Source organism: Gossypium hirsutum, chromosome D09, assembly GCF_007990345.1.
Source record: "Gossypium hirsutum isolate 1008001.06 chromosome D09, Gossypium_hirsutum_v2.1, whole genome shotgun sequence".
Lineage (NCBI taxonomy): Eukaryota > Viridiplantae > Streptophyta > Magnoliopsida > Malvales > Malvaceae > Gossypium > Gossypium hirsutum.
The window spans coordinates 48,255,681-48,395,957 of record NC_053445.1 but is presented as its reverse complement, the minus strand read 5'-3'; the positions used below and the strand labels follow the sequence as shown (position 1 = coordinate 48,395,957).

General features: G+C 32.8%; 13 protein-coding genes, 2 long non-coding RNA genes, 1 other non-coding gene and 1 pseudogene across 28 annotated transcripts; 10 read left to right on the top strand and 7 right to left on the bottom strand.

Moving 5' to 3' along the window:
• Positions 1 to 271: 271 nt before the first annotated feature.
• LOC107890744 (uncharacterized) lies at positions 272 to 4,510 on the bottom strand. 8 transcript variants are annotated; one of them, XR_005918253.1, is made up of 5 exons: positions 4,074 to 4,510; positions 1,803 to 3,108; positions 1,592 to 1,684; positions 1,097 to 1,385; positions 272 to 415 (listed from the first exon to the last, which is right to left on the bottom strand). XR_005918253.1 is itself a non-coding variant. In XM_041101094.1 (4 exons), exons 1-4 carry the CDS (start codon positions 4,215 to 4,217, stop codon positions 1,219 to 1,221), a joined length of 1,710 nt encoding a protein of 569 aa, XP_040957028.1. In that variant the 5' UTR covers positions 4,218 to 4,510; the 3' UTR covers positions 974 to 1,218. The 8 variants fall into 8 exon arrangements, 3 of the variants coding, with proteins under 3 accessions (XP_040957028.1, XP_016670758.1, XP_040957029.1); XR_005918252.1 differs by lacking the exon at positions 272 to 415 and adding an exon at positions 661 to 972; XR_005918254.1 differs by lacking the exon at positions 272 to 415 and having other exon boundaries at positions 974 to 1,249; positions 1,509 to 1,684; positions 4,074 to 4,506.
• A 3,495-nt stretch (positions 4,511 to 8,005) lies between these two features.
• Positions 8,006 to 10,218, bottom strand: LOC107890743 (UPF0496 protein At3g49070). The gene is made up of 2 exons (XM_016815268.2): positions 10,052 to 10,218; positions 8,006 to 9,108 (listed from the first exon to the last, which is right to left on the bottom strand). Exons 1-2 carry the CDS (start codon positions 10,101 to 10,103, stop codon positions 8,066 to 8,068), a joined length of 1,095 nt encoding a protein of 364 aa, XP_016670757.1. The 5' UTR covers positions 10,104 to 10,218; the 3' UTR covers positions 8,006 to 8,065.
• Positions 10,219 to 22,897: 12,679 nt separating this feature from the next.
• On the top strand, positions 22,898 to 25,231 carry LOC107890741 (scarecrow-like protein 8). The gene has a single exon (XM_016815267.2). The coding sequence runs from the start codon at positions 23,210 to 23,212 to the stop codon at positions 25,040 to 25,042; it is 1,833 nt and encodes a 610-aa protein (XP_016670756.1). The 5' UTR covers positions 22,898 to 23,209; the 3' UTR covers positions 25,043 to 25,231.
• A 9,753-nt stretch (positions 25,232 to 34,984) lies between these two features.
• Positions 34,985 to 37,352, bottom strand: LOC107890740 (cytokinin hydroxylase). Its single transcript, XM_016815266.2, has 4 exons — positions 36,962 to 37,352; positions 36,637 to 36,869; positions 35,877 to 36,485; positions 34,985 to 35,637 (listed from the first exon to the last, which is right to left on the bottom strand). Exons 1-4 carry the CDS (start codon positions 37,254 to 37,256, stop codon positions 35,209 to 35,211), a joined length of 1,566 nt encoding a protein of 521 aa, XP_016670755.1. The 5' UTR covers positions 37,257 to 37,352; the 3' UTR covers positions 34,985 to 35,208.
• Positions 37,353 to 45,091: 7,739 nt separating this feature from the next.
• TRNAC-GCA (transfer RNA cysteine (anticodon GCA)) lies at positions 45,092 to 45,163 on the top strand. Its single transcript has one exon. It is a non-coding gene; the product is annotated as a tRNA-Cys (tRNA).
• Positions 45,164 to 47,138: 1,975 nt separating this feature from the next.
• On the top strand, positions 47,139 to 47,868 carry LOC107892465 (uncharacterized; annotated as a pseudogene).
• Positions 47,869 to 48,773: 905 nt separating this feature from the next.
• Positions 48,774 to 49,888, top strand: LOC107892841 (actin-depolymerizing factor 7). Its single transcript, XM_016817880.2, has 3 exons — positions 48,774 to 48,996; positions 49,118 to 49,377; positions 49,476 to 49,888. The coding sequence occupies exons 1-3, from the start codon at positions 48,994 to 48,996 to the stop codon at positions 49,624 to 49,626; spliced, it is 414 nt and encodes a 137-aa protein (XP_016673369.1). The 5' UTR covers positions 48,774 to 48,993; the 3' UTR covers positions 49,627 to 49,888.
• A 2,096-nt stretch (positions 49,889 to 51,984) lies between these two features.
• LOC107892840 (late embryogenesis abundant protein At1g64065) lies at positions 51,985 to 52,697 on the top strand. Its single transcript, XM_016817879.2, has one exon. The coding sequence runs from the start codon at positions 52,003 to 52,005 to the stop codon at positions 52,612 to 52,614; it is 612 nt and encodes a 203-aa protein (XP_016673368.2). The 5' UTR covers positions 51,985 to 52,002; the 3' UTR covers positions 52,615 to 52,697.
• Positions 52,698 to 54,069: 1,372 nt separating this feature from the next.
• LOC121220780 (probable ascorbate-specific transmembrane electron transporter 1) lies at positions 54,070 to 56,364 on the top strand. Its single transcript, XM_041100242.1, has 5 exons — positions 54,070 to 54,142; positions 55,010 to 55,031; positions 55,592 to 55,793; positions 55,918 to 55,972; positions 56,027 to 56,364. The coding sequence occupies exons 1-5, from the start codon at positions 54,070 to 54,072 to the stop codon at positions 56,362 to 56,364; spliced, it is 690 nt and encodes a 229-aa protein (XP_040956176.1).
• An 11,020-nt stretch (positions 56,365 to 67,384) lies between these two features.
• On the top strand, positions 67,385 to 69,154 carry LOC107890738 (remorin). Its single transcript, XM_016815265.2, has 5 exons — positions 67,385 to 67,974; positions 68,080 to 68,130; positions 68,206 to 68,293; positions 68,480 to 68,561; positions 68,724 to 69,154. The coding sequence occupies exons 1-5, from the start codon at positions 67,827 to 67,829 to the stop codon at positions 68,916 to 68,918; spliced, it is 564 nt and encodes a 187-aa protein (XP_016670754.1). The 5' UTR covers positions 67,385 to 67,826; the 3' UTR covers positions 68,919 to 69,154.
• A 1,900-nt stretch (positions 69,155 to 71,054) lies between these two features.
• On the bottom strand, positions 71,055 to 74,651 carry LOC107890737 (pre-mRNA cleavage factor Im 25 kDa subunit 2). The gene is made up of 7 exons (XM_016815264.2): positions 74,377 to 74,651; positions 73,723 to 73,768; positions 72,484 to 72,577; positions 72,279 to 72,352; positions 72,055 to 72,141; positions 71,870 to 71,980; positions 71,055 to 71,476 (listed from the first exon to the last, which is right to left on the bottom strand). The coding sequence occupies exons 1-7, from the start codon at positions 74,493 to 74,495 to the stop codon at positions 71,405 to 71,407; spliced, it is 603 nt and encodes a 200-aa protein (XP_016670753.1). The 5' UTR covers positions 74,496 to 74,651; the 3' UTR covers positions 71,055 to 71,404.
• A 17,243-nt stretch (positions 74,652 to 91,894) lies between these two features.
• LOC107890735 (uncharacterized) lies at positions 91,895 to 95,625 on the top strand. 5 transcript variants are annotated; one of them, XM_041101093.1, is made up of 4 exons: positions 91,896 to 92,394; positions 92,973 to 94,313; positions 94,443 to 94,598; positions 94,813 to 95,123. In XM_041101093.1, the coding sequence occupies exons 2-4, from the start codon at positions 93,116 to 93,118 to the stop codon at positions 94,833 to 94,835; spliced, it is 1,377 nt and encodes a 458-aa protein (XP_040957027.1). In that variant the 5' UTR covers positions 91,896 to 92,394; positions 92,973 to 93,115; the 3' UTR covers positions 94,836 to 95,123. The 5 variants fall into 5 exon arrangements, with proteins under 5 accessions (XP_040957025.1, XP_040957027.1, XP_016670752.1 ...); XM_016815263.2 differs by having other exon boundaries at positions 91,897 to 92,621; positions 92,973 to 94,598; positions 94,813 to 95,625; XM_041101091.1 differs by having other exon boundaries at positions 91,895 to 94,313; positions 94,443 to 95,625.
• LOC107890736 (uncharacterized) lies at positions 95,051 to 96,279 on the bottom strand. The gene is made up of 2 exons (XR_001682025.2): positions 95,734 to 96,279; positions 95,051 to 95,395 (listed from the first exon to the last, which is right to left on the bottom strand). It is a non-coding gene; the product is annotated as an uncharacterized lncRNA (long non-coding RNA).
• A 3,500-nt stretch (positions 96,280 to 99,779) lies between these two features.
• On the top strand, positions 99,780 to 100,097 carry LOC121220779 (uncharacterized mitochondrial protein AtMg00810-like). The gene has a single exon (XM_041100241.1). The coding sequence runs from the start codon at positions 99,780 to 99,782 to the stop codon at positions 100,095 to 100,097; it is 318 nt and encodes a 105-aa protein (XP_040956175.1).
• An 8,225-nt stretch (positions 100,098 to 108,322) lies between these two features.
• LOC107890734 (protein phosphatase inhibitor 2) lies at positions 108,323 to 111,579 on the top strand. Of its 2 annotated transcripts, none has more exons than XM_016815261.2 (5): positions 108,323 to 108,381; positions 109,231 to 109,284; positions 110,039 to 110,163; positions 110,344 to 110,514; positions 111,127 to 111,579. In XM_016815261.2, exons 2-5 carry the CDS (start codon positions 109,280 to 109,282, stop codon positions 111,327 to 111,329), a joined length of 504 nt encoding a protein of 167 aa, XP_016670750.1. In that variant the 5' UTR covers positions 108,323 to 108,381; positions 109,231 to 109,279; the 3' UTR covers positions 111,330 to 111,579. The 2 variants fall into 2 exon arrangements, with proteins under 2 accessions (XP_016670750.1, XP_040957023.1); XM_041101089.1 differs by lacking the exon at positions 108,323 to 108,381 and adding an exon at positions 108,418 to 108,562.
• A 13,682-nt stretch (positions 111,580 to 125,261) lies between these two features.
• LOC121220970 (uncharacterized) lies at positions 125,262 to 128,501 on the bottom strand. The gene is made up of 3 exons (XR_005918251.1): positions 128,331 to 128,501; positions 127,430 to 127,477; positions 125,262 to 125,784 (listed from the first exon to the last, which is right to left on the bottom strand). It is a non-coding gene; the product is annotated as an uncharacterized lncRNA (long non-coding RNA).
• A 1,860-nt stretch (positions 128,502 to 130,361) lies between these two features.
• On the bottom strand, positions 130,362 to 132,292 carry LOC107890733 (berberine bridge enzyme-like 18). Its single transcript, XM_016815260.2, has one exon. It carries the CDS (start codon positions 132,145 to 132,147, stop codon positions 130,543 to 130,545), a length of 1,605 nt encoding a protein of 534 aa, XP_016670749.1. The 5' UTR covers positions 132,148 to 132,292; the 3' UTR covers positions 130,362 to 130,542.
• Positions 132,293 to 140,277: the final 7,985 nt, after the last annotated feature.

Here is a 140,277-nt window from a genome sequence, read left to right as displayed (position 1 = left end):
TGATCTCTGACTGTAATGCATTTGAGTAATGCCCTTACTACACTTTCTTCATGCTAATGAACTCGCAAGACAGCTAAAGGTGTGCAATCACTTTCAGTAGCGAGGAAATTATTTTAATCAGTGGTAAAAGTTTCTGGTGATTACACACCATTAATCAATTATAAACATTAGAATGACTTCCTTTTATTTCAATTGCAAAATTTAGTCAATATCATATCTTGGCTTTAAATGAATTTGTACCCATTACTTGCAATGTCGTTCTTTTGAAAGCCAATCTTTTGCACTAAATGGGTGAAGTTGTAGTGCCTGGCTCTATGTAAATCAAAGTGCTTTATCGGGTATGTGTCTTGGGAGCACCTAACTTCCAAGTTCCACGAGGGCAATGTGGAGGGCGAAGTTGAAACTCGGACATCGCCTGTCACCCAAGTCTTAGTTGTAATTATTCAGGTGTATGACTATAATTTATTGGTTAAATATGGACTTAAACATCTAAGATTCGCCAATGCAAGCACGCATGCATTTTACATATAGTTTTTGCCCTTAATGGTAGGGTTGCATTTTAAAATGTCCAGCAGGTAAACATCTTTTCTAACTGCATATCCTGTTACTTATATCATCATCGCCCCCATTTTTTTTCCATAAAATACAAGAATATGCCCGTCGCGGAAAACCATACTCTATATTAATGTTCAAAAGTCTGTCAAATATGATTATTTTTTAATACATATATATGAAAAGTTCGAGTTATATAGAACATTAGAACATATTTTCTCATTATATATTTGTTCTTTTATCTGATTACAGGGAGCTGCCACGATGCATCCAGAAGTGAAGAGTAAAAGTGGTCAATATTTCAAGAACAGTAGTATAGACCAAGCAAGTGACATGGAAGGGATGTTAAATTGGCCAAGAAATTATGGGATTTCAGCATTAAGATTGTTGAATGAGCAAAATAGCCGATAACTACCGTCCCTGAATCAAATATATATATATATTCATCTCAAGTACTAAGTTGATCTTCCTATCAAACTTTTTAGAAAAAAGAGAGTATTTAATCGAGGAACAATATTATATATATTTGTTGTTTTGTGCTTACATTGTTGATAACGGACTGCTTCGGGTGCAAGCTATTTCGTTAATTCTGGATTCAGAGGTTAAAATTCCTTCTTTTGCTGCAACTTGAGACTAACTCAACCCATTATACACGCCTCAGCAAGGTTAATAACATAGCACAAGTTTCTGACTGCGGCTGGAAAAAGAAATCCGAAAGAATAAGAATGAACTAGCAAATCTCTTAAAAGAAAATGAAAGAATGAACGAACGAACTAGCAAACTGAAATGTATGACCAAATGTTGTTGAAAGGGTGCTGAAGCATTGTAGTTACCTAAAAAGACCAAGAAACTAACCGTAAATATATCATCAAATGAACTGAAGATTGCTACCATGAAGAAAAAAAGTATCCTTACTGTCACAACTCTAAAGAAATAATAGCAATAAAACACAATACCATGTATGTGAATACTGTTCAATTTTTTTTGTTGTAACATCAGGTAAGGAAGTATTAAAAGAATGCTCTATCAGTAGCCATACTGTTGATGCCTTGGAACTTTTCATTGGATAATCTTTCAGGCCATTGGGAATAAAGGTTCTCTGAACTCTGAAACCTGGTCTTCACTCCACCATCTAAATTAAGAAAACAACCGAATGGCATAGTTTATGCATCCAAGTGAAACTAAGTTCACATGGTTTCAATATCAGCTCACCTATGACTGCAACATAGGAAAGAAAGACCAGTTGTTACCAGGCTTAACTTCCTTTCCGGCAACTTTTTCATTGGCCCACCACTTGGACCTGATGCTAGGATTATCAGAAGCTTCTCCTTTTGCACTGTCAAAATTGAACTCTTTAATTGACCCAAGTGTAACAGAACGATGCTTTTGATAACAATGCTCCTCTTCAGATTCTCCTGAAGCTTTTTCAACTGTTTCATTGGAAGTTTCCCTGCTAAACAACTTACAAGAACTTTCTAGATCTTTTGTCATTCCATCTCTATCTATCCTGCCCCCTGCAACCAAGTCCTTCGGACATTCTGACATGGTTCTATTTGATATAAATGACTTGCTGTCAAGATAGCGTGCAACATCTTCACCACTCAACTCAAAAGAGACCCTGTGGTCAACTATAGTTTCATCATTTTTAGGTCCATTTTCTGTATTCGAAAACAACGCTACCTCAGAAATCTGACTCTCCAAAACAAAACCGTCTCGTGAGGAAGGAGGCAAACCATCAGGTGTCCATGATCCTGAATCCAACCCCATACCATCTGGAGTCATACATCCAGAACCCAGTGTTGGACTTTGCCCCAGTCCATCTGGAGTTAATGATCCAGAGCCGAGCCTTGAACCCCATTTGCTAGTAGTAAAATGTTCAAAGCCTAAGATTTTAGGAGCCTCCGCTTTGCGCAACTCAAGGATGGGACGTCTATCAGGAAATGGAGAGGATGTGCCAGAATTAGAGATTACAGACCCAGGTGATATGAGATTACCACCAGGTGACACAGGGTATATTTGATGAGACTGAAATTCATAATGGGAAAACCCAAATTTCTGATTGATCCCACTATTTCTCTGAGCACGCTCCAATGAAGATGTCAGCAATTTAGCAAATGGTACTTCAGGGGATGAAGGTGTGGTCACTTGAACTGATTCGGGAGGGGGTGTAAAAGGAGCAGTAGATGGTTCAGTTGCCAAGGCAGAGAATACAGGTGGCGTGACTAACTGGGTTTCATGTGCATAAGGGCCAATGGCAAAAATAGATGCAGGTCCACGGGGGGAGTAGGCATTAACTGAAAGCGATGCTAGGGATAGCAATCCAGCAGGCGACTGGGTGGCAGAAGAAGGATCTGATTGGAGAAATGATGCAGGAGACGAGGGAGGGGCAATAAAGGGCAATAGAATGCCAGTTGGATTACTTGCATTTTGAGCAGCTACAACTGCAACTCCAGGTACCACTGCTTCGGGGACAAGAACAGCATGACCTATTCGCTTACTGCTTCTGTGAGATCCAAAACACCAGTAAAAACTCCAGCAGCTTCCCCATCTTTTCTTCTGTAGTTAAACAATAGTGTGTGAATCAGTACTACATAGGGGAATTAAGTTTTTCATCCTCAAGAACCTATATAAGGAGCAATAAACTGCTAAAATAAGATGGGAGCAAAGGATCAAATGAAGAGCCAGATGCATATAATCTTCAGTCTCTACGCCTCATCTCCCTCAAGGAACGTATTACAACAATCATGAATTGTAAATTTAAACCACCCAATGTTTAAGTATCAATTCTCATGCTGCTGTGGGGAGACAATTTGGAGAATACCGTGATCCACACTATATCAACAATATCAATTTTCAAGTCTAGAAAGAAATAAACCTATAGGTTAAAAGGGAAAATAAAAAATAAAAAAGAGTATACTTCAGATCCAATAGCATCTACCAGACTCTAAAATAGAAATTTTCCTTTTATTTCCTTGAAAACTTTAAAAAAATAACACCTAACTTTCTAAAAAATCAAGTTTCGCTTTAAAAGCACATATAATCAGATTTTCAATATTAAGGGGGTCTTTTTTCTTAGTATGAAAAACCACAAAGAGAAATGGACCTTGACAGAGCCTAGTCCAGTAAACTGAATTGCCTGCTAAGACAAAAACATAGTAATCACTTTTCCCTCAATTTCTCAGCAACCAAAAAGAGAAGAAAGAAATAAAAGCAACAAAGTTCAATAATGAGAAAAAGTCACGAAAAAGAATTTCAGACATTTCAACATCAATAGAGCAAGCAAAGAGCAACACCAACAAAATTTGCAAAACTCCACTTTTCTGTTCACTCTCCCCTACAGAAAACTCAATCCAAAGAGACCTCCAGTAACCTCAAAATCCCGAATTTTTCCAGTGATTTTTTAGGTACCAGGAAACAAGCACAAAACAAACAAGGCAGCGTTTAGAAATAGCAAAAACAACTTTAAAAAACTATTAGTGACAAAAGTGAAGGTTAAGATTCATATATTTAAAACAATATACATTCATAAACATGTGACCTGAACGGTTGAAGGCTGGACTCTGGAGTCGGCGGAGACGATGGCTGTGGCAGCGGCGTTGACGGTCTGGACGCTGTCGCTTACGCTTCTCATCTTCGATTTCTAACGTTAACAACGTCGGCTTCATGTAACTCTGAATCTCTCGAAATTCAAATCTCAAAAACGATTTGAAGAAGACGGGAGTGGGAATAAAAGAAATTAAAATTTGGAGATTTTCTTATTATTTTTGTTTAAATCAATTCATATTTTCATATAAGAAAACAGATTCATAGATCAGCTCTCTCTCCCTATTGGCCTTGCTCTTACAGTTCAGTTGCCCTCCAGTCGTTATCTTCCAGTATTCATCCATTTTGCACCGAGTTATCGCCACGTCATCTTAGAGGAAGGTTGGGACCCACGAGCTTAGTTTTTCTTTTAATTGTTTTTCTCTGTTTTATGGGCAATGTGTCTATGATCCAATCATTTTTCAATTTAATCTCTTTAAACTTCAATTACTCTCTTTATTTAAAAAAAATTCGGAGGAAATTAACTAAAAATATCAAACATGAAATCATTATAAAATAATCTAATACAACACTTATATTTAAACATTTTACTAAATTCAATTATAAAATTATAAAATTAACCTTTTAAAATTATAATTAATATTATCATAATGGCACTTTTATATTGCAAATTACAAATCCAATGACTAAACAAGTGTTCACTAATATTGTAATACAAGTCATTTACATTCATTATAAAACTTAGTTTTTATATTTAAGCATTTTATTGAATTGGTGTCACTCTTAGTCAGATCACAAATTCAATTATAAAATTACAAAAATATCCCTAATTTTAAATTATAATTGATATTATTATGATTATGACTCTTATATCATCTTTAGATGAAAGAATTAAAAGTTCGAACATGTATTTAATAGTATTAAAATATAAATTCATTATCATTTTACCTATATATATATATTACTAAATAAAAAATATAAAAATCAAACATATTAAAATAATACTAAATTTATCCAAACTCATACAAATAAAGATTAATATAAAAGTTAGATAAATAGGAAAGGAAAATGGGAATTGAGAGAAGGGCGTGAGAAACTCGTGATTGTAATGAAGTGAGCAGCCCATCATCTCATGCATGCAAGAGTCTCGTGACTGCAATGCATTCACCGTGGGCCATCCCATTAACCAAAACATCACTTTGATTTTCAGATTATTTCTCTAACCAATAACTTAAACATCACTAGCATACTTAAAAGGTGCTCCACCAATTCAATGTATTTCTAAACATATAAAATAATTCCACGTGCAAAAGGCACCAAGTTCCACTATTTTCCTTTTCCATTTCATTTTTTATTACTTCGGAACAAGACAAGGGAAACTCGTGTTTGTCAAAGCTGCGCACCTCTGCTTACAACTTGTTCCAAATATGGTTCTTTCATTCCTCCTTTTCCCCTTCATTTACTTCTTTCTTCTTATGAAAAAAATTATTTTAGTTATTTATTTAATTTTTCGTCTATTTTAACTTTTAAATTTATGTTATTTATTAAATCACCCTAAAATAAATAGAAAATTTAACAATTGTTAACTTTACTGATATTGTATATACGTAGCAACCCATGTGTATATCATGTTAGCAATTAACTTATTTTTTAATGCTCAAAAATTATGAAATTTATTTTTAAAAATTAAAATTATTTTAAAAAATATAAAAATATTTTTGTTTTTTGAAAAATTAATTAATTGCTAACTTGACATACATGTGAACTGTTACATGAATGTTATGTCAACAAACTTAACATACGTTAATTTTTCCGTTCATTTTGGTGTAATTTGACAAATAACGCAAGTTTAAAGGCTAAAAAAGATAAAAAAAATTCAAATGGAGGTCTAAAACGACTTTTTCTATAAAATTAGAATGTCAAATAAGGTCATTATGCATTTATTTTTTTATTTGTTGAGAATTATAAATTCTAAACATAAACCACAAAATGGACATTTGGAATATGATCAAGAAAATAAAAAAAATTGCTTGATTTTCACACTCCTTTTGTTAGCTTTATTTTTGTCCTAGTTTACATACCTTTGCAATGCACGAGTTTAATTAGTTGTATATATTAATTAAAATATTGTTTTATAAAATAATAAAAATCACTTATAAATTGGTAAAATAAATTTACCATTTTTTTCAATAGATGATCTTGTGTTACTATTTATTTTTGAAAAGTTAATTTTTAATTGAAAATATTATTTTATAAAATGAGAAAATTATAAAAATAGTCACTTTTGTTTGCCTCAGATTATATTTTAGTCACTTATGTTTGAAATGTTACGTTTTAGTCCCTTACGTTATCGTTTTATTATGAAGTGGTCACTCTATTGTTAAGCTCCGTTTCTTCCCTGATGGTGGTCCTAATGGCATCTTAAATGTCCTACATGGCAATCCTAATTAAATTTATTTAATTAAAAACATATTTTTATCCCAACAATTGGACAATTAAGTTGGCATTTAAAACCCATTTGGATTGCCACGTAAGACTGCCGTTAGGGAGGTAATGGAGTTTTACAGTAGAGTGACAACTTCGTAACAAAACAAAAATGACTATTTTTATAGTTTACTCTTATGAAATAGTAACAAAAGGTTTATAGGGTAGATTATTAATGAAAGATAAATTATTAACGATTAATTAAGAATAAAAAGTACAGATGAGCAATAGTTGAGGAAGTAGTTTGATAGTTAGAAAAAGTGATAAAATTTGAAGATGATAATTTTGTTTTTGTAAATAAGATGAAAGTGATGGGAAAAAAGTTGGAATGTGATAGGCAAATGATTCTTATATCCTTTCAATCTTGGGAAAGCCTACTTTTTAAAAACAACCAAGAAAAAAAATGGTTTACCTTTATTCTTTCTCTTTTAGTAATGGTTTAGAAAGTTACAATTTATGCATCGTAGATTCACCACTCGTCTAGTCCATTCAAAACATAATGCTTTCGTCCATGAAATGTTATTTTCTTTGTAATAATACAATATTTTAAATTACATTCTTCTATTTGAAATTCGAAAATTATGTTGGATATTGGTACTTCTATATTCCTAATATTTTAGGGTAATGCTGAGTTCATACAATTTTACTCATCATTTGTCTAAACTAAACTAGCTCAGTTAAATTGATTAAGACTTGTCTATTTATTTAATCAAATATTCCAATGTTACTGCTGGTTTGATTACTCGGAACAAGGGAATGGAGAAATATATGTATCTGTGATTCACTGAAAAATGAAGAGCACATTTATATAAGTCAATTTGCATCCGATAGAGCCACATCCATCGTTGTAGCAGTGAAGTGCGGATGGATCCCTCCGCACGCCTATCATTTATTTATTTTGCATTCCACATATTCCGGTCAACTTGGAAGAATTCAATCGCACAACTTTTGTTAATGTTCGGGTGAAACCAATTGGATATTTTTTAGGAATGCGGTGGCTGAGTGTAGTTATGGTCCTACAAGCCCAAAGCCGAACAGGCACACCACATGTTGAAGCTATCAAAGTAGGTGGGGGCGGTTGGCTTTATCCAATATCAATTTTAAACTTCATAAATGATAAAGAATTCTATACTACAAAAATTCCTCTACGCATATGTATATCTATATGCACATTATTTTGTGTGTGTATATATATCAATTAACATCATTCTTTTTCTTCTTTCAGAAAATAAATGTTAGCAACCCCACACCATATCATCCTATTCTTCATCCCTCGGCATATATAACTTGCTTCCTTAAAAATATATAATTTGTTCATCCTTTTTCAATATATTTGACAACATTCCTTAACAAAATTCCTAACTTAAAATGTTTTTTTTTTTGTAAAAATTAAAACCAATTAAGAGATATCAACTAATATGATGGATGGATTAATTTATTTATTTATTTAAGTAATGGTAAGATAAGATCAGATGAGATCAGAATATCAGGTCGTAAGTGGATCTGGATTCAGAATTTCTTTCACAACAAGGTTTCTAGCCCTATTTATGGTCATGAAACACAAATACAAATGCTCCTCTAATTCATCAAGTTGTTGAGTAAAGTTAGCATCGTTCTTCTTCAGCTGGCGCGCCACTTCTCCACTGGCTTGTAGTCGATCTTCTCCACCCGCAAGCCAAAACTTAACCATTGCACACATGTCCTCAAGTTCATCATTTAGCCGAGCCACTAGCCGACTAATTGTGTCCAAGTCTCTATTCAATATATAAGTTCCCTTAGCAGCTGCGTCCAACTGAGCCGACTCCCTTGCAAGTCTTCTCGTGGAAGCCAGCTCAAGCGAAATAGCTACAAGACCCGGCGTAGCCACAAGGAATGCTAGAGCATGGGATGCAACTATTATAGTGAGTGAAGCCGTTAACGCCACTAGAAATAGGCCCGACCCGTGTTGTAAATTGCTCATTATTAGCTTAGATCGAACCTTGTCTCGGCTAGACTCAAGCCGTTTTAGCAATTCACAACAACCGGCTTGAATCATGCTAACTTTACTCGAAGATGGAGCAGTTGGTTGAAAGAGGTTGGTTGAATTAGAAAATTCAAATAAGCAAGTGAGGATACCCGAAATTTCATTCCCAATCTCGAGGGCTTGAAAGGCGGCCCTAAAAGAACGGTATTTGACACGCGTACGGTCGATATCTTTTAGTAGGAGGTCACATAAGAGAGAAGCATTGGCTGTTTGGGAAAAATAGTCGGATAAAAGAGTGCGGGTTTTGGGTCGGTTCTGGGTCAAAGTAAGGATCCCAGTAACGGAGGGTTGGTCCGGATCCAATAGATGCTCAGCGAAGAGTCGATAAGAAGGAAGACGAGCTGCAGTGGTTGAATCCATGGGGCTAATACACGTGGCAAAATCCAAGTGGGATACTGAAAGAACACGTGCCCAAAACTCGTTGTATGATTCCGTCCGGAAGGCATTCGCATATTCTTCACGAACATCAATGCTATTCGGGATAATTGTAGAGTTGCCACTGGATGCTGGGGAAAAAAATATGACTTTCTATTTACAAATTTTTAATATGGAGATTTATATAATTTTTGAATTTCTTTGGTTATACTTGCAATTCTGTTAAAAAACTAAATATTTCAGTCACATTTTGAATTAAAATTAAATAATAATATATTTTAATTAAAATCTAATTGTAAAATTTTAAATATTATTTTTATTTTAACCATAATATCAAATTTAGTTTTTAAAGCTTACATCTTTCATTAATTTGACTGTTATTCTTTTTTAAATTAAATTTGACTCTTTACATTTTAAAAAGAGTCAAATTGTTTTTTCTAATTAAAATACTGATTAAAATATTAAAATTTTAAGCATGACAGGATACATGTCAATCCTTGTGTACTTCATGCTAATTTTTATGAACTTTTTTTATAATTTTGATTTTTTATTTTAAAAAATTCTTTTAATTTTAAAATCATTTATTAGCTTAGCATATAAAAAAAATAGTGTCATTTCAACATGAAGTATATGTGCATTGCCACATCAACATCGTTAAGAAATTAATATTTTAACCAATATTTCCGTTAAAAAAAGAAGTAATTAGACTCTTTTTAAAATATTAATGGCCAAATTTAGCACAAAAAAATAATGGTAAGATAAACAAAAATTGTAAACATTGAGGGCTAAATTTAACATTATACTAAAATAGATTTACTAGTTAGGCTAAACTTGACTGTATCTTTAAGCGCATTTTCCCTCCAATTTATGTTAGAGAAGGATTTATAAGTAAAATAGACAGAAAAGAAAATGTTTTAAAAAAAAACACAAGTTTAATAACCCTAAATCATTCTTACAAGTACAGTAAAAGTAATATCAAGTCTGGTTGAGTTAAAGTGTTATGTAGAGAAAAATGTTTGAACCCCGAATGGTCTCAAAATTCAAAAATGGGAAATGGGGGTTTGGTGTACGTACCAGTACATGGAAGAAGAAACTTGGTGATCCTTGCCCTAATTCTTTTCTTCATAATTTTGCCTCCCTCAACACTTATCAAATTTCAGAGACATCTTATTATATCAAATTTACTTCATATAGAAGAAGTAAATGAAAGGATATATTGATGTGGTGAGAAATGCAGGGAGAATGAGGAAGAAGGCAGTTTATAATACAAGTTCCATTGGTGTTGTTTTGGTTATGCTTATAATGTAAGAAAATGGATGAATATAAAAGACTCTTCCTTTAATTTGGAAGTGAAGAATGGTCCCAAAAACTCTTATACTTGGAAGGCAAATAAGTAAGCTGCTTATTGCTTCTATTCTTAGACAAACCAAATTATTTTAAATTTGTGTCACATAAATACTCTTTTAAATTAAAAATAGGTTGGGTTGGGCTTCAAATAAATTAACAGCCCATGAATCGATGCCTATGTACTTTCAGCTTTCACCCAGAACTGTGGTTGGGTTAAGGACAGACCAAGAGTCCATCATACTATATAAGATGTTTTAAATATAAATATAAATATTCCATCCATCTAAACATGTGGTCCTTTCCAACCATTTACTTACTGTATGACATGAACCTTTACCACCCAAGGCTTTCAATTCGTTTGATATATCTTCATTCCTTCCCTCCAATCAAGATCCATCCAAAATGTGAGAAGATTTGACCCCACTCGAATTTTTTAACTTAATATTTTTTAACCTTATTCTCAAACTCCCAACCCTTCCTAATCCTAATCCTTAATTCCCTTTTTCAATCCCTAATCCCAATCTCTAGTTCGTAAAAAGAAAACCCCTAAGTGCCGCTCACCACCTCCACCAATGACCTCCAATGCCACTACCCATCCCGCTCCAGCTTATCAACATTGCGACTTGCATCGTCCATCTTCCTGTTGCTTCCTTTGTCGTTGATGTTCACCACTGTTGCTTCCTCTATCGCCTTCTCCGCTCCAACCTTAAGTTGTCGCCGTGGCCGTCTCACTGATAATTTGCTTGGTATATATGCACCATACTTCCATTGCTGCCACACTCCATAGTTCATATATTTTGTTCTTTTCTTATTCTTATTATTGTTTTCCAAACCAAATTTGGTTTGCTTCAATATATTTGTTTTCCAAAAGTGGTAAAATGAAGATATCAATATTATAAAAAGATTGTTTTGCTTTTGTTCTTGTAGGTTTTGGTGCCAATGTGAATGTTGCTAAACCCAAAAAGGGTCAATCTGTTGCGATTTTCGAACTAGGCGTTGTTTGTCTTGCTGTGAGTTATTCTTGTCGCTTTGGTGCTATATTTTCATTTTCTTGGCGACTAGAAAGAGTGTAGGACTCATTTATCTTTAAGTCTCTGTTTTGCAATTGAGGCTGCCGAAGGAGCAAGAGTATTTGGTGCTTCAAGGATCATACTATATTTTTTTAATTCTCGGCTCTGCATTTTGATTTACTATAATAATACAAGTGAGGCCCGAGTCTAGCATATATAAAACGAGTCGGGCTTGAACAAAAGTTTAAGGTCATCTTTTGGGTTGGGCTTGGGCCTACAAAACAAGCCTAAGTTTTGGTCGAAACCAACTTGACCCATAAGCACTTCTATTTTAAACTAATTTAAGATGTTAAAATATAGCTCACATAAAATTTGATGTTAAGTTGAACGATCTAAAATCGAATATTCCCTTTTTTTCCTTTTAACATTTTAGTTGGTTTTTTTTTTCTATCAATTTATACTGCGTAATTTTTATTATCGATTTTATAAACAAAATATTTTTTAGGAGAAATTAATGAAGGCTTCAAGATGTATATCAATGTCATTTTCTTTAAGGTTTTATTTACCTCACCTATATTTTGATGTGAAAAAGAGTTATTGATAAATAAGCCTCGAGGATACAGTGAAACCCAATGGCTATCGACGTTTTGCACTGATAAAAATAATCTACTGAGCATTGAGTGGAGCATAACAAGAATATTAATTTCTGTAAAGAACTTTTGTAATAATTATTCAATAATTATGACTATTTATTAATAATTAAGTGGCATAACTTTTGAGTTCAAGAAACATATGACCAACCACTAAAAATAGTAACAAATTTTAGGTAATAACCAAATGGCATAATTTTTTTTTGCTATTTATAACTTTTTATTTACAATTATCAAAACACTATATATTTTTTGAAATATTTTAACAGATTTGGTAATAAGTTACTTATTCATTTTGAGTCAATTTTTTTGGTATGAAAATTACTTAACATAGTCCAGCGGTGCTATTTGATGAAATGAATCTTTCAACATTGCCTCCGATTCTTTACTGTTTTATATTATTTTGTAATTTTGTAATTTTTTATATTATTTTGTAATTTTTATAGTTTTTTAAATTTTCTTTTTGTAATGATCATAATTTAAATAAAATCTATAATTTTTTACATTTTTTTGCAATTTTTATCTAATTTTTAAAAAATAATTTATTTTTGTAGTTTTTTATGCTTGTTTATAATATTTTAGAACATTTTAAAGTTTTTTTTATAATATTTATCAAATCAACATTAATTTCATGTAGATTACATGTGTGGTATGAGATATAAAAAAATTATATTTTAATTTTTATAAAAATTATATAATTTAATTTCAACGCCAGAGAGATTTTAAAAACTGTTATAAAAAGAAATGAAGAAAGTGAAAAAGGTGAAAAGCGGATTAAAGAGGTTGATGGTGGATGATTCCCAAAATTTCATTTTCATACCAACCTTAACTTGATGACAATAACCACTCTCTGAAGTGATTAACTGCAATTCAAGTATTCAATTACCCTTATTAAATTCAACCCAACAGGGACCCACTTTCACCATAAACCTAAATATTCTATATTTTAATCTAATCCATAGGGCGATGCCGCTGATTCTAATTTTGATATTCATGCTTGATTTATATGCAACCTTACATTTATTTTATATAATTTTAATTTGTCCTACTTATCCCAATATTATATAAAAAAAACAATTATTGTCCTAAAATTAGATATTAACCAATTAACTCAACACTCGTCATTTCCTCAACTGAAGTAATAGTATTTAATAATTAAAATTGAGTGTAATTACACAATTGTGACATATTTGAATAATTATTATAATTCATGTTAATATTCTCTTATAGCTGTTAGTTTGTTAGCCAATCTGTTATGCAGTAGGATCAAGAACAGTTGCTATGTATCAGTTTAAAAACATACGTAGTTATCAATCAGAGGATGGGAAAAAAATTATTATGTTGTTCATCATTCTTAGTTTTCTAATAATATTCTGTTCTCTAAATACCTTCTTTTCTGAGTACTTTACATGGTATCAGTCACCCTCGGATGCAGTGTCAAATCTGCAGCCGCTATGGTCATGTGGCTCAACGTTGTTTCTATAGGTTTGACCGAGATTATGATGGTCCAAGCGGGTTCTCTTTGGCGCGGTGTACGTCTGGTCGTGGACGTTTTGGCCAATTTCGAGAGGAGTCGCCCTGGGCGCCGTTGCGATCTAGTTATGGGGTTTCCTATTCGAACCTTAATTTTGGTGATGAAAGGGAATGGTCTGAAGCTAGGCTGCATATTGGATATGGTCCGTATGACCACCGACAAGTTAGGCGTGATGTTGGGCACGGTTTGGGTCGTGGTTTTGGGCGCAATATGGAGTGCAATTTTGGGCCACAATTTGGACGTGTTGCAAAGCCTGGTTTTGAGCGCCAGATTGGGCGTGGCTATTATGTGGGCCAACAGCAGTTTCAGCCTACTGCTGAGGTACACAGGACACCTATTTTGAGCCACAAATTTGGGCCTAATAATAGTAATGGACTGCATAATGCCCAAGCTAATGTTGACCATGGGTTTGCACAAAATTCATCTGAGCCTAGTGCTCATGTTGTTAATCATATTGGTGTTGATAGATCTAGCCAACCTATTGATCCCAGAGTTGTGTGGCAGACTAAGCCTCATGCTCAAGTTTTTTATTATGATTCTGCTCAAGGTGTTGGCTTGCCTCGAATTTCAGATTTTCGTGTATCTGATTTTTCGTCGCCTACACAGTATGATTCAAATTTTGAAAATACTGACTTGTATATTCTTGTGCCATTAGGGTCCTCCTCTTAGTATCCCGATTCAGGGGCAACTCATCATGTTTGTCAGAACGCTTCCGGGTTAAATACAACGACTCCATATTCAAGTAATTCTTCTCTGGTTATGGGGGATGGTACCCTTGCTAAAATTTCATCTGTTGGTAATACAGTTTTGCCTACGACGAAGAGGTTATTACATTTGTCCAATGTTTTATATGTACCCAACATACGGAAGAATCTTTTGTTTGTCTCTCAATTTGCTACTGACAATAATATTTTCTTTGAATTTCATCCGTCTTATTGTGTTGTTAAGGACATACAAACTTGAGAAATCCTATTGCGGGGCCAAGTATGTGATGGTCTATATCAGTTTTCGGTCACTTCGACAGCTCCATCTGGGTCCAGTTCTATGGCTCACAATGTCGAGGTTCAAAATTGTTCTTCTGCAACTGATGTTTTTACTTTATGGCATAACAGACTTAGTCATCCGTCTGCTACATTTGTTAAAAATGTGCTTGATAAGTGTCAAATTGTTTTCAATAAAAAATGCCTTGATAATGTGTGTACTGGTTGTCAAAAAGGAAAAGCACACAAATTACGGTTTTTACCTTCTACTACTGAATATGTGAAATTGTTTGAATTTTGAGGGGCCTACTCCTGTTACTTGTGGGGAAAATATTTATTATGTTTCGTTTGTCGACATATGCAGTAGGTTTACCAGGATTTATCTAATAAAATGAAAGTTTCAAGCACTTGACTATTTTCTTCAGTTTTAAAAAATGGTTGATACCCAGTTTGGAAAGAAAATTAAAAAATTTCAAAGTGACTGGGGTGGTTAATTTCGTGCTTTCACAGTAGCTTTTGCGAGTCATGGGATTCTTCATCGGGTTTCTTGTCCACACACTTCAGAACAAAATGGGGTTGCAGAGCGTAAACATAGTCATATTGTGGAAACTGGTCTTACGCTTTTAGCTCAAGCTCATTTACCTATGGAATATTGGCGTTATGTTTTTTTGCAGTGCTGTTCATCTTATTAATAGCCTACCTACCCCGGTACTGAAAGTTCAGTCTCCGTATCAGATTCTGTATGGTCATGAGCCTACCTATGATCACTTGAGAGTGTTTGGTTGTTGCTATTTTCTGTACTTACGGTATTTTACGACACACAAAATGGAGTTCCGTTCTCAGCCGTGTACGTTTCTGGGGTATAGCTCTCAGCATAAGGGCTATCAATGTCTCACACTGGAGGGAAAGATTATTGTTTCTTGACATGTCGTGTTTGATTAACGTCAAATTTTGTTTCGGTCGCCTACTCAATCTATTTCTCAATCATCTCTCAGTTTTCCTACCTATGTTCTTGTTGTTCAAACTTCTTCTCATCACAATATTGCATAATCCAACACTAATCATGTCTTGCCACCAATGGCTGCTCTTCTGTCCTCTACTTCAAACAGTCACTCTGATCGTTCTATTGCAGTTGAGTTACCAGATGTGGGTTCTTCAAGTCAGTCCATCTCTGTTGATTCACAGGCTGAATCAGGGTCTTTGAATTCTTCCACAAGCATCAGTCCGGTTCCTCAGTCTCAATTGTCTCCAGATGATTCTTCTCTTCCTGTAGGCAACACTCATACTATGATTACTCGGTCGAAGGTAGGCATTTTTAAGCCAAATATTTTATCAATCGATGTTACAGAATTTAAGCCTCGCTCAGTGGAAGAAGCACTTGTTCATCCGGAGTGGAAAGATACTGTTCAAGCTGAGTTTGATGCTTTGATAGCCAACGCTACCTGGGAACTGGTTTCACTACCCCCTGGTCGGAAAGCAATAGGGTGCAAATGGCTTTCCAAAATCAAGAAGAATTCAAATGGATCAGTTAATCGTAGAAAAGCAAGGTTGGTAGCAAAGGGGTGCTTTCAAGTTCCTAAATGTGATTTCAAATAAACATTTAGTCCAGTAGTCAAACCTGCTACGATTAGAACTATTCTATTTGTTGCTGTATCTAGTGGCTGGAGTCTTCGTCAAGTTGATGTCAACAATACTTTCTTAAATAGAGATTTGACTGATAAAGTTTTCATGCAGCAACCTCCAAGATATGTTCAATCTGGCCCAAATGGTGAGAATCTGGTTTGTTGTCTGACGAAAGCTTTGTATAGTTTACGACAAGCTCATTGTGCATGGTTTGAAAAGTTGAAACAGTTTCTTATATCTGCTGGTTTTGTCATGTCTAAAGCTAATGCATCCTTGTTTGTTAAAGTTTCCAACAAGTCTGCTATTTACATCCTGGTTTATGTGGATGACATTATTATTACTGAAAGTTTGACTGATGAAATTAGTTGATTTATTCAACAACTTCATAGTAAGTTCTCTCTAAAGGATATAGGGGAGTTTTATTATTTTTTGGGTATTGAGGTTAGCAGGTCCTCATCTGGCAGTCTGCACTTGAGTCGGCACAAATACATTCGAGATTTTCTAGACAAAAGTTCTCTCTCCAATGCTATGGTTAGTCATTAACTCTGTTTAAAAATGACGGTGATCGACTTGCAGATCTTACTGAGTACAGAAGTTTAGCTGGTGCTCTTCAATATGTGGTTTTAACTCGACCAGATATTGCCTATGCTGTGAATCGTGTGTGTTAGTTTATGCATGCACCTACTACAGTTCATTTGACGGCTTTGAAGCGTATCTTGCGGTATTTAAGTGGTACCATTACCCATGGGTTGGTTTTTCATATGCCTGATAGACTGTCGTTAGTTGGGTATGTTGACACCAACTGGGGTCTTGATTTTGATGATCGTCATTCTACTACGGGATTCTATGTATATTTTGGTCATACACCTGTTTCACGGTGTTCCAAGAAACAACAAGTTGTGTCCCGGTCTACAGCAGAAGCTGAATATTGAAGTTTAACTGCAGCATATAGTGATGTTACGTAGTTAGTGTCTCTGCTGACAGAGTTACAAATTCGTTCGGTTGATTCTCCAACGATTTGGTGTGACAATTCTAGTGCAATCGTTGTTACAGCTAATCCAATTTTACACTCTAAATTCAAACATGTTGAATTAGATCTATTTTTTATTCATGAGAAAGTGGCTGACGGGTCTCTTGTTGTCGGGAAGTTCCAACTTGTGATTAAGTTGCTGACATTTTCATTAAGCCTTTGTCTCTATCGTAGTTTACTCGATTTCGAAGTTTGCTTCGGGTGTTACCTCTCGAGAAGCTGGGTGAATGTTAATATTATGTTACAACTGTTAGTTTGTTAGTCAATCTGTTATGCAGTTGGATCAAGAACAGTTGCTATGTATCAGTATAAAAACATACGTAGTTATCAATCAGAGGATGGGAGAAGAATTATTCTGTTGTTCATCATTCTTAGTTTTCTAATAATATTCTGTTCTCTAAATACCTTCTTTACTGAGTACTTTACAATTCATATATCTTACTGAATTTGGTGTACTTGGAACACCTCCATTACACATTTCAATTCTTAAGGGGAGGGGGAATATTGGAGTAATTACACTTAAATCTAATATTAAAAAATTATTTTTATACAAATTATAAAAATTATATTATAAGCATAAACACATATCAATGCTTAGCAGGGTTATGGTAACAAAATATATATTCTAAATCCTAAAAACTATATTATAAAAATAAATTTGTGTTTTTTATAATGTTATAATAAAAATTATAGTATTTAAATTCTAAAAAAATTCAAAATTATGACAAAAAAAGTTTATTATAAAAAACACATGTTATAAAAATATTATTATTTATTTATTTATAAAAAAAAAGTTATGGTCAATAAGTATGATCATAACTTATTTATGTGTCCATGTTATATATTATAAAAAAATAATTTACTTATTCATATAGTTTTTTTTTATCATGAATTATTTATAAAAATAAATTTATAAAATTTTAGGAAAAAAAGTGTATTATTTAGAAAAAGTATTATAAAAGTTTTGGACAATTTATAAAACCTTTTTTAATAAATGTTATATTTTATTATTTTTTACTTGATTTTAATATTATAAAAACTAATATAACCTAACATAATTATTTCTTCAATTTAAGTTTATATAAGTTTCTATAATCAAAGCTACAAACTGTTTTGACCATAAACTCAAATATATAAGGTCGATACTAATTATGCAAATTGAAAAGGTTTTCTTGCACTATATCGTGGGATATGGTAAAATTAGAGAGAATGGTGCCCAACAGAAATACCATAGATAACTTACAAACTCTTTAATTTGAGACATTCAAGGCTTCGAAATGTGGTTGAGAATATATTTATTGTTCTAAAAGAAGTTCTCATGTCGTATAGCATAAAAAATAATGTCGGATCCTACTAGTATGTTACATGTTCTATAACTTCAATCATAGGTGGAAATGAGATAACCCATACTTCAAAGAGTACATGGAATATGGAGATCTTAATAATCTTAATTATGTACATTCAAATGACAATGAACTTGGTCAATAACTAATAAATGATAAAAACGAGCATATATTAAATATTAAATAGAGAATAATTAAAAAAATATGTACTAAAATAATTAAATGTGTATATATTAGTTATAAAAAAAAGGAACAATTCAATAAATAAATAACGATAATCAAGTATTAAAAGATTAATTACAACTAAAATAAATCTTCACGTTTACATGTGCATAAATGATTCTATGAAAATTTCATCCACAAATTCGTCCAAGTACAAAAATATTCGACCCAAAAAAGGAAAAACTACAAAAACCAAAAATATTATCTGATCTAGAAATCTAGTCTAAAGGACCGATCTACCCTCCGTATATGTTAGCTGTTTATAGGTTAGTGTGGTCACTGTCCCGTGGTGGGCATTGTAATGAATGGACCCACGTTGTATAGGTATAAATTCAAAAAATTTAATGTAAAAAAATACATTTATGAATAATTAATATAAAAATAAATAATTTTTTTTATTAAAATACTAACAGCAAGGTAACAGTTTTGTAATGACTAGAAAATGTTAATGGGGGTGTTAGTAGGTTTCAAAAATTAAACAAAATTAAGTTTTACTCTAAAAATTAAATATCCATATGTTGTTTTTGTATTTTATATGTCCAATTTGAACTTTAGAAAAGATAATTTAATTCAAAATAAAATTAATAAAGAATGAGATTTACACCATGTTTGGTTGGTGGTTCATTGAATGGTAAATTATTTCTTTATTTGGTTGAACGTAATATTCATTTAATGAATCACCATTACTTCTCTTCCCATAATAGTTATTCTTTAGTATCACCAAAGGAGGACTATTCCATGCAACATTAAATAAAAAAATTTAAATTTTTTAAAACTTGGACATAAAAAATATAAAAATAAAATATTTGAAATAATTTAATATACAATTATTAAATTATAAAATTTAAAGAATCATCTACCTAACAAAAATTCTACTAAGAATGCTTTGGTCATTTCAGTTTTTTTCCTTATGCTAATAAAACATCATTCCATTCAACCAAACACAGGAATACTATTATGGTTTTATTCTATTCCATTAAATCAAACAGTTGAATCACTTATTATAGTTCTATTACATTACAATTCTAGTCTATTACAACAACGTGTTAAATTTATAATATTAATATGCTCCTCCTGCCAAAAAAAACATCCTCATAACCTCAAATGTGTGTATTTTTGTCAAAAATAATAATAATTTTATGTGTGTTTATATATATATAACAGACCGCAATCCAATACAATAAAAGATATGAATAGTGGGTATTAAGGATTTTTTGTTTAATTATTATTTTTAAAATTGTGATTGTATAAAGTAAAGCTTTAATTATACTGTTCATTTTATAATGTGATTTTAATAAATGGAGTAGCATTTTCCTATAATGAACTCAATTTTTGTTCTCTAACACCCAAAATAAGTTTTGGTTGAAGGTTAAATTGGTTTGGAAATAGCTTACAGTTCATGGCCTAAACTTTCTTTTAATTGGAATAAAGATAGGGTTGTTGCTTAAACATCAACTGATTTATTTTTTATTTTGCATTTACATATATATATATATAGACTAAAAGCGATCGATCAATAGATATTACTTTAGGGTAATTTTATAAGTTTATATAAAATTTTAAAAATTATGTGCAAAACATTGTAATTTAAAATTTTACCATTTAAAACATTTTTCATTATTATATCATTTTTTTTAACATTTGGGGAACATAACAAATATATGTGTTATTTATTACATTCATTAAACATGTTTGAATTTCAGAAATAAAAGTTGGGTGTTGATGGATGGGTTTGGAAGCTAATTTACTTTTATAATGTCTGGTCTTTTAATGCTTGAATAATACAAAGAAAGGAGAAACAGACATTTTATACTTAAATATGACAGGTCGGTCATTTTCAAACCATTCATTTTAAATTTAAACTTCTTTTTTAAGTTTGTGCAACATTTTAGTTGAATTTTCATCTTTAATTTTTTTTATTGACTTAAATCATGAAGTCCAAGTTTTGAAAATTTAAAATTTTCAAGTATATTAAATTTTTACCATGTACATGGCAGGGGTTAGATTGTAGTATTTTATATTTGTTTTATTGAAAAATTAAAACAAAAATTGAACATTTAATATTTTAAAAAATTTTAGTTAAATTTATTTGATTTAAACTTATTCAATTTGCACATTAAAAGGGTTACATTAGAATTTTAAAAGATTTTACCAAAAAATATTATTAATTATTGTATTTTCAAATATAAGATGATAATACAAAAAAGTCAACCCCATAAGATATATAATTCTTTAAATAGTTTGTCCAAGATAGTTCTATTTGTACATTTATTTATTTTACTTAAAATTAGTGTCCGACTGCTAGTTGGGGACTTGGGTATGAGGACTAAACACAATCTTTAGCATTTTCACAACTTAATCAAAATCTTATGATGCTTGTGGTGTATGATAAGATGTCAAGTGCTATAAGGATTTATATGCTTAAATTGTATATTGGTTTGATTGTGTGTAGGGGATATAAATGTTAAAATTGTGAAATTGACAAATTATCTCTCAAATTTCAAATCACACGATTCTCGAAATTTATACGGACTGACCACATGGACCTGTGACAGACAAACGCTAATCACACAGCCATGCGAATATCATAGAAAAAAAAAACAAAAATTTGTGCTACAAAGAGCAAATAGAAATCAAATTAATACGTACTACAGAGAGGAAACAAAGATGGTACTGTAAAGAAGGTTTCTAATTCAACTATAAAAATTAGAGTGATTTTTATCTTAGCCATTTCATCTTATTTTAGAAAAATTCGATACACCAAGGCTTTCCAATTTATATATAAAATCAATAAAACCCAAAGACGTGTGAGATTTAAACCTACAATACTATGGTATTTACACTTTCAAATTTACCCTTTTAACCAGGTCTTTATTTTATTTTTATATAAAATTTTAATTAATATATTTTTACATATTTTTTTCACCAAAATTGTGAATGTGTTATAATATAAAATTTAAATTCTTAATTAAAATGGTATCATTAGTTAACCAAGCATTAATATATTGGAAAATGCAAATAAGCGAAAATTATAAAAACAAAAGTAATGTACTGGGTTTATATGGATAATATTTTTTAATTAAAATGAAGATTCATTTTCGAAAAGATAAAAGTACCATGAAAACTCTTATATTAAGAGTGATATTATATTTTGCCCCCTTTCACTCAAATAATGAATAAATTAGTCATTGTACGTTTGATTTAAACATTATAAGCACTCAAATTTTCAAAATAAGATTGTTTATATTTTTAATTCTTTATTAATAATTATTATTTTTACAAATAATTTTTTTAATCCAATGTAACGCACGAAATATTTAATTTAACTTTTTCATCTCGATCTCATTGTAGAAATTTGTTTAATTTTATGTTTGATGAATAATATTAAATTTGTAATAGATGAGATAAACCTTATTAAAAATAAAAACGTAATTAATATGATATTTTATTATAATAGAATTGAAGAATTTCGGAATAAAGCAATAAAAGGAAGGAGATATTATTGGGAAAAAAAAAGGGTAAACTATTAAAACAATCATTTTTGTTAACCTCAACTTATATTTTAGTCATTTATATTTGAAATGTTATGTTTTAACTACTTAGTTACCGTGTTGTAACATATTAGTCACTGAGTCGTTAATTTATGTTAATAGTGTAATCGTAAGCTGACGTGACATGTTAAATCATTATTTTAAAAAAATTAGGTTAATTTATACAATCGATTCCCATATTTTTTGTTTAGAGCAAATTTTTTTCCTTTTATGTTTTTTTAACTTTTTTCTATTCTTTTCTGTATTCCTCCCTTCTGTATTTTCTTTTAACGTAGTTTTTCTATGTTTCCCATTTATTAAATTACTTTTTTGAACAATTTAATTTTTTCGAGTGATGCGAGCTTGTGAACTAATTTTAACAAATAAAAAACATAAAAAAAATTACGTTAAAAGAAAAGAAGAAGGGAGAGAAACAGAGGAAGAAACAAAAGAGAATGGGAAAAAAAAGGAAAGTTAAAAGAACATAAAAAAAATTAAATTGTTCAAAATGAAAAAAAATAGGGACCAATTGTAAAATTTAACTTAAAATTTTTATTTGAAATGATGATTTAATATGCCACATCAGCTTACCGTTACACAGTAAATGGAAATTAACGACTTAGTGACTAAAATGTTACAATACGATAATATAAATGACTAAAATATAACATTTCAAATACAAAAGACTAAAATATAATCTAAAGTAAACAAAAATGACTATTTTTTAATTTAGATAAAAAAAAAGCACATAAATTCTTACCTCTATAACGCGTCATGATATCAACACCTTTTTCCTTCCATAAAAACGTGATCTTTGGATATTTTCAAGCACTTTTAATTTTTCCCCTAATCGCCGTTATATTAACTCTCTCTCATTAGTTTCTTAAAAAGCTAATTGCTTTTAACTCTTTCTTTCATTATATTTTTTATTCGTCTCTCTCAAGAGACAAAGGACGGGGGGAAATGGCATCCGGGCACTCCACCGGCGGCCCAGATTTTTACGCCGGAATAGAAGGCAGATCCGTGGCCAGCAACCAAACCACTGCACCTTATAGGACCCGAATCCCTGGAATCTTCATGGACCCGGCGTCTCAGATCGTAAACCGAGCCGTACCCAACCTCGTCGGCAAGCGAACGCTGGCGGACTTCCAAAAGCAACAACTCCACTACAATCATCCAGTCCGCAATGATCTACTTTATCTCCGTTCTGTTAAGCCCAGGACTACTTACCAGCACAGTTCTACCATTTCTCCCATGGATTTCTCCTCCAACTTGTCGCCGGACGTTATGGGTAATTTCTCGTCTCCTTCTTCTTGCATATCCCAGCGGTATTACGGACTACCGCTTTTACAACATCCAAGGCCGCAGCAGGCCATGAACCCTGGGTTTTCAAGCGTTCAGCAAATGAGCCCAATTCAGATGCGGGTGGTCCATCCTCAAGACCCGGAGAGGAAGATGATGAATCGGCTTCAAGAGCTGGAGAAACAACTGTTGGACGACGAGAACGACGACGAAGGAGATGCGGTCTCGGTGATTAGCAATACAAAGAGCGAGTGGTCGGAAACCATACAAAACTTGATCAGTTCCGGCAGCCCTATCCAGCCGGTTGCCCCATCTTCAACTTCTTCAACTACTTCATCGTCTTCGTCCACGACATCGGTGGTTTCTCCAGCTCCGACTTCTTCAAAACAGACAATAATGGAGGCTGCATCAGCTATTGCCGAGGGAAAAACTGACGTTGCTAATGAGATCCTGACCCGATTAGCTCAAGACAGCAACGCTAAAGGGAATTCAGAGCAGAGGTTCGTGGCTTGCATGTTGTTGGCTCTTAAATCGCGGATAAACTCAGTAGAAAATCCGCCGCCGGTGGCTGAGTTGTTCAGCAAGGAACACGCTGCCGCCACTCAGTTGCTTTATGACCTGTCTCCTTGTTTTAAGCTTGGTTTCTTGGCTGCTAATCTGGCTATCCTGGATGCCACTCGGGATCAACCAAGCTGTAATAAGCTACATATTATAGATTTTGATATTGGGAAAGGAAGGCAGTACATTAATCTTCTCCACGCGCTATCGGAGCGCGGGAGCGGGAAGCCAGCGCTGGTGAAAATAACAGCTATTGCAGATAATGGTGGGGATGAGAGGGTGAAGATGGTTGAGGATAAGTTGAGTGAAATCGCTGAGCGATTTGGAGTTTGTATGAAATTTAACGTGGTAGCGAGTCCTAAACTCAGCGATCTAAGTCGGGAGTCCCTGGGTTGCGAACCAGACGAGCCATTGGCTATTAATTTTGCGTTCAATCTTTACCGAATGCCCGACGAGAGCGTGTCGGTGGAGAATCAGAGAGACGAGCTTCTCCGTCGTGTGAAAGGATTGGCACCGAGCGTGGTGACATTGGTCGAACATGAAATGAACACCAACACGGCGCCGTTCCCGTCGCGGGTGGGAGAAGCGTCCGCATATTACGGGGCGTTATTTGACTCGATTGAGACGAGCGTGCCGAGGGAGAAGTCAGAACGAGTGATGGTGGAGGAAGGGTTGTGCCGCAAGATTGCCAACTCAGTGTCGTGTGAGGGGAGAGAGCGCGTGGAAAGATGCGAGGTTTTTGGGAAGTGGAGGGCCCGGATGAGCATGGCGGGGTTCGAGTTAAAGCCACTGAGTGAGAGCGTGGCAGAGTCGATGCGTGCTAGACTGAATTCGGGTAACCGGGTTAACCCGGGATTCACCGTGAAAGAAGAAAATGGAGGGGTTTGCTTTGGTTGGATGGGCCGAACTCTTACCGTCGCATCTGCTTGGCGTTAACGTCATTTTATTTTATATTTTTAACGTTTTCCATTGAAAAAACTATTATGACCAAAATTAAGCCTCACTATTTCATACATAATTTTTTAAAATTTTGATTGTAGACTTAAAAGCTTTATTACTAAAATGAATAAAAGTGTAATTAATTCAAATATAAATTCTTGGTTTAATGAATAATGATTTCTATGACTGTTTATGTGGTTTTTCATATAAAATATTTTGTGTGTCATAATGAAAAGGACAGGTAAAAGCTGTCACTCGTTTATTTGTAACCAGATATTCATGCACATCAAATCAGGTCAACATATAATTCATTTACCCTAAACTATTCAAATACTATCTTTCATTTCAAATATTATATTTTTGTGTTATCATATTTTAGTCACATAGCGTTATTTACTGTTAACGGTGTTAAATCACCATTTCAAATAAATATTCTAAGTTAAATTATATTTTTTATTTGTTAAAATTAGTCCTTACACTTTTATTTTTTTGAACAATTTAGTTTTTCCTTCTTATTTCTTTATTTTCCTTTTCTTCTTCTCATTTATTTTTCTTTCTCATATTCTTCATTACAGAAACATAATCTTTGCCAACCAAATAAACCAAGTGCTTATTTTTTTTCACATGATTATTAAATTGAATTTCACTCAAAATCGAATATCAATCATTCTTAATCAAATCTCGATTTGAATATAATCTAATTTTGAAACTAAAATTGGATCTAACTAATCAATATAAAAAACCATATTCTTAATCAAATCTAAACATAAATTGAAATCTTTATATTCAAAACAAAACTTTCCGTTTCTAACCTTTTTCAGAATCATGTAGATTATTCCTTTCATTTTTTTATTTTCTGATGAATAAAATTAAGCAAACGATAAAATTGATCTAAACTTTTTTAGATATTCCCAAGCAAGCTTGATTGGAAGTTGAGCATGGATGAACCGAAGAGAGAAAGGGAGCATGGAACCAAACTGGTTTGGCTAAAGCTGAGGGTAAGTTTCGTATGGTGATCGTTTTAGTCATTGAGAATGTAGAACTCATTTGAAGAATCCATGAAACAACATAGTTTCAGGAGTGCGAGAATGTTGTAGGTAAGATAGATAAGGTGGTTGTGGGGGTTGGTTAAGAGGTTAAGGGAATGGGCTCGGAAACTTTGTTGAGGGTGGACTACCATAAGTCACGACTGGCGAGGACTTCAAGTGAGGCGAGCTAGTGGGCTAGGTCATTGAGAACTCTAAATTGGTTCATTAAAGAGATGATGGATGATGATGGTTTGTACTTGTGGGGTGAGAATATGCGAAATAAGTTTTATTTTTGTTTCATCTTTCGCATTTTCTTTTTTCATAAACATAAATAAAGTTTTAACAAATGAAAAATATAGAAAAACTACATTAAGAGATATGGAGAAGGGAGGAAAACAGAGGGAGAAGCAGAAGAGAATGAAAAATAAAGAAAAAGATTAAATTGCTCAAAACGAAAAAAATATGAGAACTAATTGTATAATTTAACTTAAAATTTTTGTTTGAAATGATGATTTAACGTGCCACGTCAGCTTATCGTTACACCGTTAACGGCTCAGTGACTAAAATGTTACAACAAGTTAACTTAAGTAACTAAGATATAACATTTCAAACATAAGTGACTAAAATATAACTCGAGATAAACAAAAGTGACAATTTTAATAGTTTAATGTATGTAACAGAAAACAAAAGTAAAATGATTTTTTGATCAAAACCTAAAATATCCTTCCATTAGTGTTTTTATGATTAGTTGTTGATGGGTGGGAGTTTTACATTGCTAATTTGGATTTATTAACACCTAAAAAACTTATTAAAAACTAAATTTGTCATCTATTTCATTGGAATTTTAGGTAATTACATGACACATAAAATAATATTAAATTTAAAAGTTCAAAATAAATTAAATATTTTTAAATATGAATTATTAAAAAAATATAGTTCAAAAGATTGCAAAGAAAAAATAGTTAAAACTTTTGTTAAACACTTATTTCACATTAATTTAAACCCTATCATCTTGATCTCCAGCTTAATATGGCATAAAATAAAAAAAATACAAAGAAAAATAAGAGGATGTGAGTGTGAGCATGCTAAAGAGTGGTCATCCTCTTATTTAAATATTACAAAGGGAATATAGGTAATTTTAAGTATTGTATAAAATAATTTTATAAAAAATAAGGGATTACTTTGTCTAAACGAGATAATATCAAGTAAAACTTTAAATTTTGTCACACTGGTGGACTTAAATAATCTTTTAAGATATAAATATTAGTATGCTATGATTATCATGTATTGCAACAAAATTTGTAACATGTATGTATTTATAGTAAATCAATTTTGTGGGTGCTTTTTCTTCTAAAAATTGTAAAATAAGTATATATATTTTTATTTATAGAGTAGATAATATAGAAAAGAATTCGGGATTTTTACTAAAATATTATAAAAAATAAAAAAAAATACCAAAATATTATAAACTTTTTTATTTACCAAAATAATACAAAAAAAACACAACAGTGGAAAATTGGATGCCAGAGGTGACACCAAAGGTGCTTTTCCCAGAGGCAGCACCACTTGTGTTATAAACCCGGGATCCGTCCAACTGAAGGATAAAAATAAGAATAAGAAGAAGAAGAGAAAGAGAAGGTGCTGCCAGAAAAGGAGAGAAAGAAGAGAGAAAAAAAGGTTTTTTTTTTAAATAATTGATTATCTTGTTGTTATGTTTTTTTGTATAATTTTTATTATTTTTTGTTGTTAGTTTAGTTATTATTGTTAGTTATTAAGATTAATAAAAACTCAAATTAATAGTTTTAGTTAGTATTATTATTAGTTTTTAGGGTTTAGATGTTACTTAGATTTTTTTTGAGATTTTGTTTATTTTTTGACAGATTGAATATTGAAGATGGATGATAAGTTTTTTTGTATGCGTTTATTTTGATGGAGTCATCTTGACAACAAGTGTTGGATGTATATTTGAATGTCGGCAACAAATAGCAATGAGATTTAATAGAAATGTCTCGTTGGATGAAATGAAGGCAATGATTAATGCAAAAATTCTTAAACGTTGTGGGAGAAGGATATCAAAAATTTTCTACAAGTTTTCAATTTTGACAAATCCGGTCAAATTCAGCGAAATGGAACTTGTAGATGACGAAGACGTGGAGACAATGGTCGCTCTTTATTGTGGGAATATGAGTGACAAGAATGCACCGATTCACTTATTTGTTGAATTAGCCGGTATGGAGCAAATTGAAGATGTCAATGCATCTGGTGAAGAACATGGAGCTTAAGAACCATGGATGGTGGCTCCAATATCATACGTTGATAGTGAATCGACTATGGGTGGGATCGGTATCAATCTGAATATTACACCCGATATTGATATGGTTGGTGGTGAATAAGAAGGTGGTAGTGATCATTGGGATGAAGATGTCGATAGCGACGGTGATCCCAATGTGGATGATGTACCTAATGATATCGACGATGAAAATGTCAACAACGATAGAAACATTAACGCTTCTTCGGTCGGGGACCAGATGCGACGTATTTTGATGCACAATAGTCTTGAGTCACACATGTCACTCGTAGACCTCAACGCAACATATGTAGCTGAGTTCTCGAAGTACCCCCAAATAGTTCATTCTCACCGGCTGGCCGTAAATTCTGATCATGAGGAGTTATTCATAGGCCAGAGATTCGAAAGTAAAGAAGAGTGCGTATTTGCTATTAAACGGTATAGCATGAACATATCAGTGGATTATAAAGTCGTAGTGTCTACTCCGACAATATATACTGGGGAGTGTTAGAAGGCAGCGGAAGGCTATAATTGGCGGGTACGAGCTGCATTCATGAAAAGTTCGTAGATGTGGGAGATACGAAAATTTGTTGGTCCTCATACATGCACATCAACACGTATGACAGAAGATCATGGAAAACTTGATTCGAAAACTATTTGTACGTGTATCATGCCAATGGTAAAGGACATGTCGACCATTAAAGTTTCGGTACTGATTGTCGAAATGCAAGCACGATTCCAGTATCGAGTATCATATCGAAAGGCATGGATAGCTAAACATATGGCAATGAAGCAATTGTATGGGGATTACGATTCGTCATATAATGAGCTACAATGATGGATAGCTGCTATGTGGGAGTACGTACCGGGGACTGTGATTGAGTTACAGACAATGCCTTATTACGACCTGGACGACTAGTTACAACCGGAAAAAAGGATTTTCCATCGGATGTTCTGGACGTTTGATCCATATGTGCGGGCATTTCCCTACTGCAAGCCATTTGTGTAGGTAGATGGGACCTAGCTATATGGAAAATATACACAAATCCTACTTCTTGCGGTTGCTGAAGACGATAATAGAAACGTGCTCCCGATAGCATTTGCCATCGTAGATAAAGAGAACTTCGAGTCTTGAGAATTCTTCCTCACTAACCTGCGGAGGTATGTTATTAGCAACGATAACATTTGCATCATCTCTGATAGAGGGAAAGGTTTAATTGAAGCAATTAGGCGTTCCGGTGTGCCATGGAGATCCGTTTACTGCATCCGTCACATTGCGGCTAACTTCCATAAAGATTATAAGAATGCAGACTGGAAGAGACAAGTCGTGGCAATGGGTAAATGATAACCTTATATTTTCAATATAAGTTGTAATGTTTTATGTTATCGAGTTACTAGAACTTATTTTTTCTTAATACGTATGCAGCGTACGAGTTAGAGCCACATATTTTCCGCCAAAGAATGATTCGACTTAAGAGTGACATGGAGGGGCAAACAAACACATCTTTCCGACAATGGTTGGGCACAATGGAGCCGTGACAATTCAAAGTTTTAACGAGGGCTTTCGTTATGGCCAAATGACCACAAACTTAGTGGAGGGGATCAGTGCTGTGTTGTTGAAAACACGTCATCTTCCGATTGCACCTGTCTTTTCTGCTACATTCTACAGGTTGGCTACCTTGATGCCAGGAATGGGTCAGCAACAAGTCGACCAGATAGAGGCGGGACACGTGTTTGTCAAACATGTCAAGGATGCAATGGTTGCAAACTGTCGGATGGCGAGGTCAATGAATATAGAAATATATTCACGACGACTGGAAACATTTTGAGTTACTGAGACCATCAGTCGTCTAACTGGTATACCAACTAGGTCCTATGGAGTTGATCTCTGGAATAGACGGTGCGAGTGCAGGAGGTTCGAAACACTTCATTATCCATGTGTGCATGTCGTGGCAGCGTGTGCTAAAGTGAACCTTAATGTTGAACAATATGTCGATGATGTGTACACGCTCGAGCGTACATTGTGTGTCTGGGAAAATGAGTTCCCCGTCCTGCCTGACCTATCTACGTAGGAGGTGCCTCCGACGACTTTCGAGCTTCTCCCAGACAAAGGGCTACGCAGGAATCCAAGAGTTCGTCTGCAATCAAGCAGAATCCGTAATGAAATGGACATTAGGGAGAAATCCGACGGTAAGCATTATGGATTATGCATGATAAGTGGTAATAGTCAGAATAAATGCCCTCAGCAAAACATTCATGTTGGACAGTCGTCCGGATCGGGTCGGAATTGACCTAATGCTGTCAAATTGTTATGTGTAATGTTATAAAAAGTATAATTTATTTGAAATAATTAAAATTATTCAGCTTATGCTTATGCTTAAATTGTATCCAAATTAAGTTATAAAATAGTTTATGGCATTTGGAATTATTAAAATTATATAAAAAATGGAGCCATTTAACCTTAAATTCAGCTTTAATATAATGCAAAATTAGAATAATAAAATCTATACAAAAAAGTTCCGTAGTAAGCATACCTAAAATTAGAATAATTAAATTTATACAAAAAGTACAAACTTTGTAATGTATAAAAAAGTGCAATAAACCCCTAAAATTGATGGTTCGATGGTGTAGTCATAGGGGTATACCTATTCGGAGGTCGACAGTCACGTTCTAGATGTTCGCGACGACCAACATCATCATTTGGCGCCGCTGGGGGTGTAGTAAACATAGAGAAAAAATCATTTGCCACAGGTGGCTTGTTCGGCATTGATGAACTTGATGCTGCAGAGGGAGTCCCATGATGCTACGGATATGGGCCGGGCGTGCCGTACTGCGGCGGGTAGGATTCAAAGAGTTCAAACTTGTATGCATATTCGCCCTCGGAGAAGCTCGGAATATAATCACTGCCCCCCAAATCCGGATAATAGCTATGTGAATCCACATGTGAATGTAATTGTTCGGGATCTGGCTGGGGCTCTGGCTGGGGTTCTGGCTCGGGACTTGTTTCGGATCATGATATGCCACAGGCTCCGCCTCTATCGGGCCCACTGGGTACAGTCCCCCAGGTCGCTGCATGTGCGGGGGGGACTACTGTTGACTGGCCTCCAAGTATATATGGCTTTCCACAACTATAGTACCATTGTATGTACTCCAATGATGGTTGCAAATCGGAACCCATAACCATCTGAGGTCTTCGACGCATCCGATCATTTCACAGCGCAACAAATTTTCGGTGCTTAACCCCTTAATCCAACTGCGATTTTCCTCTCTTATTCATTCCGTGAATCGCCCCCACCTCGCATGGCGGATCCGGGATATATTGGATGCCCCCACTTGACTACATTGAAATTTATAATTGGTGCGTTAGTGCACCATATGTTAGAATGAACGTATGTAGACGAGGGTACCACATCTGTAATTTCTGGCCTACGGTATAACATCCATATAAATTGCATGATTAATAACATGGTTATAATTAGCAATAACGTGTGAGTAAGATATAAAAAGTAAGATGTCACAAATTTTAGAATAGCTTACCCCTTTCCCGGCATGTTGTTCGATCATGAGTCGGTATATTGGGATAGTGTGCGACCTCCCGATACCCGGATAAAGACTCCACGTACAAAAACAAATATATATGGTTTAGGGTTGGTAACGTCAGTGAATATACCATGACTACAAATAATGACAAGTTATATTTTATCACCTGTTCACTAGTGGATAAACATACGGTTGGTGAGTAACCGATGCCAAAAATGGCATCCGATAGAGCGTCCAGGATTGCAGCCATGTCAGGCATCCGCCCATGTCTACAACAGAAGGCTTTGTCATCAGACAAAGCTCCCGATATAACACTGTTAGAACGGCGAAGGCCCAGCTATACGAGCGGACATTGGACAAATCAGCTAATAGGGGCAAGTACATCATATGCACCTTGTTGTTTTTTGCATCGGGCATCAGTACTCCCCCTAGGATATGCATGATGTACGCTCGAGCAGCACACATCAACTCGCCTTCAGTGGCATTCGCTGATAACTGTCCAAATTTGGCTTTCAGCCATGTAAATTTCAAGCTCGTAAAATTTGACTCTTCGTCCTCTGGCGAGTCTCCTAGAAGCTGATAACAAAGTGCAGCCGGATCAGTAAATGAAGATACTCCCGTTACGGGACTCCCGTGGGTTGGAAGCCCAAGCTGCATCGCAACATCCTCTAAGGTGACCGTGCACTCCTCACATGGAAAATGAAAAGTGTGGGTCTTTGAGCGCCACCGCTCCACTAGCGCGGACAATAAATCATACCGCAAGTCGAACGTCCGGATCAATGCTGTTGACCCAATTCGGCTTGCTCCAAGTACAACATCAATCGTGAATCCGAAGCTTTCTTTAAACCATTCACCCGACCCCTTATTACTCGGTACGTGTCCTGATAGTGTTAAGTTACAGAAAAAAAAATTAGGATAACATGATTTATTTCTATATATTACGTATATCCTTTTTAAATAGAACCCACGATTAACAAATAATAAATCATACCGCATTATTAGCCGCATCAGATATGTGTGTACCGAGATTAATCAATGAAGCCATTTCGATGCCTGCAAGTTCAAAAAAATTAGTAAAAAACCCTTATTTCGTCCATTTATTCGTACTATTTTCCCGAATTTTATTACTTTCAATAAAAATATATTATTTTCGTATTTTATTATTTTATATTATTTCAGTACATTTTGTTTGAAATATTTGTATTAATTATTTCTGAATTTTTAAAAATTTTAGTAAAAAACTCTTACTTCGGCCCTTTGTTCATATTTTTTTCTCCGCATTTTATTACTTTAAAAAATATCATATTTTCTAATTTTATATTATTTTAGAACATTATGTTTGAAATTTATCAATTTAGTGTGTTTTTAAATATACCATTTTTTCGGATTTTATTACTTTCGGTGAATATACAATTTCCGTTTTTTTTCTTTTCGTATTTTATGTTTTCTTAAACATATTTTTTTATCATTTTATTTTTAATGCTATTTTCCTAAAAAAACTAATTACAACACGCTAAATAAATTTCATAAAAAAAATTTCTAATCAACATAGAATGTACATAACATGGATTTTTTCATGCTAAATAAATTTCATAAAATATATATGCTAAATAAAATAATAAAACACATATAATGTACATAACATAATTTTTTTACACAAATATTACAAAAAATTAAATTAATACAAAAAAGATCACCTTTTTTTCTTTCTTTTTCCTTCCTTCCCTCTTCTTTCTTTTTTTTTTCTTCTCCTTCCTTTTCTTTCCTTCTTTTTCTTTCTTTCCTCTCCTCTCCTTTTCTTTCTTTTTCTTTCTTTCTTTCTTCTCCTTTCCCTCTCCTTCTCTTCCCCCCACCCACCAGCCGAATGGTCCCATTATAGGGGCAGTGCCGCCTGTGGCAGTGGCACCATCGGTGCCGCCTCTGCCACTGGCACAACTGGTGCCGCCTATGGCAGCCCCTCCATCAGTGTGCTGTCACGTCGTCGTAGCTTTTTTTTTCTGTTTTATTTTTTTTGTATTATTTTAGTAAATAAAAAATTTATAATATTTTGGTATTTTTTATTTTTATTTATAATATTTTGATAAAAATCCCAAAGAATTCCAACTTTAAACATCGTACGCATCATCTTTGGTTCAATAATTATTTTCTATTTTAGGTGCCAAAAAAGTATCCTCAAATAGCATATAGGAGCCACAATTCACAGATGAAGGCAACTTAAATTTCAGGCTTTGAAAATGGGTTTTTAAAATACCATGCTAATATTATATTTATGATTGTTTGAATTTTTTAAGAAATTTGTTAATTTCAAACTCAGCTAATTTACTTATATATATCTATTTCGTTTTTACAATTTATATAATAAATTAAATTTAAATTTATATTCTCAAAAAATAGCATAAAGAAATCTTTATTGAAGTATGAATTGAAGAGAGAGTTTAGAGGTGCAAAAGGGCATTGCCCCTTAAGTTTTCAAAACTCAAAAAAGAGAACTCACTCATAGTAAGATTTAAGCCAAAATAAATATGAAGACAACTCACATGGGAATCAAATTTGAGCAATTAGAAGGATAGAATCTCAAGGTTTGCCAACAATAAGGTGAAAAGGGAGGGTCAACTAGTGCCCTAACCTCCAAAAAAGAAAATTTATTGCTTTAGTCTCCCAAAATTTATAAAACCTTAAGTTAATATATAGTAAAATAATAATCTATCCCTAAAAGATGTTAAAATTTCAATTTAATCCTCTTGAGAGCTATCAAGATATAAATTAATACAAAATTATATTTTAACTTAATTTTAATGGTGCCTAAATTCTTTTTCTAAAATCACCCATGCGAACAATGTGAAAGTCTCGTTTGAGTTTTATTACCCCTAAGATTAATTTCCAAATATAATAAAATATATAAGTCTTTTGAAAAAAAATTATTGATTCTAAATCTTTATATATCTATGGCGGCTCCCCTAAAAATTATTTCTCACTTCACTCTTGGTCGGATGCCTTATTACTTGCTCTTTTATTTGAACATTAAATGTATAGAAAATGAGTGTTGATATGATATAAAAATATTTATTTAAAAAAATTCATATAAAAAAGATGATTTTTTAAATTCATGTTTTCTATTTATATATATTAAAAAAAAGTACAAAGAACAAAGACCACGTAAATGATACGCAAATGGAAGGAAAAGAAATACATAGAAGAGAAGGGATACTAATTCCTTTGGATAAGTAAGGTTTAAGATTGTGTGTAATTCGACTATACCCTTAGGAAAGGAAAAGAAAAGGAAAAACAAAAAAAGGAAAAGGAAAAGCCTAAAGGGGTTTAACAATGAGAGGAAGTCCGAATTTAGGCCTTAGGGAAAGCATAATAGAAGGTGAATGGCGATAATTAGGAGAGATTGAAAAGGAAAACCTCCTAAGCATAAGGGTTAATACAACTTTGTACTCCATCATTGTTAAATTCCTCCCAACACACATTCTCCCTCCAAATCCGAATGGCAAAAACCCCATCTTATGCTTGCATCCTCCGTATAGACTATCGTCCTTAAACCTCTCTGGTCGGAACTCATTCACGTCGCCTCCCCATATTGTAGGATCATGGTGCAAGGCAACTACGTCGATCCAGATGTTGGTTCCATTAGGGATAACAAGCTCATCCACCTTTATATCTTCTCTTGCTTGCCTTTGTGCATTTGGTGCTGGTGAGTAGAGTCTTAGCACCTCTTTCATCACCCACTCCATCTGCAAATGCAAGCCACACAAATGGTATCAATATCTATGCAAGCATTGACCCACGTGAAATTCGTTTCATACATACAAAAAGGCTATGCATATGAGGTTTTTGAAGTGTCAATTTAACTTTCTCGTTTGGTTTCTTCTTTGTTTTTGGTTTAGGGTGACGTCAAAATAATGAGTTGTTACTTTGGAGAGCATCAAAAGAGTTAGATCACATTGGTATATAAAATAAATCAACAAGGTACCTTCTTTAAGTGGGCAAATCGGGTAAAGTCGATCTCCTCATCTCCAATCACTTGTTTAATTTCCTCCCTCAATTGGTGTTGCCACTGGGGATGCAAGGACAAAAGCAGCAGGGTCCAAGTGAGAGCCAATGCAGTGGTTTCATGGCCACCGAAGAAGAAAGTCTTGCACTCATCAACAAGCTCCCTAGCGGTTAAGCTCTTCCCGGACCGGCCGTCGAGGTGGCTGCCTTCCATCAATAAACCCAGCAAGTCCTTCTGAGGGGATCCATCCCAAGACTGCTTACGAGCGTGGATGATGGATAAAAGGAGTTGGTCTATTTCGTGGCCCAGTTTTGTGGCTTCCAGGTTTTTCTTAGGGCAAATCCACTTGCTGAAAGGAACACCCACATAGCGGTTGGAGTTGAAAAGTGTGGTTTGCGCGGCTCTCAATTTCTCAAACACTTTATTGCCGTTTTGGTGGCTCAACCCGAAGCTTGTCCTTGCAATGATCTCCCCTGCCGTTGTTGTGATTTCTCTTTCAACATCGATTTCAGCTTGACCACAACCTATTAAGGTAGTCCACCTGTTTAGCATATTAGTGGCCGGTTCCACCATCAAGCTTGCCATGGCCTACATTATCATCAAGCATAAAATGAAGTTGAGTTAAGTGGATGGTACACCCAATAACCCTGGCTTTAGTCCAGTTGGAATGTTTGTTTGAAAGCCAAGAATAGCGTATTGGATTAGAGTAATAGTATGAGAGTGGTAAAAGGAGAGAGACCTTCAAGTTAGCTGGGGAGAATGCAGGAGTAATAACATGGCGATGACGAACCCAATCCTCTCCTTCAACCATCACCAATCCGCTTCTTCCGAACATAGCCTTTCTATCACGCCTAAACACACTGGGTTTGCCCCAGTTCTTACCCAGCACTCCCGATGACATTTTCTTAAGGAACTCTGGCTCAGCAATGTATAAAAATGGCTCAGTCCCCAGCCAGTAGATGAACACTTTTCCTGCAACCCAACCAGATATCAATATATAAAATCATTTAACAAACTAAGGGTATTCATTTTGTTTATATATATAAAAGATAGCGAAGATTGACCATGAGCCTTTTGCCACCGAGCAAAGTAAGGAAACACAGTGGAGTGTAGATCATGGGAAATAGCTGCAGAGGATCTAAGTGAGGAATCATTAACATAATTCTTAGTATTTTTCATGTCTGTAATATTTCCTAGAGGAAAACTAGGAGTTGGACCTTCAAACCCATTCTTCTTGATCTTGCGATAAGCTCGAATAGGAAGAATCCAGCAAGAGAACAACAATCTCAACAGCAAATAAACAAGAAAAGCCACCATGGCCATGCTCATAAAAGCTTGGGATAGCTTCAAAATCCCCATTTTTTTTTGGTTACAAAAGATCTCTATCGATCTCTAGCAGGCTAGCTCAACTTAAGAATAAACGTATGATTTTGATGTTCAACGAAGCGAATGAAGTGGGTATTTATAGAAGAAAACGGAGTTCCAGAATGTCGGAGTTTTGACTATTTGCTCCACCCGTTGGTCAGTTTGTATGCTTTCAAAGTCTTGGATCTTTTTCAAGCTTTTCTTTAAAAAAAAAAAATGCTATTTTGTATCTATCCTGTCTTTTCCTGCAAATGAATAATATACCTAAATATATTTATAAAAAATAGAATTGTTCTTATTCCAACTCTAAACTTAATACAAAGATAATAAATTGTTATTAAGTTGTAAAAATATGTATTAAATACAAATTGGTTTCGCCGACCAGCGTGATTAATTGTCTTTGTCAAATATAGGTCACTGTTGGTGTTTTCGCCCTTATGCGGTTTAAACATACACGGTCCGATATATTCAGATTCTGCCCAATCACTTCCCTCCACCCAGGATCCTTTGACTCATCTGCATCTGCCTTCCACACTGTTGTTGACTTTTACATATGCCATTAACTTCATTTTAACTCTTAGAATTCTTCATAGTAACATTTAATATAAATAAAATAAAAATAAGGTCTAATTGTTCAATGAGTGATGTGAGCATGAATCGTGGAGCGTTAGTATCCACCATGGGATTAAAATATATTATATACCCTTTCTTATTACAAAGTCTGGACAGTGGACAAGTGGAACTTCTCTTTTGGATGCTTTAATGAATATTATAATACTGGGATTTTATTCATGATTTACGTTTGATGTTTAAGCCTTTGACCGACGAGGGTTTCCACGAATGAGAAAAGTCAAAGCCCTGTGATGAAATTGAAAACATAAAATATATTTATTTATGGATAATTGGGAAATAAAGGATCTTTATTCATAAAACGATAATTAGGAAATAAATGTCACTTTATTATAAATATTTATTTATAAGCTATGTGCAAATAAAATGGTATCAAAGTTATCACTTTATGAATTAAAAAGATGAAATAAAAATAACATAAAAAGGCAAATATGCTCATGGAATTTGCTAATAAAATATAAATATTTATTTATTTACAACAACCTCGTATAGATAATTATATATATTTAAATTTTATAGAATTACTTCATCACACTTTAATGAAATTCTAAAAAATTTCACAAATATATTAGGAAAAAGTTATTAAATTAGTGACTAAATATTACTTTATTCATAAAAAACTATAAAGGATGATATATTAATATTTTATATGATTATAACATTTAAACACAAACATTTCTAATTATTAAATAATAATTAAGCACGAGTTAAGAAAACTTTCTTTTGTATTAGTGTTTAATACGAAATATTTTTGTATACGATTATAACGTTTTTCGTCGGTTGACGGCGACTACTTACTCCATTTAGTACAACTTTGATAATTGACACTTGTATTACGTGGCTGATTTGGCCAGTACACACAGGCATAGATATTTGCCACAAACTTTAAAAAGAAATTGATCTTCTTTTCTTCCCATACCACCTCCTCTTTCAAAATCGCAGACCAGACTGTGAATGAGAAGAAAATAGAGGAGCCGGATTTTTAGCAGGTTTCGAAACAATGATTTCAGAATTAGGGGATTTGAACAATGGCTTTGCTTACATTTTCCGATAGGGTTTCAACTCCAGTTTTTGCATTTTCTTTGGTCTCACGAGTCCTAATTTAATTAGGAAATATTTTTCAAGAGAATAACAAATTTTTTAAAAAAATGATTTTATATTTTTATACAAATAATTTAAGAAAAAATATTTGGTATATTATCAATGAAGTTTTTAAACTCCGTTAATAGGGTTACGGGGTTGACAAATATCCTATAGAGATCAGATATTTAAAGAAAAGAGATGCATGTCAAATTTTTAAGTTGTTTGTGGAATTAAAAAAAATACTCTACCACCATTGTACCAATACTCCCCCATGGTTTAAACTCAAGAAAAAATTTAAAAGAATTTTACAAATGATGTGACTTGAACTTAAGTTGCAAAAACTTTAAAAAATATAACGTTTATACAAAATATATATATAAAAAATAAAATTGATTAAGTTGAAAGTTATAATGTTTAGGTTAAAATCCGATTATGAATATTTATATTTTAGAAATTTTTACAAAAATATAAAATGGTAAAAATACTCTCATATAAATATTTATTATTTTATAAAAATATAAATTTTGATAAATCTATTCAACTAAATAAAACTAATTACATTTATAATCTCCGTTGGCTTGATATTTTAGTTAAAAAATTTTAGAATATTTGAACAGCAAAGAAAAATGCCCTTTCTCTTAACAAAAATAACATATACATGTCATAATGCTGCATGTTGTCACGTACAATATCCACATTTATAAATTGAACTTTCTTTTATGATTTTAAAATTTCATGGTCTTATTTATGATAAATAAATGAGTAATTGTATACAAATTTAATAATCAAAATAAAAGAGATGCCAAACTAGAATATGTAACATAATTTTGTATATTTCTTAATTTTTTTTAATGTGATTGTTATGTTCCATGTTTTTTTTTCCTCAACGTTATGTTTGAAGTTTTATTCTTGTAAATTTTGCAAGTCAAAATTGGAAAAAAAATGTCTAATTACTTATTTGATGTAAAAAGTTTCTACAATTAAATATTTATTATAAAAAGATAACATCCTTGATTTAATCAAATCAATTCATTTATTAAAAAAAATTCAAAAATTCATGTTATTATAACCATTGCTTTTTAAAATATCAGTATACATAAAATTATGGAATATGCAAAAATTATGTGTGTATTGTTGAATTCTCGTACGCATAATATATGAGTAAATTAAAATAAAGTTTTGATTAAGCGGTAAATTTAAAATTTTTTTAGATGTAATTGGTATGGGTTCAAAATTTATCATATGCATATTTTCAATTGGCTTTTAAGTTAAAAAAAACTAAAACACTCTCAAATATGAAAGGATATTTTTGTATTTTTCTAACCCAATTAATGCAGATATTATTATATTTTGTTTAGAGAAAGAGAGAAATCATTTTTCATGCATGTAGAACAAATTGAAAAAAAGAGTTTTGTTGGAGTCAAATATGAAAATATTGAATTATTAGAAGTCAAAAGAAGAATAAAAGGAAAATACAAATGCCCATCAAATGTGGCTAAGTTCCAAAATGAGGGAGAGCAAAACGGTAGATTTAGTAATATTTTTAGTGAGAAAGTAGAAAGATAGGAATTATAGAAGAGGAGCTAGGCGCAGCTCCAGTGCATCACCTTAATGACTCCCTCCAGTATTCATACAAGCAATGCTCAGCATCTGTACGTGGATATATATGAAAGTTTAGGAGGCTTAACCAACATAATTTTGGTTTACTGCGCTGTTAGTTAAACAGTTGAACTAACTCTTGAGTTTGAAAACCACTTATTTTGTAGTTTTAAACATAAAGATTTCAAAGTTTTCGTCTAAGTTCCTCAAGTCTTGAAATTCATACCAACATGGCTTTCCCTTTTCTTTTTCTTGATATAAACGTGTTTGGGGGATGTTGTCAAACAATTTCCCATATCTTAATACAAAACCTGCTTCACTTTCATTCAAAGGTTTTAAGAAGACATACCAATATGTGTTTCCACCTATCTTCATCTGTCTATTTAATTAAACCTTTAAAAAACAAACTAAATGCCTTTCAATTAGTTCAATGACTATTTTGTAATTTTTTAAAATTAAATGATCAAAATATAAATTTTCTAATAATTTAATGACCTTGAGTATATTTAATCCTTTATTATGTTAAACGACTCGCATAAAATTGTGCTACTTGATTGTGAATCCCATTATTTTGAAGGTATTTATGTCTTTTTATTTTTATTTTTTGATAAATCTAAAAATTACATGCATATAAATGAAAATCATAACATTTGACTAACAAATGATTGGCTGCAATGATAAGATACATTGTACTCTTAAGGAAAGGACTCAATTTCAATCCTTGAAGATAATATTGTTGGGAGGGCCGGGCAACTACGAACCCTGTATGTAGATTGTAAAATGGAAATGAAGTATATTTTATATTAATGTTATGAAATAATATTTGGTATATTTTATATTAAGTCGAGCTGGTATAGTAAAATATTACAAAAATAAATATTTAAAAAAAGGGGCACATGACAATTTTTAAAATTACTTGTATAAAAAAAAATACTACTAACATACCAAGCAGTAACCCATTATATTTAAAAAAAAAACTTATTAAGTATTAAATAAAACTACGTTACTTCACTTTTTTAATAATGGAATACATTTCCAAAGATAAATAAAACTACGTTACTTCACTTTTTTTAATAGTGTCATTAATAATAAAATACATTTCCAAACATAAAAAAAAACATTGTAGGTATTAAATAAAATTACGTTACTCCACCATTTTTTATTAATGTGATTAATAATAGAATACATTTCCAAACATAAAAAAAAAAAAAACTTTTTAGGTATTAAATAAAATTACGTTACTTTACCTTTTTTTTCTTAACAGTGTCATTAATAATAGAATACATTTCCAAACATACAAAAAACTAATTTTTATGTTACTTCACTTTTTTTTAAATAGTGTCATTAATAATGAAATACATTTCCAAACATAAAAAAAACTTTTTAGTTATTAAATAAAACTACGTTACTTCACTTTTTTTAATAGTGTCATTAATAATAAAATACGTTTCCAAACATAAAAAAAACTTGTTAGGTATTAAATAAAACTACTTTACCTCTTTTTAATAGTGCTATTAATAATGAAAAAAAAATCTTATTTTAATACCTTCAAAATTCGTATGTTGGTCGAATTGTTAAAAGTTTAATTTTTTTAATCCATTTTACGGTCTTGGCATTCGTAATGTTGCATCTAAAATTTAAACATGTGTTTGAGTTAAAAACAAGTGAGATTATTAATAATGAAAAGATGGAAGTCGGGAGACGAGTATGTAGTTTGGTTCGACCACTAAAACCTGCCAGAAAATGTTGCAAAGCCGACTCCGGAAGCCATGGCTTTTGAAGCAATAAAAATACTAGCTCTCCATTGTATAGTTATTGCAGCAAGCCTAACCTAACTACAAATGAAGGGATTGTTAGTGCATTTCACCTACTCAGACAATTGCGGCATTCCACATCTATGTTATGATGCCTTTTCACTTAATTTCGCGTTACAAAATCGGGTGGTGGTGATGGTCAACTAATGCAACTGCAACTAACTGCAACCATGCTATCAAATCCTTGCTTTCAACATTTATCTTATTTTAAAACCCAACTATTCCGGTGGCCGGTGGCGCCAACTTCCTGGGATCTTTTTTTTACTTGTTTTGGTTCAATGAATAAACGCTGTACAAGTGTGAAAGACATCAGTGACTTTCCCTCTCCCTTACGCGGCTCCCTTCCCATATCCCATGTCCATGTTTTATTGCAAGAAAGCACCACGTGTTTTTCTAGGGATGCAATTGGTCCCACCCCAGCTCAAACTAAACAACATTAGTGTGTTAGTGTGTTACGCATATTCTACGAATCCATGTTTTACTAAATTTAATTTAGTTTAGTTTGAAGTAAATTTGTTTAGTAAAACATAAGCCATATTTCAGTCTCCATCTTGAATGATGAAATTTTGTGACATTGATTCGTAGAATATGCGGAACACACTAATGTTGTTCATCGTAGCTTCATTGTTTTATGAATTTCTTAATTTTAACCTAAACACGAATCATTCAATTTTCCCTTGCAATCGTATTGCTGATATGAAATTGATGTACCGTTAAGCACCGAAATGGGCTTTCCATTTTTAAGATTTTGTTTACTTCCTCTTTTATAAATTACCCTCATTCAAACACAAAAATATTCTCTCTTTTTTTTTTTTTAAATATCAAATTTTCTTATCATGGTTGGAATCAATACAAATTTTTATTATTTTATTTATTATATAGGTTTTTCAATTTAAAAAAGAAAGAAAGTTAATTTACGTTGTAAGTGATTTTTGTTAGAAGATAAAGAGTAGTTAATTTACGTTGCAAGTGATTTTTGTTAAAAGATAAAAAGGAAGGTTAAGGAAAGAGTCAAAGTCCTTAAAAGATTTGGTTGGAGTGCAAATTTACCCTTCATTTTATAACTCCCACCAGATTAAACTAAGAATGGTTCATGTACAGTACAGGGCAATTATTGTTGAACCCAACATATATAACTTTAGCCGCATTTTGTTCTATTACCTTTTTTATTTTGTTTTGAGAGTTTTGCTCGTATCTACTCTTTTTTTTATAATATTTAAAGTTGTTTATATCCTTTCATCAATATTTAAATGAAAGGATAACTCGTTTTTGTTTCAACGCATTTGAATTTACGTCTTCTTACACTAACAATAATACCAATTCCAATCGTACTAAGACTCAATTGATATCTTAGCCAATTATCTTAAATTTTCAATAATATAAATATTATTCTAGTATGTTAATCACATTTTTTTTATATAATTTTATCAACTTTATCCTAAAGAATACCAATCACATTTTTTCAGCAATAAAAAAGAATCACAAAACATGGAAATATCCAAAACAACTTCTTTTCCCTCCGACCCTTATCCTAAAGCTTTTATATATATGTGGCATTACCATCTATCGATTAAATACTTATGATCAATGTACAATTATCCATGTATATCTCATTCATACAAAATTTAAGATGATTTTTAGCTTCATCAATTTTATTATTCATATTTTTTTAATCAGTACTAAAAAAATACTTTTCCGCTTTTATTTACCATTTATAACATCATTAAATTTAATTACATATATCACCATAGGAGTGACAATATGTTGGATATTTAAATTTTTATATCCAAATTAAATATTATTATATTTCAGTAATTCGAATAAAAAAATTAATTTTCAATTATTTTCTCTAGATATCCAACCTCGTAAGAGTTCACTAAAAGTCTTATTATATTATAAGCATTTTGTAATATCTGAATCCGCATTAGTTATCCAAATATATAATACAGAATTCAATAATAAATTAATATATATATATTTGTATTCTTGAATATTATTTAAAAGTTGTAATATTCAAATTTGAAAAAAATAAAAAGAAAACCGAATATTCACAAACATCCCAATATACAATAGGTGCCTTTTATTTATATTTAAAAAGAAGAAATGGAGATATAGATGACGAGTATTTAGTCCACGTTTTTCATTTCCCTTAGATGTACCAAAGTGGTATGAATTTGGAGGTGATATAGAGTGCATCTATGTAGCTATAATCCTCATATGATGCCCTATACCTAACAATAATGATTATCACCCCTTCCTCAGTCTTCATCTTGCATCCTCAAGTTGAAAAAAAAATTAACTTTCAATAAGTTACGTCTAATATATAAGATTGGGAATTGTAAAATGTAGATTTTATGAATTGATATAAAATGTTGGGACTTCAACTTACAGACTTCACTTGGGATAACAAATTTTGAGAAATAATTGCAGTGAGTTTTGGTTCATCTGATATTAGAAAGATTTACTTGATCTTGAGGAGTGTTTAATGGTACTTATCCTCCTTTTTACTTGGTACCAAAAGTTGTAATTTCGAAGCTAATAAGATTGGAAATTTTATTGCCAATTGACAGAATAATTGTTTTAATCTTTTTTAGTAGAAAATTTACAAATTTAGAAAAAAGAAAGTAGTTTGTTTGAAACAGGACTAAGTAAAGCGGGTCTTCACAATGTATTTATAATTAATTTGACCTTCCTTAACAACAAGGGTCTATAGCTCAGTGGTAGAGCATTTGACTGCAGATCAAGAGGTCACCGGTTCGAACCCGGTTGGGCCCTTACAAGTAATGTTTAAGGTGGTAACTTTTTTCGTTTATTCTTTGGTTCAAATTGGTGCTAATGAATTCAATGGAAAAATAAATGTGATGAGAGTTATGAAAATTCTGTTGAGTTACTATAACAGCGTTCTTCCTGTTATTATTAAAATTTAATTCCTAATCTTGCAATGTCTTCTGACATCAAGTATTAATGACATATGTATTATTTTAAGTTTCATTTTAATCGCATATCTCCATTATGTTTTGGTTTGTTTTCATCTGTATTAATATTTTTATTAATCATAAAATAATGTTATTTAACCTAATTAATTCTTTTAAAACTTCTATTTACATATATACATTTTTATACTTATGTAATTAAAGTATATTTGCATGTTATTAAAAACTAGAATTAGATTATAAATATATGTATTTTGTGTGTATATAAAATTTAAAAATATTAATATTGATATGTATGAATATAATAATAAAAAAACTGAGTATATTTATCAATATAATATTGATAATCATAAGTCCAAGTCTTACGTTGGTAATTAAACCAAGTCAATGCTGGTTTTTTGTGAATTGCATTACTTATAAGACAAAATTGAAATTGAGATTTAGTGACTAATTTGTATTTGTAGGTTAAAAAACAGTAACAATGAATTTAAACTAAAGAGCATATCAACTCCACTTTGAAGCTCAATTTGACTAGAGAAAATAGATATAGATATATAAAAGAGAGTTTAAAACTGAGAAGAATCATCATGCTTTTAGTACTGAAATTCATCTTCATCAAAATGAAAGAAATGACAATAGTAGTTATTACTGTATTTCTTTTATATGACTACATTTACATATTCTCTAAATTTTGTTTTCATAAAGTTTATTAAGCTATATTATGATATGGTGTTGACATTTTAGATTAATCTTAAGGAAGCAATAAGGTGATTGAAAATATGAGATGATATTATCATCTTTTGTGGTAGAGATAGAAGAACAAGTAAAGGTGCTATTAAATGTATAGGAGGAGAAATTGGAAATGAAGTAAACTCACCCATTGAGTTTAGAATTATAAATGATGAACAATAATACAATTAGCTACCGTCAAGAATTTATCGATTAAGTAACTAAAAATAATAAATTATTGTAACGATAATGATCAAATTACAATTTTTTTTATTTAGATGACTACAATAAAAGCAGCAAAAAAATTGAGTGTAATTAGTCTTTGGAAGCTAGTGAAAAGTAATAATAATGGGTTCACTTCACTTCTCATTGAGATGCTGCACCCCAATTACGGGTAAAAAATTCAGACCATATGCCCAACTTCTGGTTTTGAAAGCACAGCGTGATGAGTGATGGGGGCATTTCCGCGCCACTAATCGACTCCTTGACATGCAAAGCAAGGTCACCCTTGGTCGGTTCCCACCAATAACCACCATTTCTTCATGTCCTGTGTATCAAAAGTAGGGCTACTCTCCATTTCTAATTTGAAGTTGTAAATGTTTCTTTTCTTTCTCATATCGTTCCTGTGTATATATAAATAAATAAATTATTTTATTATCACTACCGGACCTAGCCCGCGAGGTAGGGGTCTTATTATGAAAACATAAGTTAAAATTGCCATAAATCTTTCAAAAAAATTTCACCTTTAAATATATTTCTAGAAATTTCAGCTCACATCATTACAAAATTTATGAATTTAGGCCAACATAGTCCAATTCAACCTAAATGTAACACATTTTTTTATTTAAATTTATTTATAAAATAAAACTTATTAATAGTCAAATCAATCTGAGCTGAGTTTGTGGAAAGAAACAAAATTAAACTAAAGTCTACTTATATTTTTTGTAGTGTGCGCAGAATTATGAGTTTATTGAAAACATTATGTTGTGACTTGTGATACTATACAGAACCCTTTCCTTCCCCATCACGCTCCATATCGAAACCCAACAATTCTTTCTTTCTTTTGGTCTTCTCTCCATTCGAAAACCATGGCTTCCAACTTTAGCTTCAAGGCCTTACCAGTCCTTGCTCTTGCACTGTTTGCCGCCTTCTGTCAAGCCACCCTAGGTTCTCAAATCAAGCACTTTAAATTAAAAACATGCAAAGTTGTAATATCAAGATGACAGCACTTTGACGAAACTGTATAATTTTGGTTGCAAGGGAAATATAACATGTGAACAACTTGACGAAGACACCTGCACCTACCCGGTATCATCGGCCGGCAAACACTGCGTGCTAGAGAAGCACGTCAAGAGGAGCGGCGAGGACGAATTCACATGCCGGACATCGGAGATCGAAGACGATAAGATCAACAACTGGATTGAGATCGACAAGTGTGTCAAAGCATGCAGGCTTGGCAGAAAATCCTTCGGCATCTTATCCGATTCCCTCCTTAAGTCTCGCTTCACCGAAATGCTTTGCTCCCCTCAGTGCTACAACAGCTGCCCCAACGTCGCCGACCTTTACTTCAACCTCGCCGCGGGAGAAAGTAACTTCTTTTAGCAGTACTAGAAGAGCATGCAAGAGCAATAATTAAATTAAATTTAAAAACTAATGCTTGTTATCTTGGCAGGTGTTTTCCTTCCGAAATAGTGTGAGGCACAAGGAGCAAATACACAAAGAGGACTGGCTGAGATCCGAAGCTCTGGTATTGTTGCACCAGGACCCGCCAGTGGTGTGAAGTTCTTGGGCGTTGCCCCAACAATGCCGCCACAATAATAAAGAAAGTTCCATTGGGTAGGGGCTAGGTTTTAGAAACCGGGCTCAAATGCATGAACCATCTTATTAAAATTTTGGAATGAGTCATGACCCATGAGCTTGGACCTCGGTGTTGGTGTGTGCAATCTATATATGATAAACTGCAACTTTTGCTAGAGATATGTATGGTATGAAGATGTGTGGTTTACCATACCCCACTTATTTATATGCTTAATGGGTATGAAAAATGAAACAATGTGAAATACAAATATTGACAGAGTCATTTGAACATTTATTTTAACTATTTCTAAATTTTGATGTTAGGTAAATTAAAATTTAAAAGATAAGATTATAGGATTTTAATGTGGGCGTTGGATTCAATAATTGGATTTATTAATTCCTTTTTTGACGCTTTTCTTTTTATTACACAAATCCTTTTTTATTATGTGTAACCTGAGATTGAACAATTTATATATGAAAAACTATTAATATAATATAGTTATCAAATAATGGAATAAATAAATATAGTTTAATTGCTTTGGAAGTAAATAACATTAATTACCTTAAATTAATCGCTCGATATAAGATCTATCAATTTACTCGGTCCTTGAGACATCTAAATAAACTATTAATATTTATCTTTCAAACCCTTAAAAAAGGTTAAATAACCCTTGCACATTGTGAGTGATTAATTCTTACTATAATTTATTAGTGATCTTAATCAAGGCTGAAACGTGAAATGCAAGGCCGAAGTATACAAATTTGTGTGATGAAATCTGATAACAAGGGATAAAATGTCAAAACAAGTTTTACTCAAAATAGGCAACAAAAATCCTGGCCATGCAACCAGAAATGAACGTGCGTTTTCCTGAAAATCAACACGTAAAGAACACCTATTGTTGTGGACATGGTTAGCCTTTAAAGCTTGGAGAGTTGTTTACCATTGTTTTGCCCTCAAATTTCTCTTCACCACCGTATTCCTCTCGCCTCATAATATCTCCCCTCAACTAAGGATCTCTTCCCACTTTATCCCCTTCTTCATTTCTCTCTGTCTTCTTCTTCTTCTTCTTCTTCTTCTTTTCCTTCTTCCTCTCCTCCTCCTCCTCCTCCTCCTTACATAACTCAATTAATCCTTTGGACGAAAAAATGGTGAGTTCTTCTTCCATGTCATGTTAGAAATGTTGTTTAATTTAGAATTTAGAGATGCTGGTCGGAAATCTTTCATTGATTCATATATTTCTTGGTTTTTCTTGGTCATATGTCGGATTAGGCGAACGCGGCATCTGGAATGGCTGTTGATGATGAATGTAAGCTGAAATTCTTGGAGCTAAAAGCGAAGAGAAACTATAGGTTCATTGTTTTCAAGATTCAAGAGCAGCAGGTGGTGGTTGAGAAAGTTGGAAGCCCTCAAGAAACCTATGAAGATTTCACTGCGGCTCTACCTGCCGATGAATGTCGCTATGCCGTCTTTGATTTCGACTTCACCACTGATGAGAACTGTCAGAAAAGCAAAATTTTCTTCATTGCATGGTATATATGCCAACCCCAAATCAGTCTACCTTTGTTTCATTCATTTAACATATATTCCAAGGAAAACTCTCCAAATTCCTTCATTTTTTTGTTAACAGGTCACCGGATACATCAAGGGTGAGAAGTAAGATGGTGTATGCAAGCTCAAAAGATAGATTCAAGAGAGAATTGGATGGCATTCAAGTTGAGTTGCAGGCAACAGACCCTAGTGAAATGAGCTTTGACATTATAAAAGCCCGGGCAATCTGAATACGCAAAGCTATTCTTGCGTTTTACTTTCTTCTCCAACATTCACCCTCTCTTTATGCATATTACTACCATTTGTAAGCATTGCTTAATTGCATTTATGCTAAAATTATACTTTTTCGATCATTTCTATTTATACTTTTTCTTCTTTTGTCAAACATTTTTTTCTTTTTTTTTTTTTGAAGTGTGGGTTTTACAATGGACTCTTGTAGTTTTAATGTAATATTATCCATACATTTATGCTAAATTTATACTTTTTCGATCATTTCTATTTGGTCCTAGGCATATTATTATTCTATTAATTTCTTTGAAATATATGATGTTTATATAATTATTATAAAATAATGTTAGCTGTTTATAAAAGATAGAATCAAATTTAAATATTATGTATAAAATTAAAGTTAAAATATATAATATTGAACATTCATTTGTAATTTTAAGATTTATTTTCTCAAAAATATAAAATTTTGTAGTTAGTAGAGAGTGGAGTAGTATTCAATAAAAACAAATAAAATAAAAAGTAAACGGAATAATTTGCAATTAAAATTAAAAATTACCAAAAGAAAATATGAAAAATGAAAATCTAGTCAAAAGTAAAGTTTTAGTTTTGAGTCACAATTAATTTAATCGTGAATGTAATTTTGTTTTCATATACTCTTCGTAGCACTTAAATCTCTACTTTTCTTCTCAATAACTAAGATGAAACTTGTTGGTTATTTCCCTCATTAACCAACAACATTATTTCTAATTAACAAGATATCAATTATGAATCATGCTATTCGTAAAAAAATAGAATAGTTAAACTCTTATTTAACAAATTTGAAAATTTCAAAAGATACTTAAATATCAAATAATATAATAGATATGAACAAAAATTAATTACAACTCCTAAACTAGTAAAACCAAATCCTAAAAATTCTTTTGATTAGAAAGAAGGGTTTAGAAATTAAATATGTTAATGGGTTAGATCAAATCGGATTTGAGCCAAGTCAATGTATGATATTAGAAAGCTTTATGTTTGTCAAGCCTGGGCCCAACTCAAACCAATTTTAGCCCTCCCAATATTATTTTTAAATTTTTAGAAAATACTATTGATATGTTCTTTGTTTTATTAAATGTTAAACATAAACAAATTAACATATTATTTAATTTTACATTATAATATTATATATTTAATTTAATTTAATATAAATTACATCATATATAAAATAAAACAATATATTATAAAGCATAAAATAGACTAGGTTGGAGTCCAAATCTAACCTTAATCCTGAGTTTAACAAACCGAATTTTTCTGGCCAAATAAAATATTCAAGCCTTATACTTTTGTTTAAACCCTCCCATACATACAATTTTATTCTTTTAAAAATAAATAAATTTGGTTGATGTATCAAACTTAACATAAGAAATGTAAGGAAGAGTGAGTAGGGTATTGAACAAATATTGGGATGGCATTTATATTATGAACATATTGTCAAATTTCAGATCAAATACCTGGTATGTAAAAGATTCAAATCTGTTGTTAAAAAAAAACAATTAAGTATTAGTGACATGCAACTAACGATTAAAATAAAATAAAACATATATGTAACAAATAAATTGTGGGTCAGAAAAAGTTGTAAAAAATGAACAAGAATTGCACTCAACTGGCTCACGGTAAACTGCAGACTTTGAAAATGCCATAAAGCCCTAAAAATGAAAAGGCCAACAACGTTATATATCGAATGGCTATTTTAGACGGACTGCTGAATGAGAAAGTGTATGATAATTGAAAATTGGGAATTAAAGAGAATTAATTTTGGAAGCGTTGAAAATTATGTACGGAATTTTAAAGGTAATTGGTAATCGTGTTTATATTTATAAATTAAAAAAAAAAAAAGATTACGCTGAAATATGGGAAAAAATTCACGTCACTTATAGGTTATCACAAACGGCAAAACAATTGCTACAAAACTTAACTATAGATTATGGTTAAGAATGTTGAAATATAAGTTTTTAACAAAAATACACCAAACGAACTGTAGTGAGTTTAGAATTTAAGTTTTGAAATTTTATGTAAATCTATAATCTAGAATATTTGGTGTGACAAAATAGAAGCAATTGCTGTTTGACAAGAGATGCTACTCTATTTCCTTTTTACAGCAACTGAAGACAGTGAAGGGTTTGATGGTCGGGATTCTGGTTTCTAACTTTTCCACCTGTTTGATTCAATGTTACACTAACAACTGGATATTCTACTTGAATATTATATTGGAATTAATTGTTATAAGCCCTGAATATGGACGCCACTGGGAACTTGGCTATTGCATATATATACACACCCACACTACCTCTCCTTTAAAATTCCATTATTGAAGCTTTTCTTTTGAGAATACAGCAATGGCGGGGCAAAGCTACGAACAGAGAAAGACAGGAACGGAGTCAGCTGCAGAGGCATCCGAGGAGCTGAAGCGAAAGAAACGCATGAAATTGGTGGTATACGCAGCAGCTTTCGCCATTTTCCAGACAATTGTCATCTTGGTTTTTTCACTTACAGTGATGCGTATCAGAAACCCCAAGTTCAGGCTCACCTCTGTCACCGTCGAGGATCTCACGGCAGCCCCTAGCCCTGTTTCCTTCAACATGAAACTCAGCGCCCAAGTTTCCGTCAAGAACTCAAACTTCGGCCACTTCAAATTCGACAACACCACCATTTGGTTCGATTACGGGGGAGTTGGAGTTGGGGAGGCATTTGTTGCAAAAGGAAGAAGCAAGGCAAGATCCACCAAGAACATGAATGTGACCGTGGAGTTGAACTCAAACAATATACCCAATAATTCAAGCTTGGAAAGTGAGATTAAAGCAGGGTTTATGGCACTGACAGGCCATTCCAAATTGAGTGGGAAAGTGCAGTTGATGAAATTGATCAAGAAAAAGAAATCTGCAGAAATGAACTGCGCCATGCTAGTCAACTTGGTGACCAGAGCTGTCCAAGATATCAACTGCCGTTGAAGTCGAGCTTTGCAATATCTTTAGTTAACTACAGTACTTTTACAGCGTTTTGGCTTATTTATATATCATACTATATAAATAAACTTGTTATTCTTTACTTTTTTTCTTTTATCTGTATCCATTTGTGGATTTATTGAATACTTATATTTATAAGATTGTTTTAGTATATGTGGATGTCTATAATGTTGATTAGTGTCATAGCTTGCGTCCTTGACTGTTAGTAATTGTTTTATTGTGAATAACAAAGAACAAATGAGGAAACTGAAAATACTGAAATATTGCTTAGTTAGTATATCTTCTACTTGTATATGCCTAACTGCTGCTAACCAGTCTGGGTAACATATTAGTAATAGACGCTAACAGACTCTATACTCTTAACATTCAGCGTAATAGTCCCATTTTTAGTGACGTCGGAAATTGTGGTTCGAGACCACCAAATCCGAAAAATAAGCTCGTAATTTTTTATTATTTAATATTTACGAGCCAAATGTGATTTTTAAAATATTTTTGAATTAGTAATTTGTGTTTTATAAGGCTTTATTAGGTTAAGTGATTTAGAAAAGAGGTATCGAGGTCTCGATCCTATAAACCGAGCCGTAAATATTTTTTATAAATATTTACAGAGTGTCATTAAGGTAGTATTAAATTTTCGTTAGAAAATTTTAACGTTTTGGTAGTTAATTAATTAAAAAGGACTAAATTAAAAAGTGCAAAACTTACTAATTAAATAAATAGTGATTAAATAGTCTAAATAGTAAATAAAGGAGGACTAAAAGGGAATTGGACCCACATGGGATGGCTGAGGCGGCATAAGCATAAAAAAATCAAGAAATTGATGTGAAATAAGGGCAAAATTGTAAATTTTGCCAAATTTAAGTGAAATAAAAGGGAAATTGAAATGCCAAACATTTTCATCATCATTTTGCAGTTCTAAAACAGCCACTGAATAGGTTTTAAGCTGGTTTTTCAATATTTGCTTCATGTAAGTTTAATTCTTGCTTTTTCCTTAAAATTCTTATGTTTTGGGACTTTTACAATTAGTTCCAACTAACCATTTCATTAGTTTTTGATTTTGTTGAAAGTTTTGGAAGATACCATTGATAAGTTTATATTATTTTAGTTATTAGATGATGAAATTGAGATGTTGATGGATATTTAAAGGTATTTTATTAAAAGATTTTGGATGAAATCATGATTTAGGAATTATCATGAAAATTTCTAATATTTCATGAAATTCATGGGCTGCTATTGATATATATGAAAATATCTAGACTTGAGATAAAGATTAAATTGCATTAATTTAATTTTTCGAGCCTATTTCTTGTAATTAAATATATAATATAATACAGAAATATTAGTAAAAAGACATGGCTCAATAGTAGAGCTCCATTCATTTCATTATATATATTTTTTCAAAAGTGGTAACAAAGTTTAACCACCACCAAACAAGAGAAGATGGAAGGTTTTGTGGGGGTGCAATGTGCAAATGCCAAGCACTCTGGGAATTCAACATCTATTTCTCATGAATGTCACCCGCGTTTTTCACCAACATTAAGAAACATCACTTGCGACGTGCCTCCCCAAAATGGATATTGTTTATAGGGCGACTTCTTCAGATTATTTTTTAAATAATCAAAAAATTATTTAATGAAGACTTTGACACATTTACAATTATCACCAAAATATAATAATTATTGTGAGATTTAGTATTTTGAATTAAATGGTATTTATAGTTTAAAGTTTCATATTTAATGTTTGTATTTTTTGGTTAAAATTCATATTTGCATTTATATATGGTTATCAATGAAAAATAAAATTATTGGGCTGACTCTGGTTTTTTATGGCAAAAAAAAAATCAATTTTAGTTTTTTATTGAAAAATTTATTATATTACTATATTTTTGTATGAGAGTAGATTTTAAATATATATTTATACAATTTAAATTTTAAAAATTAACCCAAAAATAACCGGAAAAAAGTTTTCAACTTGAACGTTTCAATTGAAAATGTGTTGGAATTGATTGGCATTCCAAATTTCCTCTCTTTGTCTGAAGATTTAAAACCGGCTTCCTAACAATGTTTCATGGGACTTTTCAATTGTTTTTGCTTTTTTTTTTTGTAATATATATATCTAACACAGATTTAAACATGAATATTAGCATCCTTCAAATATATAAATAAAAATAAAAACACACCCCAAATTCTGATAACAAAGGTTTCATGTCAAATGCTCCAGCAAAATCAACATTTAGATATGTTTTTTTTTTCTTTTACAAAATTAAATATGTCGAATGCTGTAGCATATTCGACATCTAGATGCGTTTGGTTTTAGGAAAAAACGTACTAATTCGGAGGGTTATGTGGTTAAATTCACTAACTATTTAATCTTTGTGCAGATCGGCTTCATTGTCTTGGGAGGTATGTAATCCAACACACCTATATTTAGCGATAGGAAAAAGAAAATCTTGAAACCCATCCCATTTTCCTTTCAAATTATTAAATAAAAGGTTAAAATATGTCTAAATTTTTGGACTCTTCGTAAATTAGAAATTTATTTCTTTTACTTTTATTTCTAAGAATTTGATCTTTTTTACTTTTTCAGATTTTAAAATTGAGGTTCAACTATTAAAATTATTTTATTAATTTTAGATTCATTACAATAGTATTTTTTAGTCACATAACCACCGAGTATTTTTTTTTATTTTAAAATGTCACACCAATAAATTTAACAAAAAAAATCACAGTATCAATAATTAGATCTAAATTTTGAAATTTAAAAAAGTACATGGATTAAATCCAAATTTTTTTAAAAATTATAGACTTATGGGCTATTTTAACCTAAATAAAATTAGGGGTGAGACAATTGGGGTATACATACACGGGGCAATCTATATTCCATAATTCAGATAGCTTGTTTCCCAATTTTGTTTTCTGTGAGATAGAATGATGTGAAGAACATTAAAATTTGAGAAATGCAGCCATTATGAGCTACAAGTCATTGCCTCTGTGGAAGAAGTCAAGAAAGTAGTACATCTTGTGCTTCATGATGTCATTGCATTGATTCTGGGTATTATTGGGATCTATGCGGCATTCAAGTATCATAATGAGAGTTCAATAGCTAATCTCTACAGCTTGCATTCTTGGCTTGGGATTGGAATCATTGTCCTCTATGGCATTCAGGTATTATATCAACTTTCTTTAATTATCTCCATTTTGTCAGACATAAAACAGGGGATGGTAATCAATACTAACTTGCTTAACCAAGTTCCCCACGCTTCATATTTACCAGCAGCAATCTTTATAGTTGAAATTTAAAGTGATTGATCCTTTTAAACCTAGTGTCCTTAAGCATGCTTACCGTCATTTTTTGACAGTAGATATATGGTTTTGTGGTATTCTTCTATCCTGAGGAGCGGCCGGATTAAGAAGAGAATCGCTTCCTTGGCACGTCGTGGTGGGGCTTTTTGTATACATCTTGGCTGTCGCCAACGCCGCCATTGGGTTCCTGGAAAAGCTTACGTTCCTTGAGAGCTCTGGCCTTGCTAAATATGGTGCCGAAGCCTACCTTGTTAACTTCACTGCTATCGTCACAATTTTATATGGAGCCTTAGTTATATTTATTGTTTTCTCCAAGGCTCCTCAAGATGACGACTTCAGCTATATAATTTTATGTTATATCTATAATATATCTTTGTATTTGATGAATATTGGATATGTTAGAGTTAATATAGTCAAAGCAGTTGTAATATAGTCAAAACCGTTGTACCGTTGTAAGTCTGTTAGCAGTTAGTCTATTAGCAGTTAAAGATGATAGCAGTTAGAAAGGTTGCTGTAACGTCTGTCAGCTTCAGCTCTCATGCATGTATAAATACGTGTAACCTGCATGTATTAAGCAAGTCTTTTGAATAAGATGTTTCTCTTCAGAGTTTTCTTCTTATAATTTCACATGGTATCAGATGTAAGTATTTCCTGGTTTTTTTTCTTTTTTCTCTTTCGCTGTGCAGTTCTGTATTGGGCAAGATGACATCCAGTGCTTCTGATGGAGTTCTTGACAGTCGTTTCTTTTCAACAAAGCGTATTAGTGTTCTTCTTGATGATAATACGTATCTACTCTGGCGCCAGCAAGTTCTCTTGGCTGTGAAAGCGCATAAATTACAGCGCTTCTTGGATTCTCAAGAAACTCCGCCACCCTCGTTACTTGTCGATGATAATGGTGGTTCGTATGAAAATCTAGATTTTGCATTGTTTGAACAGCAGGATAGTGCCCTTGCTTCGTGGTTACTCTCTTCTATTAGTCAGACGGTGCTTCCTCATCTCATTGGCATGGATACTAGCGCCAAGATTTGGAATGCGGTTGTTGCTTTGTTTGGTAGTAAAACAACCTCTAAACTGATGGCATATCGTCGAGCGTTACACTCTCAACGCAAAGGTGACCTTGGCATGAAGGAGTTCTTGATGAAGGTTAAGGGTTGTTGTGACAATCTTGCTAGTTGTGGAGAAATCATTGGAGAGCATGAACACATTACTGCAATCCTTAATGGCCTACCTCCAGATTATGAATCGATTATCACAATTATTACGGCGAGTCAGATTCCCTACACGGTACAAGGAGTAACCTCTATGCTTCTTGATACTGAGGCTCGTCAGCAGGTCGTAAGTACTGAAGTATCCAGCTCGGCAAACGTGGTGTTGAATGAGTCTTCTGATGATCCTGGTTCACTACCTGCTTATCAGCCATCATCTTCAGTTCGAGGACGTGGGCGAGGGCGTTCGTCTAGCTCAAGAATTCAATGTCAGCTTTATGGGAAGGCTGGTCATCTTGTTGACCGCTGCTACCATCGTTTTGACTCATCATACAAGAGTAGCAACTATAGACCCCCTCCACAAGCAAATATGTGCATGACTGGTTCTAGTTCATCCGCACCTTGGAGTCCGTCTACACCTTGGTTTTCTTATCCTCAGCAAAGTCCTCCGTGGGGTTCTCCAGGTTGGTGTTTTCCTTCTCCTTCATCTGTCTGGCCTAACCCGTTTGTTGGTAGCTCTCCACAACAGGTTAGTATGCCCCAACAAGTCAGTATGCCATCTGCTGGTGTCACACCACCTCAAGCTTATGTTGCAACTCCTGAAACAGTAGCTGACAATGCATGGTATCCAGACTCTGGTGCAACACACCACCTCACCAATTCAGCTACTTTGGTTGGTGACGGTGGGTCATGTAACGGACCAGGTAAGGTTTTTGTTGGTAATGGTTCTGCATTACCTGTTTTATCTACTGGGCTGTCCTCATTAATCACGAGATCTCGACCATTGTACATGCGATCTTTACTGCTTGTTCCTGGAATTACTAAAAATCTATTATCTGTGTCAAAGTTTGCTAAAGATAATCAGGTAATGTTTGAGTTCTTGCCTACTCAGTGCCGGGTGCGTGATTTAAGGACCAGAGAAGTACTTCTTCGAGGGTTGGTGCATCATGGGTTATATAAGCTTCAACTCAACAAGTCTCCTGCACCTACAACTCTGTCTCATGCTGCTCAATGTCTTACAACAAGCACAAAGCTTCCTATTAGTGTTTGGCATGCTAGATTAGGCCATCCATGTAAAGTAACACTTACAAAAGCTCTTCTTCAGTGTAATATACAGTTTATAGACAGTAATAAATTTGTTGACTGTGTTGCCTGTCACTTGGGTAAAGAACCAAGCTTCCATTTTCAAAGTCATGCACTGAGTATTCCTCACCTTTGCAATTAGTAGTGGCTGATGTCTGGGGACCCGCTCCTGTTGTATCCAACGGTTTTTGCTACTATGTTGCATTCACTGATGCTTATTCACGCTACACATGGCTCTATTTTTTGAAGAATAAGTCTGATATTGCTACTGTATTTCCACAGTTTCACCTTCAAGCCGAGAGGATGCTTGGTACTAAGCTCAAAGTTCTACAAAATGATGGGGGAGGGGAGTTTCAGGCTTTGAAGAACTATTTGAGTCAACATGGGATTCTACAGAGGCTCACATGTCCATACACATCAGCTCAAAATGGGCTTGTCGAACGGAAACATCGCCAGGTAGTTGAAATCGGTCTGTCTATGCTAGCTCATGCCACTATGCCCTTGTTATTCTGGAATGAAGCATTTTGCAGTACAATATTCTTGATTAATAGATTACCCTCTCAACCCTTAGGTGATATATCCCCATATGAAAAACTTTTTAAAACAAAGCCAAATTATTCTTTCCTTCGAACGTTTGGTTGTCTATGCTTTCCTAATCTGAGACCTTTCAACAAAACAAAATTACAATTTCGATCCACTCCCTGTGTTTTTCTTGGCTATTCTCCCTTGCACAAAGGTTACAAATGTAGAGACCCTACAGGCAAAATTTACATTAGCCGTCATGTCACATTTAATGAAGCTATTTTTCCCTATAAAACTCATACCTCAATAGTCAAGCCGTCCATATCTAACACTTCACAAATAAATTCAAAATTGTTTGTCATAAAGCCTAGTCCTGTAGCTCATCATAACACCTCACCTAATATCATTTCTACTAATATTTCTTCAACACCTGTCTCATCTACTCCAACAACTACAATGCCTATTTCACAGCCCACTTATTCAACATTAGCTCACTCACCATCCACCTCACCCATATTACCTACGGCTTTATCACATATACCAACACAACCTTCTTCTTCCACGTTAGTCCAATTACCGTCCACTCCATCCATATCACCTTCAGCCTCACCACCTATTCCAATACAAACCACTCATTCTGTCCCAACAAATACTCATTCCATGATCACAAGGAGTAACCAAAAGCTTATCTGAGCGAGGTGTCTACTTCTTCAAGTGATGTTCCTTCTGACATACATGCTGCAATGAAGTTTGAATGCTGGCAAACGGCAGTACACAGTGAGTTACAAGCCTTGAGTCGTAATAATACATGGACTCTCTGCTCCCTTCCTGAGAATAGACGGGCAATCGGGTGTAAGTGGTTGTTTAAAATTAAAAAGAAGGCTGATGGTTCTATTGACAGGTACAAAGTAAGATTAGTTGCAAAAGGTTTTTCTCAGCATGCAGGGTTTGATTTTCATGATACCTTTAGTCCTGTTGTTCGAGCTTCTACCATTCGGACCATTCTTGCATTAGCAGTTATGCAGGGGTGGGTTGTGCGTCAAGTTGATATCAACAATGCTTTTCTCAATGGCGAGCTTACTGAGGAAATATATATGGAGCAACCACCTGGTTTTGAAGTTCTGAATGCCTCTGGTCAGTCACTTGTGTGTAAGTTAAATAAGGCACTTTATGGCTTGCGTCAAGCTCCTCGAGCATGGTTTCAAACGCTCAAACAGTACCTTGTCACTGAGCTTGGCTTCCATGCATCAAAAGCAGATTCATCTTTGTTCATTCGGGTGTCTACTGAGACTTACATGCTACTAATGGTGTATGTAGATGACATCGTGATCACTGGTAGCAGTAGTCAAGATATAGATGCAATGATTTGTCGTTTACATGATAAGTTTGCCCTTAAGGATATGGGAAATCTTAGTTATTTTTTGGGAATTGATGTTCAACATACGTCCCAAGGAATGTTACTCAGTCAGAAGAAGTACATTACTGAACTGCTACTCAAGACTGGCATGCTTGGTGCAGCCTCTACACCAACGCCCATGGTCGTCACTCCTAAGTTGGCGGTTTTAGATGGAAGCTCTCCCTTTACAGATGTGCATTTGTATCGTAGTACAGTGGGCATGCTTCAATATGTCTGCATTACTAGACCAGATTTATCATTTTGTGTGAACAAACTGAGTCAGTACATGAGCTCTTCTACTGTCACTCATTGGAAAGCTGTAAAACGGGTCTTACGGTACTTGGCTGGCACTATGGATCATGGTTTGTATTTTGAAGCAGGATCGTTGGAACTGGTGTGTTATTCAGATGCTGACTGGGCCTCCTCAATTGAAGATCGACGGTCTACGTCGGGGTATGTGGTGTACTTAGGATCAAATCCAATTACCTGGTGCTCAAAGAAACAGCCTGTGGTATCCAGGTCATCTGCTGAAGCAGAATACCGTAGCCTTGCCAATTGCGTATCTGAGTTACTATGGATCAAACAACTACTGGATGAAGTCCGGATTTCTTTGACTAAGCTGCCAATTGTATGGTGTGATAATTCTTCTGCAGTTTCAATTACTGAAAATCCCACACATCATGCTAGGATGAAGCATGTGGAAATAGATCATCATTTTGTTCGAGAAAAAGTTCATGCTGGAATGTTGCAAGTGAATTTTGTTCCATCTGCTCAACAGATTGCTGATGGTCTCACTAAACCAATACCTCCTAAATTGTTTGTCTCTTTTCGACGTGCTCTTCAAGTGCTGTCAGTAAGTGAAATTAGTGATCAAAAGTCCAAAGAAATGTTAAGGGAATGTTAGAGTTAATATAGTCAAAGCAGTTGTAATATAGTCAAAACCGTTGTACCGTTGTAAGTCTGTTAGCAGTTAGTCTGTTAGCAGTTAAAGATGATAGCAGTTAGAAAGGTTGCTGTAACGTCTGTCAGCTTCAGCTCTCATGCATGTATAAATACGTGCAACCTGCATGTATTAAGCAAGTCTTTTGAATAAGATGTTTCTCTTCAGAGTTTTCTTCTTATAATTTCACAGGATATATTTATTAATATGTATTTCTAGACATAATATTGTACTCTGCCACTTTATTGGACAGATGCTATCATTTTTATCTTAATTGGTTATCGCATCAAAAAAAAAATCTTACTCTTAATTAAGTTAGTGATACGAATATGATAAATGATATTGTATTGATATTGGTCATATCGGTGGATATGTACCGTTTCAATCCTCAATCAGTATCAAGTAGTTCATATTCTGTTCCGGTCAAGATTTTGGTACATTTCAACCATTTGACGTGTTTCAGTCCATTTTGATCAATATTGACTTGTATCGATATATACCAACATGTACCAATTGTACAAAAAAAATTAATATTTTATTTATTTATTTTCTTAATCTTTTTATTTTTTAATAATTATATTTAAAATTAAAATATAATTATTAAATTAAGCTATTTAACCTAATTAATAATTTTATAACACATATCTGCACATAAACATATTTAAATAGATGTAATTGAAATATATTTTCATGTATATATAGTATAAAATTTATTAATAAACTAAAAGTTAACCTATAGATACATTCACGTGTAAAATATTTAATAGCATCGATTAACCTAAGATGGTACATTAAAATACATTGGTACCTATGTGTATTGGTACCAGGACAAAAACAACATGGTCACTTGTACAGTTCTGACTACCTTGGTCACAATATCTTATACCAACTTAATTGGGTAATGACTAAAATATAATTACTTTACAAAGTAAATTATATCATTTTGAGAGTATTTTTATCATTTTATATATTTATATAAAAAATAGAAAATTACACGCACATAATTAGATTTGAACTTGACACTTTTTAACATTCTACTTAGGGGTGTACAATTTGATCGGATTTTTTTATAGTTTTCAAACTGTTGAAGTTTGGTTCAATTTAGTTTTCGATTTTTTCATATTAATTTTTGTCTTTGAAATTTTACACTTATTTTGACAAATTATAGCGTATGAAATTATTTGGTAAAGTTTTAAAATCTTGTTCATAAATATTTCTTAAAAAACAATATTAATTCAAGTAAATATTTTTTTGAAAAATATTTTTATACAAAATAATTTAAGTTTTTTTTACTATTTTAAATATAAAATATTTATTTTTACATCATAAAAAAATTAAAATTAATTATAAATCAAATAAAAAAAAGAATTTAATTTAGTTGGGATAACTATAGTTTTTAACTAAAATTTTCCATCTCACCACCAAAAAGAGAAGAGCTGCCAATATAATCCCATTTCTAAATGCTAGGTTGATAACCCTCTAGCTATCAAGCATGTTTTCATAAACTTCTGTGTTAACCTCTGTAGGGCTTTACCCGTTTCAATAGAGACTCAACCGTCTCTTTTCTCAATGACTTGAAAATGCTCTATCTCTTTCAGAATGACTTAACCTCATTCTTTAAACCCTTCGTTGCTTTTAAGGTAAAAAAAGTTATTTTTCAAATTGGAGCCCTTAAAGCCACTAGCATTAATGGCAAGATGGTTTTTTTTTTTAATCAAAGGTATTGGAATATAATTGGTGAAGATATCACAACCTTCCATCCTTTTTTTTTTCTCAACTCTGGCCATCTGCTAAGGGAACTCAACAAAACCCTTATATAACTCGCATCCCGAAAGGTATTTTCTCAATTCCAACCCTCTGGTTACTGCCCAATCAGACTCTATAATGTGGCTTACAAGATCATTTCAAAAGTTGTTGTTAACCGACTCAAAGAGGCGTTTCCATCGCTCTTCTCACCTTACCAAAATGCTTTCGTTCCTGGGCGAATCATCAGTAATAATATTATCTTGGCTTCTGAATTTCTCCACACTATCAAAAGGAAAACTAAGGGTAGAGCCTCCCTTGCTGCTTTCGAAATCGATATGAGTAAAGCTTTTGACAAAATTAGTTGGGATTTCCTCCTCACGGTTTTGGAAGCAGTTGGTTTCAATTAGCACTGGATTAATATACTAGGATAATGTATTTCCACTGTGTCTTATCAAGTGCTAGTTTCTGGCTCACCTTCCAAAAGTTTCTCACCCAATAGAGGTCAGCGACAAGGTGACCCCTTTTCTCCTTATTTGTTTGTCATGTGTATGAATGTCCTTTATCATCTCCTCAAAGAAGCTGAAAATGATGGATATATCAGAGGTATCGAAATCTCTAGAAATGCTCCTCCCATAAATCATCTCCTTTTTGTTGATGATTGTTGCATTTTCTTCGATGTCAGTGTGCATTCATGTAAAAAGCTAAAATCTTTTCTTATAAATTTTTGCTCTCTTTCTAGATTACAAATCAACTTTGAGAAGTCAAAACTTTTTCTCAGCCCCACCACAAAAGTCCATGCAAGAAAATGGTTCAGCGACATTCTGAATGCTAAAAAAGTGGGTAGTCCAAGAAAAGATTTGGGTCTAAAAATGGGGAAAATCCTCAAGAAAAGGGAATTCTTTGGCAACCTACTTGAAAAACTCAACTCGAAACTTGCCTTTTGGAAATCTAAATTCCTCTCATTCGGTGGAAGAATGACTTTAATCAAATCCATTCTATCCTCTATCCCTCTTTACCCTCACTCCGTGTTTAAATCTCCCCTTTCTATTTGTGATGATATGGACAAAAGAATTAGGTCCTTGTGGTGGGGCCATGACACGGGAGAGAGAAAACTTCATACTTGTAATTAGGACACTCTATGTGCTCCCATTTCTCATTGAGGCTTGGGAATTTGTAAAAGGAATCTCTTCAATGAAGCACTCTTAGCAAAAGTCGCTTGGTGTATCCTTACTGACAAACATTGCCTTCTAACCAGAGTCCTCACCGCAAAATATTGTAGCAAATACCCTTTTGAACTAGTGAAACCTAAACCATCTGATTCCTAGGTGTGGAAAAGCATTCTCACCAGTAAGGACATTTGTAACAAGGGTAAATATATTCAACTATGGAGTGGTCAAAATAGTTGGATCTTAGCAGACCCATTCAAACCGCTGATTAACATAGTTGCGCACCAACGATCTGACCCACAGGCAAACTGCTTTATTAACCCCTGCAAATTCAATGTCGATCAATCTAAAGCTTTACAACTTCCCGACTCTAATAAAGTTGTTGATCTAATCACTATCCAAGGTGGGCAAGATAAAATCGTTTGGAAAAACGACTTCAAAGGCCTCTTTTTAGTCAAAAGCCATTATTCTCAAATTTACAAGGAACACTACGGTGCTACTCCTGAAAGTGAACATCAATCTGCATGGAAAAATCTCTGGCGTTTAAAAAAAAATCCCCTTTTAAGATCATCATTTTCGTGTGAAAAAATTGCACGAAGAACCTTCCTACAAAAAACATTCTGAACAAAAGATTCTCGACTAATGATCCCACTTGCTCTCTTGGCAAAGCTGACAGGGAAACTATGGATCATCTCTTTCACTTTTGCCCCTTTGCAAGAGTGGTTTGGTTTGGATCCCCCTTGGCCATCCAAACGAACTCCTTTAATGGCATTCCCATCTCTTGATGGATTCATAATTGGCTACAAGTAAATGATATATCAGCAGAATCCTCAAGGAAAATTTACACCGCAATGGAAAGCACCCTTTGGACCATTTGGGAAACAAAAAATAATCTTATTTTTAAGAACTCCAACCCATCACCTATGGTGACAATCAAAATTATCTCTGCGATGACTTAACCAATCCTTAGCTCATTCTCAAGGAGTACTACACCTATTCAAAATAAAAGAATATTACCTTCAACTCAAGTGATCCCTTCCACTACAACACAATGGCTTCTCTCATTATGCGTCATCAACAAATAGAACAACGTAATTGGAGGAGCTGCCATGGCCTAGGACTCTAACGGTTTTCAACTGACGACAGTTCATAGCTTTAGAATTAATAACAAAGCCCTTGTGCGAATTCTCACCCTAAGAACTACTCTCTTACTCCTTAGACCCTTTGGTGTGAATCATTGCAGGTTTCTTAATGTAAGCAAGAAATGGAGGAATATTATGATAGGACATTTCAATTTTGGATAGAAACTTCATTCGACAGTTGATGATATTTGGATGACAACATTCAGTTTTAGACAACTTGACGAGAGAAACCTCTCGTTGGGATAAAGTGATTTCAAAAGTCTATCAATTTCACATGGCCATAAATTATTCAATGTGGCCTCATTTATTTTTTTTATATAAATATATTTATTACATAATTTTATTTTTCACTTGTAGATATATTATAATCTAATAATAATAAAAGTTTTATTGTGCTCGAGAGATAATAAAATTTCTTAAACTTAGCAACGAATAAGTTTTAATACGTAATTTATAGTCAAATAAAAATATTTTTTCAATTTTAGACTAAATCATCTGATGGTATCAACTTTCATGTGAACACAATCTAGTCCGTGTATTGACTTTTTTTTAGTACAAAATGATAGAATATTATAAGCTAAATTCACACAGTCTCATGACTACTCATACTCACCTGAAAAAATGAAGTTAGGCCCGTTTTGGATAGGCATGGTTGTGGAGTAATATAATTTTTTATCTTAACTAATCTCCCATCACTACTATTTTTAATATTACCAAAAGTAAACACCTTTCAACTTTTAGGAGCAGGCAACAATAGAACGCCCACCAACATTTAGTGGGCAAGATTTATCATATGATTAGCACAACTATTCGTTATAAAAATATAAATCAGAAGCTAATAAATTTTTTTGGACAGGATAAGAATTTTAAATCAAGATATTTTATATCATTTTCCATTTCTATAAAAACCAAAAAGCCATATAAAAATTTAGATTTTCTGAATCATTTTATTCTCGGATATTCCCTCTTGGAAGATTAGACTCTCTCCAACCAAATAATTAGAAAATATATCTCATTCTTATGTCATTTTGTGGAAGATGTCTCCTTGGGGGATGATTGGTTGAGGGATTGGCGTGCATTTTAGAAACGATTTATGCATTGCGGGTTAAGATTCTCGCCAAAAGTTCGTCTTAATCATATAACAAACCTTAATTTTGAATATTGATTTTTATATTTCTGTTTTAACTTAGGAGAAGAAAATAACAAGCAGCAATGGGTGGTAGTTTAAATTTTTAGTTTACCTTTATTAACACTATTTTTATATTCACTTTTTCACCAAAAATATAATTTATTTTTTCTTCAAAATATAACCCATTTTAATTAATACCTCTATGGGCCACTGCTAGGCTTACCTACCACAATGCAAAAATTAAATGTGAGCCAACTAGATAATTAGTTATTAATTCTAATTAAAAAAATTTCAATCTCTGCGTTTATGTTATTATTACTTTTCCTTAAGATAAATTTAACTTTTAATATTTATATATTTTATCAATCTGATTGTTTTTTAAATGGAAATACCAGCTAAGATATTAATTTTTTTAATAATATTGATATGTCAATCTACATGTACTTTAAATACCATACAAATAAATAATTTAAATTTTATAAAAATATTCAGAAAAATTATAAAACTATACTTTTTTTTTAAGATGAAAAAGTATGAAATACACATGTTAAAAAATTTAATGTTTTAGTTTGTGTTTTTATTAAGAAAAATGAATTTGATTCTTAATGGTTAAATTTAATTTTTTGTTAAAAAAATTGATGGTGACAGTAAAAGCGAAAATGGAAAAGAATATATAAATATGAAATACTTAATAGAGAAAAGGTCATGAATGTAGAAGCGATTCCTCTAAAATAAATCACCGTAAGTGCACATTAAGACAGCAAGGGAAATCAAAGGACATGGAAATAAACCTAATGTTGGCATCACTGGGTGGGGGTTCTTAGACCTAAATCATATATTAGTAAATGTTAAGGCTTCGTCATTTATAGCAAAACCATTCTTCAAACCATCAAATCCAAGGAATATAGAGTTTTACCTAATCCTAACGTATTTCAAACAAGAGAGAAAGAGAGAGATCTCTCATCCATGCTTTGCTCCATAAAAATAATAGAGTATTAGCAAATGATGATTGCAGGATTGAGCCTAATCTCCTTTGAATTCAATTATTTTAGCTCAAATCGATTGATTATGACACTTCCCACTGCACCTTAAATCAGGATGAGAATTTGCACTCCCATTGGCATGATGTTGGTTCATTCTGCACTAATTCAAAACTTACGGCTCAAGTCACGAGCTTTTAACCCCACCCATCTTTGAAATATAAACCCAACAGCGAAAGGATTGTCAAAAAAATTTAACCTTCCAATCAATCATTCATTCAAATAAACAGACAATACCACAGAAATCAAAAAGATTTTCGTTTTTTAATTGTATTTGGTGATGATAACTTGGGTGTTTAGAAAAGGTTAGGCAGGTTGAATATCAAGTTCTCACTCAAAGCTTTTGCCCGACTGAGTCACTCTCAGCCAACGCACTATAAACCACTTGTACCTACCGTTGCAGATCGGCTCTGTCAATCAAACCAGCAAATACAACATCCTTTCCCTTCTCTTTTAATCTTTCTTGTCTTCTCTTTCACCTCGCTTTGTTGTCCATCAGTTGAGGATTCTTGTCAACAAATAACGCATGGCAGAGGAAGAACCCAAGAAGGTTGAAACCGTAACCCCCTCGGAGCAACCACCTCCCGAAGCCCCCAAAGACGTTGCGGAGGAAAAATCGGTAATCCCACCTCCTACCTCTGAAGAAAAACCTGCTGAGTCCGCCGCACTCCAAAGTATATACCTTTTTTGTTTTTTTCCTTGTTTAGTTTAATATTAGGATAGGATTACTATTGTTGTTATCTTTTTCCGTTTAGATTTAATTTTGGTGTTTGTGGCAGAGGCGGTGGAACCGACTGAGGAAAAGAGCACGGAGAGTACTGTGGACCGAGGTAATTTCTCCATATCTTAAGGTTTATTAATACTTGATTCATTATGAAGGTTTAAATGTAATTACTATGATCCAGATGCTGTGCTTGCTAGAGTTGCGACAGAGAAGCGAATTTCACTGATCAAAGCTTGGGAAGAGAGTGAAAGAAGCAAAGCTGAAAACAAGTATGAACTGTTCTTCACTTTGTTTTTTTTTTTCTTTGAATTCATTGAGGAAACTTGATGGTATGAATTTTTGCATAACATAATATGCCAAGTGCCAACAAAATTATACTTTTTAACTGCTTTTGGTTTAGATTTTCTGGCTTTTATGTTACTCAAACTCTTGAGTTTATTGAAAATGTTGGGCAGAGCTCATAAAAAACTTTCCTCTATCGAGGCATGGGAAAACAGCAAGAAAGCTGCTCTGGAAGCTGAGCTGAAAAAGATTGAGGTACTAATTCCATTCCTAATCTTTCCTTAACCCCAACCCAAACAACACTTGGTGCTTAAATCCTCTGAAATACCTCCGCCAACCCTGGATTATATTACTGTTCAGCCTTAATCCACAAGGAAGCAGAAGAGAAGAAAGCTAATACTCTTAAATGTTATGCAGGAAAAACTAGAGAAGCAGAAAGCTGAGTATGTGGAGAAAATGAAAAACAAAATAGCCTTAATCCACAAGGAAGCAGAAGAGAAGAAAGCTATGGTTGAAGCCAAGCGTGGGGAAGATCTTCTCAAGGCTGAGGAGATAGCTGCCAAGTACCGTGCCACCGGAACTACTCCGAACAAGGTCCTTGGTTGTTTTTGAGGGTCAAATTCCTCTGGTTTAGGAAATGGGATCTTTTGTATATTTGCTTTTAGGATGTCTTTGGTTTGGTTTTATGTAGTGAAGCATTGGCCATTGTTCATTATTCTGTGTGTGTATATAGATATAGTATTATACCATTTGGAACAAATTACTTATTGATTTGTAAGTAACAAGTTTGATGTAATAATGTTCGACTCATGTAGATTATAGATTGAAGTACATTATTTATGTTTTAATATTTACAATCCAGCTTTTCAGTATGGTTTTAGCTTAGTTGCTCTATCTCTAAGGCAACTCCTAGTTTGTGACATGAATGCTGCAATCGATTAGGTTCATGCAATCTTCAAATGAAGGTTTTATTGACTAATTTAATGATAATTGAAAAGCACAATCTCCTATGATTTTCATCTCCATCCATTCCTATCCCGTGCAACAGTTGTTTAGTTTCCAGAGCTTGACACCCATAATCCTTCATGCTGCTCCATTATCCTTAAAACCATCAATAGTTCTCTGCAGTTGACTCTACAACATAATGTTTGTCTGTCGAATCTGATACTGTAAGGGGCAATAACATTGGATAGATGGGTCATCAGTGAGGTTAAAAGAATAGACATTCCCTCTCCAATCAACTGCATAAAACACATCTTCAAAGTCTTCGGGTAATGCCTATAATTGGTCTAAAAAACGTTAATCTACCAGAGTCACCAAATATAGCCATTACCATGTAATCATCAGGGCTTGATTCTGGGTTAGCAGAAAATACAAGCTTTTTTCTTAGGCTAAATTCAAATACTGCAACGTTGTAATGATGCAATGATCAATCATTGGAGCCTAGCCCTAATGACTAAACGAGAATGGAGGTATTACAAGAGTAAAAGTAATGCAAACAGATACGTTGTCCAGCGGATTGAATAAAATGAAGAGCGAATGATTCCAAATACCTTGGACATCTCTAAGGACAAGAAGCATTGGAAGACATGGGTAGGGAGAAGGAGCATTGAAAGTTGTGGAGGCAGAAGTTGTTGATTCTGTCCATTGCAACACTGTGCCACGTTTTGCATACCGCTCCAAATCGCAAATAATCAGACACCGAAATCAGTTTTGCTAATATCAAATCAACCAGGTCCCTGGATAACCCTGCCCAATCTGTAAAAACACAAGACCAAGATCATACAAGTTATACAACACTAAACATACATTTAAGACACAAATTACTGCAACTCACCTGAATCCATGTTCTAGCTAAACAGAATTTGGTTCTGTGTTGGCAGCTCAGATTGTTATTTTATATCAGTCGAAACACTAGTGCTATGAGATCCAATACGTTTAGAAGTCGGAAACCCTCTTGTATATATATACATATATAAAGATTGAGACAACTATAGTTCTGAGATCCTTCGAGACTCTACTGGGTTAAGGCCTCTCGGAAACCCCAATACGTTAGCATTTGATGGGAAAGATGAAATATTGTAAACTACTACTGCCTTGAAAAGTGATTAAAAAAAAGAGAGAGACGCTATTAAAACAGGCAGGGCAGGTGTTTTTCTGAGGGATTTCTTAGCAAATACATGTCGAATAATGGTTAGAGCAAACCAGGGAAAAGCCTAATAAATGTAAATTAATAAGCCAGCTTTTGTTCAAAATCAAGAATTAATAGCTAAGAGACCTTGGCATTATTAATAAAGGCTGAAGTTTTAGACCTCGATGGCCCAAATTTAAATTTAATTGCAACATGTGAATTTTGTTAAATTCTCTTCAAAGTAATCTAGTTTATGTCCTGTTCTTTATTCACTATACATTATGTTGATTGATCCAGCTTTTGTCCAGTTCTCCATTCACCATGCGTTATGTTGATTGAATTCTATATTGTAATTGGCCAGAGTTGTAAATGATCTATTTATTAGTGAAACTTTAAAAAAAAAAACAATATTAGCAAGGTGGTTTATATCTCAATCGGGTACAATTTCAATCACATTGTCCAATTAATATTTTTCTTTTAAAGTTTGGATTAGAGCGTTTTGAAAAACCTAAAATGAAAGTTCTGCTCACATTTAGCATCATGCTTGCAGGGCATACATAACTAATTACAATGGAAGCAAAGCAAAGCAGTTCTGTATGAAAACATTCACACATCCATGACCAAGATACATGACATTAAACCTCAAAACAATGGCATCTTAACCGTTCTGATAGCGTATAAAACCGTTAATTTAAACCATCCAAGTAGGGAGACTAGTGTGTTTACGGACCCAGACATGATAGGCTGTGACTAGTAATGCCAAATGGTTCGTAACCAAATTAAAGTACTAGAGTTTGCCATACATCAAATTTTCGGTCAATCAAATTAGGAAACGTAAATAACACAAGTCTCTCATTATATACCGTTGCGTACAGGCAACAGCTCTTGGAACCAAAGCGATACTCTCATGATGTAGCTGTCAGAAAGCGAGCAGAAAGATTCACAATCTTGGCATCCCGTGCCAAAGTCATATACTGATCATGTTGAACTGGAATCTAGAAAGCTGCTGAGGAATGGTTGATATGACTGGCCCATATCTCTGTTCAACATTTAAATGTGGTTTGTTACAAAGAACCAGAAGAGCAATAAAGCAATCATTTTATCCTTTAAAGAAAAAAGAAACAGTATGGCATATCTAAGCAGCAAACTTACTATTTACCATTTCATTAAAACAGTAGAAATACAGAGGAAAGGAAAAAGAGACCTAAAAAAAGACTTTGTGGTAATAACGTTATATAGCAGACATAACTTAAGATAAGAAACATATGATTTGATAACAGTAATTTGCCACAAACACACAGTTCATTCTCCATTTACGCTTTCCCAAGCTTTTAAAATCTTCTATAACTCAAATAAGAAACAGAAGAGAGGTGCAAAACTCAAATTATAAATCAAATTGAAAAATGGATTGGGAAGTAGGTATACTCCTAACCTGCACATTATCGTAGAGCTCAAACAATGGTACAGCAAGAAGTTTCAGATTCTTCGGTACTGCAAAATACTCTTTCTCAGACAAGTGGACGAGGAAAAGCTTCTTGCACTCCTGCAATATTAATGACAGAGGAAGTTGAGAAAAGATAGCATAGTTCATAAGCAGTAACATGAAGCTGCTAATACCTTGGGTTTTGTAATGTGGGGAGGGCAATATGGATACATCATTGTCTCAAAATTGGGCCTCCACCAGATGGCCACAGACTCACCAATCTACAACAATGTAACAAGGAACAGAGTTTGGCATTAAAAGAAATTGTTTCCAAATTACATCATTGCAAAGTTCAAAGGACACAGAGAGGGAAACCTGCCCTCCTCACCCTAGTGAGATAAATACTACAAATCTATACCTGCCAATCTGGCACAAGAGCAGGTGAATTAGCTCCAAGCTTGCTGGTCAGCTTCCTCTTCAGACCCTCGATCTCTGAAGCCAAAAGAAAGAAGATCATAAGTGTTACAACCAACATATAGTTTCCAAAATAGCACAGCTGAAAAGATGTATGGAGAGAAGGTGACAGAATGTAGCAGAAGTAAAAGGATGGTATAAGATGATACCATTTTCTCCAGGCTTCAGGCGTCCACCAGGAAGTTTGCAGAATGTGTTCCCAATTTGCAGAAGAAGAATGTGAGGATGATTATGTTCTTGGACCTGCATGAGAAAATAGAATAAGCAATCAAAGAACAAACATTAAAATGGTCATCTTAGAACCCTAATTATTAAGCCACAGAATGATAATAGTATTGGTAAGTTACAGGTAAAGAAGGATGTAGCAAAAGTACAACACAAACTCATAATGGCAAAAAGGAATGCTAATTCTTTTATAGATATTACCATAGTCAATTTAAAACATACAAAAGTTTTGTGCCTCTAGAAAGGAATCCATTATGTATTAGGATGTCATTCCTCTTTTCTTGACGCATAATCTCCTCTTTACATATGCAAGACATAGTTGTAAATTTCTGCCAGGTTGACTATTGTGATCATATATATACACTTGTACAAGCTATAGACCTCTGAGATATAGACCTCTGAGATGCAAAAACCTCCCATTCTATGACAAAAAATGAACAACTGCCCTAATATACTGACAGCAGATGCTTAAGCATGAACCAACTGAAATATCAGAGCAGCAGAATTGATAAAAACGAAAAGCTGATATACAATTACAAACCTTTTCCTCCTTCGCTAAATGACTAATATACAACCTTACTGACGAATAAAATAATGGCCTTGAAATGTAAGAATCAGAGACTTTATAACACTCTTGAATCATCTTTTTCTTTCTGAATGGAATCATTTAACCAAATATTGAACATGTCAACTTTAAAAAGCTTACATCTCCAAATACAGTAGTTCCAAATCTCTAAAGGCCATAATGTTAGTGTTACTATCTCACAATTACGGTGTATTATAATTTTTCCTCTTCATTAAAATGATGAAGCACCCGATCCCCAATAAAATGCATTTATCATCCCACAATAAAGATAACTATTGTTATGACAAAGTTAAATACAACAAAGAGCATAGTGTTTCAAAAGTTTCAGTGCAATGAATATAACTAGTCAAATCTACATAAAACAGGCAACAGAGGATAATCATATTAATAATTCAAAATAAAAGCAATAAAACATGACTGCATGACTACCATTTGGAGAAATCAAGGAGTGAAAAATATTACCATAAATTTTCACAAAAGATAATGAATCATAAACATTACAAAGTAAATTCTAACAGAGCATGTTATGACAGAGCATGTTATGACATTATGGCAAACCAGAAGCACATTAACATACCAGTAAAATCGCTTCAACACTTGTTCTCATGCCCTCTTTCATATAACTGCAATTCACAATCCAAAGAAGCAATTACAAACTTGAGCTTGTATAAACTAAAGTTTCAACATGCCAGTCTTCACAGTAAACTTGTCCAACCATAACTATTCCTTCAATGGGAACTTTTACTTTAGAGCCTGAATTTGCTTTATTGGATTTTGCTTAGGGATTTTGGAAATGAGCGATATGAAGGTGCATTCTTTTTCCACTTTCTTTATAGGAAGCGGTTTTTTTTTTAAAATGAGGCACCATTTTCCTTTAAGCGAGAGAGAGAGAGAGAGAAACCCTTCCCACAAACAGGGAAAAAGAAAAGTAGACAACTTTCCCAAACCTCAGTTCAAATTTAATTTTTATCAGTAATTTCGTTTTTGATTCATAAATTCCTCCGTTCCAAACGAATCTCCTTTTGATTAAATATGATAGATCAAACACAAACGAGTCTTAATCGCAAATTAAAACATAAAAATAAAACATCATTAAAAAAAAATAGAACATTAGCTTAGCAATCAGGGAAACGGAAAGGATCATTGGGGGGTTTATCTAGGGTTTCTGAAAAATCCAGCAAATGTAATTGAAAAACGAAAATAGAAAAGGAGAAAGTGGTAAAAAAACTACTTGACTTTCATGCGAGCAAGGCGATCGGCAACGGACGTGTCCTTCTCCATCTTCGGCTCTTTGGTGCCGAAGGTGTAGCTGGACAGTGGATACGTGTTCACGACCGGTGACGATACCATCTTTCTCCTCTCCCAGGATTTTCCTAAATCGTAACTCTCTATAAAATTATCGAAACCTTTCTCTTTCCGGCGGTAAAACTAAAACGGTTTCTTAATAATTATATTTGGTACAGAAAAAAGGAGGAAATACGGAGCGAGGCAAAAGCAGAGACAAATAGGCTATTGTCGTATTTATATTTTGGTTAAAATCCACCATAAGTCACTATATTCTTTGCAAATTTAGAATTTAATCTTTATACTTTTATTTCTAGTAATTTAATCTTTCTATCTTTTAGATTTTAAAATTTGGTCCTATTGTTGGCACAGTTAAAAAAAAATTTTGGGTTAAATTTGTTAATGTGGTATTGATTTCAACCAATCAACAAAGAAGAATCGTTCATACAATTATTATTGATATGTAGCCCTTTCAACATTATCAATATAAAAGAAGCAAACAAAACCATATCTCTTGTTGCTTTTGTTTCTCTTTTGTGTGATGAAAACATCCACAACCTTTCCCTTTCCATAGGTTATGAAAATCCTTCCCAATTCCCGCCAATGCAATCTAGTCAGAATGTTATTAACAAAAACTGTAACACCACACTCCCAACCCGATTGTCGGGTCTAAGATATGAAACACCACGTTCTTTACCAAAATAACTACACTTTCATTTCAAAATCTAGCAAGACAGCCAATATTTAATATTTCTAAAAACATCATTTATTCAAATCCAACTTTTTGCCACATATCAACTTCATACCATATCAAATAAACCTATGCACAAGAGAATAATAAAACTTATGATAACAAAAAGGATTTGATCAACAATATATAACAAATAACTAGGCATTTTCTAACTTCATCATAACAAGATCAATCTTAACACTTATTTGCATGAGTTTAACCATTACTTATAAAAGACACCCTATGTACATGTCACGACATTATATAAAAAAAATAAGCATACTCTTATCATCTTATAGATATGTGGTATATATACCAAGTAGGCTTTGAGAATTCCAATAGCTGAAGATCTACACGTAAAAAAGCAATGGCAAGTAAGCATTTAATGCTCAGTTCAAAATGCCAAGTGAACTAAGCACAAATTTAGCTAAACAAGGCATATAGCATTACAATGCAAGGTAAAGCATATATATACACATATTCAAGTGTCAAATATCATAATTACAACCAAAACCATGTCATTTCTTATATGATTATATAACTCCCAATTCCTTCCAATGAGTTCCTCATCCATACCATGCCAATTATATCTAGAGTGATTCATAACATGTTATATCAGGTTCATTTTTAATTACTCAAAATCATATTTAATTTAACGTTTCGTCTAATGCAACCGTAGTAAAAAATGAATGTGGATACATAAGTGAACTACACTACACCAAGATAGCTCAAAAGAGAAATAACTACACCACACTAAAACGCGTAAGTGCTAGGCTCAAAGGCATCAAAGACACACACACATAAACACACAAATACATCCCTCCACCACACCAAGGTCTCCTTAGAGACAATTCATATCCAATAATCCGCAACAAATGTTAAACCATCCAATGAGATAAATAGTCTTCATATCACTACCGAAACCCATACAGAAATGTACATATGACTCTGTTGGCATGCCAACTGTATCATATCCTTTCTACCAAGTTTACATAGACATATATCATTAATGATCATACATTTACTTTCAACAATTACATTTCAATTTTCATAATTCATAAGTCGTAGCTTTATACGAAACATATACTTATCATATAACATACTAAAGATCATTAGCCTGTAACACCCTTAGCTCTTATCCGTTATCGGAATAGGGTTACAGAGTATTATCGAACTTTACGAATTAAATACGAATATTTCCCAACCTTTGTTACGCATACTAAGAATCAATCATATAACACTCATATTGTCCCTTAGATGGACCCTCGATGCCCAATATTCACCTTAGAAGTGAATCGGGATTAAACCGGGTACTCAGGGAATTTTTCCCAAAATCTCAAAAATTTTCTTAGAAGTAATGGACACACGCCTGTGTGGCCAGCCATGTGGCTCACACGGAAAGAAGACACGTCCGTGTCTTAGACCGTGTGGGCATTTGATATGAGGCACACAGCCGTATCCCAGCCCGTGTCCTTACCCGTGTAACTCTCTGACTTAGGTTACACGGCCAAGCAATACGCCCGTGTGCCAGGCCGTGTGGGTAATTAATTTATGAAATTAAGGTGCAGGGGTCACATGGCAAGACTACACGCCCATGTGTCAGGCCGTGTGTCACATACGGCTGAGACATACGCTTGTGTCTATACCCGTGTGGACGAAAATAGGTCATTTTAAGGCCACTTTTCTCACCCATTTTGACATTAACCTGCACTCAACATTCACATACACCAATATATCCCAACCAAGCAATTAATACAAACTAAAACATGTTCTCAACATGACATAACATCACAAATATTTCATTTACTTATACCTACCTATTTAACTCATTTCATTAATTTATCAAATTCTACTACTAATTACATAAACATACATACAATATATATATCATTCACAACCACATTTCAAATTATATCATTGCCAATTCAACCCTATACATGCCATATAAACCAAAATTTACATTGCAAAAACTACCAGATTAAACTGGATAGTGTAGCTTGATGTGTTTATCCAATCTTTCGACTACACATTAATTTACAAGAACATTAAACAACACGAGTAAGCTTAATGAAGCTTAGTAAGTTCAATAGGTTAAACATTGATCTTACCGAACTTAATATAATAAATTAAATTAAATTGTAAATAAATCATACATTTTTCCCTATCAAATACAATATAATCAATAAACACATTGTAACACCCCTTACCCGTATTCGACGCCGGAATAGGGCATGAGGCATTACTAGAACACATACACTTGTAAACGTATTTAACCGAGTTATAAAATTTCATCTAAATTAAAAATTTCAAATTTTTTTAACATGCTTTTATAATTCTTCACAATATATCCTTAAAATATTATATTCATAATAAGTAGGGCCTACGAGACCCAATACATACCCATGCGATTCAATGCTTCATTTCTATTTCATTCAGTTTACAATTTCTCATGCTCACAATTCAAATCATATCACTAGCAATTTCCATTTAATTACCATGTATTTCAATTAAAACACAATAATTAACAATAATTAGATTTGAATTACAGTAGCACAAACTTACTAGGCTAAATTGCAGAAATACCATGATACAGGGGCATTTTGGAAATTTTCCATTTCCCTCGACTTTCCACGCGATCTTGATCTAAATTAATAATTTCATTCAATTTATTAATTTAGAAAATAAAACTATTCAAGTCTTGAAATTTCGTCATTTTTCCATTTTTACAAAATTACCCTAAAAATTTTACTTTTATTCAATTTAGTTCCTAAACCTAAAACATGTAAATTAGCTATTTTTAAAATAAACTCATATTATCAGAATATTCACATATATTTTTCCTCCCCCTCCACTCCATTCCACATCCTTAATGTACTTAACACTCTTAGAAATAACATTTTCTAAAGTTTCATTATTCACCTTTAAGTATATTCAAAGCTGTCTATCCGAGTCAGTATACTAAATTATTTTTATTTGGAGCTACAGAACTCCAAATTATGCACCGTTAATTTTCCCTGAAACTATAGTAAATATTTTTACCATAAAATTTTAATAATTTTTAGTTTAACCAATTGGTACAGTTTATTCTTTAAAGTTTCCCCTGTTTCACTGCCTGCCGTTTCTGACCTCTCTTCACTAAAATCAAATATCTCTTAGTAAAAAATTGTAATGGTAGTGTCGTTTATTTCTCTTGAAACTAGACTTATTAACTAATTTAATCATATAAATTAAAAATTACAATTATTTTTGTACAATTTATAATTATTTATCAAATTTAGAACAAAGGATTCCAAAATCAATCCGACCCTACCTCACTAAAATTAAAATATCTCAAAATATATAAATCTTTTACTTGCTCATCTCTTTTATGTAAAAATAGACTCATTAAAATTTCATTTCATATCTTATTCACTCTCTAATTCAATTTTCACAATTTATGGTGATTTTTCAAAGTTAACCTACTGCAGCTGTCCAAAACTGTTTTAGTGCAAGATGTTGATAATCAAATTTATAACACCCTCCTTTCCTTTCTCTACAATATTTTCTATCAATTCCTCTTTTTTCCCTTCACTAACATATCAAGATCATAGAACCTTATATAATAAATCCCTACATTAACATCAATTCCCTACTTTTTCAATAATATCAAACTCAAAAATATATTGAAATCTTAATGTTCTTACCTTGCTCTATTGATTTCAATTTTTAACTTGATTTTCTCTCCTCCAGCCTTTATTTCTTGAATCTAACTTGATATTCTAGCTCCCAATAGTCTCCTTATCAATTTTCTCTCTTGGTGGCTATGGAAATTCTTTTGATTTCTAGATGAAAATGGTGAATTTTTGGTGGAAGGACCAAATTGTAAAGAAAGTAAAACTTTCTTTCTTTCTCTATTTTTCTCACGTTGGTGCATGGAAAAATGGTAGGTTGCATGCTTCTTCATCTTCCTTTTCTTATATATATACTAAATAAAATAATAAAAAATCATTTAAAAATCAAATTAAAATACTAATAAACTAATATTTATTTATTTATTTAATATAAAATATCTCCAACATCATCATTATCTTCTATAATTCTCTCTCTTCTAATTGACCATTTTACCCTTTATGATCTTTTAAAATTCCATCCTTGAGTCATCACTTAATTTGGTAAAATTATGATTTAGTCCCTCAAAATTTTTCACCTTTTTTAATTTGGTCCTAATCCATCCATTTTCCTTAGTTTCTAATCATTCCACCCTTAAAATATTTACACCACCGGTCCTTCAAATTTTTCATATTTACACTTTAACCCTTCAATTTTTTAGTATTTACTATTGGGCAACAAAAATTTTCTCACTTTTACAATTTAATCCTTTCTTGAACTAATATGTCATATTATACTTCCCAATGTTGACATAACTCCAAAATTTCCCCTTTTTGTCGCTTTATTTCCTTATTTTATTATATTAAAGATAATATTTTACTATAAAAAATTTTGGGTATTACATTTCTCTCCCCCTTAAAATAAATTTCGTCTTCGAAATTTCCTTGTTTTATTTTGATCATGAACTTATTCTTTCATTTCAAAATTTATTTTTAATTCAATATTTCAAACATGAATCAAAGATAAACCTTTACCTTGTAATGAAAATTATTTACCTTTTTACCATAGGCCCAGTAGATTAAATAGAACACTTAGGATATACGGAACTGATACAGTTATTATGCATTATTAAACAGAAAGCACTAAAGTATTATACAGAAAACATAAATGTGCTAATAATCGAAGAGCACTAGCGTGCTATTAATTAGAGAGTGTGCTAGGGTCCCTTAATGATATACCATTAATATCCTAGTAGTTCTAATCTCATCTACTTGGGCAAATTATCTCATGCATGCATATCACTTTTACACTTTTCACTTAATGGTTTTACATCATTTACAATTTAATCCTTATATCAATAATCCGTAAATTTATATCTTCTCCACCTTTAATACATGTATTATATTTCAAAATTCATTATTCATCCGTAATTTACTAATAATTCATATCATGTACTTCACATATCACGTTTACATGTTTTGTAATTTAGTCATCAGCACAAGATTTCTTGTAGCAAAACAATACACTTTCTAAATATGCATGCAAAACATAACAATAACATATCATAAATCAGCCAGACCAATAGGGCTTTCGTCTAACATCATAATTAGCTAACATTATCACAACATAAGAAGTCTATCAGAACTGAACAATTACACATACATATCTCTGAGGATAAAAGAATATATATAATATCCAGAAAAGATCATCATGTTCATTTCGACTATAACCTTCACACACAGACATTTTTACTATTTAATTATCCTTTCTCTGACTAATTTTGTTATCACGAACCTCACTTTATTCCATTCACTAAAAAAAAACTTCCAGTTAATACATACATTCTTTAGGTATCATACCTGAATATTTTGTCTTATCAAATTTAACTTTCAAATTTTTTTAACATGCTTTTATAACTCGGCTAAATACGTTTACAAGTGTATGTGTTATAGTAATGCCTCATGCCCTATTCCGGCGTCGAATATGGGTAAGGGGTGTTACACACACTTCCTTTAGATCAATAATAATATATAAATCTTTCAGTTCAATCACATAAGTCTCTTACAATTTCTTATTGAATCTAAGAACGACTTACGGATATGCGTACATCGTTCTTTTGTGCCATAGTCCAACTATGGTCTTACACATGTATTGCCATGGCCCACTATGGTCTTACATTTGTAGTGCCATAACCTAGTTATGGTCTTACTGTAATGGCCTGAATTTTTAGTGGTGTCAGAACGGTGATTCGAGATCACTAAATCCGACAAGTGAGTAGAAAATATTATTAATTTAGTGAGTATAAGTTAAATGTGAAGTTAGGAAGATTTTTGAAATAGTGAATAGTGTACTAGAAATAAATATTAAAATAATTAGAATAAAAAACGAGGTATCGAGACCTCAGAGATTTTTAATTGAGCCATAAATATTTTTATAAATATTTATGGAGTGTTAATAAGTTAGTATTAAAGTTTCCTCAAGAAATTTTAAAGTTTCGATTGTTAATTGAACAAAAAGGACTAAATTGTAACAAATACAAAATTATGGGAAATGATTAAATAGCTTAAATGATAAAAGAAAGAGGGCTTAAATGCCAAATAGACCCAAGGTCTATTTGGGCTGGACGGCAAGGGCATGAAATCAGTAAGAAAATAAGGAGAATTAAGGGTAAATTTGGAATATTGCAAAATTTGTTAGGATTAAAGTGGAATTATCTAGATTTCTCTTTATTTTTCTGCATTCTCATCAGAAAAAACACCATAGAAGGTTCCCTTAAGCTGGTTTTTCATATTTTTACTGCAAGTAAGTTCAATTATTGATTATTTCTTGAAATTTTTGTGACTTTTACAACTAGGCCCACTTGTTGAATTCATTAGTTTTAGATTTTATGAATGAAATTGAAAGTTTCTATGAATATGTGCTGGAAGTATATGATGATTTAGCATGGAATTAGAGGTTTAAATTGTTTATATGCTGATTTTATTGAAAGGATTGAATAGAAAGTGAATGCTTGAGACCTAATTGTAAAAGAGTTTGAAGTTAGGGTTTTATGTGGAAATTCTGAATTTCAATAGTTGTGAAATAACTTATAATTTCTAGGTAAAGTATAAATTGAGAAAAATTAGCTTAATTGAGGGGTTAATTGAGTAATGACTGAATTGTATGAACTGTGAAATTTGGGGTAAAATGGAAATCAACACTTGGCACTAAAACAGTTTTGGACAGCAGCAGTAGTCTGATTTTAAAAAATCACCAAAAATTGTAGAAATCGAATTAGAGGATGAATAAAATATGAAATTAAATATTATTGAGTCTAGTTTCTTATAGAAGAAACGATGTAAGCAATGGAATTGTAAATCATAAGATATAATAGGTTTTCTAAGACAAGGTCAGAATGATTTCGGGTTCCTCTGTTCTGACTTTGGAAAATCATCAAAAATTGGAGAAAAATAATTAGGGGCTTAAATTTATATGTTTAAAATCCTTAATTAGTATTTTTTAAAAGAAACAAACGAGAACATCATCCAAATCCTGTATGAGGAGATTACTAATTTTTAGTGAAGAAGGGTCAAAACTTACTTATTGGCTAAACCAAAAATTCTGAAAATTTTAAGGTAAGAAGATATGTGAGTCTAGTTTCGGGGAAAATTAGCGGATCTTAATTTGGAGTTCCGTAGCTCAAGATATAAATAATTTAGTGACTATGACTCAAGGAGACAGCTTTGAATGAATTATAAATAATAATGGAATTATAGAGAATGTTACATATGAACATGAAATGTATTAAATTAATGATTAAATTTATTTATTTAAATCCAGAAAATTCAAATACGAAGCTAAATCGAGAAAAATAAAAAGTTCGGGATTAGTAGATTTTTGCATACGAACAAGAATCGAGGTAAGTTCATGTAACTTGAATTATATTCTTAAATGCTTGAATTATATTTTTCTTGATGTGAATATGATATGGATGTTTATTGTATGATAATTGATGAAGTATTGATATTCTTGATGAAAAGAAAAAATAAATCCCGGTTGAATTTGAAAAAGAATTGACGGTAAAAAGGATCTAACCCGGACGGGTGATCTTATCCTGATATAGTCCTCCCGAAGAATATGTGGAAAATGGATTTAGCCCGGATGGGTAATCCGAATTAGGATTTGAATTTAGTCTGGACTGGTAATTCAGATCCAAGCTCATTAGAGTAATTGTCATTGCAGGGGATTTAGCCTGGGACTGGTAATCCCGACAATACTCTATGAGTTTATATTACAGGGGATTTAGCCTGGACTGGTAATCCTGCTGTAAGGATGAGGTTCACGGGAGTGTGCTTTCTGAAATGGAAATGTGCACACATGAATATGAATTGACGAACCCGGATCTGTACACTAAACTGTACCCCTGAAAATCCATCGAAATTTCAAGAAATTCAATGGGAAAAATATGGAAAAATAACAAGGGAATAGAAATCATGGTATTGATGAGCTCATCAAATCATGGTATATATATTATTGATACATGAAAATTATTGAACTAACTTGAATGTTAAGTTTGTGCATGTTAGGGGAATAATGCATTGAATGGATGTATGAATGTTTATTGCATTGTATTGAAAATATTAGGTAAGTATAATTCTTGTTACATGAGCTTACTAAGCACAAAGTGCTTACCTTGTTTCCTTTTCCCTTGTTTTGTAGTGTTAAGAGCTCGGAGGCTGGATCTGGTCAGAAAAGCATCACAATATCAACCTCAAGATTTCGGTATATAAAGAAACTTTAATTTGGAAATCAATGGCATGCATAAGCTAATAAAGTAAATGTTAATGTGAAATGAATGTAAGGTTAGCCATTGGTATGGCTAACAAATCTTGGTTTTGGTATGTGATTAGGTTATCTTATGGATATGTTTGAATCTATCTTGAAAATATGTTGAAATGGATTGGTTGGTTTAGATTAGTCTTGGTTTAAAATTGCAAGGAAGGTTAGAAATTTATAAAGGGGTTATATTGAGTTCATAAAAAAAATTCTTATGGTTTCGATTTAATCTTGGTTTAGTCCCGATGTGTGTTTTGGGCTTCGGAGGCCTATCCAAGGGACGTCATGACATGTTTCGATAAATGAATAGTATTTAACTCGTAATAACAGAAAATTAATTCGGTAAAATCTGGTAATGCCTCGTACCCTATTCCAGCGACGAATATGGGTAGGGGGTATTACACTTATCATCAGAATGCCATAGCCCAGCTATGGTCTTACACATGTATATATATACTGCCATGGTCTAACCATGGTCTTACGTTCAAGGTGTCATAACCCATTTATGGTCTTTTCATTAAAATGACATAGCCCAACTATGTTCTTACATTTAAACACTGCCATGGTCCAACCATGGTCTTATCCGTCAATTTATTCTTTGCAATGGAACGATCGTACTCAATCCTACGTTCTACTCATTTTAAACATTCAATTCAATTTTCATACTTTTACAATAATCTTAATTTCAACAACAAAATATGAATAAATATATTATATCATTCCTAAATTAACAAATAATCATGAAAGTTTAACCATATGAACTTACTTGGGTTGGATTGTAAAATTGGTAATAGTTCAAATACTACTCGGCTAATTTCTCTTTTTCTCATTGATCTACGAGCTCTTGGTCTAGAATGTAAATTTTTTCATTCATTAGCATATATTTCAATTTCAGTCCACTTCACAATTTATACCCTTCAAATTTTGAAATTACACAATTACCCCAACTTTTACAATTTTTGCAATTTAGTCCCTTACCAATTAACTCATCAAATGAGCTAATTTTTCTCAATTAACATTTTATCTAAATATTATAAGCTCTTACACAGCCTTTTATAAATATAATTTAATGTAAAAACCTAAGATTTAATCTTCTTCACAATTAGGTCCTAAAATTAATTTCTATTGAAATTTCTTGATAAAATCATCATATAAAAAATTAAAGCTTCAAATCCATGTTAATTCATTATAAAAATCCAGCACTCATCAATGGTAACTTTAAAAATTACCCATAATATCAAAAACTAATGAAATAGATAGTTGGACCTAATTGTAAAAGTCTCAAAAACATAAAAATTTCAAGAGAAAAGCAAGAATTAAACTTACATGAAGTAAAAATATAAAAACAAACTTAATAAGCTCTCTAATGGCTATTTTTTGGCTGAGAATTGAAGAATAATTGCCTAGAAATCTTTAGATTTCTTTTTATTTAAGCTTAATTTCACAAAATTTACAATTTTGCCCTTAAATCACCTAATTCCAAGATTTTTTTCTGCTTATGCCACCTCAGCCATTCTTTGGGCGTCTAATTGCCCTTTTAGTACCATTTATGCTATTTAATCACTTTAGCAAGTTTTGCATCTTTTTCAATTTAGTCATTTTTAATTCATTAACTAACGAAATGATAAAATTTTCTAATGAAACTTTAATACTACCTTAATGACACTCCGTAAATATTTATAAAAATATTTAAGGCTCGGTTTATAAAATTGAGGTCTCGATACCCTATTTTCAAAACCAATTAACCTAATAATTCCTTCTAAACTCAAATCACTATTTCACAAATCTTTCTAAAATCAAATTTAACTCGTAAATACTAAATAATAAAATTCACGAGCTTACTCATAGGAATTGGTGACTTCAAATCACCGTTTTCGTTACCACTGAAAGTTCAGGCTGTTACATAGCCCTTCTCTTGGCCATATCTCATCAAGCCTATTATTATGTATATAGACATACTTACATTCCATATTTAACATAGTATCCATTTCATCTCATTCATAATTCATTAATGCTTCCTTGCCAAGCATGTCTAGTTCATCCATTTTTAGCGTGTTTGTAACACCCCAACCCGTATCCCTCGCCGGAACTGAGTTATGGAGCATTACTGGAGTTTACCGATCAAACAAACAAAAATTTCAAACATTTCGTATCATATAATATTCATGTCAAAAACCAATCAAACACATTCAAATCATGTCAAAATAATCATCCTAGGTGCCTAACCAATGTACCCTCATTTGTACCACATTTATATCACCAATTTATATTATTAAAACATCATTCAAATTCAAATTATAAACATGCCAAAATTCATCAATTTTGCCTATCTCATATATATACTTAAAACATTAACTTAAATTCACAAGCACATACCAAGCTTTTATTCCATTTACCATACTATACTATAGCTTCAAACACAAGCACATGTTATATATATATGCTAAGCCAACATTATACTTATAATGTAACACCCCTTACCCGTATCCGTCGCCGGAATAGGGTGCGAGGCATTACCAAAACACATACACTTGTAAACGTATTTAACCGTATTATAAAATTTCATCTAAATTAAAACTTTCAAATTTTTAACATGCTTTTATAGTTCTTCACAATATATCCTCTAAATATTATATTCATAATAAATATGGCCTACGAGACCCGGTTTATATTCATGCAATTCACAAGTCTTAACAATTCAATGCTTCATTTCCATTTACTTCTCATACAATTCAATATCATTAAGTTCAATACTAATACGTATTTACCATTTAACTCAACGTTTATCGATTATGATCGAATATATGACTGATTTATACACAAGTCATTCATATATTTTCTAATTTTCCTCCTCCTCCTCTCCATTCCACATCCGTAATGTATATAACACGCTTAAATAACATTAACTATATTTTCACTATTTACTTATAAGTAAATTCAAATCTGTCTATCCGAGTTAGATTCACCAAATTATTTATATCTTGAGTTACGAAACTCTAAATTAAGATCCATAAATTTTATCTGAAGCTAGACTCACATATCTTCTTACCATAAATTTTTCAGAATTTTTGGTTTAGCCAATAAGTACAGTTTATTCTTTAAAGTTCCCCTGTTTCACTAAAAATTAATTATCTCATGGTACAGAATTTGGATGATGTTTCCATTTGTTTATTATGAAAATAGACTCAATAAGGATTCTAAGCATATAAATTATAATTCATAATTATTTTTGTACAAATTTTAATGATTTTACAAAGTCAGAACAGGGGAACCCGAATTCATTCTGATCTTGTCTCACAAAACCTATTATATCTCATGATTTACAATTCTATTGCTTACACCGTTTCTTCTATGAGAAACTAGACTCAATAAGATTTAATTTCATATTTTATTCATCCTCTAATTCAATTTCTACAATTTATGATGATTTTTCAAAGTTAACCTATGGCAGCTGTCCAAACAGTTTTTGTGCATAATGTTAATTACCATTTTTTCCTAAGCTTTCAATAAATGATAATTTCATCCCTGCTCAATTAGCCTCTCAATTGAGCTGATTTTTTTCTCAATTAACACATTATTCCATCACTCTAAGCTACTTTATAACCTTTGGAAATCAGAATTTTAGCACTAGACTTTAATTCCAAACTTTTTCACAATTAGGTCCTACAAATCAATTTCTTTCGAAATTACCTAATAAAATCATCTCATAAACAAATTAAAGCTTAAATTTCATGCCATTTCATCATAAACTTACAACACATATTCATAGAAACTTTCAATTTCATTCATAAAATCAAAAACTAATGAATTCAACAAGTGGATCTAGTTGTAAAAGTCACAAAAACACAAAAAAAATTTAAGAAATAATTAAGAATTAACTTACATGATTCAAATATATGAAAAACCAGCTTGGAGGGACCCTTCAATGGCGTTTTTTGCTGAGATATATGAAGAATTGACTAGAAACTCTTTTAGTTAAGATTTTTATTTGTTAACTTTTGCAAAATTTCCAATCTTGCCCTTATTACATTACTTTTCCAGATTTTTCTTCTCTTATGCTGTCTCAACTATTCCATATTGGCATATTTATTCCCTAAGTCCCTCCTTATTTACCACTTAAGCTATTTAATCACTTTTAACAAATTTTACATTATTTTCATTTTAGTCCTTTTTAATTAATTAACCACCCAAACGTTAGAATTTTCTAACGAAACTTTAATACCAACTCAATGACACTCTATAAATATTTATAAAAATATTTATGGCTCGATTTATGAGTTTTAAGTTTCAATACCTCATTTTCGATTCTAATTATTTTAATATTTATTCCTAATATACTATTCACTATTTCAAAAATTTTCCTAACTTCACATTTAATTTAACTTATACTCACTAAATTAATAATATTTTCTACTCATTTGTCAGATTTAGTGATCTCGAATCACCATTCCGACACCACTGAAAATTCAGGCCATTACAATTTCATTTTTCCTCGTTGGATTTGTGGTCCTGAAACCACTGTTCCGACTAGACCCAAAATTGAGCTGTTATATATAACCTCATATACATTTCATCCACAAAATAACTAACATTTAGACACCCTAGGTACATGTCGACACAAAAGGATAAACATCACTACGTTTGAGATCGGGATCAGTGTTGGATGTTGAATCGGCGATCAAAAGTTAAGTACCTAAACTGCGCACGAAAAACAAAACCGTACGCTGAGTAAAACTCAGTGGTATTTCTATAACCTGAATATTTAAAGACAAAACAATATAATATGCACATAATAATTATAGGCACAATTGAATATTTAAAACCACATTTATTCATACAATGACATTAACCATGCATTACTCAATTCATGAATACATCATTATATACCATACTCAATTTTCATCACTTGCTATATATAATAACTTTCCATAATTTGTTCACATATCATTTAAACAATGGCACTATCCATTCCACATTCAATTCATGAGTATATAACTCATATATTCCATGAATTTACAACATATTTCACATTCTATTTTCAGTTCACTATCTCAATTTCATTTCTCATACCATGCCATTTCAATATCAATTATAAAACTTTAATTATATGTTTACCCCTATTAACACGACTTGGACTCGGACGGGTACACAGATCTAACCAACACACCAATTTGGCACCCAGTGCCTCATTGGATAATTCGAAGTAGTAAATTAACACCCAGTGTCTCATCGAATAAATCCAAAGTAGTAAATTGACACTCAGTGTCTCATCGGTTAAACCGAAATAAATTGGCACCCAGTGCCTCATCGACTTGAAGTTGAAGAAATCCTTGAACTCTTCCAATCCTATAGCATGCCATTTATATCCGACTCAGCCCGATATAGTTAATAGAGTTTCAATTCACTTTTCAAATGCAACAAATATCCAATATCCAATATTCAAATTTCACACTAATATTCATTTCAATTCAAATAATAAATATATTCCGAGCTATTCCCCGTCGACTTTATCTTTCCCCTTTTTAGTCGAGGATTCCGGTACGACATTAGCTATAAAATTAAAACAATTAGAATTCATCAATACAACACAATTCAATTTCATATTTAATATTTCAATTTTTACTCAATATTTGTCTAAATTCCAATTTAGTCCCTAAATCGAGACTAATTTTATTTCTTTACAATTAATTCTATATTTTCACACAAATTTCACTTTAAACTAAATTTAACTCCCTATTTTCCCTTAAATTCATAAATTTTAAAATTTTCACAATTTAGTCCCTATTACTCAAAATTTACAATTTATTCTACAATTCAATCCTTTTTCATTTCTAACTTAAAAATCTATCAATTTAATCCCTAATACTAAAATTATTCAACATTAACACTTAAAAACTCAATAGTTTATAAAATTTCGGCATTGGTCAGGTAGTATTTAACACCGAGATTCTAAAAGCATAAAAATTATAAGAAAATGGACTAAATTGACTAACCAATTGAACTTGGAAACTTTGAACCCTAGCCTTGTCTTTCTTCTTTCTTTATTTCCCTTTTTTTCTTTTCTTTCCTTTCTGTTTCATTTTAGCTTCTTTCTTTCTCTTTTTCTTATTTGTTTTATTATAATTTTATAATATACATACTTAATTCTTAAGGTTTTATATTATAATATATATTTTAACTTAAATTTTATAACAATATTACACCTTGTGCCGCCTAATTTAAAGGAAAATGGCATAATTGCTTCTTCAGTGCCCTTAATATTTTTATTTAATCTATAATTTAACTTTCACCCTTTATGCAATTTAGTCCTTATATCTAACAAAAGAATTCACACAAACATACAAAAAAATAAGGAAAGATAGTAAGTTCCATGAGAATTTACCTTTCAAAACACAAAATGAGTAAGTTTTTCTCAAGGTTTAATCAACAATTTTAATTTTTCCTTTGCTTGCTTCACTTCTTTCCAATTCTGTCTATATAAGTATATAGACACAAAATCAATGGCATGGTTAGCCATTCAATGGCTCACTAATAATAACGTCATGAGATTGACGACCCTATTTAACCTTTTTGAATCCTAATGTCTGAAATACTCGTATCTCACAATCTACCTGATCGAATTTAAATCTAGTCTTGTAAAAATACTACAGGGACCTTATTCTAACATTATTCACTAACAAACCTCAAAATTCTTATCCTTTACATTTAGGTCCTTAATAATAATTAATTAATCATAAAATCAAAAACTTACTTGAAGCTTGAATTTATTGTATCCACTTCAAATCTAACCTGTATTACAAGAATTCCTAATTCAACACTTAATATTAGATGTCATTTAACTCAATTTCTCAAAGTTTCCTCTTATGGTAAATTGAACTAAATCTTTTAATCTTAATAATTAATTAATGGGTTAGTTGAATTAAGCTTATTAAGGATCTAGTAAAATTCACTTAAAAAAAACTTAATAATTAAAGTGTTGTTGATGTTTAAGTAACGAAAGTATTGATGAGAGGATTGAACATGACTTGTTAAGCTTGTCTGACATGTTTCTAGCATGTTTTGAATCAAATGAAGTTAATGCTTGATGCATATTTTGAATGATTGTTTGCAGCAATTGAAATAGGTATCAAAATGGTTCATTTTTACCAAAAACAGGGTTGATGCCCCGATGACCTATCTACCTCGCCACAACATCGACCGGCAGTATGTGACGTTGCGATGGTTGACACTTGATTTGCATGTGTGAATGATCATTACTACGTATTTAACTGTAGTTGCTATGGCAACAGATGCAACATTTCGCAGCTTAGACTTGACGATCGGGTTAGGTAAGGGGTGTTACATATAAACTGTCGATTCTGGATTAATAAATTGATTGCTACCAATAATTGCATGCTAGGGGAAAATAATTATTCTGGCTCTTCAATTCATTGTTATTAATTTTTGTTACTATTTGTAATTTGCTTTGCATATTTATTTGAATCCAATCGGCTTTTATTTACTTTCAAAATTGTCATTTGTCAATTTTACAATTTTTGTTTTAAAATCAATTATTGTAGAGACGATAACTCTAATATTTACTACTACTATATACATTTGCAGATCATAAAAAAATTTGCAACAATTATTTACCATTCACTTACATCTATTACATATTATTATTAGCTCACACACCACAAACATGATTGATCTCATGATTTGATATTAACATCCAATATCGCTTAATCAAAAGTTGAAATTCGACCTAATATTAATTATCAAACTGATAAATATTTATTACTTGCATGTTACGTATAAACTAATCATCTGATAAGGCGTAAACTTGAGGCTTTAATTTATTGATTTGGACTTAGGATATATTCATTCAATACCAGATCATATTTTCATAGGTTGGTACGATACTTATAATTACTGTTTGTTGTGATGAAATGGGTTAAAAGGGAATTTTCCAATCTCATCGTTAATTTTGGATTTTCCTTCATTTTCATTTTGCGCTTTTCGTATATCGTATCAAGCTTTTTAAATACTGAAACATTGCAAATGAATTAGAACAAGACTTCTTTTTGGGTTTTCGTTTACACTGGAGTTAGGATGATTGCTTTGGTTGATGCCCATTAAATTCTTTATTTTGCTTATCATCTTTTACCCAAATAATAACTAATGAAATATAGAAACTTTAGAAGTTAAATTATTGGAATGGGATGCCAACTTATATGGGTCCCATTTATAGAATCCTTTTTAGTGTTGTGATTCTATTTAACTTTATATAACATAAAAAAGAGTAAGGTTATAATTTAATTTTTATAATTTCAGTCTTAGCCAAATTATATTTCTTAAATTAATTTATCTAAGTTTTGCATTTTGGACTAATAACAAAAATTTAACCAAAACTAATAAACTGTCCTAGTTGTAGGGTAGTAAATGGCGAAGTTTAGTTTTCTAAGTGATGGTTATAGCTGAAACACTTATAATGGTTGTAGGATTTGCCTGAGGCATGGTCAATCATATAAGTGCAAGCATTACGCATTAAATGAATCAGAAAGTTCTAAGCTGTCAACCTGAATTTCATCTTTTTTTGCAGTATGTTTTATGGACCTTATGCCTTTTTTTTGGAGTAAACTAAAGGAAGCTAGCAGAGCCCATGCAAAGATATTTTTTGAAGAAAACAAAAGAATTAAAATAGTGGCATCTCAGACCTTGGTCCATTCCAATTGGAGGCGGAGTATAAGGCCAAGACCAAGTATGTTAAGGTTGGAAGCATCAAGAATAGAGTTCCAGATTTCCACCAACTTAAGGGGATGGAAATGGTGAAAGCCTTAGGAGCTACCGAAGGTGATGCATTCCCTGCTGAAGATAGTCATCGTATAGACGAATATGTCAAAATAGGAGTGCAGACACACTGAGAAAATAAGTGCTCCTATTCATCGGGATCCGACTTGACTCAATTAGATATAAATTTGTCTTAGACACCAAAAAGAGGGGGGGTATCAGGCAGTAAGAATGATATGCAGGTGTTCGATAATATGTTTGAGATAAGCACAATATAGCTTTCTCGCAAGGTGCTTGTGCTGGTTTAGTATTTCTGTTAAATGTTTGATACTGGCTTATGATTTAAGTCTGTTATTTCTGGTACAGCTGTAACTTGTTTGTTATTTTTTGCTAACAAATTATCTAGAACACCTGAACTGCTATAAGTAGCCTAGGTGCTACTCTTCATTCTGAATGCTTATAATGTTGAATAAGAAATAGAGTGTTACACTCAAAATCTCTCTCACTTGTTCTTCTTTTTACTTCTTTTTATTCTGTTATCTGTGATTTCTTTCTAATTCATAAACATCATGATTTCTTCATCTTTTATGTTTTGCTTTCAGAATACATCAATGTTATAGTTTCTTTTATAATGTACGCAGCTTTTCGACATGGTATCAGAGCTTTGGAATTGATGATAATCAGCTGTAATTTGCGTCTGCCGTGTGTTTGATTAAATGTCTCTGTAAGCAGAATCTCTTGTTCTTCAGCTATTATTTTTGTTCTTGAGTGATCTTTGGCTGCGATGTCTGTCAATAATTCTGAACAAAATGAATCGATGAATAATGAAACTGTGAATCCTGCTTTTGAGGTCAGATCTGATGTTAGTAAATCATTTACTGCCGTTTTGACCAATAAAATATCTCTGTTGATTGATGAAAGCAATTTTCTGTCATGGAAACAGCATGTTTACCTAACTTTGAAAACACATAGGCTACAAAGTTATGTAGAGGGAACTATAGCTATTCCTCCTAGGGTGATTAACACTGATTCGGGAGTACAAATAGAAAATCCTGCTTTTGTTTCGTATGAGCAACAAGATTCTGCTCTTGCGTCATGGTTGATGTCCTCAGTCAGTCCTTCTCTGCATACACATCTGGTTGGCTTGCACTCTGCTTTTGAAATATGGAATAAGCTGAATCAGATATTTGCTCTTCACTCACGAACTAAGAGAATGCAGTATAGATGCATGTTGCATAATGTTAAGAAGCAAGATAAGACAATGAGAGAATATTTAGCAGAAATTAAGCATATCTGTGATGTGTTGTCTGGATGTGGTCAAAATATTCATGAGGAACAACAATCTGCTATTCTTAACGGTTTACCTATCGAATATGAGAACATTGTTTCAATTATTACTTCTAGTCAGCATCCTTATGATCTTCAAGGAGTTGTTTCAGCTTTGTTGGATGCAGAGGCGAGGATAAAACTTCAGGGAAATGTCATGAGTATAACTGCTAATGTAGCTGTGCAGCAGCAACTCCCGGCAAACAGCAGTGATAGTACTAAGTCGAATGATCAGACTCTTAATTCTAGCTCTGAAGGTATGAATGTTCAGACCAGACCATATTATCAGGGTAATGGCGGGTTTAGACCACGTGGTAGAGGAGAAAGGTACTCAAATAATTCAAGACCCCAATGTCAATTATGTGGTAAGATAGGGCATTTGGTCTCTAAATGTTTTCATCGGTTTAATGCTTTATTCACTGGTATTTCTGACTCTACTGCTACTAATTCTCAGTCATCAAACTATGTTAAGCCTTCTGAAGGTGTGAATGGTTTTTATTGTTATCCTGGTCCCACTACTGGTTTTACTATGTTTAGTCCTCAAGTTGGACATCCTGGTTTTACTGGGTTGAATACTCAAGGTAATCTTGCTGGTTCTGGAGGACTTAATGTGTCTGCACATATACCTTCTACTGGAATGCCTCCTACTCATGCTGGTACTTCTCATTTTGCTGCATATAACTGCAGTATGCTGATAGTCAGCAATCTCAGTCCTGCAAACCCTTATGTTATGTCCTGTAACAATGGTAATCCTTTTGTTAGTGGTGCTGGCTCTTTTTGTTCAGGTTATACTCAAGCTAGTTCAGAAGGTAATCGAATCTCTCAGTGTTTGCAAGCTACACCAGCAGTGGTTGTAGATCCGGCTTGGTACCCAGATACTGGTGCAACTGGGCATCTCACACATGATTCCACATGCTTACAGCACTCTAATCCTGCTACAGGTATAGTTCAAGTCGGTAATGGTTCTTGTATCCCTATTATAAATACTGGTATTGCAACTTTTTCCACTGATCAAAAAGAACTGCACTTAAACAAATTGTTTTATGCTCCTAATATTACCAAAAATTTAATTTCAGTATCCCAATTCACCAAAGACAATAATGTATCATTTGAATTTTTCCCAAATATTGTGTTGTTAAATATCTCACTACGCAGGCTGTTCTGGCACAAGGAGTTGAAGTTAATGGTCTCTACAAATTGGATGTGAATCAGAAATTCAGTGCTCTTTCGTATCTCTCGTCTGATCTTTCATGCTTTACCACTAGTGTTAGTTCAAATAATAATGATTGTGTGAAATGTAAAAGTTTAACTTCTCATGAGTTGTGGCATCGTAGGTTAGGACACACTTCGACACACAATCTTGCACATCTAGCTTCCACATCTGCTATTCCTGTTAAAGTTCTCAAGGATTTTCCTCTATGTGTTGCTTCTCAATTTGGAAAAAGTCATAAACTACCATTTGTACAGACCTTATTTTGCCCGGGCCCATATAAACCCTAGCCCGAACCTACCAACTCAAAAAATTTACTGACCCAATTACAATAACAGACCTACAACCCAAAATTCAAAAGCCCAAATGGCCCAAAGTGTTTGACATTTTCAGAATGCCAGAAACCCTAGGGTTTCTGGCGCCGTTCCCCTGCTGCTACCCATGTGAGCCTTCAGCGCGCACCACGCCCGAGGCCTGCCACCACCAGCCGACCTTGCACCGAAACGGCAAGTTGACCTTGTCATGTACCTGCAAACAAGTAGCAAAAAGAGAGAAATGGAAGCAGACTAGAAAATCAGTAGCAAAAGAGGGAATTTTCTTGCATTTTTCATCTTTTCTTTCGGCTATAAAGCCAAGTATGTGGTGAAATGTAAAAAGGGGGGGATTTTTGGATTTTTTTACGAGATTTTGGGCGTCTCTATTTTGTATTTTTTCTACGAGATTCAGGAGAAAAAGAAATAAAAAAGGGTATTTACTGATTTCGATCTAAAATATTTCTTTGTATATTTTTTCACTCTATTTATTTTCATTTTTATCAAAAAAATACGAAAAATAAAAAGAAAAGAACAAAAAGGAAGGACTTTTACCTTCATCGGCGGGCCTCCGGGGTGTAAAAGCCTCAAAATCGAGCTCTACTCGAAAAGAGGAGCAAACAAAGGCCGTTTTGGGAGGAGGGAGGTTTTTGAGAGAAAAGAGGAAGAGTTTTGATTTTTTTTAGGAATGGGGGCTTAATGAATTTTTTTAACAGAAATTTGGTTTAAATACCCAAACGAAACGGCGCCGTTTTGGCCTGTTTCATTCGGCCTCAAAACGACGCCGTTTTGCGCTACCCGCGGGCGACCCGACCCGTCCGACCAGGATCCGCGCGTTTTTGAGGCTAAGGGTATATTTACCCTTTTAGCCCCTCTATATTTCTCCCATTTTATAATTTAGTCCCTTCATGTTAGGTTTATTTTATTTTTAATTTTACCCTAAAATCTTGTTCTGATTTCATTTAAGTCCCTCGAAGTTCTACGTTTTGGTGGATTGGGATATTTTTCATCTCGGTCCCTCTTCTTTCAAGCGCGTCACGGATTAATCCTTTACTTCATTTCATTTTTTTTATTTTTCCCTGTGATTTTGTTTTGTTTTCAATTTAGTCCCTTTTTATTATTATTATTTAACTAATTAGTTATTATTATTATTATTATCATTATTGTCATTTACTTATTTATACTGTTTTTAGATTTGTTATATACATATATATATGTACATACTTATATACATACTTACATATTTCTAATTTTCATATATGTATATACTTACATTTTTTATATATACGTTAATCTATATACATGTATACATACATATTTTTATAGTATGTGCGCGCATATATGTTTTTTAGTTTATATATATATATACCTACCTTTATATTTTATATATTTCATAACTTTATATATATACATTAGTATACACATACATATTTACATATATATTTACGTACATAGATTTTTCACACTCTCATAATTTTATGCTTACGCATATATCTTTTTACCTTTTTATGATCTTATTCATCTATTTATTTATTTCATTTTCATTATTGATTCGAATGAATGGTTTAATTTTACTTGCTTGTATACATTATTGATTTGTACTTTTTATTTATCTTATTTTTGTTGCAATTGCTCGTATTATTTTTGCACTATTGTATCCAATATCGCCTTGTTACGAGTATTAACATCGTGTTTTATTAGATTAATTTATTTCAATGCATAAACTACAATTTTTGAATAAGCAAAATCTTGTGTTTGGATTTGAGAATATCGTACCCTAACTTACTGGGTCTCGATTTTCACAATAAATCTAAATACACGAATCTTTTCAAACTCAAGTTCTAGATGATCTCCGGCATTAAAAAAGATCGTGTCCTAACTTACTGGGCATGATCCCTTTTCTAAACCCGAGATAATTAAATATCTTTTTAAATAAGTAAATCTTCTGCATTTATTCTCGTATCGGGAATTCGATACGTTGTGTCCTAACGCATTGGATATGACAAGTCGTTTTCTCAAGATGAAGATTTTTCTAATAAATTTTCGGCATTTATTCTCGTATCGAGAATTCGAAACATTGTGTCCTAACTTACTGGATATGATTCTTTTTCTCGATTAACGTAAAATATGCCTATTTTCCGAAAAAAATTTAACATTTCAATAAAGTATTGTATTTTTAAATCTCTTTAAAGTTTTCAATTTTCGACTTCAAGACATTAAGTAATCAACTAGGTACCAATTTTGGGTGTTACGAGGGTGCTAATCCTTCCTCATACGTAACCGACTCCCGAACCCATTTTTCTGAATTTCGTAGACCAAAACCGTTGTTTTAATAAAATTAAATTGTTTATTAAAAACAACCCCTTTTACGAGGTGGCCCGATCACACCTCACAAAAAAAAGATTGGTGGCGACTCCCGTATTCGTTTTTCAAAACCCAAGTTGACTCCGTTTTTCATCCAAAAAAATTGTGTCAACACGATTTACATCATCAACCACTGAGTATACTTCTCCTTTACAACTTATTCACTGTGATGTTTGGGGACCAGCTCCATGTGTGTCTTCTGGGTATAAATACTATATTTCATTCATCGATGCATATTCAAGACATGTTTGGATTTTTCTTTTGAAACAGAAGTCTGAGGCTCTGTCTGCATTTCTTGTGTTCAAAAAGCAAATTGAAACAATGTTTGATAAAAAGATTAAGGCGTTGCAAACTGATAGTGGTGGAGAGTTTAGATCATTTGTACAGTACTTGCAATCATTTGGCATACAACATAGATTAACCTGTCCTCATACTTCTGAACAGAATGGTTTAATTGAACGAAGACATAGACAAATTGTAGAAATAGGTCTTACTTTACTTGCACAAAGTTCCATGCCTTTAAAATACTGGTCTGATGCTTTTACTTACGCTATTAATATAATAAACATCTTACCTTCCAAGGCTATAAATAATAAAACTCCTTTTGAAAAATTGTATCAAGTTAAGCCTGATTACTCTCTTATTCGAGTGTTTGGATGTCGTTGTTTTCCCTTGTTGACACCTTATAATCACAATAAACTGCAGTTTCGGTCTATATCTTGCATTTTTTGGGCACGGTTGCTAACCATAAGGGTTATAAGTGTCTTGCACCTAATGGTCGAGTGTATATATCTCGACATGTTAAGTTTCAGGAATATATTTTTCCTTTTTCACTAAAGGATGACATGCACATTTCTTCACCTTCTTCACACACTCCATTTACTACAGTTCATTTACCTATTGTTTCGCCACCTGATCCAACTACTAATACTAATTTTTGCTCTTCATTGCAGCAGTCTAAATCGCCATCACTAATATCTACTCCTCCTCCATCTCATTCTCCAAATTCTGGTTTTACTCTGTTCAACTCTCAAAATAATAATTCTAACATAAATTGCACTTCTTCATCTCAGGATCACTCACCTAATTTTTCACACGATGGGCACCAATCTCAAAGTTTGCCAAATTCTGCATCTGCACCTGCGTTTGAAGTGCAGTCTCAAGATATACCAAACCCGTCTTAACTTAATAGTCACCCCATGATCACAAGGGGCAAGTCAGGTATTGTAAAATCGAAAATTATCACTTATCAAGTTACTAATATACCTTTTTCTCCTGTAGATATTCATGAAGCTATGCAGTTTCCTCAATGGCAACAAGCCGTTCATGATGAACTTGATGCTTTGGTGAGAAATCAAACTTGGGACTTAGTTCCCTTACCATCAAATCGACATGCTGTGGGATGCAAGTGGTTGTTCAAGGTAAAGAAACGAGCTGATGGTACTGTGGATCACTTCAAAGCTCGGCTGGTTGCCAAGGGTTATGCTTAGAAAATAGGCTTCGACTTCCATGACACGTTCAGTCCAGTCGCAAAAGCAAATACTGTTCGCACTCTCCTTTCCTTGGCAGTTACTCATGGTTGGGAATTGAGGCAAGTAGATGTCAACAATGCCTTCCTCAATGGAGATCTTGTTGAGGAAGTGTATATGAAACAACCCTCCGGTTTTGAGCAGCGAAATATCGAAGGTCAACCTCTTGTTTGCAAACTACGAAAGGCCCTTTATGGTCTCAAACAAGAGCCGAGAGCTTGGTTTCAAAAGCTCAAAGATTTTTTGTGTTCCAATCTGAATTTTCAAGCTTCATGTGCTGACCCTTCTTTATTCACACGTCAAAATGAAGGAACTAGGGTATGGTGTCTGGTATATGTTGATGACATTATTCTCACTGGTAGCAATTCAAAGGACCTAAGTGATGTTATTCATCAGTTAAACAAAGCGTTTTCTCTTAAGGATTTGGGACCTTTGCATTATTTTCTTGGAGTAGAAGTGCATAGACGTAATGGAACTCTACATCTATCGCAGAAAAAGTATATTCGTGAGTTAATCAATCGTGCTGAGATGACTTCTGCTGGCTCAGTACCCACTCCAATGGTCGTGTCTCCTACTCTCACTTCAACTGATGGTCAATTGTTACCTACGTCCAAGGTTTTTTTATATAGAAGCATTGTGGGTGGACTTTAATATGCATGTCTTACCCGTCCCGATATAGCTTTTGCTGTAAACAAACTCAGTCAGTTCATGCATTCTCCAACTGACAAGCACTGGGTGGCAGTCAAACGAGTACTACGATATCTTCAAGGAACTATCGAGTTTGGCCTTTATTACACTCCAGCGGATCAGGTTGATATTACAGTTTTTTCAGATTCGGATTGGGGCAGCTCTCTTGAAGATAGGAGGTCTACTTCTGGTTTCTGTATCTACATAGGTGGCAACCTCATTGGTTGGTCATCCAAGAAGCAACATGTAGTGGCACGCTCCACATCTGAGGCAGAATTTCGAAGTGTCGCCTATTATGATATTCACAAAACAAGCATTGCTATTATTGAACTTATCTGAATCATACGTGCAGTACACACATTTATAGCAATAGGTTTAACCGACTAACCATCTAACTAACTACTAACAACTGATAACTAACTAACTGTTACTTAGTTATACTAATATTCTTCTGGTTCTCTTTGTTTGAAAAACATTCTTCAGCAGCACAAACTTGCAGACCTTGTCGAAACTCAGCAAGCTTCTTAGGTGGAATAGCCTTGGTGAGAACATCAGCAATTTGACTAGCTGATGGAACAAAACTAACTTGAAGCATACCATCCAGAACTTTTTCCCGAATGAAATGATGATCAATCTCCACATGCTTCATCCGAGCATGATGAGTTGGATTTGCAGCCATGCTTACGGTAGAAGTATTATCACACCATACAACTGGTACCTGACAGACTTCCATGCCAATCTCGTTTATCAACTGTTTAATCCAAAGTAACTCCGACACACAATTTTCCAGGCTTCGATACTCAGCTTCAGAAGTTGACTTGGAGACCACTGCTTGCTTCTTGGAGCACTAGGCAATCGGATTTTGTCCCAAGTAAACTACATAGCCAGAAGTAGACCTTCTATCATCAACAGATGCAGCCCAGTCGGCGTCAGAATAGCAAACTAATTGAAACTTCCCTGGTCTGAAGAACAACCCATAATTCATAGTACCTATAAGATACCGCAAAACTCGCTTAACAGCCTTCCAATGAGCCTCACTCGGAGCATTCATATACTGACTTAACTTATTGACCGAGAAGGCTAGATCCGGCCGTGTAACACACAAATATTGAAGCATACCAACTGTGCTACGATACAAATGAATATCTGCATACAATGAATCACCATTTGAAGCAACAAGCTTTGAAGAACTCACCATGGGAGTAGGTGTAGATGACGCACCCAACATGCCTGTTTTAGTTAGAATTTCTGCAGCATATTTCTTCTGAGTTAGACATAAGCCTTGACTTGTGTGTTGTACCTCAATGCCCAGAAAATAATTGAGCCTGCCCATATCTTTAAGTGCGAACTTTTCATGCAACTTACACACCACCTTGTCAATTTCAGTAACTGAACTACCGGTCACCACTATATCATCTACGTATACCATGAGTAATACTAGATTATCAGTAGACCCTCGAATGAATAAAGAAGAGTCAGCTTGTGATGCTCGAAAACCAAGTTGGTTTACAAGGTACTGTTTCAAGGTCTGAAACTATGCTCGGGGAGCTTGCTTAAGACCATACAAGGCCTTAGTCAAACGACAGACCAGCTTCTGACCATTGGCACCGACAACTTCAAATCCTGGTGGTTGATCCATATAGATTTCTTCTGTCAAATTTCCATTGAGAAATGCGTTGTTCACATCAACTTGCCTTAAGGGCCATCCCTTCATAACTGCTATGGCGAGAACTGTTCGGATAGTAGTCGCCTTAACCACCGGGCTAAAAGTGTCTCTAAAATCAAAACCTGCATGTTGAGAAAACCCCTTTGCCACTAGTCTGGCCTTATATCTCTCAATCGTCCCATCAGCTTTATGCTTCACTTTAAACAGCCACTTGCACCCTATGATTTTCCTGTTAGCAGGCATAGGACAAAGTTCCCATGTCTTGTTGCGAATAAGTGCTTGCAGCTCATTTTGAACAGCTCCTCGCCAACAATCATATTGCATAGCATCATGGATACCAGTTGGTGAGTTATTCACCAAGCCATCAACCTTGCTCACGTAGACCTTCGGTTTAAAAATTTCGGCCTTGCTGCGAGTCGTCATCGCATGAGTGTTGACTGGGAGATTCTGAAATTCCATAGAGACGGGCCTACTAGTAGAGCTGGATGGATTTGAACCAGAAAAACTTGACCCAGCCTGTTCACAAGAATTTGAACCAGACAAATTTGACCCAGCCTGGTCACATGACACCTGTACGGGCTGACTTTGACTAGAAGTCGAGACACCTTGATCACGAGCCAACTGAACATCCGGACGTCGTCTAAGACCAGTTCCTTTACTTGTTGAATTCGGCTGTACCACGACAAGCTTAGAGCTTGCTTGAGTGGCATTAGGTATAGCTCCTTTCACTTTACAGTTGAGAGTTGAAAAAAGGAAACTCATGCTCATGAAATGTGACATGTCTAGAGACATAAATCCTCCCATCAGCAGCCTGACAACGGTACCCTTTTTGACTTGGAGAATACCCTAAGAACGTGCACGGTGTTGACCGATATTGCAGTTTGGTCGTGTTGAATGGTCGAAGACATGGAAAACAGAGGCAACCAAACACTCTGAGGAACAAGTAGTTTGGTTTAGTCTGAAACAGCTTTTCATAAGGTGAAATGCCAAGGGAAGACGTAGGCAACCTGTTAATCAAATAAACAGCACTACTGAATGCATCATTCCAGTAAGTGACTGGCATAGCTGCATGCGCCAACATGGACAACCCAACTTCAACGATCTGGCGATGCTTACGCTCAACAAGACCATTTTGTGGTGATGTATACGGGCAGGTAAACCGCTGTATAATTCCTTGTTGAGACACATACGGCTTCAAGGCGCGAAACTCACCTCCACCATCTGTCTGTAACATTTTAAGTTTACACCCCAAGACACGTTCAGCCTGACGATGAAATAGTGGGAATACAGTAAGAACCTCGGACTTTTTCTGCAAGAAATAAAGCCAGGTATGCCTGGAGTAAGCATCAGTAAATGCAACATAGTATCGAAATCCATTTGACACAACTGGAGCTGGCCCCCAGACATCAGCCACAACGAGCTGTAAAGGTGCAGTATACTCAGTCAAGGATCGAGAAAAAGGCTGCTTACGCTCTTTACCCAAGTGACATGCAACACAACAAGAAACATTTTTATTAGTTTCAAACTGAATGTTACAATGATTTAAAGCCTTCTTGAGAGTTACATCACATGGATGTCCTAATCTAGAATGCCACACAGTTAACGGGATCATTGTACTAGCAGTAAAACATTGAGAAGGACCATCAGCTGTCATTGATGCACCCGAACCCTTTAAATGTAACTTGTATAGCCCGTCATGCACTGAACCACTCAGGAGAACTTGCTTAGTCTTGAGATCACGAACCTGACACTGAGTAGGATAAAATTCAACCATTACTTGATTATCCTTTGTGAATTTAGAGACAGATAGCAAATTTTTAGTAATACCAGGCACATGTAACAGTGACTTCATATATAAAGGTCGAGATGAAGTAGACAGTGTGGACTGACCCATAGACAGAACTGGTAGAGCAGTACCATTGCCCACATACACTTTACCTGGACCGTTATAAGCCAAAGGTTCTCCTAAGGATGATGCTGAATTCGTTAGATGATGTGTAGCCCCAGAGTCGGGATACCACGTATTATCTGCTACCGTTGCAGGAGTTGCAACATAGGCTTGCGGCATTGAAGCTGTATTAAAAGAAATATTGGGAGACATACCAGAGTGCAATGAAGCAGATGCATCAAATGGATTATTCCAATTAACAGTTGAGACAGATGGACCCGACCCCCGGTGATGGACTTGAACTGGGCACACATAGGCAGTAGGTACAGATGGTGGCCAAGAGTCAGTTGCAACACCATGTCCAAACATACTAATATTTGCTTGAGGAATCATAGAAGGTCTAGAACCAATATTTTTATACGATGCTTCAAATCGATGATAGCACCGATCAACAAGATGGCCTGACTTACCACACAATTGACACTGTATACGGGATCCAAATGAGCGACCACGCCCTCTACTTCTACCATTTGATGAGGGACGATAGTTGGGTGTATTGACAGTCTCAGGCACCGAGGTTGACTCTTGATGAGATACAAGATTAACAGAGCTGGGAGTTTCACTCACAACAACATTTTGTCTAGCTTCAGCATCAAGCAAGATCGTAGTTACTCCTTGTATACTGTAAGGTACTTGGCTAGCAGTAATAATAGCAATAATTGCTTCATAGTCCGGTGGTAAACCATTAAGAACGGCAGTGATATATTCTTGATCACTAATTACCTCACCACAGCTAGCAAGACTATCAGAATAGTTTTTAATTTTCATCAAGTAATCTTTCATGGACAGCTCACCTTTTCGCTGAGAATGGAGAGCTCTGCGATAGGACATTAATCGCGAGGTGGTTTTGCTACCATACACCGCAACAATTGCATTCCATATTTGAGCACAAGATTCCAATCCAATGAGATGCGGTAAGACAGCTGCACTAACGGACGACAACAGCCAAGAGGCTAAAGCACAATCTTGCTGTTGAAATCTTGAAAAAGCAAGATTATCCTGAAGAACACCATCTTCACTCAGAATCTGTCTAGGAGGAGGAGTCGTACTAGAATCAAGAAACTGTTGTAGATTGTGAGTTTTAACTGCCAAAATCACCTGCTAACGCCATAGCAAGTAATTAGTATCATCAAGCAAAATATTAATCTTCTTGACAGTAATAAATCGGCTGTCAACAGCAGCTTCAGAGACATTAGATGCCATTCCAGGCGTATCAGAATGCACAGGAGACGGACTGGTAGGAAATGCCATAAGAACACAGGCCCTCAGAGATCTACCAAAAAAGAAAGAAAAACTGATACCATATTATGATATTCACAAAACAAGCATTGTTATTATTGAACTTATCTGAATCATACGTGCAGTACACACATTTATAGCAATAGGTTTAACCGACTAACCATCTAACTAACTACTAACAACTGATAACTAAAAAAACTGTTACTTAGTTATACTAATATCGCCAATACTGCGGCTGACATCGCTTGGTTCATCCATCTTCTGACTGATCTTGGAGAGAAGTGTTGTGGAATTCCAACTATATGGTGCGATAATTCTGGTGCTGTCCAGATATCAGCAAATCCTATTCTTCATTCCAAGATGAAACATGCTGAACTTGATCTTCATTTTGTCCGGGAAAAAGTAGTAAAGGGTGATCTTCAAATCAATCATATTGCTGCACACAATCAAGTTGCGGATCTATTCACTAAACCTTTAAGTGAATCTCAATTTGTTGCGCTGCGATCAAAGCTTGGATTATGTCAACTCTGCTCAGTATCCACGACTTTTGTTTTCTCGGAAGAGGAGAAAACAGGGGGAATATCAGGCAGTAAGAATGATATGCAGGTGTTTGATAATATGTTTGAGATAAGCACAATATAGCTTTCTCGCAAGGTGCTTGTGCTGGTTTAGTATTTCTGTTAAATGCTTGATACTGGCTTATGATTTAAGTCTGTTATTTCTGGTACAGCTGTAACTTGTTTGTTATTTTTTGCTAACAAATTATCTAGAACACCTGAACTGCTATAAGTAGCCTAGGTGCTACTCTTCATTCTGAATGCTTATAATGTTGAATAAGAAATAGACTGTTACATTCAAAATCTCTCTCACTTGTTCTTCTTTTTCCTTCTTTTTATTCTGTTATCTGTGATTTCTTTCTAATTCATAAACATCATGATTTCTTCATCTTTTATGTTTTGCTTTCAGAATACATCAATGTTATAGTTTCTTTTATAATGTACGCAGCTTTTCGACAGGGGGAACTGGTGCTATAAAAGCTCCTGTTAATGAGGTCCCTGAAGCCAAGGAAGGAACAGGTTAGGTACAATGGAAGGGTAAAGGTGAAAGGACTGGTGATTTAAGTTAAAACAATTTCACTTTATGAGGCTGGCAGTTGAGATGAATATTGAGAGCCATTGACATATCCAATCAAACGTACAATTTATTCAATGCTTTGGTCCCTTAAAACACGACTAACCTCTGCTTGAAAATGACAGGAGACACGTTTAATCATTCTTTGCTAAGAAAGAACCTTATTTGCCTTCCAGCATATTACAACAAAATTATCACAGAAAACTAGTTATGAAATCTTGCTGGATTTCATTAACATACATATGCCGACTTAAAAAACCTTATCTGTAGCTCAAACTTCATATCTGATATTAAACCCCTACCCAATTCTTGGCTCTGTTTAGACTTAATCCCAATTGGAGCTAATAATGATTAGAATATGGGCATTCATGTCATTCTAACTGGTTGCCTGCTACCATTATATATAGACCTTGAAATCTAGAAATCCAACTCAGAAGAAGATCTTGTTTTCCAAACTCTGGCAGTCCTTTCAGAGCATGAGAACTCCCAGTCCTTTTCTTCCACTTCTGATTCTCGCAGTTATGTTAGCAACAGTCCATCTCTCTAGTTGTCGGCAACTCACCTGGGCTTCCTACCAGCAAACAAAGTTTTCATTTGCACACCATTTTACTTCAAGTTATTATGCTTCTGTTTCTGGGAACAACAACAAGTACACGGCGGCTCACGATGTCTCGCACAAAGTTGTCCCTGGAGGACCAAACCCACTGCACAACTGATCTCAATTCTGTTTATGTTGTTCCATATGCTAAGCTTTTTTTTTTTGCAGGAATGTACTGGTTCTGCGAAAGAAAGAACATAAAAAAGAAAAAAAAAAAAGTAAGGGTTGCATGTCAAATTCCCCCACTTAGATCTGGAAGCAGATTCTTTCTTTCCTGGAACCAAAACTATGATATTTAAAATAAAATAAAAATCAGTTTAATGTATTGAAAAAGCATGTTTAAATGTTCATGAAATGTAATAAGCATGCATAGGTGGATTTTTGCCATGATAAGATAGCATTTATAGTTGACTGTTCACTATGTCAGGTGTATAAAGTCATTTGTGCCTATGCATTATCAGTAACAGTTTCTTTTGTCTATAGCTGCTTTTCAGCCGGAATAATAATAATGTATTTGAAGACATTTTATCCAGTATTCATGACATGAATTTCGTTATCCTTGTAAATCATGCCAAGCAATATGATCTTTTAATTGCATCCGCAAGAATAACGTAATAGTTGAATATGTTGAGCTTAAATATCATGTATATTAAAAAAAAAAGTTCACTTGAATTAACTCAATTAAATCTGAATTCGTTGAGAAAAATATTATATTGTAGGAAGGGACAATAAGCAAAAGATGTAAAAAACAAAAAACCCAAACAACAGGAGAGCAGAAAGAAGTACAGGTCTTAGAACAACCTGATGTTCAGTTCATAGGAACTCCAGGCTTCCATTGCATATGCGTTAACACTTTTTCTCAGTCTCCACAGTAAATCTTCCCAAGAGCAGTAATGTTGACTCGAGAGTGAAAATGAAAAACTCAAGTTTCTAATTATTTCTGATCTCCCCAATATAACCAAATTGTGTCTTTATTTACATACATGATGAGTAGAATCATGTCATTCTTCCCATGCATTTTGTTGAATTAAACAATTGTTAATACTTGGAATGTTGAATGAAAATGTTTGATTGTTTGCACAATTTAGGCAGTAAACACAATTCTATTGTGATTAGTGCATTGACTATTGAGAGGGATGAAGCTCGAATGTTACCTTTCTCTAGCTAGATAGATGAGATTAGTGCTTTACAAATTAAAACCTATACAACTCTTTTAATATTAGGAAGTTTTCAAGACTTACTAATATACTATCACTATCCAATCCCTATTAAACAATAAATCTAAAATAGTAAAATACAATATATTGATAAATAAGTTTTCAGCTTCAACTATTTAAATCACCAAAACACTAAAAAAAAAAATCAGAAATTCAAAAAAAATGGTAAACTTCAATGGAAATCACAAAAAATTGAATTTTTTTTTTAAAAATATCGATGAATAAATGACGAAAATGTACGAAAAATATAAAGCTCAATTTCACATTAAGCTTGCTAACAAAGAAAAAAAACATAGATGATTAAGTTTTTCAAATTTGGTCCGAAATTAAACAACAGTGATGAAAAATAGAGAAAAATGAATTGCCAAATTAAAGGAGATGAATTCTGAAAAATCTATTGATCTTCTTTTACCCATCAGAGTTGATGTTGTAGACCCCTTGATTGTTAAGCCATCGAGATGCAAGTAAAATGAAAAGGTATAATGCAAATTAGAGGCGATGAATTTGTTTTAATTTTAAAAAAGGGGAATTAAAAGGGAAAAGATAGATGTAGAGAGGAAAGGGGTAGAGGAATTTTGTTGATCCCGCGGTGTACTAAACATTTTAAGTTAAAAAATATTTATTTTGTTTTTCTGTATCATGATTTAATAATAAGTTGATTTGAGGTGGCAAGATGTACGAGAGCTGACGTGAAAGTAAAAGTGAAATAGACCGAAGGTGGCGGTAACGCCATTGCATCCGAATTTAACTAAAAGTTAGAAATAATAAAAGCCTCAAAATAACATTTTCATACAACTACAATAGCCAAGAGGATCAATCCAAAGGTACAATTTTCTCTCGCCAATTTCTTTTTCATTTCCTCTACTTCAATTTCATTCAATAAAACCAACAACAGTGTTTTTTCCTTTTTTTTGGGATTGATAATTTGATCGTATCAAACTTTTCTTGTAAATTGTATTTCTCCATGCATTCTCCTTCTATACATTTCATTCAATAGATTATTGGGTACTTTTTCCTAATTCTGGTTTCACCCTGCTTCCTTCTACTTATGGTTCTTGGTTGAATTACTTGCATATAATTGTAATTATTATTTCGTTTAGAATAGTTAATTGGATCATGAATTTTTTATTTTGAATGTAGATATATTATGCCTCTCCTTGTTTTATTTTAAGAACAGTAAACCTCAAATGCATTAACCTGGTATACAATCGAGAAATGAGAGTCCTTGCAACTCAACAAAGCTAGTTCAAGTTGTCGATGTATATAGCCTTGTAGCCTTGGGATAATGAGATTCCCGCCTACAATTCTAATGTTGTTGGGGATTCTGCTTTTAGTTTTTTTTGGGATGATTCCCTGTAATTTCTTCCTCTCATAGATGCTATTAGCATTTCTTTATTAGGTTTGACATGGTTTTCCCTTGGAGTTGATCTAGTTATGCTTTTGAGAGAATTTGGTGTTATATCCTCTACTTTTCCATAATACCTAATTTCTCAATTTGTATTTTTATCAAGTCCAGACATTGTTTTCCTTTCAGTTTGTTTCTTTACATGAAAAACAGCTACGACAAGCTCATGGATAAATCTATCACTTTGTATTTGATATTTTTATAATAGTTTACATGATTCATTTTTCATACATTGAGGTTTTGATAAGTGATTCTTATAATGTTTCAGTGGATCAGGTTCATTTGAAGCTTGCTTTTGGCACTCAAGAAATTTCCGGATGAAGTAATTGTAATATCTTCCCATATTCTTTCCTTTCCATTTCCTTTTTCTTCTAGAAGGAGATGGATGGGATGTAGAGTTGATTGGTGGCTAACTTGAAATTGTTTTTATCATTGTTCTTGATACCGTGTAATGCGAAGTTATTGCTGTATTTGATGCATTTTCTTTCATTGCTCAATAATCTCAATGTCTTTAGCTGCAGTTGGTCGCTTGTGTTTTCCCTCTTTAGGGTTCACCTTAGCAGCTTTAGATGTTGGTTTATTTAGCATGTTGATCGTGCAGATTGTTTGATTTAACACAGAATGGATTTTCAAATTACTTAATATATTCGTATGGTATCTCTATTTTAGAAAGGCTCCTAAATGTATCAGTTAATGGTTTGATGCAACAGTATGAGACTATTACTCTATAATAAAAAAGGGGTAACTGAAAATGTACCCATTATATATACATATATGTGTGTGTGTTGTCGAGTGACAATGCATTATGGGGATATGACGCTTTAATGTGGAAGGATATGGTCAACTCATCTAAATATTGGCATCTTATCACAGCCTTGATTAGGCTATGGCTGGAGTTTGAGTTTCTTGACTCAAATGGTTAAATATTAGCTATTTTCGTACAAAATTCCCATTTTGCATAATCTTTTTTCATTTTCCTACTTACACATTCATTTTAATACAGGTTTTTTGCTGAAGAAAGATATATACTTTTCTATAGTTTCTAGTTGTGCCTTGGATCTAATAATTCTTTTTAGGGGTAGCATTAGGCGTGTAAGATGGAATGAGGAAAAACTTAAGGAAATTGAAGCAAATAAACCTGTAAGGCAGAAAATAACTGAACCCAAGACGCCGTACCACCCTATGATTGATGATGATGATGGTATACTCATAAACCCTTCTGAAGAAATCTATTATTTTAAGTTTAAATGCATGTTGGATATTAGAGAAAGTTGCTCTAGTTTTGTTTTCACGTTACGTCTACATTTGTTGAGTGCTTTTTTTTAAAAAAAAAAAAGATTGGATTGCTTTTCTCACGATAAAATCTGATATCGGTTTGTAGTGTCTTTGTCTCCTGTAAGACATGTTTTCAATGATTGTCTCGATGATATGGATGCAAAAAAATTATGCCCTGCTTTGAAGGATGTGGCTTCCCCTAGTACAAAAACAACTGGGTGCTCAGCTGGCTGGACATCTTCGGGTGATGACGCTAATGCTGTGGCTCACGAAGAAGGTTTTCTTACTATCTGTGCTTTTAAGTTGTCCTTTTTTTCATAGCATATTGAGAAATGTTTCACTTTCCTTTAAGTTGGTTAACATATTTGATGACAACTTCATCTTTCAAAAGATCAAAATTGATTGTTTTCAGTCTAAATGATATGAGGCTTGCTCTAGCAGACAACCTTGTGATGGGTAAAGCCCTTGTTTTTCCTAGTGGAATTTATCATCTCATGAACCTTTTTCATCTTTTTGGAGGAATGGTGGGATGTGTCTGGAAAGATTCATGATGTGGAACATTATCATTTCAAGGGTTATAGCTTCTAAACTTTTGCTTTCACTTATAGCTTGGAGGTTTCATTATTTTCTTGTGCCATTTTCTCTTGGCTCGAGTCATCCGTATGATTCTCATGGTATTCTCTAATGCTTATTCACTTACTGAGAAAGTAAACAGAACTAGATGACTTTTCTACGATACACAGAGGTCCAAAAAAGGTTATGAAGATACGAACACCTTTCACTACTCCACCATCCAATCTTAAGTCTTCCAGGTCATCACTAGCTTACGATTTATTGTCTTGTGTTCAATCTTTGGTTGATGGTTTTTAGTATGTTCTACTTTTTTCAGATTCTGAAACAGATCAAAGTGGTAGGAACTTTAAGGAGCAACGAAAATCACACTATGATGAATTTTTCAAGATAAAGGAATTGCGACGGAAGGGCTCTTTCCTTGAGGACGAACATGATAGGGTGGAGGATGATCTATCTTCATCTTTAAGCTCTGGTGTGAAAGACATTGGTGTAGAGGAAGGTACTGCCACTTTGCCCTGAAAGTCTTCTGCACGGCCAACAGAGCGAGACCTAAAGCTGACTCTTTTGACATCCTTTATGGTATTTGATGGTATATTGGTGCCATGCATACAAAGGGAAAAAAAATCTATATATTTTTTTCTTATTTAGTTCACTTGTACATAGTTCCGCCTAATTCACCATGTTCATGTGAAGTTCTGCACGCTCAAACTTTTGTTGTTTGGCAAATAAAGAAAAAAGCAACAATTTTATATACTTTATTGCTACTAAACACCTTGTCCGTTGTATTTTATGAAAGATAATATAAATAATTAAATGAGAAGAGGGCCAAGCAGCAACATACCATTGGCGAAACTTCGCCAACTCTTAAATCAATAATTTCAAAGAAACTGCCGCCATGGATGACTGCAACGTATAGAATCCCAAAAAGGTTTCATCTTTCTACATGGAGTAGGCTAAAAAGGTTTACCATACCTCACTCAAAGAAACTAGTCACTTTTTCATCGACGCAATCTCATAGCTAGCCTTAGTCTTTGCTGATGCTGTATACTCAGTGGCAAATCCCACGGTTATAGGGTGGTGCCAGGGGCGGTACCAGGAGCTCTGGCCCTCTATAATGAAAAGTTTTACTTTCGGCACCTTAAGATGTATATAAGTTATTACATGGTAAAATTACATTTTAACCTTTAAAATGACAAAATTTTATTTTAGTTATTTAAAAATTATAAAGATGTAAAGTAATAAAATGATAAAATTGTATTTTAACTCTTACAAAAATACATAATTTAATTTCAATCCCCAAAAATTTCGCTCCTAGTGCTAATACCCAACTTGATATGAGATGGAATATGAATGGACCTGTTCATGGGTCGGGCTGGGTTCAAGCCAAAATTTTAGGCTCGTTTGATATGCTTGGCTCAATTTGAAAAATAAGTTTAAAATTTTGTTCCAAAAAATAATAAAATAGTAGTAACATAATAATAAAATTGTATCAAAACATAATAAAAAAACAACATGAAAATAGTAGTAAAATAGTTAGAAAAGAGCAAAAAAATAACAATTTTTTACTTTTTTAATAATTCAGATTAGATTGAGGCCAACTCATTTTTTCAGCAAATCTTACATTTTGTTTAAATTTATTTTCAGAGTGACTGACTCGACTCATGAATAAATCCAAATATAAAGCATGCAAATCTAAGGAGGCTAACTGACAATAGTTGATGGTTGATGGTTGCTAGGCCCACCTGAATCTCATCATGACTTTGTATGCCTACAACACTCGATGGGTTCACACTCAACAGTAGTTGTCTGGTAATTCTTTAACATACCCATAAAATTATTTATAATAAATTTTATTTTAATATGTAATTTAATATATAAATTTTTATTCGGTGTAATTATACATATCAAATTTGAATTGTGATTCATATATATAATTTTGATTTTGATTTAATTTTACACATTTAAAGAAATGAATAAATCATTTGTTTTCATATTCGATTAATATAATTATTTGTATATGCAATACATCAACCTAAAATAGTACTAATTCAGTCATGTTAGTGATTTATAAAAATTAAATCAAATCAAAATTTTATCTATAAAATTACATAAAATTAAGATCCATTTATAACATTACAGATTAGATTATAATTCATATATAGTTTTAATATTTATCTTATTATTTTACTACATTTTAAAATAATACCGTGTTAATGATAATAATAAAATCAATATATTACAATAATTAGTGAAATAATCAATAGAATATGAATGCAGCCAAATAATCAATGAAAATTGAGCTATCAATAAATATTTAATATTTTTAATCTGTTGCTACAAAGTTTTAATAATCTAATTTGTCTATTCTTTGTTCTTTACGGATGTGTATGGTAGAGCCGCTTCCTAGGCACCGGGCATGGCCCGGCTCGAAATATGGGCCTGAAATTTTGTCCATGCCCGGCCCGAGAAAAAAATCCTAAGCTTGAGCCCGGCCCGGCCCATTTTTAGTAAACACTAGAGGTGATCATGGGTCGGGCCGGGCCTAGAAAAATTTTTGGCCCGCTTCCTAGGCCCGGTCTTGGGCTCGACCCGAAATATGGGCATGAAATTTTGTCCAGGCCCGGCCCAGGAAAAAATTCCTAAGCCCGAGCCCGGCCGACCCTTTTTTTATTTATTTATTTTTAGTAAACACCAAAATTGTATTAAAAAACTTGTAAAATATAATCAACCAACCAAAATATTCATACATTAACCAATCAACATATTTAATTTTATAACAAAATATAAATTGTAAGCTAAATTAAATTTTCAACAATCAGAAAGGAAGTATCCTAAAAAGCAACCGAAGAAACATCATCCTCATCGTCCTCATCGTCCTTTTTGCAACCAATTTCTAACATGAAATAAGAATAAATAATTAGATAATCAAATTGATGAAAAAATAATATAAAATTACAACAATAAAACGAGAATAATAATTACCTGTTGAAAATCCATTAGCTCCATCCAATCATCCAAGCAAACAATGGCTTGAACCATTTTTGGCTTCACTGAACTCCTCAAAGGTGTGGTAACTTTCTTACCCATGCTAAAAGTCGATTCGGAAGCTACAGTCGATATTGGAATTACCAAAAGATCACGAGCCAATAATGAAAGATTATTGTATCGAATTGAACTTTTGCTCTAATAATCTAAAACATCTATTTGACTATTCAACTCAAGCTCTGGTTCTTCCAAATAAAAGTCCAACTGTGACTTTTCACTTCTAGTGCTAGATTCATTTAAATACTGTTTATAATCATCACTCTCATCAAAATATCCCCCAAAATCAGCACTATTAACATTGTGTTCATCCAAACTAGAATCAACAGGATTTTTATCCGAAACATTAGAACTCCCAGCCAAAGAGGAAGACGTGGATTTGGATTTCTTAACATACTCATCAAACAATAGTCTAAGATTGCTAAGAATGGTCTCAACAAAATCTGAAGCATGAATACCATAGGTTGTAGTAAAGCAATACTGCACATAATTCAACTTGTAACGAGGATCTAAAATTGCAGCACATGACAATATCAACGAATACTCAGCCCAATACTTATTAAATTTCTATTGCATTTGCTTAACCATTGGATTTAAAAATGAATAAGGACCTTTAACTATATCAAGTAAGACCTTGTGAACCTTCCAAACCCTTCTAAAATAAAGATTAGCCGTTGGATAATTAGAACCAGAAAAAACACGTCACATCATAAAAGGCTTTCAAAAATTTGCAAGGAATAGCAACATTTCTCCACTCCTCGTTAGGAAGTGCAAACATTTGATAATATTTATCTCGTTGGCCCCAATAATCTAGCACATCTTTATAGTAAAGAGAAGATTCAAATATCAAATAAGTAGAATTCCATCTCATACACACATCTTGGCGAACCTTTTTGGTCACATTCAAATAAAAACTTTTGTCGGCCACATCATACAATCTTTTCCTACGAATTCCTGACTTTTTTATGTACCTAATTCCATTTCGAATCTTACCAACAACATCATCAGCAAGTTCCAAACCAGCTTTAACTATAAGATTCAATATATGTGCACAACATCTAACTTGAAAAAAAGCACCATCACAGAAAATAGCTCGGTTTGCACGAAAACAATTTTTAAGACAAGAAACCATAACATCATTATAAGAAGCATTATCCAAAGTGATGCTAAAAATTTTCTTATCTATACCCCATTGAGATAAACATAAAACAAGTTCATCCGCTATGTTCAAACCATTATACGGAGGAAATAAAGGTCTAAACCTTATGATTTTCTTTTGTAGCTTCCAATCTTTGTCAACCCAATGAGCAGTAATGCAAATATATTCATCATTAGTATGCTCCGGGTTTCAATTATCAGAAGTTAGACAAATTAAACCAGGTGCTTTAGCCAACTCTTCTTTAACACGATCTCTCTCTTTTGCATAATACATTAGGACATCCCTATCAGTTGTATGTCTACTTATATTCTTAAAATTAGGACTAGCAATTCTCATCATGTATTTAAATCCCGGTTCTTCAACTGTCCTAAATGAATGCTTGCCACACACAAGAAAAGTAAAAATAGCTTGACGACACTCATCAACATCAAACTTGTAGTTTTTTATAGATGGAACACCTTCTGGTGATGGTTGAGTGGCTATGGTGTATTGAGTGATGTCCTTATTAACTTTTTTCAAACATCTATTTAGATGACGTCTTAAATGAGAGGTTCCACTAGAAGACTTAACAGAGAAGATAGTCTTATAGTGATTACATTGTGCCTTCAATTCATTTTTGTTCTCGCATTCAAGCTTTGTCATTTCATCCCACACCTTTGAAGTGGTAGACTTTTGACGTTTGAGAGCACTTTCATACTCATTAAACCCATCATCCACAGGTATAGGAGTGTTCGAACTAGCCATAATCGTAAAAACTCAAGTCCTGAAATCCAAAAATAATCTTATTTATAACTCGGTTATTGAATATATATACATGTATTAAAATTAAATAACTGAACCTAAATATTGTGTAGCAGCCACGATTGAGCAGCGAAGCATGAAAGAGAACAAGGCAATAATGTGAAATTTCGAGCACAACAGTGTCATTGTGCTTGATATATATAATACAACAGAAGAAAAACTTATAAATTAAATGAAAGCAAATTAAAAGTAGAATGGAAAAGGCTGAGGATCATAATATGGTGGTTTGTGCAGTTGGGATTGGAAGGTTATGAGAATGGAGATGTTGGATGGAGTATTCGCCAAACAAATAGGTTAAAATTATTGGATTTTTACTTACTTCAATGATATAAAAATAATTTTGATTTTAGTTTTCCAGGCTAGATCTTAAAGATGATGAGAAGGATGCTATATTTTATTAACTTTAATTGTTGTACCTGCATGGAGATTTATGATTAATTCATTTCTCATAAATTATTAATATAAAATTATTTATGTATTCTTATATTTTAAACTACAATCTATGTTGTAATTTTAAACTTATCCAATTTGTTATTAAATGTTTTTTAATAAAATTCATACTAACTTTAGAAATAATTTTAAGCTACAATCAATTATCTTTAAAATTACCTTGTATAAAAAAAATTTGAAATAATTTTAAAAAGATATCATGGTCTACAAATGAAAACTAGATAAAATAGTTTAACTTTAAAAGTCCGTTATGTAGAGGAAAAGTTATAGCACCTATGTAAATATTGAATTAATGGAGTGGAAATTAGTTCAATAAGAGAGATTAGAATATGATTAACTACTTTAACGAATTTGACATGATTTAAAATTTAAAACTTAATTCAACTAATCCTAATTAAAATAAAGAAAACAAGAATAATAAAGAGAGAGAAAATTAAAGACCAAATTTGTGAATGGATGATTGATGTTGATGTTTTTATCCCCTTTTAATTAGATTGAATTCAACAAAGCATTTAAAAGACTCTAACCAAGATCAAGAAATTCTAGTAAATTAAAATATGAAGAAGTATTTTTATTTTTTTTGCAAATTATAATAACAAGAAAAAAACAATCAATGTAACTAATACGACTCGAACCCAGACCACATCTGAGGCGGAGAATACATTTGATCATCAGATCATTACATGAAATTCAAAAAAAGCAATCTTTAAAATTAAAAATTCCTAATAAATTAGAGTGTGAAAACACAAACAAAAAAGGAATAAGAATTGAATGGAACAAAAACATTTATTAGATTTCAAATTTATATATAAACGTAGAAAGCATAATATTGTATATATAATCCTAAACTAGAAAACATCCTTTGCGTTTAAACAATTGAGATAGTCATACTTATTCTATAAGCTAAATTACATATGTACCAAAAAAGAAATTAATGAAATTCAAACTGTATAAATCCAATCCAAATTCTTAAATAGAAGCATCTCCATTTCTCAATCCCATTTTCCTACTAGTAGATAAACAATTTTAGCATAACATCTAGAAAATTTGCTAATCCTCCATTTAATTGCAAAATGTTGTACAAAGTAAAATAAAATCAAATCAAATTAAATTAAATTCTAAAAAGAAAATGTCAATGAAAGCTTACGGGAAAGGAAGCTAAGGTAAGCCAAATCGATTTCAATGTCGCTTGTTTCTGCAATAAAAGAAAGAAAAACCAAAAAATATGAGATTAAATGAAGAAACTAAGTTTGTGATCTCAGTAAACATTATAATAAATTCATTAAACTCGAATCTCATGCAATTTCAAAATTCTGAGAACTTCATTTCCAGATATAAACATATAAACAAACGTTTGCCGCTTAATTATTTGATTGAATCATAGATTAATAGAAAGCTAATTGACAAATTTCATTTCATTAAAGAAGAAGAAGAAGAAGGAAATGAAGTTACCCGGATTAACCAGAAATAAACAGACAGAAAATGGAAGGGATCCGTTGTTAATGATTTCTTAAAAGATTCAAACGCCAAAATTAATCAAAATACAATGCGAAAATTAAGCAAAATACAACGAAAATTAAGTAAATTAAAATCTGCTAAGAACACATAGACAGACTTCTTTAACTTGAATGAAATTCAAACTGCATAAGTTAGAACATGTGTATTGCCAACACATGCTAACTCAACTGAAATTCCAAATCAAGATTATGGCTTAAATTATGAATTAGCTTGAGATTTTCTCTTGACTAAGTTGCAGGCTTTCAAAAAATTTAGTCATCCCAAAACATGCTCAAATCACCTAAGCTCAAACCTTATTTTAGTATCATAGTCTGGAGAAATAAGCATAGGGTTAAACCATTCTCAGCGCATGGAAGAGAATCCTAGAAATCCATCATTCAGATTATAAAAGAAAAAAGGAAAAAAATCATTATTCAATATCTCTACTTCTTTCCACAGACATTAACGAATAAATTTAGCAACATTATTACCCAAAAATCAAAATAATTAGTATAAAAAATCATATGAACATTAAGGAATAAACAAACGGTTTACCTTAAATACGAATTTGTTGGCAATTCAGGAATAAACAAACCCTTAAATGCTTGATTATGGAATTGGGTGGAGGACCGGAGGTGGATCGGTGATTCGGTGGAGGTAGCTTGATTTTGGAAATGGGAAAAAAAGGGGAGGAGGGCACGATAGGGTTACGGATTTTGGAAGACTATAAGGAAGTGAAACAAAACTTAAAACTTAAAACTAAAAGTAGTATATATTAAAAATAAAAAATATATATTTAATATATATTCAGACCTATATTTTTATCCGAACTCCCCTATTTTTTGCCCAAACCCATATTTTGGGCCTATATTTTTACCCGAACCCTCTTATTTTTCGGGCGAGCCGTCGGGCCGGGCCACCCAACCCATGATCACCTCTAGTAAACACCAAAATTGTATAAAAAAACTTGCAAAATATAATCAACCAACCAAAATCTCCATACATTAACCAATCAACATATTTAATTTTATAACAAAATATAAATTGTAAGCTAAATTAAATTTTCAACAATTAGAAAGGAAGTATCCTAAAAAGCAACCGAAGAAACATCATCCTCATCATCCTTTTTGCAACCAATTTCTAACATGAAATAAGAATAAATAATTAGATAATCAAATTGATGAAAAAGTAATATAAAATTACAACAATAAAACGAGAATAATAATTACCTGTTGAAAATCCATTAGCTCGCATCCAATCATCCAAGCAAACAACAGCTTGAACCGTTTTTGGCTTAATGAACTCCTCAAAGGTGTGATAACTTTCTTACCCATGTTAAAAGTCGATTCGAAAGCTACAGTCGATATTGGAATTGCCAAAAGATCACGAGCCAATAATGAAAGCTCATTGTATCGAACTAAACTTTTGCTCCAATAATCTAAAAACATTTATTTGACTATTCAACTCAAGCTCCAGTTCTTCCAAATAAATGTCCAACTGTGACTTTTCACTCATAGTGCTAGATTCATTTAAATACCGTTTATAATCATCACTCTTATCAAAATATCCCCCAAAATTAGCACTATTAACATTGTGTTCATCCAAACCAGAATCAACTGGATTTTTATCCGAAATATTGGAACTCCCAGCCAAAGAGGAAGACGTAGATTTGGATTTCTTAACATACTCATCAAACAAAAGTCCAAGATTGCTAAGAATGGTCTCAACAAAATCTGAAGCATGAATACCATAGATTGTAGTAAAGCAATACTGTACATAATTCAACTTATAACGAGGATCTAAAATTGCAGCACATGACAATATCAACTGTTAGAATTATGTGACCTGAATTCTTATTTAAATAAAATACTGTGGTAAAATAAAATAAAAGTAAAATCCCTATAGAATTATATTTTTTTATTTTATTTTAAAATAAGATTTTTTAAACCTTATTAAACTCCATCTATTTAATATTGATTAGAATAAGGTGTTTTACTCCTATTAGAATATGGTTTTACAAGCCTATAAATAGACGTAGTCTACTCCTCTTGTAATAATTCGAATTCGACATAGTGAATTTTCTTCTCCTCTTCTCGTGGTTTTTTCCCGAAAGGGTTTCCACGTAAAATCTGTGTGTTCTTTATTTTTATTTCTATTTTTATTTTCTTTGCGATATATTGTCATTACCGATATTCTATTTTTACAAATTGGTATCCGAGCTTCCAGGTTGTTCATCTCAATCACGGTAATGGTGTCTTTGAAGTATGAAATTTCACTGTTGGATCGCAACACTAGATTCGCGTTGTGGCAGATAAAGATGCAGACAGTTCTTGTACAGATGAACTTAAAGGAAGTCCTGCTAGGGGTAGATAAGACGCCTTCAACATTAACGGAGGAAGAGAAGAAGCGCAAGGATCGAAAGGCATTAACACAGTTACATCTGTATTTGTCTAACGAAATTTTGTAGGATGTAATGAAGGAGAAGACCGCCGCTGGATTATGGAAGAGGTTGGAACAAATATGTATGTCGAAAACTCTAACTAGTAAGCTGCATATGAAGTAGCGTCTTTATGCTCATCGTTTGGAGGCCATGGAGGTTTAGTATGATAAGGAAGATCTAGGGTTGATTCTACTTTGTTCGTTGCCTCCGTCTTATTCAACCTTTAGAGATACAATTTTATATAGTCGCGAGCCTCTTACAATTGATGAGGTTTATGATTCTTTAACCTCGTATGATAAGATAAAGCATCTTGTGGTTAAAACTGACTCATAAGGAGAGGGTCTCATTGTTCGTAGGAAACAAGATTAGATTGTTGATGATGATCGTGGAAGGACACAGGAACAGAATCCTCACGGTAAATCTAAAGGTAGATCGAAGTCTTCAAACAGAGGTAAAACTTGTAACTTTTGCAAGAAGAAAGGGCACATTAAATCTAAGTGCTATAAGCTACAAAGCAAGATCAAAAGGGAGGCTGCGAATCAAAATGGAAAACAACCATAAAATTCTGGTAAGGCTGATATTGTAGAAGACTACAGCGATGGTGAACTTCTAGTCGCTTCTGTCAACAATTTTAAAGTGAGCGAGGAGTGGATCCTTGATTCAGGCTGCACCTTTCACATGAGTCCCAATCGGGATTGGTTTACAACTTACGAAATAGTGTCTGAAGGTATTGTTTTGATGGGAAATAATGCTTCTTGTAAAATTACAGGTGTTGGAACAATTAAAGTTAAGATGTTTGATGGAGTTGTTAGAGCACTTAGTGACGTACGACATGTTCCAGAATTAAAGAGAAATTTAATTTCGTTGAGTACTTTTGATTCAAAAGGGTACAAATACATAGCTGAAAGTGGGGTTTTGAAGATTTCCAAAGGTTCCCTCGTTGTGATGAAAGGGCAGAGAAAGACTACTAAGTTATAAGTTTTGCAGGGTTCTACTGTTACTGGTGATGTAGCTGTCGCATCCTCTTCCTTGTCAGATGATGATATTACTAAACTTTGGCATACGCGCCTAGGGCATATGAGTGAAAATGGCATGGCAGAATTAAGCAAAAGAGGATTTCTTGATAGGCAAGGAATTTGCAAACTGAAGTTCTGTGAGCACTACGTTTTTGGGAAGCAAAAGAGAGTTTGATTCACCAGAGGAATCCATAACACAAAAAGAACGTTGGAGTATATTCATTCTGATCTGTGGGGGCCATCCAGAGTGCCTTCGAGACGTGGAGCTAATTATGTGCTAACTTTTATTGATGATTTTTCTAGAAAAGTGTGGGCGTTCTTCCTGAAGCAGAAAAGTGATGTGTTTTCCGCATTTAAGTCTTAGAAAACCATGATTGAAAAACAGGCAAGAAAGTAAATAAAATATCTCCATATAGACAATGGTTTAGAGTTTTGTTCTGATGAGTTTAATAAACTGTGCAAGTCAGAACGAATCGTGAGACACTTGACAGTTCATCATACTCCACAACAAAACGGCATTGTAGAACGAATGAACAGAATGATTATGGAGAAGGTTCGATGTATGTTGTCAAATGCCAACTTACCAAAGTCATTTTGGGTTGAAACAGCCTCTACTGCATGTTTTTTTATCAACCAATCTCCATCCGTTTCCATTGAGAAAAAGACTTCACAAGAGGTATGGTCTGGTAATCCTGCTTACTATTCTGAATTAAAGATCTTTGGTTGTCTTGTATATGCTCATATTGATAATGAAAAATTGGAATCGAGATCCATTAAATGTGTTTTTCTTGGTTATAAAGCTGGTGTAAAAGGGTATAAGTTATGGTATCCTGAAAATAGAAAAGTTGTGATTAGCAGAGATGTTTTTGATGAAACTGCTATGCTACCTAACTTATCTCTTTAAGACTCTTTCAATAAAGAAAATCAAAGGTAGGTGGAGCATCAGATTGATACAGAATCTACAACAGAGTCGACTACTAAAGTCAGTACAAAAATTCAAAATAGAGTTGCTTCTTCACCACAATACACTATAGCCAAAAATAGAACTAGAAGAGAAATTAAACCTCCAAAGAAGTATGCTGAGGCTGATCTAGTTGCTTACGTTTTAAATGTGGCTAAAGATATAAATGCAAACCAAGAGCCATCTAGTTATTCTGAGGCAGTTAGTTGTGAAGACTCAGAAAAATGGATGTTTACTATGCAAGAGGAGATGGAATCACTACACAAAAATAAAACATGGGATCTTGTGAAACTTCCTAAAGGTAAAAAGGTTGTTCTTTGTAAATGGGTGTTTAAGAAGAAAGAGGGGACTCCAAGAGTTGAAGAACCCAGATATAAAGTAAGGCTTGTTGCAAAGGGTTACAGTTAAATTCCAAAAGTGGACTTCACAGATGTGTTCTCTCTAGTTGTGAAGCATAGTTCGATTCGAGCTTTGCTTGGTATTGTGGCCATGCATGATTTGGAGCTTGAGCAGTTAGATGTAAAAATTGTATTTTTGCATGGAGAACTTGAAGAGGATATTTACATGCAATAGTCAGAGGGTTTTACAGTCTTAGAAAAAGAGGACTATGTTTGATTGCTGAAAAAGTCCCTTTACAGTTTGAAATAGTCACCAAGACAGTGGTATAAGAGGTTTGATTCCTTTATAACTTCTCATAATTTTAAAAGAAGTAGCTTTGACAGTTGTGTTTACTTTAAGAAAAATAGTGATGGTTCTTTTGTGTATTTACTCCTTTTTGTTGATGACATATTGATAGCAAAGAAAGATAAATGAGAGATAAGAAAGGTGAAAGCCTAACTAAGTGAAGAATTTGAGATGAAAGATTTGAGACCAGTAAAGAAGATACTTGGTATAGAGATTCTCAGAGATAGAAAAACAAATAAATTGTACCTAAGTCAGAAGGGGTACATTGAGAAAGTTCTTTGCAGATTCAATATGCAGAATGCTAAGCCTGCTAGTACTCCTTTAACAGCCCATTTCAGAATTTCATCAGCTTTGTCTCCACAATCAGATGATGAGATTGAGTACATGTCACATGTTTCATACTCTAGTGCAGTGGGATCTCTCATATATTCCATGGTTTGTTCATGTCCAGATTTATCATATGCAATTAGTGCAGTTAGCAGGTACATGGCGAATATTGGTAAAGAACATTAGAAAGCAGTTCAGTGGGTTTTAAGATACTTACGAGGTACTACTGATGTTTGCTTACAGTTTGGAAGAACTAGAGATGGAATCATTGGGTATGTTGATGCTGATTTTGCTGGAGACATCGATAGAAGAAGATCTCTCACAGTTTACGTCTTTACAATCGGAGGTTGTGCAATCAGTTGGAAAGCCACTTTGCAAACTACAGTCGTTTTGTCTACCACTGAAGCTGAATACATGGCGATTACTGAGGCTTGTAGAGAAGCTATTTGGTTGAAGGGACTCTTTAGTGAACTCAATGAAGACCTTCAAATCAATACAATATTTTGTGACAGTCAGAGTGTCATATTCCTTACAAAAGATCAAATCTTTGATGAGAGAACAAAACACATTGATGTTCGGTATCATTTTGTTCATGATATTATTGTTCGTGGTGATATTGTTGTGAGTAAAATTAGTACTCATGAAAATCCTGCAGATATGATGACTAAGTCACTTCCTATAACCAAGTTTGAGCATTGTTTAGACTTGGTTGGTATTCATTGTTGAAGATAAACCCTTAAAGGGTTTTATGGAAGAGGTGGAGAACTTGTTCGTTGAGAGTTCGCGATGAAAAACTTATTCATTAAGAATTCGTGTCAAGGTAGAGATTGTTAGAATTAAGTGACCCGAATCCTTATTTAAATAAAATACTGTGGTAAAATAAAATAAAAGTAAAATCCCTATAGAATTATTCTTCTTTTATTTTATTTTAGAATAAGGTTTTTTAAACCTTATTAAAGTCCATCTATTTGATATTGATTAGAATAAGGTGTTTCACTCCTATTAGAATATGGTTTTACAAACCTATAAATAGACATAGTCTACTCCTCTTGTAATAATTCGAATTCGACATAGTGAATTTTCTTCTCCTCTGCCAGTGGTTTTTTCCCGAAAGGGTTTCCACGTAAAATCTGTATGTTCTTTATTTTTATTTCTATTTTTATTTTCTTTGCGATATATTGTCATTACCGATATTCTATTTTTACATCAATGAATACTCAGCCCAATACTTATTAAATTTCTCTTGCATTTGCTTAACCATTCGAGTTAAAACTGAATAAAGACCTTTAACTGTATCAAGCAAGACCTTGTAAACCTTTCAAACCCTTTTAAAATAAAAATTAGCCGTTGGATAATTACAATCAGAAAAAACACAAGTCACATCATAAAAGACTTTCAAAAATTTGCAAATAATAGCAACATTTCTCCACTCCTCGTTAGAAAGTGCAAATATTTGATAAGTTTTATCCCGTTGGCCCCAATAATCTAGCACATCTTTATAGTAAAGAGAAGATTCAAGCATCAAATAAGTAGAATTCCATCTCATACACACATCTTGACGTAACTTTTTGGTCACATTCAAATGAAAACTTTTGTCGGCCACATCATAAAATCTTTTCCTACGAATTTCTGACTTTTTTATGTACCTAATTCCATTTCGAATCTTACCAACAACATCATCAGCAAGCTCCAAACCAGCTTTAACTATAAGATTCAATATATGTGCACAACATCTAACTTGAAAAAAAGCACTATCACACAAAATAGCTCGGTTTGCACGAAAACAATTTTTAAGACAAGAAACCATAACATCATTATAAGAAGCATTATCCAAAGTGATGCTGAAAATTTTCTTATCTATACCCCATTGAGATAAACATAAAACAAGTTCATCCGCTATGTTCAAACCATTATACGGAGGAAATAAATGTCTAAACCTTATGATTTTCTTTTGTAGCTTCCAATCTTTGTCAACCCAATGAGCAGTAATGCAAATATATTCATCATTAGTATGCTCCGAGTTTCAATTATCAGAAGTTAGACAAATTAAACCAGGTGCTTTAGCCAACTCTTCTTTAACACGATCTCTCTCTTTTGCATAATACATTAGGACATCCCTATCAGTTGTATGTCTACTTATATTCTTAAAATTAGGACTAGCAATTCTCATCATGTATTTAAATCCCGGTTCTTCAACTGTCCTAAATGAATGCTTGCCACACACAAGAAAAGTAAAAATAGCTTGATGACACTCATCAACATCAAACTTGTAGTTTTTGATAGATGGAACACCTTCTGGTGATGGTTGAGTGGCTATGGTGTATTGAGTGATGTCCTTATTAACTTTTTTCAAACATCTATTTAGATGACGTCTTAAATGAGAGGTTCCACTAGAAGACTTAACAGAGAAGATAGTCTTATAGTGATTACATTGTGCCTTCAATTCATTTTTGTTCTCGCATTCAAGCTTTGTCATTTCATCCCACACCTTTGAAGTGGTAGACTTTTGACGTTTGAGAGCACTTTCATACTCATTAAACCCATCATCCACAGGTATAGGAGTGTTCGAACTAGCCATAATCGTAAAAACTCAAGTCCTGAAATCCAAAAATAATCTTATTTATAACTCGGTTATTGAATATATATACATGTATTAAAATTAAATAACTGAACATAAATATTGTGTAGCAGCCACAATTGAGCAGCGAAGCATGAAAGAGAACAAGGCTATAATGTGAAATTTCGAGCACAACAGTGTCATTGTGCCTGATATATATAATACAACAGAAGAAAAACTTATAAATTAAATGAAAGCAAATTAAAAGTAGAATGGAAAAGGCTAAGGATCATAATATGGTGGTTTGTGCAGTTGGGATTGGAAGGTTATGAGAATGGAGATGTTGGATGGAGTATTCGCCAAACAAATAGGTTAAAATTATTGGATTTTTATTGGATTTTTACTTACTTCAATGATATAAAAATAATTTTGATTTTAGTTTTCTAGGCTAGATGTTAAAGATGATGAGAAGGATGCTCTATTTTATTAACTTTAATTGTTGTACCTGCATGGAGATTTATGATTAATTCATTTTTCATAAATTATTAATATAAAATTATTTATGTATTCTTATATTTTAAGCTACAATCTATGTTGTAATTTTAAACTTACCCAATTTGTTATTAAATGTTTTTTTAATAAAATTCATACTAACTTTTGAAATAATTTTAAGCTACAATCAGTTATCTTTAAAATTACCTTGTATAAAAAAATTTGAAATAATTTTAAAAAGATATCATGGTCTACAAATGAAAACTAGATAAAATAGTTTAACTTTGAAAGTCCGTTATGTAGAGGAAAAGTTATAGCACCTATGTAAATATTGAATTAATGGAGTGGAAATTAGTTCAGTAAGAGAGATTAGAATATGATTAACTACTTTGACGAATATGACATGATTTAGAATTTAAAACTTGATTCAAGTAATCCTAATTAAAATAAAGAAAACAAGAATAATAAAGAGGGAGAAAATTAAAGACCAAATTTGTGAATGGATGATTGATGTTGATGTTTTTATCCCCTTTTAATTAGATTGAATTCAACAAAGCATTTAAAAGACTCTAACCAAGATCAAGAAATTCTAGTAAATTAAAATGTAAAGAAGTATTTTTATTTTTTTGTAAATTATAATAACAAGACAAAGTCCAATCAACGTAACTAATACGACTCGAACCCAGACCACATCTGAGGCAGTGAACACATTTGATCATCAGATCATTACATGAAATTTAAAAAAAAATCTTTAAAATTAAAAATTCCTAATAAATTAGAGTGTGAAAACACAAACAAAAAAGGAATAAGAATTGAATGGAACAAAAATATTTATTAGATTTCAAATTTATATATAAACGTAAAAAGCATAATATTGTATATATAAACCTAAACTAGAAATTATCATTTGCGTTTAAACAATTGAGATAGTCATACTTATTCTAAAAGCTAAATTACATATGTACCAAAAAAAGAAATTAATGAAATTCAAACTGCAAAAATCTAATCCAAATTCATAAATAGAAGCATCTCCGTTTCTCAATCTCATTATTTTCCTACTAATAGATAAATAATTTTAGCATAACTAGAAAATCTGCTAATCCTGCATTTAATAGCAAAATGTTGTACAAAGTAAAATAAAATCAAATCAAATTAAATTAAATTCTAAAAAGAAAATGTAAATGAAAGCTTACGGGAAAGCAAGCTAAGGTAAGCCAAATTGATTTCAATGTCGCTTGTTTCTGCAATAAAAGAAAGCAAAAACAAAAAAGATGAGATTAAATGAAGAAACTAAGCTTGTGATCTCAGTAAACATTATAATAAATTCATTAAACTCGAATCCCATGTAATTTCAAAATTCTGAGAACTTCATTTCCAGATATAAACATATAAACGAACGTTTGCCGCTTAATTATTTGATTGAATCATAGATTAACAGAAAGCTAATTGACAAATTTCATTTCATACAAGAAGAAGAAGGAAATAAAGTTACCCGGATTAACCAGAAACAAACAGACAGAAAATGGAAGGGATCCATTGTTAATGATTTCTTAAAAGATTCAAACGCGAAAATTAAGCAAAATACGACGCTACAATTAAGCAAAATACAACGAAAATTAAGTAAATTAAAATTTGCTAAGAACACATAGATAGACTTCTTTACCTTGAATGAAGTTCAAACCTACATAAGTTAGAACATGTGTATTACCAACACATGCTAACTCAACTGAAATTCCAAAGCAAGATTATGGCTTAAATTATGAATTAGCTTGAGATTTGCTCTTGACTAAGTTGTAGGCTTTCAAAAAATTGAGTCATCCCAAAACATGCTCAAATCACCTAAGCTCAAACCTTATTTTGATACCACAGTCTGGAGAAATAAGCATAGGGTAAAACCATTCTCAGGGCATGGAAGAGAATCCTAGAAATCCATCATTCAGATTATAAAAGAAAAAAGAAAAAAAAATCATTATTCAATATCTCTACTTCTTTCCATAGACATTAACGAATAAATTTAGCAACATTATTACCCAAAAATCAAAATAATTAACATAAAAAATCATAAGAATATTAACGAATAAACAAACAGTTTACCTTAAATACGAATTTGTTGGCGATTCGGGAATAAACAGACCCTTAAATGCTTGATTCTGGAATTGGGTGGAGGACCGGAGGTGGATCAGTGATTCGGTGGAGGTAGCTTGATTTTGGAATTGGGAAAAAAAGGGAGGAGGGCACGATAGGGTTAGGGATTTTGGAAAACTGTCGGATGTGAAACAAAACTTAAAACTTAAAACTAAAAGTAGTATATTTTAAAAATAAATATATATATATTTAATAAAAAAATTTACCCGAGGGCCGGCCCATTTTCTAAACTGGCATCTTTTTTACCCAAACCTATATTTCGGGCATATATTTGTACCCGAACCCTCCCATTTTTTGGGCGGGCCGTCAGGCCGGGCTGGACCACCCAACCCATGATCACCTCTAGTGTATGGTATAGGAACTCTACTTCTGCAACTAACTATTGGGGAATGGATTTTCATACTCAAAACTTTTGGCTTTTATATATTATCTCAAACAAAAAAATTATTTTTTCATCTCAAATTTTAAGATGACAACTTTTGATATTCTAACAGTTCGCTTGATTTAATATCATGAATTTCATTTTTACATTTCGCTTGATTGAAGATCGTAGCTGTCATTTTTACGGTTCACTTGGTTTAAAATTGCGGCATTCGGTCTTCTAACAGTTCGCTTGATTTAACAACATGAATAACATTTTTATGGTTTACTTGATTTAAGATCGCAACCTTCGATATTCTAACAGTTTGCTTGATTTGATATCGCGACTGTCATTTTTATGGTTCGCTTGATTTAAGATTGCGACCTTTGATATCCAAACAATTCGCTTGATTTAATATCACGTTCTATGCGTATAAATTTGTCTCAAAAGAGTTACTTTATAATAAAATATATAATAACTTAACCCGAGTTCTAACCCGAATAACTTCCCTATATAATAAAATTCTAAAAACCTCTTGGGAGACGGGACTTCCAATTCCCCATTTTTATTATCTTCTTCTCCTTTGCTCCATCACCAGTGCACTCCTTTTCCTCTGTCAATTACTAATGTTGATGTTATGTATCAACGTAACTGAATTTTTTAAAATAAAATAAAATAATTAAAATTTAAAAATAAAATATATTTTAATCTTTAAATATATTTTAATTCAATCAAGTATTTAAAATGAATGGATAGATCTGCTGGGGGTTCACAGGGCCCACATGCTTTGTATTCTTAAATTTGTTTATTACTCGTTTGTTATTTAAGTAAGAAAAATACTTATTTATTTTTAAAGAATAATTGATATAAATTTTAAATTGAAATTATTAGTAAAAAGTGAGATTTTTTTTAAAAAAAATAAACAAAAAATTTCCCTCCTCTTTTTCCAAAATAAATTATGTAAATAATTAAAAATTAGTAATTAAAATTAATAAAATATGATAAAAATGATTATAAGTTAACTTGTGAAAAATATGTTTTTAGTACATTACAAATTGAGGATGAAAATATTATTATTATATAAACCTAAACTCTTAAAGCTATTAAGATAAAGTTTTAATGGCTTGTTTATTTGCATTGTGGTGCATTAATACACTATTAATTCAATAAATGTGTTGTATATATATATATTAAATTGGTGATAAATTTATGGGATAAATTTAAAAACGCAATCATATACATCAATTTTAATTTTGTGTAATTTATATATGAAATTTTGATTTGATTCCATTCTTATAATTTATTAATATAATTATTGATATAACATTATTTTATGTTTATATATTGCATACATAAATAATAATATTTATCTAATATAAAAATAAATTGATGTATTTAAATTTTAAACCACAAGTAAAATTTTACGTACGTCAAATGGTACCAAATTAAAATTAAACATTAAATCAAAACTTATGTATAATTTTGAGACTACTAAAAAAATACTCTATCTCATATTTATATAAAAACAAAAGTCTGATTTGAAGTTGTTTGTTATAGTGAAGTTTAAGCCAAAAATATTATATGACGAAACAAAAAGTATGAAATATTTGTTGTAAAACTAAGGTAAAATTGTGATATAATTAGTAGATTTTGCATTAAATTATTCATCAGGATAGATTTGTTAGTGATGAGTGACAGAGGACCTCTTCACTTTGCAATATAATACCACTTTCAACGGATATCTTTGTTCATGTTTAACTAAAAGCTCTAAAGTCTTCAACCCCAGTAACCTTTCTTCTTTCATGGCGATGAAAGAGGAGGGATACTTTGTTCATTTCTGAAGAAATTCATTGGATCAACCATGGTCTTTACCTGTACCAGTCTTTTGAAATTATTCTTGAAATATTTAAAACCCCAAATACTAGCTTGTTGGTAACTTGTATAGCCACTAATGTTATTAGATCCAATATCCAAATCCCTATAATTAAAATATGCTTCTCTTGGAGATTTTGAAACATAAGTCGCCATATAACTGTAAGATCTTCGGATCCAACTTATGTATTTTCCAGATTCTGCATTTTCTTCTTTTCTCCATCCCACAATGTACGAGGCTTGGAACAAGTTGCCTGCTCTATGCGGGTAAGGTAGTTCATTTTCTGGGATCTCTTCCATTTTTCCTCCGAAAGGCACCATTAACATTGAAGCGAAGTCAGCTTCTTTCTCAAGAAACATGGACAAGAACCCCTCGATTCCACTTTCGGGGATGGGTTCCTTGACGTAGTCTGATTTGGCTTTGAAAATTGTTCTTGGAATAACATTTTTATCAAGCAACATATCCAGAGATGTTCTTGGAGCTCTACCAAGGTAAAGAACGGATTCAGCCCAACTCATTTCGCTGCAATTCTCTTTGGCTAGTCCCAGCTCTGGAAACCTTTCTTGGACCAATGGAATCAGCTCATCAACCCCACCAAGAAACAACGCTATGAAAGCAGCTTGAACTGTTTTCTTCCCTGCTTGACTGGAACTCACCTTCGTTATCCCTACATCCACATATAAATCATCGGGAAGCTTGTGAGGTATGTACTGCCATCGATGGAGAATTTTGGTTACATTTTGTTCCAAGTTCTTGTTGACTGTAAACACAGTTACAACAACTGGAACGGGGACTAACTTTATTTTCCAAGCAAGAACAATCCCAAAGGTATTTCCTCCTCCGCCTCGGATGGCCCAAAACAAATCTTCGCCCATGGATTTTCTATCAAGAATCCTTCCATTAGCATCAATCAATTGAGCATCAATTATATGATCAGCAGCAAGACCGTACTTGCGGACCAATATGCCATATCCACCCCCACTAAAATGCCCACCAATGCCCACAGTGGGGCAAACACCAGCAGGGAAGCCGAGTGTTTTGGTCTTTGCAGCAATTCCGTAATACAATTCACCTAGAGTTGCACCAGATTGAACCCAGGCAACTTTATTCTTTGTATCAACTTCAACTGCTCGAAAGTTGAGCAGATCAAGGATGACAAATGGAACTTCAGAAACATAAGAAAGACCCTCGAAATCATGACCGCCACTTCGAATCCTAAGCTGCAATCCATGTTTTTTGGAACAGTAAATTGTTGATTGGATATGGGATGTTTTGAGTGGTGTAATAATGGCCAAGGGTTTAGGGGTAGCTGGTGTGGAGAACCTGGTATTTTGAATAGAAGCATTCAAAACAGATGAATATGAGGGATTATTTCGCATGTAAATAACCTTAGAAATGGTAGAAGAATTTGCTAAATGAAGAGATAGGCAATGAAGGAAATCCCCATGAGAATGAACTAAAGTTGCCCCACTCAATGACAATATTACAACGACTAAAAGAAATGGAAGCACAGAGTACTGCAGGAACTTCATTTTCCTGAGCTGGTTGTGAGCATGGGGGTGAGTTACATTTTGCCTTCTTTATATAGCATTGCCTAGCCATTATTATATCTATCATATTCCTATATTTCGTGATGTCATAATTAGTTTGAGATGTTTATTTTTGTAGTATATTATTTTGTAAAGTCTACTCCAGGGGAAAAAAACTCTAAAGAATAGTAATTTGCTTAGCCGCATCTTCTCCGAGTACTTTAATCTTTCCCCAACTGAATAATTACGAAAATAAAATGTTTTTTATAATAAATATTAGTACTGTTTGATTGGTTGGTAGTGTCACTTTAATTTTTTCCCAATCATCATACAATATATAGTTTTTAAAAAAATGATTTTTTTATTAGTGTTGTTAGATACAGTGGCAATATCGGATTGAAGTGTTAAAAATCAAAAAGCTCATGGGCCTAATATGAAACTTTTCCTTTTAGATTAGTTGTTGTAAAAAAAAAAGATTAAGGGCTCTGTCTAAGAGTGTGGTAGCACCAAATATGTTTTAGCGAATAATTGCTTCATAAACCCTTCTTTATTTATTATTATTTTTAAGGTGCTTGTATTTTTTAAAATAACCACTTTAGTCCCTCTCATTACCTGAAACTTGTTCTTTTTCATTTTTTTTACACGAATAGATGGTGGCTAAATTTTAGTTTTAATCCCTCTCTTATTTTGAGATTATATAATAATGGTTAATTTTTAGTTTTGATCCTTATATTTGGCTCAAATTTAAAATTCAATCTCTATATTTTATTTTTGAAATAAAACTTTAATTTTGACATGATTTGATATCTCAACTCTTATAATTCCATTAATTAAATTAAATACTTTTTTAAAAATATTGAAATGAATTTTTAAGAAATATTAGCACCCTTAAAATTCTCTATTAAATTCAAATTCATTACAATGTCACTTTTTATTATATGGATAATTAGAGAGTATATTTTTTTAATTTCAAAATATTACACCAGCAAATTCAACAGAAGAATCGTAATGGTGTAAACAAATTGACCTAAAATTTTCAATTCAAAAAATAAAGTAACTAAAGTCTTGAAAATAAAAGTATAGAAACTAAATTTTAAATATACGAAGAATATAATAACATTGAGCGTATTTTAACCTTTAAAATTTTACTCTACATTTCACCCAAAAGTAATTAATCTGGTACAAAGGGTGAGCATATATACATTAAAAGCTAACATATATATATAGTTTAAATGTCATATGTTCTATATTTGAATTCCCCACAAAATGAAAGTATCATAAAAAAAAAGCAATGAAGGGTTTATGAAGCAATAATCCCCTAAAACAACAATCAATCTAAAAGAGAAAGATTCGTATCAGATTTCTAAACCTTTTGGTTTATCACACTTAAAAAAATATTTTTAAAAAAATGCATGATAATTGAAAAAAAAATGGTGGTGCCCGATATTCGGGAAAAATACCAAAAAAAGCCCCTTTTTTTCAATATTTACCGAAATGGGACAGTTTTTTAATTATTTACCGGAATGGTCCATTTTTCGCGAAATCGCGCCACGTCAGCGCGATGTCAGGGTAAATGGCAGGAGGTCACGTCCACGTCAGCGTGACCTGCTGACGTGGAGGGAAATCGCGCATACGAGGACGCGATTTGCTAACGTGGCATGAACAGTTTATGTTTTTAGCTTAGAAAACTTTGAAAGGCCATAACTTTTGGCTCGGTTGTCCGATTGAGACGATTTTTTTTATTTCAAATAAATTTTCGAGATCTACGCGTTGAAAAACTGCTTAGAGATGAATAGGGACTAATTTGTAAAGTATAATTTGTTAGTTACGAGTATATGGACTAAAGTGTAATTATTTCAAAATTAGCATGAAATTTTTGTATTTAAGAATATTTGAATGTTATGGAAGGATGAAATTGAATTTGAATTGAAAAACGAAGCTTAGATTTGAAAATATGACTATTTAGGTTTTAGGGACTAAATTGAATAAAATGGAAAATTTTAGGAAACTTCTCAAAAGTGGAATGAGCTGACTTATAATGAATAACAGGATGATATAAGACAATTCTGTAAAAAAGATCCGGTGTTTACTTCAAATAAATAAGGAAAATAATGATTTGAATGTTTCAAAATTCAATTTTAAACCGAAAAAATCGAAATTTAGGGGCAAAAAGGATCTTTTTCGACGAAAACTGTGGCAAACTGCCTTCATCTGTTTGTCAGCATGTAGATCTCGAAAAGTTATTCGAAATCAAAAAAAAATTCGTCTCAATCGGACAACCGAGCCAAAAGTTATGGCCTTTTAAAGTTTTCCAAGCTAAAAACATAAACTGTTCATGCCACGTCAGCAAATCGCGTCCTCATAGGCGCGATTTCCCTCCACGTCAGCAGGTCGCGCTGACGTGGACGCGACCTCCTGCCATTTACCCTGACATCGCGCTGACGTGGCGCGATTTCGCGAAAAATGGACCATTCCAATAAATAATTAAAAACTGGCCTCTTTCGATAAATATTAAAAAAAGGCTTTTTTTGGTAAAATAGCCCCGATATTCACTATAGAAAATATTATATTTTTATAAATAATCTGTTTCCCATATATTTTTTTTATTTAATTACTTTTTAGTATTATTTTTATATAAAAAAACACGTTGCTTACCGTAGTTGATTTTGTTTCCCCACCAAAAGGTTTTATATTTTATAATAAAACATTAGGAAATCTTTTAAATGACAGTGTGATAATGGAGATGGATACACGCAATCCTTGAAATTATTAATCAAAATTTTAATTTATTTGAAGCTACGACAAGAACATAATATATTAAATAATGTAATTAACTATTTTTTTATAAGTAAGGTTAAAAAGAATTTTTCATATGTTATTATATTATAATATGTATGTATTTGAAAGAAGAAATTTAAAATTTTAGAAAATTTTAAAATATAAATAATCCATGCCTTTGTTTGTGACAAGTAAATGCAATCTAATTTGGTTAATTTATGGAACCAAGTGCAATGGGTTAATTAATCGAGGGTTTTTTTCTTATGTTAATTTCGGTTTTAGAGATTTCGAGTATAACTCTTTTTTAATAATTTTGAAATTTATAATTTGTGTAATCTAATTTATAACATCTAAAGTTATCAAGATTATTAACAAATTCATCAAAGTTATCTTAACTAACTGGCTTTTTTACCTAAACAATACAAAAAATAAAATTAATAACTGAAATGACATGCCCATGAGATTATTTATCAAAATGGTATGGTTTTATTGGTGCCGCCTATCAAATTGGCAGTACTAGACTAAAATGTAATGATCTAAAGTATTCAGGGACCTGATAAGTAAATTTTCTATTTTGAGTGGCTGCTAGAAAAAAAGGTGAAAAGGTGCTCTGTGGCATCAAACCTTAAATGTGGCTCACTGCCTTGTAAACCTCCTTTTATATATATATATATATATATATTCCCCTTCAAGTCCTACATTATATTTAAACAAGTCATTAACCTATTTTTGTAGTTAAACAAGCCCTTAACTTATAATTTTTGCTCATAAAATCCATTTATTTTAATATTAAAGTAAATATATTTTACTTATATTAAAGGGCTTTTTAGTATATTAGCCTTACTAGACTATATGTTGTTGAACTGGCACCTGCATTAAAATCAATGAAAACATAGATGGAAGGCTAATACACTAAAAAGCACTTAAACTATTATATTTTGTTTAAACAAGCTTTTAAATAGACCCTTAAACTATGATTTTTACCCATGAAAATCCTAATTTTTAATATTAAAGTAAAACTATTTTAAAAATATAAACCAATTCGCATTTTATGTTGATATAGATGTGACGAGAATAGTTTATTAAATAAAAAAATAAAATTTTAAAATTTCTTGAGAGTGCTTATATACATGACATTCTTAACTACTCTTTTGAAAAATTTTGATTACTTTTTTAGATTTTATGTTGATGTTAAAGTGTATATAATTTTTATTGCATCAACAAGAAATTAAGATAAGAGCTTGAAATTTAAAATATATTTACTTTAATATTAAAATAAATGGCTTTTATGAGTAAAAATCATAGGTTAAGAGCTTATTTAACTACAAAAATAAGTTAAGGGCTTGTTTAAACATAATGTAGTGAGTTGAAGGGAATAAATATATATATATAAGGAGGGTTTACAAGGAAATTAGTCACATTTAAGGTTATCAAAATAGAAAATTTTCATATCAAGTCCCTAAATACTTTATATCATTACATTTCAATCCGGTGCCGCCAATTTGACAGGCAGCACCAGTAAAAACATACCATTTTGATAAATAATCTCATGGGCATGCTATTTTAGTTATTAATTTTATTTTTTGTATTATTTAAGTAAAAAAAAAGCCTAAGAAATTCCTTTTGTACTTTTTTTTCTTTAATTAAAAATAATTTGAAAGAATTATTAAAGTTTTATTATAAATGAGGATAATTGTTCTTTTCAAATCTTTAGTAGGTGGCTGTCTGCTGATTGGTTGGTGATTTGGACCGCATGTTGACACCAATTTAATTATTTTTTGAAAAAAAATTAATTTTAATATACATCTAAAAAAATATCCCGCTTTTTTATGAAGGTAACCCAAAACTTTTAATTATTTATGAAAATAGCTCACTTTGAAAATTATGTACGTAAATGGCCCGTTTTGAAAAATAAACGTCGATGACGCCATTGCCATTCGCGTTACCACCTCTAATTTTTTTAAACAATAATGGATGTCATCGATGTCATTGGCGACACTGGACTGAAGTATAATTATAAAAAATGTTGAGGGACCTAATGAAATAATTAACCTTTTAGATTGGATTAAAAAAGGGTGGCGCCATTCCTATCGGGGCACCAATTAAATACTTAAGTCTATCTCCTTTTAAAATTAAATTTAAATAGCCCTTAAAAATATAAAAATAATAAAAATAAACCCTTTTTAAATTTTATTATTATTATTTTAAAACAATAAACTTAAAAGACTACATAAAATTCTTATTTAAATTACCCAAATATATCCCTTAAGAATTTTCCTCAAGTCAAAAATTCTTATTTAAAACTTAAGGAAATTCTCGAGGGATATATTTGGGTAATTTAAATAATAATTTTATATAGTTTTTTAAGTTTATTGTTTTTTTAAAAAAATTGAATAGGGTTTGTTTTTGTTATTCTTATATTTTTTAAGGGCTATTTAAATTTAATTTCAAAAGTGAACAAACCTAACATGTGATTAGATCAAAAGTTTAAAAGCATTTAATTGGTGCCGTGGGAGAAATGTCGTCACCCCTTTTTTAATCCAATCTAAAGAGGGTAATTGCTTCATTCCATGAACGTTTTATATAATTATACTTTAGTCCAATGCCGCCAACGACAATGGTAGCATCGACGTTTACTGTTCAAAATATGATTAAAATGAGTTATTTTTGTAAATAATTAAAAATTTTGAGTCATTATAAAAGGTAAAATATTCATATGGAATTGGTAAAACAAACACAAATTTAATTATATATTTTTTTAAAAAGTACTAATATATAATTAGTTTAGGTTTTTTACATGAATAATATAAAATAAATCAATATATACGAAAATAGGATAATAAAAATAATATTTACGAGAATAGGTAAAATACACAGTAAAATAGGGGTGTCGCCTGACCAATCGACGGCACCACTTTATTTCTAATAAAAAATTCATTTTTTTGGGTGCAGCCGGATCAATTGGCGGCACTCGAATTTTGTATGGTAAATACAAGTTTTTTTCAGTATACGGAAAAAAAGTAAAAAAAAAAATTATTTGGTGTCACCAATGTGTTAGGCAACACCCAAATTTTTTTTTAAAAAAAATTAGCTAAAAAAAACTCGTGCTTTAATTTTTTTCCGATATTAAAAACACGAACTCGTGGTCACTTCCGTCAGGCTGGTGCCACCTGACAGCTTGGCTGCATCAGTTTTAAAAACAAAATTGCTGAAAAAAAACTCGTGTTTTAATATTTTCAGTATTAAAAACACGAACTTGTGATCAAATGATCACTTCCGTGTCAGCCGTTAGGCTAGTGCAGCCAAGCTGTCAAGCGGCACCAACCTGACGGATGTGATAAAAACAACGAAAAAATGATATATAATTGTTTACCAGGACCAATAAAAATGATGCAAAAGTAAGAAATGAATGAAGATGAACATAAAATATTTTCTGGCGTGAACAGTAAATATTCCCTACAAGAAAAGACGAGTAAACATGAAATATTCTCTAGCGTGAACAGTAAATATTTCAAATATTTTTTTTTACTTTTTTTCCCGTATACTAAAAAAAACTCGTATTTATCATACAAAATACGGGTGCTGTCAATTGATCCGGTTGCACCCAAAAAAAAAGAGTTTTTTATTAGAAATAAAGTGGAGTTGCCGGTTGGTCACGCGACACCCGTATTTTATTGTATATTTTGCCGATTCTCGTAAATATTATTCATGTTATCCTATTTTTGTATATATTAATTTATTCTATATTATTCATGTAAAAAAGCCTAATTAGTTTGCTTCTCTTGCTTCACAACGGATCGTTATTCCAAAAGAAGACGGAGAAAGCAAATATTTTATACTCTCTTGAATTATTTAGAGATGAATAAATATAAATAAAATAAATAGTCTCAAAAGTTAGGGTAAATTAGATAAAAAATATATTTAGAGAAATAGATTTTTTTTCATATTTAAAGAAATAGGTTAATTTTGGAGAGAGAATTAAAAAATACGTCTAACTTGAGAGCTTTCAACTGAAAGCAGGATGCACTTTCTGAAAACGCTTTCTACGAAACATGTTTTCTATTAATGCATCAATTTCTTTAGTTAGATGATTAGATGTTAGCGATTTTGTTCTTGCATTTCAGGTTCAATTCCTCTCTCACTCACATTTGTATTTTTTAGTTTATTTTGATTTAAACTTTTTTTTTAATTTTTAATTAACTTTTTAATGTATTAGCTATGTTGGTTAGATGATTAAATAATATTATTTTTATCCTTGAGTCCTAGATTCGATTTTTCTTCTAAGCATATTTTTATTTTTTATTTTTTATTTTTAATTAATAAATATTTTATTCTCAAATTTTTTATTTTTAATTCAACCTTTTAATTACTTTTTTATTTATAAATAAAATAATTGTTTATATATATTGTTCTATTAAAAATATTTGAAATAATAATTTGATTTTATAAATAAAAGAGTTATGAATTAAAATAGAAATAAAAAAACTTCGAAAATAATATATTTATTACTTAAAAACATTAATTAAAAATAAAAAAGGTGTGAAACAACATGAGATAAAAAAATATAAATGTACTTAAAAGATGAATCAGACTTGGAACTTAAGGATAAAATCACTATTTTTTAACTATATAACTAAAGAAGTCGATGCATTAAAAACATTAGTTAAAATTAAAACAAAGTTTAAAACAATATGAAATAAAAAAATACAAATGTTATTAGGAGAGAAATCAAACTTTGGACTCAAGGAAAAAATCATTAACATTTAACTATCTAATAAAAGGAGTTGATGCAAAAAAAAAAAGTGTTTTGTGAAAGGCTTTTTCAAAAAATGTGTCCTACAACATTATGCTGATTTCCCGTTTTCTGTTTTTCTCTCTCCAAAACCAACATATTTCTTTAAATATTGTAAAAATCGACATAAAATCCTAAATAAATTCTACTAATTTACTTCTTAAATAAATTTTCTCATACAACACCGAAATTCAAAATTTTTAATAACTGTAGATGTTTTCTTTTGCGCATCATAGTTCATGTTTTCTTACTTCTATGATAATCCAATCCTTCATTAAATGAATTTAAGCTTAAAATGTAAATATGAAAATGATTTTATAAATTAGTAATAAATTAAACTTGATCATGCATAATAAAAGTTGGTTAGAGTAACTAAGCATATTTTACTTTACACAAAAAAATCTGATAGTTAGCAATGAACGTTCCTCCCTCTTCCTCTTTGGGTGCCAACAATTGTGGTAGAGTTACGAAGAAGGGACAATCGCCTCATGACTTGGGTGACCTTATGGATTTTAATCCCATTAGGGGGCTATGTCTTTTAAGGATTGGCTAATGAATAATGG

What these genes read in the sequence shown, in the direction of transcription:
- LOC107890744 (XM_041101094.1), bottom strand. Translation starts at nt 4,217, where the DNA reads ATGAAGCCGACGTTGTTAACGTTAGAAATCGAAGATGAGAAGCGTAAG. An exon ending in CAGGTCACATGTTTATGAAT is followed by an intron (nt 3,109 to 4,073) that starts GTATATTGTTTT and finishes GTTTAACTACAG; the next exon opens with AAGAAAAGATGGGGAAGCTG. An exon ending in CGGAAAGGAAGTTAAGCCTG is followed by an intron (nt 1,685 to 1,802) that starts GTAACAACTGGT and finishes TTCTTAATTTAG; the next exon opens with ATGGTGGAGTGAAGACCAGG.
- LOC107890743 (XM_016815268.2), bottom strand. Translation starts at nt 10,103, where the DNA reads ATGAAGAAAAGAATTAGGGCAAGGATCACCAAGTTTCTTCTTCCATGT. An exon ending in GTTTCTTCTTCCATGTACTG is followed by an intron (nt 9,109 to 10,051) that starts GTACGTACACCA and finishes TTTTTTCCCCAG; the next exon opens with CATCCAGTGGCAACTCTACA.
- LOC107890741 (XM_016815267.2), top strand. Translation starts at nt 23,210, where the DNA reads ATGGCATCCGGGCACTCCACCGGCGGCCCAGATTTTTACGCCGGAATA.
- LOC107890740 (XM_016815266.2), bottom strand. Translation starts at nt 37,256, where the DNA reads ATGGGGATTTTGAAGCTATCCCAAGCTTTTATGAGCATGGCCATGGTG. An exon ending in TCGGTGGCAAAAGGCTCATG is followed by an intron (nt 36,870 to 36,961) that starts GTCAATCTTCGC and finishes GTTGGGTTGCAG; the next exon opens with GAAAAGTGTTCATCTACTGG. An exon ending in GATTTGCCCACTTAAAGAAG is followed by an intron (nt 35,638 to 35,876) that starts GTACCTTGTTGA and finishes TTGCATTTGCAG; the next exon opens with ATGGAGTGGGTGATGAAAGA.
- LOC107892841 (XM_016817880.2), top strand. An exon ending in AAAATTTTCTTCATTGCATG is followed by an intron (nt 49,378 to 49,475) that starts GTATATATGCCA and finishes TTTTGTTAACAG; the next exon opens with GTCACCGGATACATCAAGGG.
- LOC107892840 (XM_016817879.2), top strand. Translation starts at nt 52,003, where the DNA reads ATGGCGGGGCAAAGCTACGAACAGAGAAAGACAGGAACGGAGTCAGCT.
- LOC121220780 (XM_041100242.1), top strand. Translation starts at nt 54,070, where the DNA reads ATGGAAGGTTTTGTGGGGGTGCAATGTGCAAATGCCAAGCACTCTGGG. An exon ending in CGGCTTCATTGTCTTGGGAG is followed by an intron (nt 55,032 to 55,591) that starts GTATGTAATCCA and finishes TGAGAAATGCAG; the next exon opens with CCATTATGAGCTACAAGTCA. An exon ending in TTGTCCTCTATGGCATTCAG is followed by an intron (nt 55,794 to 55,917) that starts GTATTATATCAA and finishes CAATCTTTATAG; the next exon opens with TTGAAATTTAAAGTGATTGA.
- LOC107890738 (XM_016815265.2), top strand. Translation starts at nt 67,827, where the DNA reads ATGGCAGAGGAAGAACCCAAGAAGGTTGAAACCGTAACCCCCTCGGAG. An exon ending in TGAGTCCGCCGCACTCCAAA is followed by an intron (nt 67,975 to 68,079) that starts GTATATACCTTT and finishes TGTTTGTGGCAG; the next exon opens with AGGCGGTGGAACCGACTGAG. An exon ending in AGAAGCAAAGCTGAAAACAA is followed by an intron (nt 68,294 to 68,479) that starts GTATGAACTGTT and finishes AATGTTGGGCAG; the next exon opens with AGCTCATAAAAAACTTTCCT.
- LOC107890737 (XM_016815264.2), bottom strand. Translation starts at nt 74,495, where the DNA reads ATGGTATCGTCACCGGTCGTGAACACGTATCCACTGTCCAGCTACACC. An exon ending in GTGTTGAAGCGATTTTACTG is followed by an intron (nt 72,578 to 73,722) that starts GTATGTTAATGT and finishes TTTCTCATGCAG; the next exon opens with GTCCAAGAACATAATCATCC. An exon ending in CCCACATTACAAAACCCAAG is followed by an intron (nt 71,981 to 72,054) that starts GTATTAGCAGCT and finishes TTAATATTGCAG; the next exon opens with GAGTGCAAGAAGCTTTTCCT.
- LOC107890735 (XM_041101090.1), top strand. Translation starts at nt 93,116, where the DNA reads ATGTCTGTCAATAATTCTGAACAAAATGAATCGATGAATAATGAAACT.
- LOC121220779 (XM_041100241.1), top strand. Translation starts at nt 99,780, where the DNA reads ATGCATTCTCCAACTGACAAGCACTGGGTGGCAGTCAAACGAGTACTA.
- LOC107890734 (XM_016815261.2), top strand. An exon ending in TATGATTGATGATGATGATG is followed by an intron (nt 110,164 to 110,343) that starts GTATACTCATAA and finishes ATCGGTTTGTAG; the next exon opens with TGTCTTTGTCTCCTGTAAGA. An exon ending in TGCTGTGGCTCACGAAGAAG is followed by an intron (nt 110,515 to 111,126) that starts GTTTTCTTACTA and finishes TACTTTTTTCAG; the next exon opens with ATTCTGAAACAGATCAAAGT.
- LOC107890733 (XM_016815260.2), bottom strand. Translation starts at nt 132,147, where the DNA reads ATGAAGTTCCTGCAGTACTCTGTGCTTCCATTTCTTTTAGTCGTTGTA.